General features: G+C 32.7%; 3 protein-coding genes across 6 annotated transcripts in view; 2 read left to right on the top strand and 1 right to left on the bottom strand.

Moving 5' to 3' along the window:
* Positions 1-36,135: 36,135 nt before the first annotated feature.
* LOC134719029 (zinc metalloproteinase nas-38-like) lies at positions 36,136-82,061 on the bottom strand. Of its 2 annotated transcripts, XM_063581952.1 has the most exons (22): positions 81,888-82,061; positions 80,376-80,419; positions 63,831-63,995; positions 62,750-62,800; positions 61,959-62,033; positions 60,576-60,689; positions 57,508-57,589; positions 55,798-55,936; positions 54,838-54,913; positions 52,014-52,205; positions 51,054-51,192; positions 50,404-50,526; positions 48,241-48,347; positions 46,897-47,164; positions 45,646-46,064; positions 44,919-45,060; positions 44,232-44,407; positions 43,415-43,496; positions 42,096-42,178; positions 40,280-40,406; positions 37,020-37,180; positions 36,136-36,225 (listed from the first exon to the last, which is right to left on the bottom strand). In XM_063581952.1, the coding sequence occupies exons 1-22, from the start codon at positions 81,967-81,969 to the stop codon at positions 36,142-36,144; spliced, it is 2,931 nt and encodes a 976-aa protein (XP_063438022.1). In that variant the 5' UTR covers positions 81,970-82,061; the 3' UTR covers positions 36,136-36,141. The 2 variants fall into 2 exon arrangements, with proteins under 2 accessions (XP_063438022.1, XP_063438024.1); XM_063581954.1 differs by lacking the exons at positions 80,376-80,419; positions 81,888-82,061 and adding an exon at positions 69,704-69,776.
* Positions 82,062-91,252: 9,191 nt separating this feature from the next.
* Positions 91,253-93,610, top strand: LOC134718169 (uncharacterized). The gene is made up of 2 exons (XM_063580659.1): positions 91,253-91,997; positions 92,782-93,610. Exons 1-2 carry the CDS (start codon positions 91,253-91,255, stop codon positions 93,603-93,605), a joined length of 1,569 nt encoding a protein of 522 aa, XP_063436729.1. The 3' UTR covers positions 93,606-93,610.
* A 39,690-nt stretch (positions 93,611-133,300) lies between these two features.
* Positions 133,301-144,179, top strand: part of LOC134719028 (uncharacterized) — an 11,416-nt gene continuing 537 nt past the window's right edge. The window contains exons 1-3 of one of the 3 annotated variants that reach the window (XM_063581949.1): positions 133,301-133,400; positions 141,103-141,522; positions 143,620-144,179. The exon at positions 143,620-144,179 is cut by the window's right edge and continues 537 nt beyond it. In XM_063581949.1, coding sequence (XP_063438019.1) covers positions 133,340-133,400; positions 141,103-141,522; positions 143,620-144,179 — 1,041 coding nt within the window. In that variant the 5' untranslated portion in view covers positions 133,301-133,339. Of the gene's footprint in view, positions 133,401-137,499; positions 137,602-141,102; positions 141,523-143,619 lie in introns of those variants that run through there. The other 2 variants (XM_063581951.1, XM_063581950.1) reach the window with 2 other exon arrangements.

The raw sequence follows: 144,179 nt of genomic DNA, 5'->3' as shown, positions 1-144,179 counted from the left end.
ATTTTTTATATCCTTTGTCGTCGTTACAAACAAGTTATGTAAAACGTCACCAGTTTCTGTTTGAATAATTTTTTCTATCCTTTCCTCTGCTATTTCTGCCATATATGTCTGAAGGGCTGTTTTAAATTTTTTTGTTTGTCTATTCCTGTTTCCTTCAAAAAATCTGTGAACCATGTGACTTTTTGTCATTTCATCAAACCATCGGCATACGTACAACTGTATGTACTCATCGGGTATTATAACACCAAACCGCTCCCATTCCGAGTAACTGTTTGTATGTATTTCGTCCATCGACACAACACAAAGTTTATATATAAAATTTTGGCTTCCATGTTCAATAAAATGTTGAATCTTTGGTCCGTCAAGGTGGGTCATGTACTGAAGTAATTTACCTTGAAATAGTGTATTTCCTTTATTTCTGTTACCATTTAAATGTTCATTCACGTCATTAGACATTGCTATATCATCAAACACTCTGTGTATATATACCTGTACAACATCCGCAGATAATACAATTCCATAACTTGTATATACATGTTCGTGACGACATTTGAACTTAATATCATGTTCTTCGAACACAAACATATTCTGTATAAAACTTGTACTTGCATTGTTGATAATTTCTATGACTATATCGGATGAAAGGTTGACCATCAAGCTTTGTATTGCCGTATTGAAATCTTTGTTTCGACAACATCTCCACGAACTCATGTAGTTCGGCACATCAGTAGACTGAATCATTTCTTTAAAGACCCTTTGACTGTATAAATGTTTGAGCCCACTATTTATTTCAATACCGTAACGCTCGAACACGGATATACTATCAAAGTGTATATCATCTTTTTTCATTACAAACATTAACTGTACAAAGCTAATACTTGCAATCTGAATAAGATTTGTGATTTCGGTTGAGCTTAGTTTTGATACGTATGTTAGTAAGGCAGTACAGAATGAATCATTACTACAACATTTATAAATAAGCATGTAAACCTCAACATCGTCAGATGTCGTCATATCGAAAAACACTCTTTCTATGTACTCTTGTAAGTGATCATGGTCTAATATGATTCCATAAGGAAAGTTGATTTTAATGTCATTTACATCCATAACAAACATATCACTTACAAATTTTCTAGATGCAGTTTTTATAAGATTTGATATTTCATCGTCTTGAAGATTTTCAATAATTGTACATAAACTGTCTTGAAATGTTTTATTGTATCTATTCCTATTCAACGATAGAAATTCCATCCAATCATTATATTTTTTCATATCATCGAACACTCTTTTAGTGTACAATTGTAAGTTATCACCTTGAATAGTAATTACATACTCTTTATTTTTTGAATCGTGAGATTGATCCGGTTCTTTGATCACAAATCGTTCTTCGATTACTTTCTTATCGGCATGCCTTATCAATAATTCAACAAAATCTGTTTGAGTAACTTCGTTCTTTGTTCCAAAGTAGTACGCAAGAAAATCAAACAACTTATCATGAATGGTACGGTAGACACCCTTTTCATTCGACACAAAGGTTCCAGTCAATGTGTCAAGTTCCTTTATCAACGATTTCAATCTTACACGTTCATTGATACAACAATCCTCAAGTATATCTTCTAAAATATTTTTGGCTTTTACATCATTACCTGATAAAAGTGTCTGGTCTAAGTGATTGTTAGAAATAACCAATAGCAACAGAGCAACGATTTTATACTTGCCTTCTTTACAGTCAAGAAAAAGATCGTTCAGTTCATCTTCAAAACTAGAAAAGGGATCTTCTAAAAAGGTTTTCATGCAAAAGTTTGACTGGTTCATTTTCGTATTTAACAATTTGCATAAAAGAGGAAAGAAGTCATACTGATATAAACATTCAAGCTCGTTTGTATCAGCAATCCCTACATACTTTAATAACATACTTTCTTTTTCTGAATCTGTTAAAGCTATGCTTTCTTCAACTAAGTTACATATGCATGTTTTAAAAAGATGAAAATCTGAATGTTTAAAGCCTTCGTCCTGAAATACTTGTAATCTGCAGGTGACTATTAGCTTAACCGCGTTTGATTCTATGATCGTAGTTAAATCATTCGAAGACCTTTTCCATGCATCCAGTCTGTTAGCGTTTGCTGTAAAATTTCCACAGAAATCATCCACGACAAACAAAGTAGGTCTGTTGGACATAAAGTTCTCTTTAATTTCTTCCGGACTGTTCACTTTGATAATGACATAACCCTCACTTTCCATTTCCAATGCCACATGCTGAACCAGAAACGACTTTCCTACCCCGGAGGGACCAACAACAGACACACACACATGTTTCTGTAGGCAATCCTTTATAAACTCACTAGCCCGTGTTTTAACGAAATATTCATCCTCTTTCTTCCATTTTTCTAATTTTTCAATCATCCAATCTGAATCGAATAGTAAATAAATTTTGAGTTAGCACTATTTGGAGGGGTGTTTATTTATCAACAATTTATGGGGAAAATTAAAAATTTGAAAATAAATTTCGCGAAAGTGTACGCATACATAGGTACTTTTTAATAGCTAATACGATTTTTCTATTCCGGTCATCAGCGGTGTACATTAGTAAATGATAAAATAAATGCGAAAGTATAGTACAAACATTTGCTTACCCTTCATTTGTCCTTATCGATTCGTGTAAAAGAATGTAAGAGTGTTAGGTACTCTGTCAGGTATTTAATTGTTATTGATGTCTATCAAATTATATAGGGGTTATATATCACTCTTGATACTTTGATAGCCTAATAAGAACAATGTGATATGGGTTTTGCTTATTGTTGAAGCCGTACGATGATCTTTTTTCAACTTCTATGTCAGTTGGTCTCTGGTAGAGAGTTGTTTCATTGGAATTTATACAACATCTACTTATTGTTATACCAAAGGTCTGCATGGCTTTACTGTCCTTTTTTTCTAATAAATTTGTTGACAAGATAATAATCTGAGCAGAATGTATGAATGAAGTGTTACCAATGAGTTGATTATAGACAGGTTATTTTCGTTTTATCTACATACAAGACATGTACAGTCGCACGTTGAAAACCCTTTTTACAAGTTTTTTTAGGGAGTTTTAGGTTATTCCCTTTAAATCATATCCTAAATTGCAAGTTGCTTTTTACATTCTCTCGTTTCATCGCATTTTAAACTACCTTATGAGTTCATTAATTACTAATTTGTTCTCGTTGTGAATTTGCATGAAATATTGGCCACTAGAAGTATGGCAAACTTTAATTAATCAACCAATTATTATATGAATGCAATAAGATATGAAAGTAATATGACAGCAATAGCACCACAAAACAGAATTTGAATAAAAACAAATAACACAAATTCATGCATGTTTCATCATATAGTTTTCAGATCAATTGATTTTCATATTTGCTGACATAATTCATCCACTACAGCAAAGCCATGAACAACATGAACTTTATAGCTGTATTTATTTATTTTAGTCACAACTAACATTTTTTACTCTCCATCTTTCTTTAAATGTTTACCTCAATAAAATAATCATTAGTGCATGTAAACTAAAATCTGATTGTTCTATATGTTACAGTAAATAGGTGGAATTAGGAATTACACGTAATTACTGTTTGTTTCGATGCTTAAAAGTAATTCTTTGATTTCTTTGGTATTTTTACAGCTATTTACTGACTCGATATTTTTGCATCAACATTTTAGACATAATTCAAGAAAACGAAAATAAGAAAGTGAACGAGTAGTGATTGTACGGCTTACTATAGGATCAAGAACGCAAACGGTTATTTCAAATGTTTTTTTCAAGTATAGAATAGGATCATCTGTGTTTGTCTTTTTTATGAGATTTTCAAGACCTCCAAACTCGCCCAAAATTCAGGATAAAAATACATGTATATGTTTATCGCATGTTTAGTAGGTATTGATTATTGAGGGTGTCGCATTTGAAACAGAGGATACCTTATTCTTACGAAGCATCTGGCTCGGATTTGCAAACAGACATCCATAGATGAACTTTATTATTTCATGATAGATTACGTTTTTTTCTGGTTAAATTTTAATGATGTGTCTACGACTGTATTTGTTTATCTTTACGAAGCATCTGACTCTGATTTGCGAACAAACAAATGCTATTTCTTGTAAAATTTTGACGATGTTGGTACGAATGTATTTATTTACATATCATAAATCACAAAGAAAGAAGTTTAAACCCGCAGCAAATTGCATGGGCCAGTCCTAAGGTCTCAAATGGGTCCAAGAAAGGGATCTGGTTGAGAATTAGGGTTGATAAACAAGGCAAAGCAATGTGTACACGAGCACCCACTAACCCCTCTTCTTTTACTGCAGCCTTTAAATAGACCTGTTAGGTAGACTTATATGTTGACTTATTTGAAATACGCCAGAAATGTAATGAAAACCGTACCCTGAGAGAACATTATAATCATCTCTTATCTTTTTCTTTTTTAAACACAATGTTTAATATGCTAATAATATAGTGTTCAGCTCCTCCTTTGATATAAATAGTCTTTATCACATTTTTTCATGGTACAATTTGAACAACTTTATTAAACATATATTCTGTATCATCAACAAATATGATGCAACCAGTTTTGATCCCACAGTGATTTATATACAAAAATTCAAATAATAACAAGCCTTTTTTTACTTTTAGTCAATTCAAATATGTAATAAAAAAATATACCTACTTATGGATAATTTAAATTAAAATTGGGTCAAATTTTAGCCATTTACTTAAAATTTTGGTTTCTTGAAAATTTCTATACTTTGGACAGACATATGCCTATTTAACTTTTTTGTTTCAAAAGATTAACACACGCGGATATTTAAAGAACAGTGTAGTCTAGTTTTATTGAAAGGTTTTCTTGTATTTCTTTTGACGGAACGGTTCCTACATAAGTAAATGAAAAAGTATCCAGAGAATATTGTATTAGATCCAGTGAGTCAGCTGAAGCGCCAGAAAATAAAATTATAGTTTAATTAGAGAGACTGTTTAATTTTACGCCGAAAATTGTCATAGTTGGTAGTTCACACGTTCGTAGATTGGGAACTTTTATTTATAATAGACATGCATTACATAATTTCAACCTGATGAACCGTGAGGTAAAATGTCTTGGGATCGGCGGCGGAAAAGTTTCAAATTCAGATCGATCATGTGCAAACTATTTTGTCTTTCATAGAGACAAATCGTCCCGAACATGATATTGTTCACATTGGTAGTAACGATTTGGATATTTTAGGAGCCTCTGAAGATATGACAGATGAATTGGGAATACGGCTGATTTCATTATCCCAAACATTGACAACCCGATTTGAGATTAAGTCAGTAACTGAACAATATGCCAATTTCTACCAAGAGAATCGACACGAGTCATTGCATCAAATGTGTATAATGATTTAGTTATTAAGACTAACAGACTTTTGAAATCACAAATAAAGGACCAACCACATTGTCGTTACTGGAAAATAACAGAGGTGAAAAATTCGGATCGCAATAACTATTTGGATGGTGTTCACTTTAACTATGATGTTGGCTGCCAAAATATTTTCGAAATATAAGAGGGTCAATTATTCAAGCTATTAGCAGTTAAGTATTGGACAGGTTTTTATTATTTTTTTTATTTGTTATAAGCTATATTAAAGTCCAAGGGAAATTCCCCATAAACATGCTTGTACAGAACAATGCGAGTCAATGTTCAATTTCTTTCAAAACTGGAGGTATAACTTGGGTATTATGTGCCACAAATAGTTTTATGTAACTATGGTATATTATATCAGGATGATTAGTTTCAATAATAATTATATTAACATTAGGGTCTTTAACCGGAGTGTCATATCCCAACAGTTTTTATTATAACATAACACGTTATAAACCTTGGATACTTTCTCGCGTGGTTGTATCAAATCGGGACCACACATAGGAGCAGAAGATAAATAAACAAACTCATAAACTATACGGCTTGTAATTGAAAGTCATGATAGTAACAACACAGCTGCATCATCCGTCAATGTTAACGGTCATCCAGACAGTGTGCTAAGGTTCATAAAAACAATTAAGATAAAACTATTTAACAACCTTAACCCTAACAAATTAAAAAACAGCTGCATATTACATTAATTTTAACGGTCATTCAGACAGTCTGATAGGATTCATGAAAACAACTAAGAGAAATTTATTTAACAATCCTTATCATAGCAAATTAGGTGGGCAATTAAATACTGGCAACAGACGGCGTATATTTACAGAACTTAAATCTTCTTCTTGAGTTTTATTATAAGTGTAACATTATACATGTAGACTTTTTCACCAAGAATCATTGTAATTAGAATTCACATATTTATTAGTTTATTGTGCATATGACACATGTATAGAATATGATTATTTTTTTATTTCATTTTTTCCCTAAATTTTGTACTTGGATACATTGTGTACTTTAAACAGGTGTTATGGCACCTACATGAATTTATGAGGCTCTAGTACAAATGGTGCTTCGATGAACCACTTAGATAAATAGTGTACTTGTATACATTTATGTACTTAACACAAGCGCATCTGAATCTATGAGGCTTTAGTACATATGGTGCTTTGATGAGCAATGCCCATATGGCATTTAGATAGATTTGTTGTGTTTGAGTACTTATTGTATCTAGTTTTGAGTGCATATAGCATTTAGATGAATTTGTGACGCTCTAGTACAAATGGTGCTTAATATGTATAGAATATGATTATTTTTTTATTTTATGTTTTCCAAAATTTTGTACTTGGATACATTGTGTACTTTGAACAGGTGTTATGGCACTTACATGAATTTATGAGGCTCTAGTACAAATGATGCTTTGAAGAGCCACTTAGATAAATTGTGTACTTGGATACATTTATGTACTTAACACAAGCGCATCTGAATCTATGAGGCTCTAGTACATATGGTGCTTTGATGAGCAATGTCCTTATGGCATTTATATAGTTTTATTGTGCTTGAGTACATATTTGTATGCATGATGGGTGCCTATAACATTAAGATGAATTCTATGAGGCTCTAGTACATATGGTGCTTTGATGAGCAATGCCCATATGGCATTTAGATAGATTTGTTGTGTTTGAGTACTTATTGTATCTTGTTTTGAGCGCATATAGCATTTAGATGAATTTGTGACGCTCTAGTACAAATGGTGCTTTATATGTATAGAATATGATTAATTTTTTATTTTATTTTTTCCAAAATTTTGTACTTGGATACATTATGTACTTTGAACAGGTGTTATGGCATTTACATGAATTTATGAGGCTCTAGTACAAATGATGCTTTGATGAGCCACTTAGATAAATAGTGTACTTGGATACATTTATGTACTTAACACAAGCGCATCTGAATCTATGAGGCTCTAGTACATATGGTGCTTTGATGAGCAATATCCATATGGCATTTATATAGTTTTATTGTGCTTGAGTACATATTTGTATGCATGATGGGTGCCTATAACATTTAGATGAATTCTTTGAGGCTCTAGTACATATGGTGCTTTGATGAGCAATGCACAAATTGCATTTAGATAGATTTGTTGTGTTTGAGTATTTATTGTATCTAGTTTTGAGTGCATATAGCATTTAGACAATGGCCGACAACGACGACTGATGACGCATGTCAAGTGATGAGAAAAGCTTTCATGGCCTAAAACAATTGTGTCAATTTTATAACATAAGAAGAAAAGGAACAACATCGATTTTTACATGTTTTTTTAGTTCCTATATACAACTGAAAGAGTAATTTGAAGTATGGATTAAGGATGACTAAACTTGACTGAATTTTACGATATCTTTCAAAACAATTTACATCTAATCTTCATTTGTGTAATTACTACGCAGAGTTTTTTTTAACTTTTATTTTAAATTTGGTACTTGCTTGCTGTAACAGTGCTAAAAATATAGACGATGGTCAAAAAGCTTAACTTAGTAACTGTGTTATCATCTTAAAGCTGCATGGAAACTAAAATCGCAAGTTATCAGTTAATATGTTGTACACATGTATGTGTTATTATCTCTGCATTATTTAATTTATTTAATTGTTCTCCGTATTCTGTCATATTTGTCATATATGTGTAACGTAATACCTTGTACTTTGCTAAAGCAGTGTTGTTTTTCATTCATACTTGATGTAAAGGAAAATCATTAGCCTAGCTCCTATTTTACATGAATCAAATGTTGTAAAAAATGAATTTCTACAACACTTGAAATTGGCAAGCGGCAAAGTTCTACATGTCTTCTTTGAGCTTTCCAGTTATCATCATCACTATGCAGTATTCCCAAAGTGATATCATAGAGAGATTAAAAGATACGAACAGACTTAACACTTTCTATGTATAAGGTGACATTATAATTTGTTTATGAAATACTAAACATAAGGAACATACAAAAATTTCATATCGATTACTTAAAAGATCGATTTGGAAATATGCAAACTAGAGTTTTCGTCAAAAGCAGAATAAATTATATTTTTTTGCCTGAATGTGACAGATATTGATATTATACCTGGAACACTTTTTTGGTCTGTTTTTATTTGTGCAACTTCGGTTCTTAGTTCTTCTATGTCTGCAAAGCAAGAACAAATGTTACGTTGTCATTTTTGCTTTACAGTATGTGTGACACATTTTAAACACAAAAAGATATACTACAATAATTCCCATATAATTTGCATCTAGTTTATAAATAATAGAATTGTCCTTTTTTTACACTTTGATAAACCATGTTTTGGAATCTACTTTCATGAGCTTAATTGTGATCTATTTTTGCGCTGTACGTGCACATGCACGCAAGGATTCAAAGATTTTCAGCAAATTGAGATTGAAAAACAAATAAATAACAGTTGTTTCTTTTCAAATGCATATGTAACAAACAAAAAATACATTAAAGCTTCGAAAATGTATTAAATAAACTTTCAATTAAATTCCGCGAATATGCATGAATAATTTAGCGAATTTAATTCATGGACTGAACACAAGACGTAGTACGATTGAAAATTTTCACGTGAATGTAATTTTGTTACTTTCCAAATTCTGATAATATCTCATTAAAATGAAGTTTCTGAGGTTGATAATATTTCATTACTGATTTTGTTGCATTTATCTAACATTTATGGATTTTAGAAAGTGTATATGGCGGCCAACTCCTCAGTAACGACTCGTCATTTGTGCATTTGATGGTTATTATAGTAGCCATTACACAAAAACATATTTATAAAAAATCGCAAATATTAGACCTAAGATTTATCAGGATTAAACACATTTTTTCTATATGTTATTGATGTGAAACCAGGGCTCTTACTCACAAACTTAAGTTAAATGTCCTTCGGATTTTTTTTCAGTTTGTAAATTTTACACTTTTACTGATAGAATGATATTGCAAGTTTTTTCGTCAAAGGTGATCAGAAACAATATTTTGATTGTTCTGATGTTAGTTATATACATGTATGATTTTGATATTTACCAATATTTAATGTATGATAAGAAAGAAAATGTGTCTTAATGTACTAAAATACGATTTAACGTTATCGAAATACTAATATTATGCGATGTATTTATCACAATTGATATGAAAAGTAACATACCAAGTTTAGTTTCAGAATATTTAACATCTTCTTGTAATTTTACTTCTTCAAGTGCAGATATCCTTTCGTCATGTACCGATAACTGTCTTTGTATCTCACTACATTTCGATTCAATTTGCTTTATCGTGTCATCTGCTGAAAGACCGACGTGAAGTTTCTTTAACTCAGCTATTTCCTTCTCTATAACTTTAACATTCGTGTCAATCCGAGTACATTCGCCATGGCTTTTGTCTTGCATTTCCTTTAAGGTCTCTGACGTTTTGTTTTTATTTTCCTCAATCAGTTGTTTTGTACTTTTTTCAGCAGTTAATGTTTGTTCTTCAAAAGTTTTAATTCGTGTTGTAATCTCAGTTTTTGTGATTTCTTCTCTCTCCATTCGTTTTTCTAGCTTAGCAATTTTTATTTCAAGCAGGTGTTGAGTTGACAGTAAAGTCGTCATTGATGAATCTAAAATTTTTGTTTTTGCGATTTTCGCATCCGCTTCATCTTGTGCACTTCCAAGACCTTTAATAGCCTGAAAACAGGACATTTCTTTAACTTAAAATTTAACACAATTGCAAATTTACAAAACAAGGCAAACGCACGGCTAAGTACATAGCTAGTACACCGTCACCGAATGCAAGAAAGTTTAAAATCTAATATTTCCCCATGATGTATTACCAGAGCAATATAACGAATTCCTAAGGTTTTGAGGTCCAACTTTTTTTAAAATTGTTATTCTGGCTTTTCAATTTCTTTTTATTCTTGAGGCACAACGATTTACTTCAAACACGGACCTAAAGATAACCGGGGCGTGAAAAAGGCAATTTCATTTTTCGTCACTCTTCAAATTCTTGCTTAAAAGTCGGCTAAAAGATTTTCTATTAATGCTCCTCCGAGTACTGTAATGATTTGTATTATAATTAAATGTAGATAACCCAAACAAACAATGCCATCTTTATCAAGATGTATACATATTGCATTGTTTTCAAATTTATTGGAAAACTAAAAAAAAATAGATGATTGGATATTTTGTTAATTATTTCTTGAATGATATATCTAGATAAAAATCATTATAGTTATCACTTCATAATTCAATTTTCGTTCGTATAATTATCTATTTTTTTCTGTTACAATAAGTAACTAAAATATAATACAACAGTCTAACTGGTTTAGAAAGTTTTGCTACAAATGGAATTCATTGAAATGCCAAAAAAAAAAATTTTGCATTTTAAAACGAATAACTAATGGAGAATCTGGTATCACATTTATAAAATTCAGAACAAAATAGTATTTCTTTGACTAAGTTTCCAAAGAATCGATTGTTCTTGAGTTATAGAAAATTAACATAATGTCAATTCACCGTTTTAGTCGGAAACTTGTGCGTTTCCAGTAGAATGTATCTGAACTGTGTCATTTGTGGCATAATTTAGATAAAAAAAAAAAACGTCATGTAAATAATCTTATGGAATATACATACCATCTCTAACTCTTTCCATATATCATTGAAGACATTAACAACTATTTTGCCACTTGTTGAATGAGACACTAAGTAGTTTTTGTAGTACTTAATTCGAGCTATATTTGCACCATAAGTTGTATCACGTCTCGGTGGCAGCTTGTCGAATCCAGTCCTTGGAGTGGTCACAACAGGTGGAAGGTTTCTAAGAAGACACACCATCAATGTCAAGTCGAAGTCAGCTGATGCAACAGGTGGTGATCCTGCAAGCAGAAATTAAGGATACAGCTTACAAATAAAAAAAATCACGATTTCCTCTTAGATTATTTAAGGATGGCAAAATCAACATTTAGAATTTCTGTTGAAAACCTCATCAATTCATTTGCGGCATTTCAGAATTTAACTTAAATCAGGGCGCCAATGTAAACGCAAGATGACTGTCCTATTTATTCTAATATGGCGAAGTTTGTGATTGCTATCGGATACATCAGAATTTAGTATTAGTATTATGAAATTAGGGATTTGCAATTGAATAAATTGTTTAAAGAGTCTATATGTGTATGCTTTGCTATATGATACTCTAAAATAAGCTTGAGTAAATAAAGGCAACAGTAGTTTACCGCTGTTCGAAATTCATTAAATCGATTGAGATAAAACAAATCCGGGTTACAAACTAAAACTGAAGGAAACACATCAAATATAAGAGGAGAACAACGACACAATAGAAATACCCAAATTTCAACAATAAAATATGCACATTGACATACTATATTATCATCCTCCCAAACTTTTATTACTATCTAGTAATAAGATGTTGCATATACAAAAAGTGTTTAAAAAAAGAAAAGGAATGAAAGATTTGTGTAGTTTTTGTACTCTCAACAGTTATCAGTGCATCATACATATCCTACCTGTAGGAGGGTATAAAGTATCAATCTGTTGTTTATAGAGTACTCGTGTCTGGCCTGGTGGTGGGTTATAAAGCTGAAAGAGTTTTGTCTTGTTGGCAGAAAGATCAGCTGATAAATTTGAGTGCTTTCCATCAAAGAATCGCTTAAGAGAAGGAGTAACTACCCTGTAATAAAGGTAGACTATCCGCAAAAAGTTTTCTTCCTCAAGTGATACCATAGTGAATCCTCACAAAATTGAATCAAATGTTGTTATTCAAATGAGTGTTATAAATATCGTTGATTCTTCTTTTCCAACACATTGTAACAAACCTAAAACGAAAAAAAAAACGATATTGCTGTCAATTTCAGATTGAAAAGAGAAGAATAATCAAATCATTCTTACCAAGAACTGTAAATGGAAAAACAAAAGTATGTTACAGTGTGTATACCATACATATCCCAAATCAGAAAGAAAAAAGAAATAAGCTATTTGTAAACTCTTCGACCAAACTATTTACAAACTTTTGTCCGTTTAGAATAAAAAAAATTAAAACAAAAATAAAATACAATTGTTTTAACTTATCTAGAATTCCAGCAATAAAATGACAATTTCGAATGCCAGGTATCGATGTATATAATATGCCAGGTAACATTTCGGGTAAGTTTCATAAAGTTTGGATCATTTTTACAATTTCTTTATTTTGCAGTTTCCATGTAAACAATGGCAATTTGGAAATTATAAATAAAAAATATGAATAGTACTTGATAGTTAATATCTATTTTCTCTTTTTTCAGAGAGTTTTGAATTGTTTTATATTTTAGTTGTTTTCATGGTAACGATGAACATTTCCATAATTTAGATGACAGATGCCACATTGGTACATGAAGTGGGAAATGCCATCAAATTTTCAGTGGGCTAACAGTTTTAATACAGGAAATTCTAATTTAAGATGTTTGAAGCCTAATTCTGCATTGTTTCTACGATAACGACAGTCATTTTGGAAATATCTAATCCAAATGCCACATTTACACATGACACTGAACATTTGAGTGAACATTTCATTTAGCTTGAAAAATTTTGATATTTTGAGCATTTTTACTGTGTTGTATTTTCCATGACAACATTGGTTTCATTGAGTTAAAATCAGAAACACTAATTCGTGCCCGGTTGAAAAGAACATATATATACAAGAAAATAGTACATATTTTAAACTACATATTCCTACGCATAGCTGCATCTCTGTCAATAGGTGAAATATTTGTGTAGTTTTGGTATCAAATAAAAACTTGGGGACTTGGAATCACTGTAAACCCCTTGTTACAAGTTTCTTTTGAATAATAGAAAAAATATGAAATTTTGATAGGAAGGCATATTTGTCCTGATGTTCGGATTAGAAGTAGCTGTTTTTATACTATCAAACTACAAGGAACCAGTGAGCTCTTATATGCAATAAAAGGTGTGTTGAATTTTTCAGTACAAGTCAGGATAAGGTATAGTTTTGACATGAATTAACTACCACTTTTTGAGAACTTAAGTCAAAGTGGTCATTAATGATTGAAAAATGCAGAATTTAATATAAAAAAGCAAAGGGGCTATGAAATAGGTTTTTTTTTTTACCTATATCATGTATATAGCGTACATCTATATTGTATTAAGATATAATAAATTTAAGTTCAGACATTCTGAAATAATTCACAGAACCCAAACTTTTTATTGGGTTTTTTTTCCATGGTAATTGCAGCTTTTTTAACTTTCAACACACATGCTGTACAAAATCATTTGGTGATCCTCATTACAGTACCCATTTATTAGGATTTGTCCATTAAACTCAGAAATACGATCTGGAAAATAAGCCTTGTAAAGTTTCATAAAATTTTCAGCATTTTGAATATTTTGAAATAATTGCTGTTTCAATGGTAACTTTAAAATTCCAAAGACCTGTGACACTTTGGGACCTGCAATATTAGATATTACCATAAAGTTGTATTGGGTTGGATTCATACTTGCCAACCTCTGACAATGAGAAATTATGTCATGACATGACATGTCAAAAAGCGTGTGAAAACGCGTGACGTAGATGCGAACTTTTTAATATTAACATTATGCAAATTTGTTTATATAAAAAACAATATTCTACTGTAAAATTTTATTGTATTCAACAGTGGTCTGTTTTGCAGCTTTTAAAGCCACACCACTAGGCACATATTCAAAACAACTGCCAGCTTGGTGACATTTACTTGATATTAATGATACCAATATATCATTGTCGAGTTCTGATCAGAATTCAGTGTTAATTTCTTTGTAATTAAAAATGCTCTCTCATAGTCAGAATTGATATTTGGCTGAATTAAAACAGCAAAGAGTGTAATAATGTTTTTTGCCGCCTAAAATGTCATCTATGATCTCTGCCATTGCTCCCAACGAAATATATACTGTGTTATTGTCTGGTCAAAACTGGTACTGTGAGAACTGAATCAACAGTTCCGTGATATTTCCATACCCTGTGGAAATTTGTTGGCTAGATTTGAAACTGAAAAACGAAAGAATGTTTTATAATTTGATTATCATTAAACATGCTTAATGCTTAACCAAATAGCAACATTGAAGTCCTCTTCTCACATGTATTTTAATGAGTACACAATGCATTACTCGTCACTCGATCATTTAAACTCGAACTCCAAATTATTTATAAATCTTGAAAGTTTTCTTGGTACGTACACATCGTTTTCGCTTAGAAAAGCTGCCATAGGCTCATTAAACGACAGTACATGTCTTGAAAGTGACCTCCCTCTTTTGACATTCTCCTAAGTAAATTTTAAAGAAAGAAAGACACAAAATCATAAAAACTAATCACAATCTACTTTTTTGCTGGTCGTCCATAAAGAAAAATAAACAATGGTCACCAAACAATTACTTCGAAATTTTCGGTATTTATCGTCTAATAAAGAAAAAAACGAAAAACTCGATATTGTTGTGCTGCTATGGTACAAATTAGTAAGGTACATGTATAAAACAGAATACCTTTAATATCTGTCGATGTCTGATGAATATACAAGTCTAGCAGACAGCATAAATACAACAAATAAAGGCAACAGCAGTGTACGCCTGTTCGAAATTATAAATCGATTGAGAAAAAACAAATCCGGGTTTCAAACTAAAACTAAGAGACGCAAATCACATATGAGAGGAGAACAAGGACACAACAGAAACACACAAAATCAACACACAAAGAAAAGAACTATAATATAACTTGCCATTTTCCTGACTTGGTACAGGAAATTTTAAGAAAGAATGGTGGGTTGAACCTGGTATTATAAACGTGTTGATAATAATAAAGGGAAGTGGAAGAGAATCCTCGTGACGTCATTCTTTCAGAGGTAATACATGGTATGATATAAAATGTGGACTGGTTCTTCCAAGTGTACACTAGCGGCACAACCTCCGCCCCATTCTTGTAGAATTAGTCACATTCATGAACTATGAAATAAACCTAAAAAGCAAGATAAAACACTACCGAAAATTTAAGTACAATACAGGAGTCCCTATATAGCATCTCGGAATCACTACTACGTCCCATAGGTAACAGGGGTGCCAAACCTCACAGCATGGCATCTTGCTTAAACCTGGTATTACTGTTTCAGAGTCTATGCCTGCTGGTCTCAACGTATTGTTCACCAGTGTTATCACGGATGCAGTCTCCATACTGCGAAAGCTGAACACCGTACTGTCAAACTCTTTTCTTTAGCCCGATGCAGTGGGCCTCTGTTCTGATATGTCATTCCTCATTTCATTTTGGCCATCATAAATTAAGGGTCGAGCATTTACCTTTAGCTACCCCTTCGTCTCGCTGGTGTTTAAAGACTCAGCTAATGGATTAGGGCTATGGTTAACACTGCTACTGGATGACGGAGAACGTTGTCTGAGGTATTCTGAATTCTTATAGTTTGGTTGTGGTTACAGTGAATGTTGCCATGAAGGACTATATGACCTTTGAATTTGTGGAGGTGTAACTATTCGATATACATTGAAATTAGGGGATCTTCTAGAAGTCAGTTGATCTGAGGAAAACATTACATTTGAGAATTTAGTCACAAGCTCAGTCAAGTTTTGTACTTCATTCTCCAATGAGCTATAATCTACAAATACTTTGTCAGTCAATTTATTAGTACTGTTAGCAAACGAAACTTGTCGATAGGAAAAATTCGGATTTCTTGGCCCATATATAGCTTTTTGGTTTGCAATACACGTTTTCATATTTTTCAATGCCTTATTGATAGACTCCGGATTTCCATCTATTACGTTTCGTGCAGACTTTATCTTTATTATTTGATCAAAACTGAGTTGTCACATTTATTGTATCCGTCCATGGCTATACAATGGACACGGTCGGTAAACTGATCAAGGGTTTCACTGTTCTCTTGCCTTCATCCTGTAACTGACTTCTTCCTAAAACTTTACTTTAGGGCTTATCGTTACGCCTTGTAATCATCATTGATATTCACTTTGCGGGCATATTCTAAGGCCACATCTTCTAAACAGTCTAAGAGTCTGCAAACCTTCTTCCGATCTTCCCCATTTTTTCGGCCTGCGGTGCTTTCAAATTGATAAATAAATGCTTCCCAATTCAGACATCCTCCTCCTATAAAGACCTGCATCTAAAGAAGCTGAGAACTTCTACTTCTGTCCCTAGCCCCAAACTTTGCATGCCAACTTGAATACTCCCTATTAAGAGAGAGGAATCTGAGGAAGAGCAGTGGCTTCGTTTCTTTTCCTTGTTATTGTGTAATCTTGGCCTACTAGTTTCAATCTGTTTATTTTGCATTAGTGACGGTCCTGCCGATGAAATTTCTGTAATCACAGGAGTCATAAACCAAAGCAGAGATTGTTGTACCATTGATTCCATATTTCTGTAGATAGCTGGTCTAATCTGCACTAAGGAAGCTGCATGGGACTCGCTACTTGCAGCTGCTACTATGTGCTATTGTGTAAATGTTGTAGTTGCTGGGGTGGTGAAATGTTGAGGTCCATATTCAAAAGGACCACCTTCTATGCCTTTTATTGTGTTAGAACACCTGAGGTAGTCCCTGCAGAGCCGAGTGCCTTGACACGTTACCCTTGGTCCTCAGTAGCGACAACGAACTTTGCATATGATCAAGTCCTTTCTCATTACAAACACTTTCTAACATGCCTTTGACAGGAGGCTGTGAAAAAGATACTGCAACGTGCAGAGTCGAGGGCCCTAACACATTACCTTTTGCACTTGGTACTGGAAGTGCACTTGCTTTTGATTCATGCTGTGTAGTTGTATGATCAATTGACCTTATTTGTTTGAAGCCAAATGCAGGAGGCTTGTTTTGCATTAATGGTGTACTCGCAATATATTGTCAAGGTTCAACCTTTTGTTTAATTGGGGTATCCATATAGGAGAGATTGACTTATTTGTTCCTCTTGTTTGCCAAAAAACTAACCGCTGATGTCATCTATTGAAATGATCCTGGTTGCTCAATGGCACTCAGTACTCTTCTCCTCCGATGTATCCATTGTATCCAACTTTCTTGCTAAGGTATTAAACTTTTCAGATGGTAATTCTTCTAAATGCTTAGCATTGTCATCTGTCTTCTGGTCAATTCTATTTTACGACTGTTGGATTAGCTGGTATATTGATCCAATATTTTCTGAGTAAGTTTTGATCGCTTCCTTTTGTTCCGCTTGTATATTCAACAAACCATTCAAGATTTGGTCAATGCGTTCCTCGCTTTGTTTTACCCTCCTATCCATCTCAGCAGCTCTTTGTTCATTTACTTTTCTGTTTGAAATTCTTGGTAAAGCTGCTCCAATGACATGATGGTATTTCCGTTGTGTTGTCAGTTATTTGTTCTTTGGTTACTATCTCTACGTGTGTCAACTCATCAAGGTTTTCATTCTGAGTCAGTTCATTATCAGCCTTAATTCCTGCCATTTTGACCTTTATATTGTTTATTCTACCACAATTCATTCTCAAATTGCCATTATTTGCAACAATATGATATGCATTGAGTAAATACTCAAGGCAAATAAATCTTAAAATCACAGCTTATAGGTTGCATTTCTGTAAATATTGACAATGCAATTTCCCATAGGAACTCCTTTTACGGCTAAAACTGTACCACTTTTACTATGAAGTTTTGAAAAAAATCTTATCCTAGAATTGAAAGTTCATATGCACCACAATTTTTTTCAAAGGTCAAAATATAGGGCTGTGCGGCATATTTTCAACGTTTATATGCCCTGAACTTCTCAGAGTTTAAACTTACACTAATTTTCTTAACTACCCCTACCTCGAATGAATGGTTACTACAGATTTCAATGTAAACAATATGCACGTGTTTATTTACTGGTAACATTCCCAAGTTCTGTCTCTGCGATATGGAACACAGAGAGCATAACTGGGAACCAGTATGTAAACAAAATTAATTTTCTATGAATATTCTATTACTCCCCAAGAAACAGCTGTATTTACAAAGTGCAACCTTTATGTGTGACTCAAGACAAAAACAGTGCATTTTTTTTTATAAAAGCTACTACTTTTCTTTCAAAATGCCGGCAATAATAAAGGACAGATCTGGAACAGAGACTCAGCTGACACACTGTATTTTATTAAACGGTGCATTATTTGTTATTCATAAATATTAATGAGTGTACATACCTTCTTAAATATCAAATATCAGCCTAAAATCAGCATAAAATATTATACGAAACCAATTTACTGAAATGAAGACTATTTCTGGTGTGCGTCTTCGCAATGGGGTGAATGCATACAAGTGACTTCCATGAAGAAGGACCTAATGGCGATCAACCGGAAGTTCCTAACCATATCAGATAATAAAAATCAAATATGAAGATTTCAAACGTGCTAAACTGTAAAAATTTTATGCAAGTTAACCTACAATCAATCTGAAGTAAATTTACGGTAATGGGCACGTATTTAATTTACAAATCATGAAGCATGAAAATTTTTTAACGTGTGCAAAGAAGTCCTCGTGGTGTCCGCTTCAATGGCTAAAAGTTAAAGTTCTTTATCGTACGACGACAATGTTGTACAAATATGGTACAAATAATTAAAGTGTATGTATTAAATGTCGATGTCTGATGAATATATCAGTCTAGCACACAGCATAAATACAATAAACGTGTTGATAATAATAAACAGAAGTGGAAGAGAATCCTCGTGACGTCACTCGTTCAGAGGTAATATATGGAATGATATAAAATGTGGATTTGTTCTTCCAAGTATACACTAGCGGTACCGCAATATCACTAACGACCAAAAAATCAAAGCAACGAAAAAGCGTGTAATTGCGTGTAAAGTGTGTGAGTTCGTGGTCTAGTGATTAAGATCGATGGCTACAGTACTAAAGGTCCAGAGTTCGATTCTCATCTTTGGTGCTAAAGATACCAGTACATCAGAAGGGTGATGTTCACCCTCTCACACTCATCTCTGGTACCCAGATCGTAGTTTAAACAAGAATGGGTACTTATAACAAAAATTATTATAAAAAATACTTTATTTATAGAAGGTAAAATCAGTTAGTACAATACTAATCTCCCCTGACGCACTCTTAATAATTCAAAATATAACAATTATATAATATATACATTTACATACATAAAACTTTTTATGCAAGACAAATAGCGAAAACATATAATTATTTGATTTCTATAAGTCAACTTTTTTTTCAAAAAAAGTCAAAATGACCATCTTTCAATTGAAACACAATCTAGTTTGTGTTTGTAAATGAAAATGCAGCTTGAATCAAAATATTTTAAATATTCTTATATGTACATATTATGATTTTGTAAATGGCTGTACGCTCTTCACTGTGGAAACTAATAAATCTTGTGTACAATTTGATTGGAAAAAAGATACCTTACTCAGCAAAATCACTGACGTAAATATAAACGTATATAATTCAAATCTACCTTATTGCATTTTGCTTTATTTTGATGATATATGTATGCTAAACCCCATGGTGATGGCGTTTCATTATATTATGTGATGTAGCTGAGATAGGTATCATGCTTCAGGTATTCTGTTAGAATAATTGTTACTTTAATATTTAATTATAGCAGATATCATCAGAATGACGTTTAAACGTAATGTCCCGTCTCGTGTTACCTGTAATTGTTTATTTATCCCCCAAAGTTTTGAACCTTGACATTTTCCTTGTAATGTGTGTCAGACTACAGAAATTAAACCCCATTGTTGTATTTAATAAGGTAAAAATACGTGTATTGTACACCAACATGATTTGTTATTATTTCGGATGCATTAAAATTAGTTAACCAAGACTCCAAATATCACATTTATAAAAAAAAATTAAAAAAAAATATATGAATTTTTATAAATAATAAGTGATAAATTGGTTTTGACAAATACAATTGTAGTATTATGATTGTAATCAAAGGCAATGCCCTATCATCACAATAGTATAAATTACACATGTTAGTTCAATAAGAGTAGGGTTGTTGCACTGACAAAAAAATAATGGGCAATATATAAACACATATAATGTATTGTAATACCATTGTACCAGATTAGGAGAGGATTTGGTGGCCGCTTACATGTTTAACCCCGCCATAGTTCGTATGTGTCTTTCCTAAATTAGAAGCTTGAATTTAGTTTGTTGCTGTGTTACTTATTTGTTTTTGTTTATTATTTTGTACATAAATTAGACGGCTTGTTTTTTTTTCATTTGAAATGTTTTAAATTTGTCATTTCGGAGCCTTTTAAAGTTGACTATTCGGGATAGATTTAGCTCATTGTTGATACCGTTTGGTGACCCAAAGTTGATATAGATGACCAAAACAAGTATTAATAAGCGAAGGACATAAACTGGTCCGTTTACCTCATATATTTTTCTAATGGTTCAAAAAGAACATACTTCTACCAAACATACAAAAGTTAGGTGACGAAAAATGCTTCTTTTTCTTAAAATAGTAGTTGCAATATGATGTCTCCATGTAAGCCGATTCCATCGAATCGGTAGGCAAGTCCATTGAAGTCATGTGACCCTGCGTAAAAATTGGTCCTTTCAACAGTCAACGAGCTATCAGACCAACTTGACGCAATCGGTTACGAACTGTTTTGGCAAATATTTTGTTGTTATTTCTTGCTTGTGTTTGTCGTACTGTTTGTGATGTATTAACAAATCAACTCATCATAGATACCAGGACTAAATTTAGAATATATGCCAGACGCGCGTTTCGTCTACAAAAGACTCATCAGTGACGCTCGAATTCAAAAAAGTTAAAAAGGCAAAATAAAGTACGATGTTGAAGAGCATTGAGGACCAAAGTTCCTAAAAGTTTGCAAATCGATTCCGGAGATGAGTGATATTTTTTTTGTGCCAGTATCTGTTAGACGAGTCTTAACCCTTGCAATAGTCATTCTTGAGATAGTATATTGATTTGCAACCTACATTTGAGTCCTTCCTGCTGCAAACATCCCAAAAGCTCGTTCTCTCTTATTGTGTCGTAGACGGGGAATTGGCTTACGTGCATTTTATTTTTTAAAGCCACCTATTGTTAAGAATAGTGTTTGACTTATCTAAGGACCAGAAGGGCAACTCGATTCCGTTTCTATACTGGTCAATTAAAATTAAAATGTTATTTGTTTGTAATCAGAAAAAGACGTTACATGTATGTCTTTTCCCAATTTTTTTTACAAATGGGTAAATTTTATAGATATCATTCAGGTCACTAATTTTAATCTTGAAAATATTTGAAATTAATATATGATCTTTTTTTTTTTATTAAAAACAAATGTGCTGTTCTGCCTAGTATATACATAAACACATTTTGAGGTAAAATTTTAATTTCAGATAAAACAAAAGTTTACACGACTTTCTGATAGGAACAAAGTTTGTGGTATTTGTTATTTACCGTTCCATTTTGATCTACACTTTTCTGATTCTTTAAACAAATTCATTTTTAATGCTGTTTTTTTCTAAGTATTTAATAGTGCACATACTTTTTATTGAATTAAACTCTTCTTCTCATAAGCGCCTAAAAATCGTGAAAACTGTTTATAAAGTACAAGTTTGATATTACCTTAAAACAAAATTATGTCCTAGATTGATATAACTTGTTTTTTTTAAATATCACACTTTTGTTTAATTGAATAAGGTATTTAATTCATCTTACTTTATTAGATGTATTTTTAACAACAATGTTTGAACCACCATTAAGCAAATATAATTGAAAACCATTAACGTATTGAAAAAATATGACTCACCGAATATATCGTTACAGGGTTTATTAATATGTTGAATTGATTTTGTTTTGCAAATGGGTCACCTTTCAAAAAGAAGATTTTCCGATAAGCAGTGATGGATGACGAAGGAAGAAATGTATTACTTGGGACAGTGAGAACAATTATGTATATATTGAAATTAAATCGACGTATCGCAGTGGAAAAGAAAGATGACACTTTACTCTCCGACAATTCATGAATATATCTAGCAGTAAATCAAACATTATATGTTACAATATGATTTAAAGAAAACTTCATCAACTGATTATATTATGCTTATTTTCGTTAACAGAAACCAGTCTATGTTTGCATTTTATAAAACAATTCCCTACAGTACGTTGAAGTGAATATGTTATGATTAACATATAATGTGTTTTATGCACGCTTCTATTTAAGCGATTGAACAATCAATGGTTGCTGACAATTGTTTCAATTTTTCACGAAGAGGATCGATAGCCCTCAATATACCTGTGACTACGTGCAACTATAATATATTTTTACTATATTTTAATCAAATCATATATTGTAGTTACCATGGTCCCACATGCAAACATCATTGATTTTTCAAATAAACAGCGAATGGTACCATTGCGCGTGTATTAGTCAACTGAAGATCAATTACAAACTAATGTATTGTTTCAATTGATTTCGATTTTTTTAAATAGTTTGTTGAACGATAGTATTGTATAAATGTATTTGTCAATGTTAGTGATTGTCAATATGTCAATATTCGCTCCGTGATCATCTATTGATTTCTTTTGTTGATTTGTCGGTCAATGTATATACTTCTAAAATTTAATAAAATTGAGTAAATCATCTTACCTATCATACTTTGGCGTCTATCGTTATGATCTCGTTCAATCGAATCATTTTAATCCACTTATATAACAACCTGTACACAGGTTAGTAAAATGTATAATTGTTTCTATACCAACATAACAGTTAAGTTGTTAACTACCGCTAGGGGAAATAACGGGAGATAATAAACATTTTCCGATTTGTGCCTTTACTCATACTGCGTTGGATCGCGCAAACGGTCATTAACGAAGTGTCGTTTAGGAAAGTAATGTTTGCAAGGGGGCATAAAGACGGCTAAGGCCGTGTTCACATTAACCTTAATTCGGTGTTGTGTTAATGTAACTCACACGTAAACTAAACACAATTACGTTCCCATTGATAAAACTCAATGTTTACATGTAGTTTAAATCATGTATTTTCCCAGTTTTTGGAGAAGAAAAAATGTTTTTAACCCTGAAATAAGTTGTGTGTTTTACCCTCATCTGCCACTTATATATATATGCAATGCTAACATTGAAAGAAAAAATTGTTTTAGACTTGTCACCAAAATCCTGAAAAAATACATAGCCAACCCCCCGAAAATTAGATAGTTGCTGCCTAATTCATATGAAAAGGTCTTCCTGAATCGACTTGACCTACACAGAAATATTCGCCACTGATCTTTACTCAAACAACGAGTCACGCATAAATGCATTACTAAAAAAATGTTTTAGGTAAATGATATGTTTGTCTATATCTCAGATCCGTTAAATTACACTCAAAATTAAAAACACATTATCCTCTTCCTTTGCCAAATACTCCTTGGAGAAGAAATACCATTTGAAACAAACAGAAAAGATAAAAATGCAGTGATCCCTAATATCTCAAACCTTTTTTTTTCGTCTGTAAGCAAGCTGCTGCAGCCTACGTTTTATAATGCGTAATCGAGACATCTTTAGTATATTTAAACTACTGCAAATCATCAAAACGGAGCAACCACTTAACTTTAAAAAAAAAAGGTGGGTGTATTTCTTTTTATCTGAGTCAGATTTTTTTTCGCGGAAATGTTTTATTCCGGGTTTTTTTCCCGATGCTGGTGATCAAATTGTTTTTTCTAATATTTAACACTATAAAAGAGGGACGAAAGATACCAAAGGGACAGTCAAGCTCATAAATCTAAAACAAACTGACAACGCCATGGCTAAAAATGAAAAAGACAAACAAACAACAGCACACACGACACAACATAGAAAACTAAAGAATAAACAACACGAACCCCACCAAAAAACTAGGGGCGATCTCAGGTGCTCCGGAAGGGTAAGCAGATCCTGCTCCACATGCGGCACCCGTCGTGTTGCTTATGTGTTACAAATCCGGTAAATAGTCTAATTCGGTAGTTCACATTCAGGAAAGGGAAGGGGATTGTAGTTACGACGTAAGGAACATATCCGATACCATTTGTGATACGGTTATTCCATAACGGTCAACCAACTCGTGATGGCGTCCGTAAAATTTACGAAGGGATGATTTCAACTTCACCATTTGGAACTCTTGGTTTAATAGTTTCCTTGTGAGCAGCAACCCTCTATCAAGAAAATCATGATAGGAAATGCAAGCACGGGAATATCGTATCAATTGGGAGATATATACCCCGTATGCAGGTGCTGCTGGAATGTTGCTACTTAGAAATGGAAAGTTCACAATTGGAAAGCTGAAATCATCTCTTTTGTCGTAAAGTTTTGTTTTCAACCGACCCTCATTGTCAATTTCTAGATGTAAGTCAAGATATGAGGCCGACTTAACTGTATCTGTAGTATCCTTTATCTCTAGCTCGATTGGATAGATGCGTTCCACATAGTCACCAAATTTTGAATTATTTAGTGAAAGAACATCATCTATATAGCGAAAAGTAGAGTTTAAGGATAGTGCTTATTATCTTATCTTTCTTCCTAAGATGTTCATGCATGAAGTCAGCCTCATAATAATAAAGAAACAAGTCAGCAAGTAGAGGGGCACAGTTTGTTCCCATTGGAATGCCGACAGTCTGTTGAAAAACACGTCCTCCGAACGTTACAAATATGTTGTCAATCAAGAAATCAAGCATCTTGATAATATCAGTTTCAGAGAATTTTTTGTTCGAATCAGAGTGATCCTTTACAAAGTAGGATTTATCCCTCCCTAAGACAAGATACTTGTATCTACGTTGGCCATTCTTTTTTACGAAGCAAAGCAATACCAACTCTTTCAATTTGTCTTTTAGTTTGGAATGTATAGGTAAACTCTTGATTCAGAATAAATTGTTTTATCATCTGTATGACCAGATTTTGTTTTATCCAATTAGGGATCGGAATATTTCCATCCCCCCTTTTTGAAGTCAAATGGACGTTCCCTTACTTCTAGAAAAGTTGTCCGAAAACTTTGCATTCGGTTCTACATAATGTACATTTAAATGACACATAGTTTACAAGTGTGAACACGTAGTTAAACAAGGTGTATAGATGTGAACAAATTTAATGTGACACCAATGTCCTTTACATTAAACTAATTGTAAACATGTTTACTGTACACGGCGTTTGGTGTGAACACGGCCTAAGAAGATTCTTATTATATATTTTGTTGATGAAATTCATAAGGATATAAACAAACTGTTAAATTATTGTTGTAATATTTATTTAATTCCGAAATTCCTATATGCATCACCCGCCATGCTACTTCACACGACGATAAAATATCACAATCAGGAATAGGACATAATCTGTTAAATCACAGATCACTGTTTTTGTATCTAAAGGTTTAACATAACCATTAGTTATCACCAAACGTGTTATAAATCACATTATTTTATTGAATTTTTTATTCTGTATTAATGTTTAAATGAACGAGGTTTTCGAATTTTTGTATCATATTAAAAGTTTTATTATCTAAATAGTTTTTTTTCTAAATTATAGTATATATTTTTTAGTTTGAAAAGGATGAATTTCAAAGTGTTTCATATGTCTAAAAGGCAGGGATCTAAGATTTTAAAGATTCTTATATTATATATTATGGTGTATATTGAATCGTGACACTATAATAAACTATTTACTTACCACTTACTTACTTACTTACTGGTGCAGAAAAAGATTGGTTTTGCTAAATTTAATAGTAGTGTTGTACATACATGAATACATGATAAATATCTACCTCTAATGTTTTCAATAAACTCATCATAGATACCAGGAATAAATTTTGTATATACGCCAGACGCGCGTTTCGTCTAAAAAAGACTCATCAGTGACGCTCGAACCCAGAAACTTTAAACAATTATGTTTGAAATCGATTACCTTGGACATAAAGTGGTTAATTAAGATAAGTAAGAAAAATGTGTTTAAAAAAACCGAAAGCAAGCTGCAGTACATAAGTTTACCGATAAAGCAACATAGAACCTTTCAAGTTTGACAAAGGCATAAAAGTCATGTTGGACTTGATGCATTATAACAATTCTGAATAGCAAAATAAATGTATATGTTCTTCATATCAAGAATTGATTTAAGATCCAGTTGAGCACCTCAACCAAATTTTAAATAATTTTGACTCTTTTGGATCCCAAGGTGGAACAATTAAAAAACGGATTCAAAATCTACATACATCGGTTTATGCACCATATATAAATACCCCAAGAATTTAAGACTTTAAATAACAAGAAATTTTAAATCTAAAAAGTATTATTTGCGACCCTCTTTTACCAAACAATAAGGTCTAAGAACCCAAAAATCAATCAAACCTTCATTTGTTTGATATGAAACCTTATGGTAAAAATTCAAATATATCCATTGACTTATACCTTTGATAACTATTTACATCACTGGGTCGATGCCACTGCTTGTGGACGTTTTGTCCCAGAGGGCATCACCAGCCCAGTGGTCAGCACTTTAGTGTTGACATGAATATCAATGATATGGTAATTTTTACAAATTTCCTGTTACAAAAAAACTTTTTCTGGCGTACTGAATTATAATCCTGGTAACTTTGATAACTGTTTGGCCCCTTATTTCTTAAAGATTATAATTACGGCTTTGACACCAAAAACAAATATATTTTTGAGGTATGAAACCTTATGCGACCATTTCCATCAGACCCATACTTATATACACGTTATCTTCCGGAAACAAGAAAAATTTTTGTTTCTGGCCCAAGGTCAGTAGCCTGTTCTTCAGTTGTCGTCGTCTGTTGCCGTGTTACATATTTGTTTTTCGTTTATTTTTTGTACCTTAATTAGGCCGTTAGTTTTTTCATTTGAATGGTTTAAATTTTGTGCTTTCGTGGACTTTTAACATGTATGTGACTATGCGGTATGGATATTGCTCCTTGTTGAAGGCCTAACGGTGAACTTTAGGTGTTAATTTGTGTGTCATTTGGTCTTTTGTAAAGAGTTGTCACTTTGACAATCATATCTCATAATTTTTTTATAATTGATTCGTGCTTACTGTTATTAAACCTTTAGCTCACTCAACTTTTGTCAATATTTTTAATAAAAGTAAAAATAAATATGACATGATAATAACCCATAGTTACAGTCTTATAGACCAAAGATTAGGTTAAGAAAAAACGTTAAATTCTAAAAATGTTTGGGTCGTCAGAGGTGTACATCCTTATAAATAAACATTATAAAAACACTATATGAAAAACAAACTGTCAAATCATATATCTTATTATTACCTACTCAAACGGTTGTCAATTACAGTCAGGCCTGTCAAAGTATCTCAGGTTCGTGTTTATAACTTGATTTGCCTTAAGAATATCAGTAAACTACCGTCGCCTCACTCTATTACATGAATGGCAAAGGATATGTCCTAATTGACGTACCATTAGTCCCTCAAATGTGACTTACCAAATAAGAGTAATAACCGGGTTTGTATTCATATGAGCAACACATCGGGAAAACATGTGGATCTGTCTGTTTGTCTTGCTTCTACGAGATGTTTTGGTATGTCGACAGGAGATACTATTTTAATGTATTGTCTCTACTGAACAAGAAGAGTCAATAAATCTGCAGAGGTAATATAAAGGATAATTCAATGCAAACGGATTTTTTTACTTAAGAACATATTCATCAAGCGCTGGTGATCTGAAGATATGGTACTGTGAATTTGAGCTACAATAGAAAGACTTTTGAAAATAAATTCTCATGGTATTTATAAAAGAGGGACGAAAGATACCAAAGGGACAGTCAAAACTCATAAATCTAAAATAAACTGACAACGCCATGGCTTAAAATGAAAAAGACAAACAGACAAACAATAGTACACATGACACAACATAGAAAACTAAAGCATAAACAACACGAATTTTTACAATTGATGCATGAAATAGTGCAACCATTTAACTTTTGCTTTGGTTTCAGAGAAATAGCCCAAACATTGCATTTTACACCTATGGTCTATTTCTAACCATGTCGGTCATGTGTGTCGGCAGGCGGGGTCATCGAGCACATTTTAAAAACTAAAAACACTAATTATGATTGTAGCAAAATTTGATTAAATTTGTCTTAGTAGTTTCAGAGAAGATGAAATTTTAAAAAGGTCACATAAATTTAAGAAAAATTCTTAAAAATTTAATTTCAATGACATCACCTCTTTAAGGGGTGAATTGAACATTTTTGTCTTGTTGACTTATTTGTAGATCTTACTATGCTGTACATTATTGATGCTTACAGTTTATCTCTATCTATAATTATATTGAAGATAATAACCAAAAACTGCAAATTATTCCAATTCAGGGGCAGCAACGATGGGTTGTCTAATTGGTCTGAAAATTTCAGAGCAGATAGATCTTGACCCAATAATCAATTGCACCAATTTCATAGATTTGCTCTAAATGCTTCGGTTTCGGGGATAAAAACCAAAATCTGCGTTTTACCCCGTTCTATTTTTAGCCATGTGGCACATTTTTAAACTAGATACCGCAATAATGAGTGTGGGAAAGTTTGGTTTCATTTGATCCAATAGTTGCAGAGGAGAAGATTTTTGTAAAAAATAATTATAACGGACGAGGACGCCAAGTGATAAAAAATGCTCACTTTGTATTTAGGCAACATGAGATAACGGGATGCTCCACAGGGGCCGAACACTGAACAGTTGGGGCAAGTATGGACACGACATTCAAGCTTGATACAGGTCTGAATTTGGATTGTGATTAAATTGTTGACACAGCATAGGTTTATGACACAGAATGAATGTGGTCAAATGAACTTAAAATTATTATTTGTTTGCTTTTTAGCAATACACTATGCCTTTTGAATATTAAAAACACATTTGAAGGAATTGTCTTTTTAATTTCTGAAATCTAAAATAAGACTTTTAACTCCACTTTAATGATGTTGTGACAACATTAGTTTATCAGTTTGTATAGTTATATTATAGTCATTTCCATGCTGAAGAGGAACTGTTTATTTTGAATTGCTATAACATTGTCCAAACTAAGCTTTCATATAGTTTTTCTTTCTAAAAGTATTCTATATTTATAAGAATCAGATATCATTTTAAATAAAACATCATATATTTAGTAAAATATGTGTGAAATAATAATATGCTATTGATAAGTTTTCAGGGGAGATAACCTAAAATATTATTCTTTTAAATAAAGACTTTTTGAAAGAAAAGTTATTTTCTCCCCCATGGAAACTTCCTACAAACATATATTGCAATTTTACACATATTTTACTGAATATGAAATGTTTTTTAATTCACATAATGTCTGATTCTTATAAATATAGAATAATTTTAGAAAGAAAAACTATGTGAAAGCTTAGTATGGACAATTTAATAGCAATTCACAATAAACAGTTCCCCTTCAGCATGGAAATGAATATAATATAACTATACAAACTGATAAATTAATTTTGTCACAACATCATTAAAGTGGAGTTAAAGTCTTATAGGATTGTAAGTATGTTTTATTTTATCACCTTGCACTTTCATGACTTGGCTGTAGTTTTCTACAGCAGTTGGTTCAAATTTCTGACCAGTTGAACAATTTGATTTTATAAAACAAATTGCAATTTGGTCAAAATTTTGAATGGTTGCAATTGGTAGAGAGCAACACTAACAGTCAAGTCACTGTAATAGATAATTTCCTAGCAGTGTTACAGGGAATTTGTGAAATCAGTGATTTTGTAAAATCACTGAAATTTCAGGGAATTTGTAAAATCACTGAAATTTCAGGGAATTTGTAAAATCACTGAACTGACTAGTGATTTTATAAAATCCCTGATTTTGACTAGTGATTTTACAAAATCCCTGAAATAATTAAGATCTTTTTTACAGATTCACTGATTAAATTTAGGGAATTTGTAAAATACATTCATTCATTTTTATTAAAAATTTCTGTGAAAAAAGACTACAACAGTAACACTCAATAAGTTTGAGGTTAATCTAGTCTTTATTTTAATATTCATGCACAAAACAACTGACATACTGTAGAACAATGGCTCAGGCACAAATGTCTTGAAATCAAGAGCAAACATACACACAAAAGTTACTTCAAATAATTGAGGTAAAATTAAAGTGCAACATATAGAACCAGGGAAAATATGATAAACATTTTGGAATATTTTGTCAATGAGCCACAGAAAGAAGACAAAACAAGCTCTTATCATTACCGTGTTTGAAAGAACGTTACTGTTTATTATAGTTTTTCTGAATAATTACTGTAGAAAATAAAATCAATTATATCAATTTTTTTAAATCAAATATAAAAACTAAACATTATGTTGATTGCTGTCATTAGAGAAGAAAACACATATGTAAGGTATAAGAAATTAAGTGGGTTAGGGTATGTGATCCAGTGGCAAATATTACATGCATATCAGATCAAGAGCATCTTATTGCTGCATGAAAATTGATATATAAAAAGCAAATGAGTGTTGTATTATTAATTTGCTGCCTACAAAATAACATTATATTCTCAAAATAATAATAAAAAAAGACAACAGAAAATATTGGTAATAATACTTTGTTTTGTACTTGCATGTTTATGAATAGGTCAATCTAACCAAGCAAAAATAAACAGTTTTGCCTTCTTTGGTCATTTATCAGACACATGTAATCTATCACAAAGTGGTATAACTTTGAATAAGTTTCTAAAATTTCTCAACTTTTTAAATCCAAATAAAGTAAATATTTTGTTTATAATGAAGGTATGAAGTTCTTCAATGTGAAGATTTGAAAAAATTGTTAAAAACGATATTCATCAGATGAAGATGTTTTAAAAATATTATGTATGTCTTGAAGACACGTACAGCATAGTTAAGAAAATTCACATATCAATAGCTTATATTGATAGGGATGTCACCCAAACTTGTCTTGCAAAAATAAACAAATTTAGAGTGGTCTAAATACCTGTTTAAATGCCTTTTAGTCATTATCATTATACACAAGTTCTAGCTCAAAGTGTTTATTCAACAAATATATTTCTAAATCATTAGTGATTATTCATTTGGTCTATCTTTATATAAGAAAAACACATTTCTAATAGCATGTTATACTTTATTGTAATCAGGGATTTTACAAAATCCCTAGCTCTATTTTCAGTGATTTTGTAAAATTCCTAACAATTTCAGGGATTTTACAAAACCACTGAAACTGTTAGTGATTTTAAACAATCACTGATTAGTCCAGTGATTTTACAAATTCCCTGTAACATATATATAACAGTAGTCTTTAAATGGAATTTATATTGGACTACCTCCCTTACACTGCTTTTAAAAGTACCAGCGATCATCTCAGTATGCTCTTTGGCATAGTGTGTGATGCTCGGTCTTCAGATTTCCATGTTGAGTTTCATATGGAGTTTGTCGCCCTCTGTTTTTTGCCAAAACGTTGTCAACTTTTCATTTATTATTATAATATGGGACCATTTATCCTATTAATGTTTATGTTCCATGTGTAGTATTAGATTAAGCATTTGGAAACATCATTTCTGTACCATTTTAGGTCTATTTTAGTTTTGCTGTATGCGAATTCGTATTACTATAAGACGTGTTTCTGTACTTGTTTATCCCAAATTCATGTATTTAGTTTATATGTTTAATGTTATATTTGTAATTCTCATCTTCTCATTTTGTCAAATGTGTTGACGTCTTTTTATTATATTTAGGTGTTACGGATAGAAAAATTAATCACCGCCTTTATTAATTATATTTAATTTTGTACGATTAATTACGTTTGAAGTTGGATTCATAACAAACTGGACATATATATATATTACAGTTAATTGCTATTAATAAGTATTGCAATATGCATTTTGTTTTAATGAATTATGAGTATTTAGTTTTAATATAATCTTAAAGCAATCCTAATTCTAGCTCACTTTTAAATTATAGTTTTTCATAGTTATCAAAAGTACCAGGATTCATGTGTGACGTCATGCTGTTTCTAAATTTTATAAATTCAAATGTAGCATAACGTTTGCCTTTTTGCCATCGTATGTGACGTCATTTTTTTAATTGCGTCAACGCCTGGACTGATTCTGGTGTGTCTATGCTGTATTGAACTTGGCATCATGTATTCGGGTTTAGTTTTCTGTAATAAGTTAATACTTGAGTTTCATTATGAATATATCTTTCACATTCATTTGTTAAAATTTACTGTTTGCAATAGCATGAATCGTTCTATATAATAGGGTTCTTATCCCGGGCATAATACAATGCCGTATTTAGTAAAACCTTTTCAACTTTTGATCTTCAGTGCTGTACAACTTTGTACTTTTTTCACTTTCGATCTTGTATATCTGGGCGTTATGTATTCGGGTTTAGTTTTCTGTAATTAGTTTTTACTTCAGTTTCATTATGTATATCTCTTTCATATTCATTTGTTAAAATTAACTGTTTGCAATAGTGTGAATTGTTTTATATAATATGAATGTTCTTATCCTGGGCATACAAACAATGCCGTATTTGGCAAAACCTTTTCAACTTTTGATCTTCAGTGCTGTACAATTTTGTATTTTTTTCGTCACTGGTGAGTCTCGTGTGGACTAGACGCGTTTTTGGCGTATTGAATTTTAAACCTGATGCTTTTTGTTATCTATTGATCATGCTTTTCTTTGTCTAATATGTTCTGCTTTTTATTTGTATTGTAGTCCTGTAATTTTTTGTTTTCATTTTAATGTTATATTTAACTGTGCCATTAAAGTGCGAGGTTTGGCATGCCTTAAAACCAGGTTTAACCCACCACTTTTATTTCCCTTTAAAAGTGTCCTGTACCAAGTCAGGAAGATGGCCATTGTTATAATATTGTTCGTTTCTGTGTGTGTGTTGCATTTTAACGTTGAGTCGTTTCTGTTTTCTCTTATTTTTGAGATAAGACGTGGCACGGTACTTGTCTATCCCATATTCATGTATTTGGTTTTGATGTTATATTTGTTATTCTCGTGGTGTATTGTCTGTTGCTTGGTCCGTTTCTGTGTGCTGTTGCGTTTCGGTGTTGTGTCGTTGTTCTCCTCTTATATTTAATGCGTTTCCCTCGGTTTTGGTTTGTTGCCCCGATTTTGTTTTTTGTCCATGGATTTATGAGTTTTGAACAGCGGTATACTACTGTTGCCTTTATTTAGTAATAACTTTGACTTTGAGGCATTGACCTAATAGGTAACTTTTCCAATATGTTTGACAAAATATCTAAATAAGGTTGCAATTCAATTTCTAAAGTTCAAATGACTAAAGGACTATATATCACCTCCAATTTACTTCTTAGCATATGGTATAATTTAAGAAAAATAATATAAAAAATAATAAATAATCATGACCAATCGTGTTTCTATAAAAGGACAAGAACCAGTATTGAAATTCGTCAAGGCCTGGCCTTTCAAAAAGACTAAAATGGACCATGAAAATATTGTTTTTTAACAGATACTGGATCTCACTGAGATCTGACACACACATTGCAAGTCAAAATTGAATTTTCTGCTGGCTTGACATATGCACCCCTTTAGCATGTTTAGAGTTGAAAGGATTCCTCCAACTTATTTTCAGTATGTTTATATAAACAGGGGACATCAATTTTTTTTCATTTTTACAATCAGATTGATTTTCATGGAATAAAAAGCTTGTATTTGCCATCAACCTTTTGTGGTATCTGCCTACTTAGAGCCAAAGTATGTCCACCAAGACCAATTGAGTGAATTAACCATATCCAATTATATTTCAGGGTTTGCGATTCCTGCTCAATTTCGTGGTGAACATGCATAAAATATTTGCCACTGGAAATTGAGCAGCCAACATCCATTCTTAATCGTTCCCCAATAGAGATATTTTTACTTTCAAAATGAAGAAAATCACTTGCCTCTAGTTATATCAATTATCTACAAATTTTCCATCCATGGACATAATTTGTGTTTCATTTTTAGCTTCTCTTCATCAATCCTGATGAAAAGTTAATTAAAACTACTTCCATCTACTGGGATAACACTACTAGTGGACTATCAGACCAAACATCATCTGTCCATAACTTCAATATTGCTTTTAACCGTTCTTGGTTTTAAAAAAATCTTAAACTTGAGCATTGAAGAGTCGTGAATTGCCAAATGCATGTCTGCTGCAGTAGACAGTTGGTGCCATTTTAAAATGTTAATGCAAAGATGGAAGTTGTGTTTGGTCCTTTTGATTTCTCCCTCACAACTGTTGATCTTTTGGTGGTTTTGAGGGTACTATACTAATGATGTTTTTTTTCTTCTGAGAAATAGTTGTGCATGTAACTGTTTCCCTGGCTTTTGTAGATAATCAATCGCTGAATAAAATTGGAATAATTTAAAGCAAAACAAACATTTAAACAACATTTTTATTTTTGACAGAACAGATATAAAGAATAACAAAATAAATATTGAGACATTCTATAAACAAATATAGCACAAGAAACTACAGTCTGGGTCAGCTACAGACGGTCAATTTGAGACAGGTGCATTCCTTCTCCAATAAGCTCTGGAGTCTAACTGCAAAAAAACATAAACATTTAGAAAGCTAACATTTAAGATCTCTATCATGGTAAATTTGAGTTCTTCATTAGAAAATATAGATGTATGCATGTACTAGAAATTTATAGAAAGTTTAGTAGCAAATGTTTAATGATTGTTCAGGGTAAGGTAATAATAATAAAAACAAAACAATTGGTAGGTAAATTGCATACTAGTACTTTCAAAGATGGGTATTTGGACTTAACACAGCCTCTTAATAAGTGGGCCAATTTGAAAGAGCAGAGACATGTCTCTTAGAAAGAGGGTACATTGAGGAGGTGCACATATATTTGTTAGCTTTCAATGACTATAAAGAAGTTACTACTGTAATCACTGGCCATTTAATACTGAGGGTATGGGTTCAAACCCCACTTGGGCGGGTGCACTTCACTCCAATCCAAAAGTTTCACCAAAACCTTTTATTTATATCCTTTAATTAGATATAGGAAGATGTGGTATGAGTGGCAATGAGACAACTCTCTATCCAAATAACAGTTTATAAAAGTAAACCATCATAGGTCAAGGTACGGCCTTCAACACAGAGCCTTGGCTCACATCAAACAACAAGCTATAAAGGGCCCCAAAATTAACACTGAATGAGGTTAATTTTGGAGACATTGATTCTTTTTGAACAAAACAATCAAATTGAGAATATAGCTCAGTATATCTCTACTTTAAGGGCAGTATGCAAACTGTTGTTTGTTACCTTTCCTTAAGAGTATAATCATTCTGAAAAAGTTCTGGATAAATTTCAGATGACAAAATGATTTGGTGATGTTATGTATCAATATGTTTAAGATTTTTCTTCTACACATTAAAATAAGTATAGACGGTTGGGAAACTCGATTACCATGATTTAAAATTGAGAATGGATCAAAGAGGCACCAACTCACCCAAAGAGCAGAAATAGTTGAAGGTCACTAAAATTGATGGGTCTTCAACACAGCAAGAAACGCCAGCACCCGGAGGTATAACATATCAAAGATTTTTAATAAACCCCAACAATTATTGTTTGAATAATGAGATTATTTTAAATACTAGCATCCTCATTTGAACTTAAATAAATAAAATATAAAAAAATGACTGCTTAATTCACAAATATCAATTTAAAATGTCCTTGTATGTTACCTCTAGTACTTACATAATTAACAGACTCCTTCCATCATGAGTATATCATCTACTGCTATGTCACTAGTATAGTCATATCCTAGTGTGGCAACAATCTCAATCTGTAAATGAATTCAAGACTAGACATAAACCTAACAGTCACAGCCATCATTCACACAGCATTCAAGTGACTTATTTTGTAAATTTATTTTGTTTATAATTGAAATTCTTAGTTATTGTAGTTGAAAATATTTTCAAAAAAGCCAGATTCATACATTTGTGTAACATTTGATAAAAAAAAGTACTTATAGCAATCATATTTATAGTTATGGTTATGCTCATACACATCATTTTGTAACTATAATATCTGAGTATATATCATAAGTAATTATTTGCAACACACTGGTTGGATATATTTAAACAATATTTTAAATGTACAATTCACTGCACAGTGTTGTTTTATCACTATCAAAGGTAAAAATTTCAAACACTAAAATGGCAGTAGAAGAGGTGCATGGTCATCCAGAATACCAGAAAAAGCAAATAATTCTTCCAAGAATCAAAAATATAATTCATGAATTCCAGAAGCCCCATAGATGTAAATTCCATATTCCCACGCAAATAAAGGACTACCCTGAATTCTGGCAAAAGATGTCAAATCCTGACGTCAAGAAAAAGGACATTTCAGCCCCTCAAAATGAATGAAATAGTGCTTTTGGAAAATTGAATTGCCTTTTACTGATGACATAATGTTGACCTTTGGTATTTTATTTTGTGTGCCAAAATATGATTCATTAGCATAAATACAGATCTTTTTATTTCCCATGCATGTTATTTTAAAGCAGGGATTCAGTCTCCAAAACCCAGAATCAGGATCTAGAATTATAAACAAAATATGAAACTATTTTTAACTTACAAGGTCTCCTGTCTCAGCTTGGATCATAACTTTTGCTTCTTTCCAACTATGTCCCTGGTTTCCTTTTATGGTCCATATTTCATCCCCATTTTGTACTGTTAATTCTCCCATGTTACCTCCATTCATGTTATAAGCAAAGCTCAGGCAATACTCATTGTGGGCTGAAATTGTAAAAGATACTCCTTATCATTTTTTTTTTTATTGAAATATGTCAATTCTAAAGTTTTGAAATGATTCTGATCTAGATAGCCTAAACATTCATGATATCTACTACTATGGGCTTTGCTCATTGTTGAAGGCCGTAGAGTGGGCTATAGTTGTTAATTTCTGTGTCATTTGGTCTTTTGTGGAGAGTTGTCTCATGGGAAATCATACCGTATATTATTTTTTTTAATCTAGAGAATCTATAGTGATGTCATAGAGTAATGGAATAGCCTAGCTCCATAACATATGTATAGATGATAGTTCAGGCAACGATATTACAACAACTGTTCAGCCATTACATTTAATATACAAGTAGGTATTTCTGCCCAAGGGCACATCACTGACATACAAGGTCGACAATAGACATATACAATAAGTGGAACGTTATGTTTCCGCGATAGTCTCAACATACTGGGGCCGCAAAAAAGTAAAAATTATCACAATTTTCTAATTGTCCATTGATAAATCGTTTCACTGATAAATAACTGTCCATCAATAAATAATAATACTTTGAAACTGTCTCTCGTGTTGTGTTTTCTTTGTAATACTGAGCAAATCATATAAAAAACGGAAATTACATTTAGCTATTACATTCAATTAAAGTCTGTCATGAAATTTTACTACTGAATTGTTCATTATTATCATTTGTCCCATAAAATTAACGTAACGACGTAAGATATCCAAATTTCCATCTTTGCCTTTTTCTGGAGTCGTAAACAATTCTGTTAGAGGTGATGCTCGGTTCCTTCTGTACTGCATGATCAATAATGTAATGTATCTTTTTTAAGTTTCTGTTGTTTTATTCATCTTTTCTATGAATTGCCAACATTCCTGTTCTTTAATAACTTGTCCGTATTGCTTCAACATATCTGGGGTTTTAATGAGTCTTGTGGTGACATTTTATGTATTTTTCTTCGTAAAGGTTAGATTTGTAGATAATTCATCAGTGTCTGGTTTCCATGGTAACCAAACGACATTTTTATTTTCACGTGTATCCAACTGAATTAAACTGTCCGGAAAGGCTTTAACGTATGCATTATCTTCTTTGATCTCCTCACTATTGATTCCAATAGACTCCAAATTCTGAATTATTTCTATTTTGTATTCTACAGCAACGTGTGAAATGAAAACATTTAGTAATATTCAGTGGATATTGAAACAAAGATTTGCTGAATATTCATCTGAAAATATAATCTCATTTTCCACATTTTCTGGTTCTGTTAACTTTAGAATTTGTTCATTTGAATCCTCAAACAAACGTTTGTTTTTGCACTAGTTTTCTGAGTGTTGCAATAACTAGTACTTCTTCGCCGAAATTCGAATTCTCCTTTGCTTCATCTAATCTGGTAACAGCGCTTCTGTTCCCCAATCAGACTGATTTCAATTTTATGAGATCCTGGTCACAGCACCATAAATATAGATGATAGTTCAGGCAACGATATTACAACAACTGTTCAGCCATTACATTTAATATACAAGTACATATTTCTGCCTAAGGCCAGGTCACTGACAATACGACGTCGACATGTACAATAAATAATCTCAACAATATCATTACACAAGACAAAGCCCCTGTACTATCTGCCAAAATATTAAAATGAATCCTGATTTTCTATTGAAGGGTTAATGCTGAAACTCAAAAAATTTTGTAATGTTTTGTCTTGTTTTTCATTTCCATTCCGCCAAGGTCTATTTTAATCAACTCACTATTTTTGATAGTCCTCCTAATACTAGTTAAAAGTTTTCAAAATTTATGTCAAGATTTTTTAATACATGTTTTGAAACAATGTAAGAGATCAATGTTGGTGTGGTTTTATTAAGAAAATAGTGACAAAACATGCGATACTGTTGTCAGGTCATTAAAGATTGCATATTTTGGCTTTGATATTGATTCACTTATAGGGTCTCTGCATTGGAACTAAACACATTTATTTAACAAGAATGTGTCCAAAGTACATGGATGCCCCACTCGAACTATCATTTTCCTTGTTCAATGGACCATGAAATTGGATAAAAAATATAATAAGCCATTAAAATTAGAAAGATGATATCATAAGGAACATGTGTACTAAGTTTCAAGTTGATTGGACTTCAACTTCATCAAAAACTACCTTGACCAAAAACTTTAACCTGGAACATGCACTTTCATTTTCTATGTTCAGTGGACCGTGAAATTGGGGCCAAAAGTTTAATTTGGTTTAAAAATTAGAAAGATGATATCATAAGGAACATGTGTACTAAGTTTCAGGTTGATTGGCCTTCAACTTCATCAAAAACTACCTTGACCAAAAACTTTAACCTGAAGCGGGACAGACGGACGAACAGACAGACAGACAAACGGACGCACAGACCAGAAAACATAATGCCCCTCTACTTTCCTAGGTGGGGCATAAAAACCAGTTGTTGGCATTACACAGGTTATGTTCTTCTCATATATTTCATGATGGTATGATACTAAACCCTGAAAAGGAGGGATTGTGCCTGATATTCATATGATGAAGACATAATCTTTCAATTAGTTTAATTGAGGTCTGGTGCTGGCATGTCAGTTAGTCTGTTGTTATTTATGTATTATTGTCATTTTGCTTATTTTCTTTTGTTACATCTTCTGAAATTGGACTCAGACTTCTCATGAACTGAATTTTAATGTGCGTATTATTATGAGTTTACTTTTCTACATTGGCTACAGGTATAGGGGAGGGTTGAGATCTCATTAACATGTTTAACCATGCCTCATTTTTGCGCCTGTCCCTTGTCAGTGTTCTCTGGCCTTTGGTAGTACTGTATTATTTTAACTTTTAGTTTCTTTTGTATAATTTGGAGCTTAGTATGACGTCCATTATCACTGAACTAGTATATATATTTGTTTTGGGGCCAGCTGAAGGACCCTTCTGGGTGCTGGAGTTTCTCGCTGCATTAAAGACCAGTTGGTGACCTTCTGCTGTTGTCTTTTCTATGGTCGGGTTGTTGTCTCTTTGACACATTCCCCATTTCCATTCTCAATTGTATTACACACTAATCTATCCATCCATCAGTTTCTATAAATAAAAGCGTACCCATTGGTGGAACTTTAAATGACATGACAGCAGTACCACCCTTTGGTCTATCACTGGCTTCCAAGTATGCATAAAACTGTCCACTGTGTGCTCTTGAAGGTCCTGTATGTGCTGAAAGTGTTTTCCCCTAAAATGAATATAAATATATGCAGTGAATGCTATAAATAAACTTACAATATGATTATGTGGTAGTCAAACCTTCATATGAATGTCACCTTAGTAACCCCAGTATGTGCCTTTCACCTCTAGCCCTATAAATGTACAATTTTAGTAAAAACTGATTTGGTCTAATGAAAAATTAAAAATTTTGTTTAAATGTGTACAAAAAATGTTAAAATTTCTGATTTGGGCTATATATATATAGCAAGTAGCTGAAAAAGTTTTTGCACAGACTGTAACCAACCTGAGGAAAGTGCCCTAATAAGAGTTTGATAGAAGTGGCATTCAAATTGAGGGTGATTATGCATGATTATTACATTGGTTGCAATTGATTTCTCAGTTAAATAAAAACCGATAATTTCACATGTGAAATAAACAGGGTTATTTAACTCTCTGACGTCATACAACAATAGGCGTTGTTAAGACGTAGATAACGGCGGATCAAAACAAATTGTGAATGCGTAGAAAAAAGATAGAGCTCCTTACATTTTTTACATTAATTTCTTTTAAAAAAAAGCCATTTGCCAATGTAATAAAAATAATAACTAATTAAAGAATTCAAATATTGATAAATATTCAACTCGTGATCAATAACACTGATAATTAATGCCACGTTCACACAGACATTTAATTAGAATCAAATGCGAATCGAATTCCCTAATTGCATTCACACACTCTTCTTTTCGCATTAGAAGTACGTTTTTGTTAATACGAATTAAAAGTTAATGTCGTTTGGACAGTTAACGTGAAATTCAATTCAAATTAGAGTTGACGTTAGGACGTAAAACATTTCGAATGCGAATTAAACTAATTGGAATTAGTTAATGCGAATCGAATTCAAATTACGTGTGAACTCAGCATAACTCATGAGCTACGTGTATTCGTGAATTTATGTGTTGTACGGTCACTCATTGAATATTTTTCTCTATTTGAATTCTTTGATTTGTTTTTCTATAAGTATTTACTAGAGCAGAATAAGAAAAGGATGACCTGACAACACAAACCTTCACTTAATATATTTGACCTGTATTGTAGGATTGCCATTACTAGCTTGTACATCTATTGCCTATATCCAAATACAGTTGATTGATCTTTGATTGATTGACTGGTGGGTAATGATAATTGACAATATCTTGGTTATCAATTTTTGAAAAAGTCCATCTGTCAAGATAGATGACCAACTGACCATCCTAGTAGATTGATATTGGAATCAAACATACCTTTCACATGCAGGATTACCTCAATGTTAAAGATGCTAGTAATGCAGTTAATAAACTTAAGAGTTAGACCACTCAGCAACAGAGGTCCTGAGAAATACAATTGAAAAACCATGATATTAACCAGTTTATAATATCTCACCATTGGTAATTATCTGCCATATTTATCTCCAGCATGCTATTAACCTGTCTGATACATCTCAACCATGATACTTATCCCCTTGATATATTTAAACCATGATATTTGCCTGTCTGATTCATCTCAATCATGGTATTTACCCTTCTGATACATCTCAACCATGATATTTACCCATATAATACATCTCAACCATGGTATTTACCCGTCTTATACATCTCAACCATGGTATATTTACCCGTCTTATACATCTCAACCATGGTAATTGCCTGTCTGATATATCTCATACATGGATGGTATTTACCTGTTTGATATCCCAGTTGTAGTCTCCCTTGAAAAGATCAAAAACACAATCTGGATCCTCAGGCTCAAATGTACAAATAATGTCTAAAATTTAAAAAAAATGGTAAGTACTAGCATGTGATTCTGTGGCTACATGTGTGTTAAATTTAAGGAACAGACTTGCATAACAATAGGCAATGCTTATATTATATGAAGGTTTTTTTTGATTTTGTGAGTATTGGTGAAATTTTTTGTTAAAAAGTATTCAAGCCGACCAGGCTTTGCTCTCAATCTATCAAAAATGCCACAAGGAACTTAAAGTTTTACCAATTTTGAAGTCTTTTAAGTTTGACCAGGCCATGGTTTGAACGCTCAAGGTGAACAGGGAACCAGTAGCTCATTAGGTCTATAAGTTGGTATTCGATTTAAAATTTTCATATACATCATAATGAACAGTCTAAGAGACATGAATTTGTTAATCAGTTATTATTGCTTTGAACTAGCTGTTAATTAATTACTATGAGTACTCTCAGATCAGTGCTTAGTGTCTTTTTTGGTGTGAGGGATAGGAGATGAATATTATAAAAAAAACATGCCATGTCTGATCTGATTTCTGTTTGACATTTTTCTCAAAGTTACCTATAATGCTACCCTATAATGCTAAACAAAATTGTTCAACAATCAACCAACAGACAGACGGAGAAAAGACACACAGAAGAGAAATCACTGTGTCCACTTTACTGTAAAAAGGGGATGGGGCAGAAAAAGCAATGTCTTCAATCTAATATAAGAATAATAACATCATCAGATTGTCAATGTAACAACTTTTATAAATTGTTACTTGGATGGAGAGTTGTCTCATTGGCACTCATACCACATCTTCTTATATCTATGTAGACTGTGTTAAAGGCAACTTTACAGCCTTCAACAATCAGAAAAATATATAATTATATTGTATAGTTTGCAATGAAAAGTGTTGAACAAATCATGCAATAAAATTAATGGCCTAATTTATGATAAACAATAATGTGTCCATAGTACAGAGATGCCCCACCAGCACTATCATTTTCTCTGTCCAGTGGACCATGAGATTTGGATAAAACATCAAATTTGGCAATAATTAAAAAAGACCATATCATAAGGAACATGTGTATAAAGTTTTATGTTAATTGGACTTCATCTTCATCATAAACTACCTTTACCAAAACATTAATCTGAAGCCGGACAGACAAACAGACAAAGGTGTGGTCGAAAGACAAATGAACGAACAAACAGACAGACACACAGACCAGAAAACATAATGCCTACAAATGGAGCATGTAAATCACAAATTTAACTTACTGCAGTAACCAGGAGTTAGTTTAACATCATCTATTCCTATATCACTTAGATGTGTTGATCCACGGACTGCTTCTATGTATATCTAAAATTAGAAAAATAAACTTTAGTCTTCCATTATAGTAGTTTTTTTAAGTACATCTGCTTCCATCTCAAAGCAGAAATGATTTAGTTAAATTAAATACTTTCGTGGGGAAAACCTCAAAAGTCAGATTTGAAAATTAAATTTTAGTTGTAAACTGTGTATCCTTTGGTCTATATACATTGTACATAAAAAAAAAACAAAAAAAAACACCAACACGCTATTGGATATATTTTTTTCTTCTACTGCAAGACAAAATCTCCTATATGCAAGCCCCCTTGCTGCAAACATTCTGCCTATACTTTCACATTATTTGATATTTGTCGGATACATGTTGTTTCATCAGCAATCATACCACATCTCTGTATTTTAAAATAAAATCTACCAGGCATGGAGTGATTTATATTGTAATGTAATGTATCATATTATAATTACTTTGACAAAAACATGCATTAATTACAACTTCAATTACATGCCATGTTTTAGTAGTGCATTAAATTACAATTCCTTTATAATAATTTTGCATTGAATTGTATTACACATTACATTCGTAAATGTTATTATTAAGTGAAAAAATTCAAACATTTTGAAAAACAACAAAAGTTTCTAGCATATGCAAACACTGTTCTTTATACCAATTACAATTAAGTATCAAGTAAAAGGTCTATACAATACAACTATAGCTTTGCTGCAAGATGGTAACAGTAATGTATCATACTGTTACCCTTTCTTACTAACCTGTATACCAGGAACAGGTAGTATTGATATATTGGCAAGTTTCCATTGGCTTCCCTGTTCTCCTTTCTTTATGAAGATAAGATCCTTTGAAATTCCTGTGCCTTTCCTATAAACTTCCAAAGAACCCATTGTCGCCCCATGCATACTGTAGTAGAATGACAAACATCTAGGTTGGGCTGAGAAAAAAAAAATAATGTGCAATGTGTGGAGTGGTATCTTTGCCCTCAATTATAAAACTTTACTCGGTACTTTGAGTACAAAATGTGTACTGGAAACACCAAATTAAATAATTTGACTAAAAAATCAAACCAAAAAGACATCTTAACATATTAATGTATGTGGTAAATTAAATAATTAACAAATCTGACTTGTATATATATTTCCTACAAACTTGAAAGGTTTAAATAAAAAAAATATGTCAGTTGTAAATTGAAAACAAATCACTGCTGTCTGAATGGGTTGTTAAGGTCAAAACTAAAAAGAAAGCAAGACAAAACTTGTTATATTATAAATTCCATCAAGCTTCAACTAGAATATTTAAAGTTATGAAATATTATGGTCATAAAGTGCATATGACTTTCTTTATCAATATGTAACTGCTCCTTTCTTACACTCATTATTCCTTCTCTTTTGCAAAGAAGAATTTAAGATGAACAATTGTTTATAGGCTTCACAAAACTTGCATACCTTCCGATATTTCATTTCTCATCACAAATGTAGCAGTAAGCTCTTGACCTGTACTAGCAGCTGGATGGGAGGACTCCATGTAAGAGTAATACTGCCCCTCTTTTGCTCCATAGGGTCCAGTTCCTGGTGTAGGCGTTGAAAACTGAAATCATGGAATATAAAGATTTATGTTGATGTTTGTTAAAATAAATATTTCAAAAACTGTCTAGACATAAACCTAGTAATTCAAACTACAATTTATGAGGGTCTGCATGGGTTAAAAGGATCCAGAATAAAATGCAACAAAATTACAAAAATAAAAAGGCAAAATTATTTATCAAAAATTTAGGAAGCTTATTTAACAAATTAGTAATATCATAACTTTAATATAAAAATCTGGTCTAAAGACTGTAAATTACATTTTAAAAAGTTGAATTCAAATATCAAAATATGTTGTTTTTTTCTACATAACTGACATACAAATTATGAGGTTTCAGAATTTAAAATATTATGGGTATTTTTTTTAAGGTTTATTTTAAAAGAAATAAAACAACACCATTGGTTGTCCTTTTTCCATTATTGTATTTTCTATTAACCAATCAAAATACTTTTGAGTTAGCCTATGAAAATGTTACCCACAATGCATTTGATTCTTAAAAAATTAAAACATAAAACATAAAAAGCATTTACATTTTAGTAATGCAAAATGGTTTTAAAAATATTTACAAAATAAAGTTTTCTGACTTACTTTCTGTTGTTTCCACGTAAGTTTTGCATTTTGGTCATTCATCAGAAAACAATCTGAGCCAGGTTCAAAAGTACAGGTCAAAGGTTCACTTGGTAGGGTTGTTGGAGTTGAATCACTTGGTAAAGTTGTCGGTAGAGTTGTCGGAGTTAAATCAATTGGTAGAGTTGTCGGTACAGTTGTTGGAGTTGAATCCCCAGGTAGAGTTGTCGGTACAGTTGTCAGAGTTGGATCACCAGATAGAGTTGTTGATACAGTTGTTGGAGTTGAATCACCAGGTAGAGTTGTCGGTAGAATTGTTGGTAGAGTTGTTGGCGTTGATTCATCACTTGGTAGAGTTGTCGGTAGAGTTGTGGGAGTAGAATCACCAGGTAGAGTTGTTGGCGTTGATTCATCACTTGGTAGAGTTGTGGGAGTAGATTCTGTAAATAGAATAATGAGAATGTTTACCAATATGACATCATGTCTTTGTCAATGCTCACACAATTATATTATGTATAAGTTGAGACAATTCAAATGTCCAGAGAGTATCCACTGACCATCCTAGTCCAGAAAGACACGGTAGGTACCAAACATACCTTTCTTATTCAGGGTAAACTCAGTGTTATAAAGGCTAGTGATACAGATAATAAACTACCATTACATGTCACTTGGGTATAGAAATTTGGTCACCTTGGTCATCCATTTGGCCGTAAAGAATATTTCTAACTTCTTCTCAGTGTTCTTCCATGGTACAGGTTATTGATATTTTGATAGCTATGACACAGTAATTTATAATTTATGCAAACAGTTTTGCGTTATTACATGGTAAAGATGCAACATGCAAAAAGTTCATTATACATGTAAGCCAGTTTTCTAACTTGTTCTCAGTGTAAAAATTGTTGTACTTCAAATAGTTCTTCATGGTAATACAAGCAAAGAGTGCTGCAAGTGTCATTTAAAACAAGGACAACAAACAAACACATCTTACATGGTAAAGATTATTGACAATCAAAAAGTTCAAGGTGCTGTAACCTCCATTTGGTCATTATTAAAATACTGTGGATTCATTATTATGTGTTGGTTACCAAATTTCATGGATTTCATGGGTACAGGTGAACCACAAAATTCAATGACCAAGTACAACTTTTCTATAAGGCTATTCGCAGAATTTGGCCATACTATGAAATCAAATATTCCCAAAAATGCAACTTTTACTCGTTTCCACGAAAATAAGTACCAATGAAAATAAATGAATCCACATTTTCTTCTTACTTTCGTTAAAAGCTGTGGCACTTATTTTGAATCCTTGCCATGGATCCCTGTCGTCTGCAAATTTAGCATCAAATCTGACCATCATCAAGTTAGATTCACCAGATGGTGTTGTAGTCCAGATCCTGTTTTTAGTCTCACCACAAATCTTCACGCCAAGTTGACCAATCAGATTGTATCTAACTTCCATCCAATGGTAACATCTGTCTAGAGTGTTGTATGGGAGGGAAAGCTGGTCTTCTGTCAACTTTATATACATATCTGCTGGAGCCTGAAATCAAATTAAACTTTTAGGCCCTATATCATGTATATGGCTTGCTGTTCAGTGCGAGCCAAGGCTCAGTGTTAAAGACCATACTTTGATCTATAACCAGACAGAAGAGCCTCACTTCAATATCTAGTTTCAACAACAATTTCTTCCAGAGTTATATTAATTACTAATTACTATGGAAGCCCTAGAAATCTAATTTTGGCAACATTACATTTCACAGTTATTGTACAGGTGTGTTTTCTGAATATATCGTAAAATAGAATATTTTGTAAATGTAGTGCTAAATTTTAGCCATACCAATTTAAAACAGTACAAGTGGTATCTTAAATGCAGGAGAATACTATCATCATAAGGGAGTCCAATAGTCATCAGCGATTGTCTCCCTTTGATAAAACATCTTAAGGTGTATATAGTATGCATGTTTTACTTACATATGGACCATTAGTACATGTTTTTTGCTCAGCTTAGGCCAAATAAAAAAGTATGTGTTTACTGTACCCCTACCTACCCTAACTTTTATCACCTACAACAAAGGTTTTTGACCATTTTTTATTAGCACTGTTAAAGTCCCTACCTACCCACCCTATTTATTCAGCATGTGACAGTTAACACACATACTTTTATGTTTTGCATTAAGTTGCTCAATCTTAAGTTTTCTGAGAGGTAACTCGTTTTGACGACTTTTTTCTGCTGATACTATTAATTCAGAAATTATAGCGTGCATTTATTATTGCGATTTTGTCATTTTATACTTAAATGCGATATTAATTTTTTACAATTTTGAGAAAAATCCTGTTAAATTTATATAAAATATTTCAAAATGCGAGTTTAGATTATTGCGTTTACAACTCAGTCGCATTTTTCGCCATAATAAAAACCTCGCAATAATTTCTGAATTTACAGTATATGTATTTAGGACGTTGTTTTGGCTGGATTTCTCTAAATTGTGATCATATTTGGCCCATTGACATACTTTTTATCCTAGTTGGGTTAATAATCAAGGTCGGGGTGACCTTATAATTAGCTTTATATCCCTGTATATTTTATTGTAAAACTATAAAATTCACATTATATACCTTAATCAACCAGGTACACTTTGTTCCAACAGGATAAGGTGATGGCCAGTTAGGTGTTCTTATCTCTGTGATCTTTGACTCGGATACATAGACAATACCTCCACACACTAAAAGTTAACCATTATTCTGATTAAAGGTCAAGTAAACTTCTGATGTAATATAAACTAGCTCAATCCTGTCACATTTTCATTTGCTAGTCCTAAATCAGTAATTGAAGAAAGTCAGATCTTAATTGACTTTTTATATTCAGTGAAAAGGGTGTGAATGGCAGGTTTTTTTTTGTTGGACTCACAACTATTAGGACTCAGGATGATCAAGAACTTAACATATTGTATAGGCACCTGGATTTTGTGTGAATGCTGTGTAGCGCCCTCTAGATGCTATATTGTTGTAGACTTTGTTACCCTCATGTTCATTAACTGTCTTCTTCATGAAGATGTCTTCTGTTGTTGACTACTTTACTTTACATGTAGGTGTTTTTGTTTGTTTCAGAATACCGTATAGCGGGTTATTTTCGCGGGGTGTAAATTTTCGCTTATTTTCGCGGATAGAACAAAATCGCCAAAATAAATTCCGCCAATTTAAAAGTGTACATGCAAAGGTAATGTTAAAAATGTTGAGTCCGCCAAAATAATAACCGCCAAAATTTTTCGTATACCTTATTCAATGAAAAACGCGAAATTTTACACCCGCGAAAATAACCCGCTATACGGTATATTGCCCCCTCAATGTTTTTTTTGTTAAAAACTGTACTGTGGATTTATTAATATTCGTTGGATACCAATTTTTTTGTGGATTTCGTGGGTAAAGGTAAACCACAAAATTAAATGTTCAACAAATGGCAAATTTTCTATAGGCTTTTATGGAGATTTTGGAAAATTCACGAAATCAAATATCATTGAACATGCAAGTTTTCTTTAGTTCACAGAAATTGGTACCCCCCCAAAATGAATGAATCCACAGTATGTTTTCCTTAACCCTTTCCTCCATTGAATTTTTTTTTTGGCATACTTGATTCGCATAGGATTTTTTTGATAAAATGCTGAACTTATGCTTTGAAGTATTACGGCATTGTGAAAAGCAACTATTTCATCAAATAAATTGTAGTCAGATATTCCTATGATATTCCTTTTCATATTGGATACAAACTTTATTAAGTCAACTGCAGACACTTTGTAGTCAAAGTGTTTCAACTGAGGTACTACACAGGCGTCAAAAGATGTCATTATGGAGTAAGGGGGGTGGCGTCAAAAGGCGGCATTATGGAGGAAAGGGTTAAGCAATTAGATGTTTTATTGACTGTGTTGCACTATAAATGTTTTTTGTTGAAGATGTTGCCCTCTAGATGTCTTTTGTTAAAGACTATGTTTCCTTTAAGATGTCTTTTGTTGAAGACTATATGTATTGCCCTCTTGATGCTTTTTTGTATTTGGCAATTATCTCCGCTTACCGGATAATGTTTTTATTATTTGGCAAGTGTCTCCTCTTACCTGATAATGTTTCTATTAATTGGCAATTGTCTCCCCTTAGCCGATAATTTGTTTATTATTTGGCAATTGTCACCCTTACCTGATAATGTTTCTATTATTTGGCAATTGTCTCCCCTTTCCTGATGTTTCAATTATTTGGCAAATGTCTCCCCTTACCTGATGTTTCTAATATTTGGCAATTGTCTCCCCTTACCTGAGATGTTTCTATTATTTGGCAATTGTCTCCCCTTACCTGATAATGTTTCTATTATTTGGCAATTATATCCCCTTACCTGATAATGTTTCTATTAGTGCAAATAATCTTCCCTTACCTGATACTGTTTCTATTATTTTGCAATAATCTTCCCTTACTCGATAATGTTTTTTTTTATTATTTGGCAATTGTCTCCCCTTACCTGATGTTTCTCTTATTTTGCAATTTTCTCCCCTAACCTCATTATATTTTTATTTTGCAATTATCTCCCCTTACACAGGGACGTATATATAAGTCCTTGCCTTACCAGATAATATTTCTATTATTTTTCAATAATCTTTCCTCACCCTGATAATGTTCTTTTTTTATTTGGCAATTGTCTCCCCTTAACTGATGATGTTTCTATTAATTATTTGGCAGTTATCTTCCCTTGCCAGATGATGTGTCTACTGTTTATCTGAGTGAATTATCTCCCTTTACCTTGTGATGTTTCTACTGCTTGACAGTTGTCTCCCTTCAGACCAGATGGACAGAAACATTCACAGTTGTGGTCAACAAATCCACCGTTTTCACATTTTGGTCTGGATGATCCTTTACAATGAGCTGGAAATGTACACCAATATATGCATTTTACATAATATATCAATGACCAATATAAGTATAATATTTAGAATATATATAGATTTAATTATGGAAAAAAGGGAGTAGGATTGGAAGTTTTATTTTTTCACCAATGTTGTGGATCATTTATTGCTGTTTGTCCATATGATACAAAAAAGAGTTTTTGTTTTGTTTTGTACAGTTTTCTTGTTTAAATTGTTTTACATTTGTTATATAGAGGCCTTGTTAAGCTTATAGTGTGGTATGGATTTAGCTGATTGTTAGGGAACATATCATCATATAACCTTCTCTGTCATGTGGTCTCTGGTCAAGACACTTTAATCTGTCAATTATATTTATACTTTCCACTCTTACTATATTATTGCCTCGACCTTCCTATCCATCAACATATAAAATCAAAAATAGAATACTGAACACCTATATATATAGAAATAAAACATGGGAAAATAGAAAGAAAAATTAACAAAGCATCCATAACTCAGTTCTACTAACTTAATGTGAAATAATACCTGCACATTGATATGCATCAGTGATATCGGCCACGTCATAGAAATCCAGTCCAGCGTCTAGGTCAGCTAGAAATTCAAGGTTTTTGTCAACAAACTCCATTGTTTTTAATGTTGTATTTCCTATTTCTTTCCCAAATGACTAAAAATAGGATTAGAATTAATTCAGAACTGTACATAAGAGTTATATCCAAGCATTCTAAATATTGACCTTTGAAAAAGCTTTCTACAGAATGATAAACTTAGAAAAACATGAAAATTTAAATTCAACGTATTTCTATACTCGGGTTATGTTCTTCTCATATATGTTTTGATGGTATGATACTAAACCCCTCACGGGAAGGATTGTGCCTGATATTCATATAATGAAATCATAATCTTTCAATCAGTTTAATTGAAGTCTGGAGCTGGCATGTTAGTTAACTGCTAGTAGCCTAGTAGTCTGTTGGTATTTATGTATAATTGTTATTTTGTTTTTTTTCTTTGGTTATATCTTCTGACATCTGACTCAGACTTCTCTTGAATTGAATTTTAAATGTACATATTATTATGCGTTTACTTTTTATACATTGGCTAGAGGTATAGAAGGTCGGGTTGATATCTCATAAACATGTTTAACCCAGCCGCAATTTTGTGCCTGTCCCAAATCAGGAGCCTCTGGTCTTTGTTAGTCTTGTATTATTCTAATTATAGTTTCTTGTGTACAATTTGGAAATTAGTATGGCGTTCATTATCACTGAACTAGTATATATTTGTTTAGGGGCCACCTGAAGGATACCTCCGGGTGAGGGAATTTCTCGCTGTCTTCCGGCACTCCGGATTCTTCCACCAATAAAAACTTTCAGTCATGAAATAGCCTAAATGTGGTGCTTAAAAGTGGCATTAAAACACAAAAAATCAAAAAGCATATAATCTACATATTAACAAACTATTAAAAGTTCTAGGGTTTATTGAAGTACTTACATACAGGCTATACTGCATAACAGATTCTGCATCATAAGGTTGAGTATCTGAGGTCTTTTTTTTGTCAAAATTAAATTCATTTCCTGATGTTACATTTTCCTTTAAAATTCTAATGTAATCATCTCTGTCTAAGCGATTCTGTTCATGCCACATTCCTAAAGCATGCAAGATCTCATGTTGGACTGTGGAGTGCTGTATAAAACAATAGAGATTTTATACATAGCATGTAGGATCTCATGTTGGACCGTGGAGTGCTGTATAAAACAATAGAGATTCTATATATAGCATGTAAGATCTCATGTTGGACCGTGGAGTGCTGTATAAAACAATAGAGATTTTATACATAGCATGTAGGATCTCATGTTGGACTGTAGAGTGCTGTAATAAACAATAGAGATTCTATATATAGCATGTAGGATCTCATGTTGGACCGTGGAGTGCTGTATAAAACAATAGAGATTCTATATAAAGCATGTAAGATCTCATGTTGGACCGTGGAGTGCTGTATAAAACAATAGAGATTCTATATATAGCATGTAAGATCTCATGTTGGACTGTAGAGTGCTGTATAAAACAAGAGATTCTATATAAAGCATGTAAGATCTCATGTTGGACCGTGGAGTGCTGTATAAAACAATAGAGATTCTATATATAGCATGCAAGATCTCATGTTGGACTGTAGAGTGCTGTAGAAAACAATAGAGATTCTATATAGAGCATGTAAGATCTCATGTTGGACTGTAGAGTGCTGTATAAAACAATAGAGATTCTATATATAGCATGCAAGATCTCATGTTGGACTGTAGAGTGCTGTAATAAACAATAGAGATTCTATATATAGCATGTAAGATCTCATGTTGGACCGTGGAGTGCTGTATAAAACAATAGAGATTCTATATATAGCCTGTAAGATCTCATGTTGGACTGTAGAGTGCTGTAAAAAACAATAGAGATTCTATATATAGCATGTAAGATCTCATGTTGGACTGTAGAGTGCTGTAGAAAACAATAGAGATTCTATATATAGCATGCAAGATCTCATGTTGGACTGTGGAGTGCTGTATAAAACAATATAGATTCTATATATAGCATGCAAGATCTCATGTTGGACTGTGGAGTGCTGTATAAAACAATATAGATTCTATATATAGCATGCAAGATCTCATGTTGGACTGTAGAGTAGTGTATAAAACAATAGAGATTCTATATATAGCATGTAAGATCTCATGTTGGACTGTGGAGTGCTGTATAAAACAATAGAGATTCTATATATAGCATGCCAGATCTCATGTTGGACCGTGGAGTGCTGTATAAAACAATAGAGATTCTATATATAGCATGCCAGATCTCATGTTGGACTGTAGAGTGCTGTATAAAACAAAAGAGATTCTATATATAGCATGCAAGATCTCATGTTGGACTGTAGAGTGCTGTATAAAACAATAGAGATTCTATATATAGCATGTAAGATCTCATGTTGGACTGTAGAGTGCTGTATTAAACAAAAGATAGTGATGCATTTTATTAGAACTTGAAATAGCCAATTCATGATTATACATTCAATTATTTTAAATTAATTTTTATTCGTGGGATACCAATTTGTATAGTTATTTGGGTACAGGTACAAAATGTAAAATACAAATTCAAATGTTTCAACACAGTACAATTTATTTAAAGATTTGTATAAAAAAGTAGTGCAAAATACAGTGTTGGATATTCAATCCAATCAAAAGTGTACCCACGAAAAGGAATTAATCCACACTTGTCATGGCGACTTCTTGTTAGATAGTGATGAAAAATTGTTTTCTAATACCTTGTGTTAATTAATACAGTAAGCTCAGACAAATATACACATACTCATTATAAGATATTGACAATAAATCTTTTTCTTCTAGCATGAGTTAATACAAGAGCTAAGAAAAATATACAACAACTGAACTTGTAAGTTTTTGATGAAAATGCTTTTCTTATATTTTGTGCTAAATAATACAGGAGCTGAAAAAATATACACCAACTCATTATAAGTTATTGACTTAAAATTATTTCTTATATTTTGTGTTAATAAGCTATTTGCCTATTCCCGTAGTTGACCCTGTAATTAGAGATTCCTTTTTAAGTTGTCTTTCTTATGAGGGACATTAATTTTATTTACAATGGAGAGCTACCTGTAGCAGAAAGTGCAAATTTACCAGTGGCTTATGTTAGTAATCTTTAAGGTTTTTATTTCGCTTAACTTCAATTCCTTAATTTGTTGTTAAGCTAAATTATAACTTATGACATCTGAAATTATTTTTCATGAAAAATAAGTTATACCGCTGATACAACACTTTCAATTCATAATGTCTGGTATGGCACCAGTCTACAATTGACAAAGGGAAGTAATTTGTTTAAAATGTGTGTAATAATAGAATCAAATCAGTAATTGGCAAAGAGACTATTAATATGTACCAGAGCTCAGAAAAATAAATACCAACACACTATTGGACATTGATTTTTTTTCTATAAGTCATTGTTTTTATATTTACCCTAAGCAAGAATAATACTTAAGGAGGTTCGCTTCTCTTGATTTTGAATTTTTGCCAGATTTTCAGAATGCTCAGAGGTTTTGTTCATGTCTTGCCATTTAAACAATTTGTCCATTAACCCTGCTTTTCTTTTCCTATTAACCCTGCTTTTCTTTTCCTATTAACCCTGCTTTACTTTTCCTAATTATTTAATAATCCTTGTTATTTTTTATATACTATCAATTTAAAACAGTCTTTTAAAATACTTTTTATTTTGAAACAAAGTAGCATAATAAACATCCTTGAATACAAGAACTTACATCCACACAACCGGGATTTTGTAAACTGATATGTTGTACACCTGATGGATTTCTTCCGACATAGGACCAGCATCCCCTAAAAGATAAAAAGAGCTATTTTCAAAAATGATAAAAAAAAGTATAACAAATATACAATCTACAAGTAAATTCAAAAAAGGGTCGTATAAAGATGATAAAATCAAACAAGACTTTTTCAACCAATGGAGTAGATGCAAAACAATGTCATATTCCAGGCTTGATACATGTTTTTTCTAAACATAATGGTGAGTTAAACCTGGTTTAAAAGCTAGATAATCTTCCTTCTTGCTTGAAGGTAATTGTTTCCCTCACAACTCGGGGTCCAGATGGGCAGAAGATTGCCTGCTGATTTGATGGATGGACAACAAATAGAGTGAAGATATCAATCTTAGTCTATCATATATATTTATTTTTAACACATAGAATTTATACACATTCAACTCCTAACCTTGTCCTGATGTTTCTGTCTGTTCCTTTTTTTCAAAAGCTTGGATTTTTTGCTGAAATTTTTGTTGCCATGAGGTCTTTAGTTGTTTTTGCTGTTATTTTCTATGGAAATTCGGGACATGACCATATTTATGTATCAAATAATTTATGAGAGAAACAAAAATATTCAACTACTTTTTTGATAAAGCATCTATACATGTAGATACTGCCTCTATCACTGGTAATGAATTCACACCAATACATGTAATATGAATAAAGATTTCGAAAAAGAGCAGGCTAATGCCGCTACAAGGCAGCACTCGCACCTGCAAAGTGGAAAGGGATTAATATAAGTTGAAAACAATCCACTCTAAATAAATATGTTTAAACTAATATGTATATTCTGACAATAATAAACGTTATGGAGAAGTGTCTTCAAAAATGGCAATTATATTAAATAAATGCACACAGTAAATTCTCAATATATAGTAGAACTATGCTTCTAGTATTACTTACGGAAAATCAACAAATTCTATATAGGTGGTATGACTGAGACCCTGCGCTTCTTTACTGCCTTTGGGAACCAGTTGTATACAGGTCTTCCTCGCCAATTCCTCTATAGCTGTTTCAATTATCTCTCTCTCTTTGGGGTTGGCTAAAATCAACAAAAATTGTTTAATAAATAACTTATCTAGGAAAATTTCTTTAGGTTAAAATTTTAATGTTGCTATGAATGCTTATGTTTAATTGCAGCATGAAATGTGTTTTGTACTTCTGTTTCTCTCTTAAGTATGGCTAAAATAAACAAAATTGATTAGTTAAGTAATTTATTTTGTTTGGAGAATGGTTTCTGGATTAAATGATCATATTTGCCAGTTGCTTGATGCATTTTTTTCTTTTGTTTCTTGCATTTTCATCTATCCACTTAGATTCTCTGCTACAGGAATTGGTGACCTTAAGGAAGTTCACTTGTCATGTTTTTGGATTGTTGTCAGATTTTTCGGAATCCTCTAGTTTTATTCATTTGAATGACTCAAAAATTTGCCCAGTGACCCTCATTTTTCTTTTCATAAATTTTTTACACGTAATAATGATTAGACGGGCATCTGAAAGTCTTATAAAATTTTAATTATTTAGCAATACCGGTAGTTTTTGAGAACTGAAACTTCTCAATGATAAAGCTATGAAAAGTCTATAATGAATATTTTCCCGCCAAATTAAGGCAAATTTTCAATGGCTAATATCTCGAAAACAAGCACATGGACCTTTATATTTTCTTTTGCTCTTTTGATACCTTTAATAATCCCCTATCTATATAAACTAGTGTTTTGAAAAGTTAATTATTCTAAAACTGAGAAGTGAACTCCCTTAAAACAGACCCACTGATACAGTTGGCATTCCTCTTAATGTAAAATCTTAAGGAACAAGACTTTTTTTGGCAATTTTCGAAAAGAGATGAACAATTAAGCCAATGAAGAGAGATAGTAAATAAAACTAAATAGATGGCATGTCAGTAAGGCCCTTGACTGCACATTTATGCTGCAAATGGCACTGAAGAGTATTTACAATTAGATATGTGATTCTTAATAAAGCAAAATTTTATTAACTCTTTTCGAAGCAAAACAATGAATTTTAGTGTACCCTAGACTTGGAAAACCAAAGATGCCTCAGGTATAAGATATGAATTATCAGATATAAAATAAAATCTTATAATCTAATACCTTTGATAGCTATTTACATCACTGGGTCGATGCCACTTCTGGTTGAAGTTTTGTCCCCAAGGGCATCACCAGCCCAGTAGTCAACACTTTGGTGTTGGCATGAATATCAATAATGTGGTCATTTTTATCGATTTCCTGTTTACAAAACTTTGCATTTTTCGAAAAAAAATAAGGATTTTCTTATCCCAGGCATAGATAATACCTTAGCCGTATTTGGCACAACTTTTTGGAATTTTGGATCCTCCATGCTAACTTTGTACTTGTTTGGCTTTATAAATATTTGTTATGAGCGTCATTGATGAGTCTTATGTAGACGAAACGTGCATCTGGCGTACTAAATTATAATCCTGGTACCTTTGATAGCTATAACTGTTCTTGGAGAACAGGAGTAATCGGGTGCTCTGGGACTTGGTATGATGACCCTGCTTCAATTGTGACCCGTATCAAGTGTCCTCCACCATATTGGTCTTAATCTTAATACTTTTAACAACTAAGATATACTTACACAAACTGCCTTTAATTGTATAGGGCACTATGCCCTTTTCCCAATATGTATTTTCACCAACATAAAAATTTCTCTGTAATTCCTAAAACAGATTTTTTTTAATTTATATATGATTATTGGATTCAATGATTAAGAATAAATTTAATACATGTATAAAATAAATTGCTTCGCCAAGCACAGCTGGATACGACCGCAGAGGTCCAACCCTGAATAGTTTAGACAAAAATGGACACAATATATAGCTTGATACAGCTCTGAAAATGGATTCTAATATGACGTCCTTATTACGCTTTGTAAACAAAGCCGTGTTCTAATGAGCATAAAAAATATGTTTGACACATGCGCACGAACTTACTGTGTATATAAACGTAATTTCCATCGTTATCCTTTAAAATGTTTACATTTAAGCAGCAGGAATAAACTTTTATTATTTTTTTTTATAAAACAACATAATTTTACACTGCTTGTAGTTTTTGAACTATGAAATGTAATGCACTGACTCCTCGGGAAAAAAACCGGGAAAAGCTTGAACATTTTTACAGTATTTTCGTACGCTTCGACCTATAAAATTACTGTATATGTCCTATTAGAATCGAAATAATTCATTCGTGTCATGCTCTATGCTCATTTTAACATGGGTAGGCATTATATTTGACCACATTTTACACCTCGCTAATGCTCAGTGTAAAATATCGACAAATATAATGCCTACCCATGTTAAAATGAGCATAGAGCATGACACGAAGGAATTATTTCTTAATTGTAATTAAATATTTGACATGTAATACGTTTCTGACATAGAATAACTGAATAACAAAGAACTTAGAGTTGGTTATATAATATGAATTTATATATTTTTTGCTTTTGTGCAATTCATTATGCTGTTGTGAATTGAACCCTCCCCCACAAAAAAAAATTAAAAACATTTAAAATCCCTTTATTTCTTTTGTGCAATACACTATGCTGTTGCAAATTGTTCCCCCAAAACCCACCCCTAAAAAAAAGGTTTACCCCTTTTTGTGTTAGTGCAATACACTATGCCATTGCCTATTGACCACCAACCTTTTTTTGCAAATAAGCCAAAACCTGACATTTCTTTATACATAATTTACATGTAATGTAAGGGAGGTAAATTAAAACATACACAACATTGTATTAAAAATGTATTTCAATTTGAATTACCTCCCTTACACTGTATTTAAATTCTCTTAATTGTCCATAAACCAGAAAAAACATTTGTTGCCCCTTTTGCACCTAAATTTCTAAATGGTTTGAGCCATAACCCTCCAAAAATTTATCATAACTATTTCTTTGCTGTATGGCAACTTGTATAATTTCAGAGAGATTCACACACTTAAACACAAGATACTGTCTAGAAACTACAAAAATGCTTATTTGGGCCCCTTTTTGGCCCCATAAACATTCCTAAACTGTTGGGACCATAACCCTCAAAAGCAATCCAAACATTCCTTAAGTAGTATTGAACCTTCTTGTAAAAGCTTTGGTTGAACGGTTCTTGAGTTAATGCACGGACAACATTTGATTGCCGCCCGCCCGCCCGACCGGCAGCCTGCCCTGCAGCCCGCCCGCCGAGCATCCCCAATTTAATAACCGACATTTTTGTCACAAAAATCCGGTTAATAACAACATATTAAAATTTTAAAAGCTTTGGTTGAACGGTTCTTGAGTTAATGCACGGACAACATTTGATTGCCGCCCCCCCGCCCGCCCTGCCGCCTGCCTGTCCTGCCGCCCGCCCGCCGAGCATCCCCAATTTAATAACAGACATTTTTGTCACAAAAATACGGTTAATAAAAATTATTGAACTTGACCTCCATTTTGTCACCAGTAACAACATATTAAAATTTGGGAAGCTTTGGTAGAACTGTTCATGCGTAAATGCACGGACACGACTGGAAACGCCATTTTTTAATCTTTCAAGAACCATAACTCCTGAACGGTAAAAGTCAAAATGGCCATTATTGAACTTGACCTTCATTTAGTTGTCAGTAAAAACATATTAAAATTTTAAAAGCTTTGGTTGAACGGTTCTTGAGTTAATGCACGGACAACATTTGATTGCCGCCCGCCCGCCCGACCGACCGACCGCCCACTCTGCCGCCCGCCCGCCGAGCATCCCCAATTTAATAACCGACATTTTTGTCACAAAATCCGGTTAAAAATCATAGAGACCCATTTGCTTAAACTTAAGTTATTGTCTGGACACTAAATTTGTCTGAATTTCAGACAACAATGCAGACGACAAAATAGCATTATCCAATGCAATTTTTTTTTGCGGTTGTATAAAAAAGGAGATGTGGCAATGAGACAATTATATTCAATGTTCAAAATGAAGTGATAGTATGCAGTTAGATAATGCCATTCTAATGAATGGTTGCCTTTATTTCAAACATCAGATTTTTATCTAAAAACATTTGTTTTTTCATCACATGGAAAGTAAACCTAGTTTGCTATATTGACAACATTAAAAAAAAATGTGAAGTAAAAGGGTGATTAAATATGGCGAAAGATTTTTAAGAGATTTTTTTGTTCAGGGAACGATTAGAAGCTATATCATTCATCAAAACACACAAGACTTAGAGGAAAGTAGATCCCTACATTAATATCACCCACTAGTTTGTGTTGAAAAATGCCAACCTGACTAGATAACTTAAAAAAAATCTTGCTCAATGCCCAACTTATTCAAATGCTTGCCTTTTGTTACTACGTATTTAAGGATGGAAACGGGGATTTTTTTTAATTTTTTTTAAATTTTTTTATAGATTAGACTTGGTTTACACTGGTATACAATTATTGGCCCTTTATAGGTTGTTGTTCGGTGTGAGCCAAGGCTCTATGCTGACGACCGTACTTTGACCTATAATGGTTTACTTTTATGAATTGTTGTTTGGATGGAGAGTTGTCTCATTGGCACTCGTACCACATGTACATTTTCCTATATCTATATAAGACAAAAAAATGTCCAGCTTGCTCAAATATATTTGTGAAGCCCTGCTCATATCTAGTTTAAAAGTGTGAAAAATGCCACCCCTGACCAGATAACTTACATTTTTATGGCCTTGCTCAATGCCCATGTCCACTAACTGTTGATGAGTATATTTGATTGTTTCCATGGTTTCTTGTTTCACTTTTCTGTCAGATTCAGGATGTAATCCTTTTGGCTAAAAATAAACAAGATAAATATAGAATCTACCACCGCATTGAGTGGGATACATTATTTATCCACTCGAGACTCGCTGAGCATTTAAAATATTTTAAAAAATTTAACTGTCGAGAGTGGATAAATATCATATTACACGAGATTTGGTGGTAGAATCTGTTTCTTTAATGATTTTCAAACAATATACAGGCAAACGTATTCCGTCATCAGTCATGGTCGCCTTTTTTCATGCCGTCACAATAGGATATTCAGAGGAAAGCAATAAATTTCCACGTCATAATTGAATTTTAACCAATGAAGAACTGAGATCAAACGAACCACACGTTGATTAAATTTTTTTTTATACAATGGGTGCAGAAAGGGATAAATTGACAAAGAATTAGAGAAAAGTATAAATCAATACAAATATTGGAGCTGATAAAACTAAAAAGGACCAAAAGTGAAGGTTAAATCCAAACTAGGAATCATAGCTATGAATGAAGGAGATACATATTACATTCATTATAATTCGGAGTTTAGTATGGCGTTCATTATCACTGTAAGCTGGTATAGATATTTGTTTAGGGGCAATCTGAAGGACGCCTCCGGGTGCGAGAGTTTCTTGCTGCATTGAAGACTGATTGGTGACCTTCTGCTGTTGTCTGTTCTATGGTTGGGTTGTTGTCTCTTTGACACATTCCACATTTCCATTCTCAATTTTATGATTTTTAAATTCTATAACATCATGAACATCAAATATAAAGAATATCTGTATTATCATACCAGCATATGCACCTAGTTAGTACTATCTATTGAGCTGGTATCGATCTAGTAATAACAATTTTATTGCACCAGATGTACATTTTGACAATTAATGAAGAGAGGATGTCCACAAGATGTTGCATTATTACACTTTCTAACTGAAAAGCATATATACACTATAACTAAACACATCTACTAGTCTTATAATAGACAGCACTTTTATGCTCATTTGAAACAGTTATTATTCTGAACCAGATTAAAGAAATTTCAGGACACAAAATCAAAATTAAAAGCAGTTTAATATAGTTTATATGAAAAAGAAGATGTGGTATGATGCCAATGAGACAACTCTCCACAAGAGACCAAATGACACAGAAATTAATAACTATAGGTCACTGTATGGCCTTCAAAATTAACTTAGCCCATACTGCATAGTCAGCTAACAAATGCCCCAAAATTACAATGCAAAACAATTCAAACGAGAACTAAAATAGTTGATTTTTTTGTTTTTGTTTTACAATTTGCAAACCTTTTTATCCTGTCCATTGACTTCTACAATCATAGATTCTATCATCTTGGCTAGTGTCGAATCTTGGTTAACATTCTACAAATTCAAATAAACAGTTAAATGAAAAAGAAATTCTCAAAATAACATGCCATTTCAGAGTTTAGTGTGATATGAACTAATACTCATTTTTATTTAGCAGCCAGCTAATTTATGACCAACTCCGTTTGCAGGATTTTCTCGCTGTGTTGAAGACCTGTTGGTGGATCTGGACTGTTTTCTGCTCTTTAGTCAGATTGTTGTCTCATTGACATTCCCCATTCCTATTCTCAAATTCATGCTAGGCTGGTTTTTTATCTGAACAAATTTGTTTTTACAAAGCCATTTAAGGGATTTGGTCAGCATGCTTTATAATTCTCTTATTTAAAAATATGAATTGAAATGAAATCCAGAATCTTTACTGAGCCACAATTTCATTAAACTAAGTTCTTGATACTGTCGAGAAGACCGCGGGACTGGCAATGTATCGGAAGTCACATTGTATCTAAGGTTGACGTCACATGGCGAAGTGACCTTATCTATGGTTAGTAACTAGTAAACGTCAAACTACAAAGCTGTTGTGTATTTAGAGTTATATTATAAGATTATCGTCCCCACAGATACATGTACATTTTTGTTTGTTACTACTTGGTGTTTCCTTCTGAGAAAATGTAGAACAGACAGTACAACAGCCAATTTTGTATTATTTTAATATCGAACAAATCTCAATGGTATTTTTAAACCTGGTACATGTATATAAATCTATATAAATTTACCCCCTGATCTAGTAAGTCACCACCATAAGCAGTTATTTCTTCTAACTTTTCCTGCAATTGTAAAAAATAAAACTGAATAATATCACCCATCAAAGAAATTGTATTGCTCAAGGGCAATAGGAATTTCCTTTTTTAGCTAATATGTTTTTCATTTGTCCATAACCATGATAACTTACATGCATGCATCCAGAACTTGAACTTCTGGTATCATTATTTTTTTCTCTAAATTCAATTTGAAGTTTTTTAAACATCTTGTAGTGAAATAGAATTGCTTTTATAAGTAAAACCCATCAATGACAAGTAAACATTAAGCATTTATTTTAAGCCATAATTGGTTTATAGAGGTTTATATAATTTGGCAATACATAAAGCTGAAAATGTTTACAAATTAAAAGTAACCATGGTAACACATGAACCGATCAACTTCTGACCAATACGATTGACCTCCAAACCAGTAAATACTTCCCAAGAACATGAACATAGACAATAACTGTGTAGTGTCTATAAATATCAGCTGTATTTGTACGAGGCTAAGAAACAGGTTTAATTTTCCTGTTTCAAGCTGAGTACAAATACAGCTGATATTTAAAGACACTCAATTTAACAGTTATTGTCATTATCCTTGCAATTAATTCTGTATACTGTTTGAGTTTTAAAAGACACAAAACTCACATTTTTGCATTTATTTTTGATATGAATTCCCTTGAGGCCCGCATAGTAATATTAAAATCATACATTCAGCTGAAGACGGGTTTTCAAAAAAAGAATCAACATAACAAGTAATTTCAACAGTAAAAACAATAACAAAACATTGTCCAATTTGACATGTTTGAAACAGAAGTGAACGAGTTGTCCCAGGCTTCAGAATTTTGAACTGAACTTGACATTCACTCAACATTAAACATGCATAATTACCACCAAGACAATATTTCATTATTTGACATTTTGGACTGTTTGACTATTTGATTAGCAATGTTTCATTTATCTTGTTTAAAAAAATAATTAATGATTATGTGATTATATTGGCCAAAAAAAAAAGGATGATTATGTGATTGCTTGGACCATGAGGGGCCTTGTGTACCTCTTCTTTAGCCGGGTCATCCACATCCTCTGAGGTTCCGTCCACATCTCTTTGTGTTTCATCCTCCACATTCCATAAGGTATCCTCACTGCCTGTGATGTCATCAACAGGGTATCTGTCTGAATCTTGGAGTCTTACTTCTCTATCAAGAGAGTTCAAATAGGTCTGTAATAGTCAAAATATAATTATTCACCAAAGTTTAGTTGATTTATTTCATGATAATTAATCTTAACATTGTCATTGATCAGACTGCACTCTCACCACAGCAGTTGGCTTTTTTCAAAACTACCTTTACCCTTTTTTATTGGGATAATATGCATCATTTTCATCAAATTGGGAAATTTAAAATAATCCATGAATTGGACTGAATCTTCAATTTACAGACCCATTTTCAAGAGTTAAACCCTGCTTTAAAATAAGACCCTATTTTGTCAGTGATGACAGGGCCGTAACTACATTGATGCAAATGAGGCAAATGCCTCATGTTTTAAATTTCAAAAAAAAAAAAAGATTGTCTTCATATCAAATTGTTTCCACGGAAAGTGTCTTGCAAGAAGCAAGTTATCTTCACTATCTGGTGTCGCCCCTGCATGTTTTACAAAATCCATGTTTCTATTTTACTTTTGGTTTTGAGAGTTGATAGTCTATTGTTTTTACTTCTGTGTCCCGGATTTGTCTTTTGTTCATTTATTGTCCTACTGAATGACTAGTCTGAGTGTTGATTTTCATTTGTAAACGTGTCACACTGTGTAATGTTGCATGATCACCGATGTCCAGGCATTATGCGAGAAAATATTTTCAGAGTGTACGATGCTGCTGGACACAGAAAAAAATGATCTTTCCTACATGGAGAATTAATTGAACTTGATATCAAAGAATACAAAACTGCCTTTTTGGTATATGAAACCACAGACTCTTGGGTATATGATACAGATATTTTTTTTTATTTCTTGCTGTTGATTTAAATATTCAATTTTCTATATTTATAATACATATCTATCACTTCTGTGCATGTCTCACCTAGTTCCGAGTGATTTAAACGACTCAGAGAAAATACCCAATTTTTCTTGGTATATATTGTAAAATTGGGTATTTTCTCTGAGTCGTTTAAATCACTCATATACCCAAGCGCCTGTGGATAAAACTAGATATGTCATGTATGTGGCATGGTTTAAATTAAAGTAAGTCCACCAATTTCCCAGTATCAAATTATTTTTGGAACAAAACATCAATGTATTGCCATATAACCTTTTACATCAAGGGTTAATTTGCATTAAGTCGTGTTCAGACCCTTTAACAGAAATAAAGGAATATATGCAGTACACAATGTCAATGTATTGAGAGAAAAAAAAATGATCAATGGTCAAAGATTTTATTCCTGTTCTTCATCTTGATAGTTGCTGGAGGGTCTTCAATAATGAAAGAATCATAAATACCGTAAAACATTTTCTAGTCAATATGGTCCCTATAGTGTAGACTTAAGCAGAACTAGTACTTCCAGTATATTACTCAGACTGCACACTGTCACTATATATAAATCTAGTCATAAAAAAATCACAAGTCAGCACAATACAAGACAAGAACAGATAGACAGATTCGGTATTAATGATTATGAGAATTACGATTTTTGCTTTATCCTACATACCGGTCTTTTAATGTTTTCCCTAAAACCTTAAAGTCTTAAATAACATGAAGCTATGTTTTTTTATGCCAGAATATTGTCGAAAAAATTACTAAATATTATTTGCGTTTCTATGTATTAAGAAAGAGTCCGGGAAACGCTCAGAATGCACGATTTTGTGTTATTTTTCTCAGAGCTTCTGGGGGCCTTGAGCGGCCCCCAGACCCCTCGCCAAATATTTTTCGCCTCGCTACGCTCAGCGAATATATTTTCTCTCTTATTAAGAGATGCTAGTTACAGCCCTGGATGATATATGAATAGATCCTCAAATGTGCACATATAGTCATTTTAGGCATGAAAAATGTTTAAATGAGTGTTTTTCAGTGTGTATTCATGCACAATTACTGCTTAGACTGCACTGTTTGGGAAAAAAGTTGTCATTTTGGGAATAATTTTAAGCCAATTTTTCTCAAATTGGGATTCTTCTCCAGCGGGAAAAAGCCATTATTCTCCACTAATTTAAGGCAAACAATATCACTGCACAGGCACATATTTCTATCCATGGGAAGAACCACTATCAATGTAACTCAGGCATAATAAGCTTTAAATGCTGAATTTTCCATTGATAATACTTGGAATTATTTTTAAATAATTTTAAAAGAACAAGAAAACAGATTTGTACCAACAAAAACTATGAGACAAATCGTTCAAATAGAAAAAAAGAAAAGTGTATTCCCAATAGACAAAAAACAAGAGAGTTAATTACACAGAAAATATTCTATCCAAAAAAATAATAACTGAACAAGATCCAGAAACAAGAGCTGAATACAATAAAGTCAGAAACAAAACATCAGTCAACAAACAATAGAAATTCTTGGAAAAAGGATTATATGAAAATGCTAACTTTTCACTCACAGGCATGCCCTAAATCAATTTGTAGACAGTGTCATCTTTTCAACATTAATTTGTAAAGAAATCCATAAAATCCAAACCCAAGATCAGGGAGGGTACAATGTATAGGAGACCTACATGTAGACACAGAAGATGTAAAATCTGGAAAAAAACCAGATGATTTAACAAAAATATTATCAGAGTATTTTACAAGCGTATTCACTAATGAACCACAAGGCAATATTCCAGAACTTAGCAAATATTTCATTAGATAAGAAAATAGAGGAATTAAAGATTGACACTGATTTGGTTTTGAATTGAACGCCTACAGAAAATAAAAATGGTCAAATCACCTAGCCCTGATAATCTACACTCCAGACTGCTGTTTGAAGTCAAGGAGGGTATAGCTGAACCACTAGGCATCATTTTTAGCAAATCTTTAACACAAAAAGTAGTTCCAAAGGATTGGAAAAGAGCCCTAGTGAGTGCAACATTCAAAAAAAGGAATAAATCACAAGAAAAAAATTACAAAATGACCTAAAAAATCTCGTGAAATGGAGTGATACATGGCTGTTGAAGTTCCATCCAGAAATATGCAAACACATAAATATAAGTAGAGGGGTAACTTAGAGATGACAAGACAAGTTATAAGCTATTAGGTCATGATATTAGCAAATGTAAATAAGAGAAGGATATTGGAGTAGTAATTGATGAAGATTTAACCTTTGAAAGACACATATGCGAAAAAAGTGAACAATGTATCTGTTCATTTATCTATTACCTCTAATAGTTGTAGTGCTGTTGAAAGATTGAAAAAACTTAAGCTGCCAACATTGACATATAGAAGGGTCCGAGGGGACATGATTGAGACATACATACGCCTGCAGTGACTCTCTACTGAATCCATATCTCGGCCTATAACAAAATCGGACTATAACAAAATCGGACTATAACAAACTCGGCCTCCCAAAATCGGACTATAACAAACTCGGACTATACCAAACTCGGACTACTAGAAGAATATAAATATAATGTTGGTTGTTGTTATTGGAAATTAATTAATTGGAATGTCTAAGCACAACACAAGACGAGAACAGGCAGACGGATCCGGTATTAATGATTATGAGAATTACGATTTTTGCTTCAAGTCTTAATTACAATGAGTCTTTGATTTTGCTTTGAGATCAGAATATTGTCGAAAAAAAAGCTAAAAATTAATTGTGTTTCAATGTCAGAAAGAGTCCGATAAACGCACGATTTTGCGTTATTTTTCTCAGAGCCTCTGGGGGCCTTGAGCGGCCCCAGACCCCTCGCCAATTATTTTTCACCTCGCTCCGCTCGGCAAATACATTTTTGCCTCACTATTACAAGAGGCTAGTTACGGCCCTGAATTTACCACTGATTTGTCTTTGTAGTATTAATTGTAATAATCTCCCTCTCAGAATAAATTGTTATTATATGCATATCTTAATTGATTATGACATCATGCCACGTGTATAGTTGACACCTTTTTAATCACCATAGGTTAAACAAACAACTGGCACATGTACCTTTGACACCTATCTAATCACCCAAGTACCTGTTATTTCACGAAATTAAGAACTAAATATCCAATAAAATGTGTCTTGTCTTGTATTGGGTATAACTGGACTTCAGTTTTTTTGTTTTTTTTTATTATTACAAATCTTGTGTTAATTATTGTAAGACAATTCAGTGAATTGTAGCATTTCTGGTTTCTGATCATATTTTGTATGGTGGTCTCTTGCATTGGTGTGATTTATCTGTACAATGTAATACTATTTTTAAGAATAAAGAAAACATAGAGTTTACAAATTTTATTTCAGTAGCAGGAATCACACTGTAAGGCATGTTGCTTTGTTGTAACTTTTCTAGAACTCTCGACGCAGTGGTCGGTACCCATGTTGAAAATGATAATGGATTTTTTTTTCATGTTATTTTATAGAAGAATTTGGTAAAATCAAAGAAATCTCTGTTGTTTTTTCAATTTTATTTCAAATCTATTTTTGGATACGTGTATAATAAATGTTTGCCTCGGCTTGCCTTTCTAAAAACATTGTATCTCTTTGATGTGACCATTTGAATATAATTACTTTTCAAATGCTGAATCCATTACAGATTAGTAAAATTGTTAAGAAGCCATTCACTGTCAATCAAATTTGTCTTTGTTTATTTACTAATCATAAACACCAAGGATTAAACACAATAAAAACACGAACACACGCCAATCATTAAAATTTCTTTTGTCAATAAACATCATAAATCACAATAATATTTCAAGTATAAGTTAATTACCCTCATTTAAACATATCTAATTCAACTGATGTAACAAATATTAATCCTTTCTATATACGTTAACGATCTTTTTTTTTCAAAAATATTCATTACAATCTCATAAATTCGTATATAATTTTAATATGGGGACGAAGTCCCCAATAACAGTAGAAAATTCAATAAAAAAAAATATCGGGAAAATTTCCCGAATTTTTCATTGTACTAATGAACTCAAAATCATTCAATTTTTTTTATGTCATGTTTTGAAATCCCGGACTTGCGCAGAAATCTACAATGTACTTCCTTTTTCCGGTTTTGTTTGTATGAATCTTTAAGTAAAATATATACTTACCAATCTTTTATAAACAGGAAGGAACGCAATATCAATTTCATTTTTAATAATTCCTTGATATGAAAAAACGTTACCTGATGATAGCGTTTCTTTGTTTACATTGAATATGACGTCATAACTTAAATAACGTCACAACTAAACTCCCTAACAACAGAACCAATATCGGAAACGTTACGGTATACTTCCGTTTCTTTTTGCAACAAATATTTAAGTTACAGAAAAATAATTCATACAGACTTCGTCCCCATTTACAGGTAATGCCTGCATCATATTATATAAGATTTTTTTTTATTACAGTAAAAAAAAACAATCTTCTAATCGTAGTCCGAATTAGTTCAATATATTTCTGCATATGAATAATGGTAGGCCGAGTTTGTTATAGTCCGAGTTAGATTTACATTATTTATTTTATCGATTATTTTTACCTTGGTCTTTGGTTCTTTTTAACCCTATTGTAATTAACTTTTAAAAAATATAAAATAAATCTTGATTTACCCACTACTGTAAATACTCCTCATTACCCATTGCGGGGTGTTCCTTAGATAGGAAGCTTATACAAAAGAAAGAAGAAAGAAGAAAAGTTAGTTATAGTCCGATTTTGTTATAGTCCGAGTTTGTTTTAGTCCGAGTTATCCAGCAGCGTCTCTACTGTATGTGAATTCATCATGTAAAAAAACCTTATATTTGAAGCCAGTGTGTTTTTATAAACCAACAAACCTCTTATTTAAACGGCAACGTCAAAAGTAACATAAGAAACTTGTATATTGGTGTCTGAAAACTTGACGGAAACGGCTAAGCTGTTGTTAAATACAAGTCAATGACGGAAAGGCGTAAAATGTCCGCAGTCGACCGTTACAAAAAGGGGGGAACTGAAATTCACGAACTTATAGACATCGTTGATATCTAATATTGATAGACTATGCCGGAATGGTGCATTGTCAAAGTAATGGAATAGCGCCCTCTAATATGTGATGCAGATAAAAAAAAAATATAAAAAAAACAACATCCCTTTTATAAGAGGGTGGTAAAGGGGGGTGGGTGTGCTTGCACGAAAAAAAAGTGAAATGTTATGTCACCATTGTCAGAGGCCAATTGAGTTAATCCATATAATTAATACATGTTTATTATAAGACTACATGATATAGAACTGCTCATGTTATAAAACCCCAGTGTGTTATATATAGATAAAGTCAATGAACTTTAAGCACGTGTAACTGTTATAATGTCAATCAAGATAAGATAGGCGGAGTCTCTATAAACGTAAACATTGACCAGATGATATAGCAATATCATTACAACCCCCCTCTTGAGACAAGCAATTAATTTAACACAGTTCATTAAGTCACATTGAAAGTCTAGCCAGTTTGCGTTTAATGTTGAATCTAATTTACTACGATAAATATTTACAGACAGCATGCAATTTAACGATCATACGAAATTACTTTAGAAAATCACATGTTGATCAATAAAGAAAATGGAGAAAATGTTTTCTCACATAAGTAGTAAACGTATACTAAATTACATAATTTTGATGGACAAATTTGAAGAAATTGTGATTATCAATTTAAATAATTTCATACAAACGTAAGGTCAGGATAGACTCTCCTGCCTTTTCCTACTCGATAAATCTGAGCAAGGGCATTATTCTGTCCCTTACGGCACTACTCAGATTTCCTTAAGAATTTAACACTCCTCTATTAGTCGAGTAGGTTTTTTGACAGATCTTTCACTTCTTCTAACAGACGATGGTTCTGTGGATTGTTCATCAGTTATATTGATGTTGTTATTGTTTTCATTTGCTTCTTCTAAAGATGTTTGTTCAATTTTGTTTTCTTTTGTTTTTACTAAATGTTTTCTGTTTCTTTTGAAAATTTGTCCTTCTGGTGTTTCAATCACATACGAGTTCGGAGTGTTATTATATTTCACAACAGTTCCTTGGTCCCATTTTCCTTTCGGTTTGTGCTGGAATCGAATAGTATCATTCGGCTGTAATTCAGGTAATGGTTTTGAACTTTTATCGTAATATTGTTTTTGATTTATTTTTTGTTGTTTCATTTTGATTTGCGTGTTCTTCAAATTCCCGCATTTTGGTTTCAAACGGTTCTTTATTGTCGGAATAGTTGTCCTCAGTCTTCTATTCATTAATAGTTGAGCTGGTGAGTCAAGATTTTCCAACGGTGTATTTCTGTATTTTAACATAGCAATATACGGATCTTTTCCGTCCTCTTTAGATTTGCTTAGCATTTTCTTGACGCTTTGAACGAATCTCTCGGCTAATCCATTGGACTGTTGATAGTGTGGACTAGACACTGTGTGTGTGAAGCCCCATGATTCTGCAAATTGTCGAAATTCAGCTGATACGTATTGAGATCCTGAATCACTTCGGACTTTTGTCGGTATGCCGTGTCTCGCAAAAACGGATTTCATGTGTGTTATAACGCATGACGCACGTATGTTCTCTAATTTCGCAATTTCAAAATATCTTGAGTAGTAATCTACAATGATCAAGTAATTGTTATTGTTCCAATAAAAAATATCGGTACCAACTGTCATCCACGGTAGATCTGGACATTCACTTTCGGACATTGGCTCTTTTGTGTTTGATCTTCTGCTTTCTAAACACACACTGCATTTCGAAATAAAATCAGTAATCTGTGCATTAATTCCTGTCCAATAAATAGAGTCTCTTGCTAATTTTCGGGTTTTTTCTATTCCCAAATGTCCTTCGTGTAGTTTGTTGAGAATATTCTTTCTCATACTCGCTGGTATAATTATCTTTTCTCCTTTTAGAATAATTCCATTTACGTTTGATAATTCATCCCGGAAATTCCAATATTCAAAAACCTCCTTGGGAACCTCATTTTTCTCATCTGGCCAGCCGTCTATTATTAGCCTGGTAAGTGTTTGTAAAGTACCATCCTTTGAAGTTTCTTCCGTTATTTGTTCAAGATTTCTATCAGACATTGATGTATTTCTTATGACCATGTTCACGAAACACTCTATATCATTTTCCACTTCATTATTTGTGTTGATCTTTATCGGCGCTCGCGATAACATGTCTGGAACTATTAAATCCTTCCCTGGTATGTACTTCAGTGAGAAATCATATTTTTGTAACCTCAGTAACATCCTCTGTAGTCGTGGCGGAGCACACCCTAGAGATTTTCTCACGATCATCTCTAACGGTTTGTGGTCAGATTCAACATTTATGTGTTTACCATACGTGTAATCATTAAATCTTTCCAATCCAAATAGCACACCAAGTAATTCTCTTTCTATGTTGGCATATCTGCTTTCGGCATCTGTCAATGACCTTGATGCATATGCAACAGGTTTATTGTCCTGTATCAACATTGCCCCTAGACCGCATTGGGATGCATCACAACTTACAGTAACTGGTTTTGACACATCGTAAAAACTTAATACTGGATTCCTAGTTATAATGTCTTTTAGTTTCTCAAATGCTTGTTGCTGTTCATGTGTCCAAATGAATTCATTTTCTTCTTTTAACAGCTTTCTGATAGGCTCTGTAACTGCTGACATATTCGGAACAAACTTTGCTAAATAATTAATTGTCCCTAGTAGTCTTTGTATTCCTTTTTTGTCTGTTGGAGCCGGCATTTCTTTGATAGCCCGTATTTTTTCCTGATCGGGTCTAACTCCATCTGCGCTTAGAGTATGTCCTAAGTACGTCACCTCTTTTACTCGAAACTTGCATTTTTCGGCATTTAACGTAAGCCCAACCTCTTGACATCTGTTAAGAACTGAGCGAAGTCTATCATCGTGTTCCTTTCGCGTTGTTCCCCACACTAGAATATCGTCGATATCAGTTTCTACTCCTTTTAGGTTTTCAAACAATTGTGACACTCGTTTTTGAAATACTTCTTGTGCCGATTTAATTCCAAAGGGCATTCGTAAGAAGCAATACCTCCCGAATGGAGAGTTAAACGTAGTAAGGAGCTGGCTCTCTTTATCCATGCGTAACTGCCAATATCCACTATTGCAGTCTAGTTTACTTAGATATTTAGCACCTGTCAGTCGTGTGGTTATGTCCTCTATTGTTGGTAGCGCAAAATGTTCTCTTTTTATCGCTTTATTCAAATTTCTTGGATCTAAACAAATCCTCAACTTTCCTGTTTTCGGCTTTTCTACAACAACCAACGAATTCACCCAGTCTGTCGGTTCGTCGACCTTTCGGATTACTTCTTTGTCTTCCATTTCTTTTAATGTACCTTTGAGCTTTTCTCGAAACGCGGCGGGTATCTTTCTCGGCGGGTTTATTACAGGATTGACGCTTGAGTCTATTTTGATATGGTACGGTTTCTCTAGACATCCTAAGCCTGTAAAGACTTTCGGAAACGATTTGACAGGATCGTCAACGTCTGCTTGTACCGTCATAATAACATGAATAAGACCTAACTCATTTGACGCCTTGAATCCTAATAGCGGAGATTGATTTGTGTCCGTCACAAAGAATTCACAGTTTTTGTCTTTTAAATACAACGAACATTTTCCTTTAACTTTGAGTTTATCTCCTGAATAGCTAGTAAGAGAAGTGGAAGTTTTGCTTAATTTCACGTTTGACAATTTCTTGTAAATTGAAAGCGGTAAGATGTTGACTTGAGCACCAGTATCGATTTTAAATTGTACTGTCTTACCTTGCAATTTGAATGATGTAAAGCAAGCATTTTCTTTGATTTCCGTTTTTCTGCTTACTGCTCCTACGAAGTAATTTTCACCGTCCGATTCGCATGAAGAATATTCATCTAATCCGTGAACACTCTTCGAAAACTTTGATTTACAGAACTTCTGATAGTGATTCGGTTTTTTGCATTTATGGCACTTTTTACCGTATGCAGGACAGTTTCTTTTCTCGTGAGTTGTTCCGCACTTTCCACAACTGAAACTCGAATTCGACCCTCGCTTCTCGTGATCTCGTCTGCTCGGACCTATCTTTGCGTAGCCTTCATTTCGGTTATTTCTTTGGTGTTGTGTTTTCCTCCTCAAAGCGTGTACTTGTTCTTCGTCATTTAACGTCTTCATCTGTTTTCGAGATTCTTCGTCGGCGCGACAAATACCAACAGCTTTGTCCAGTGTCAACCCATCCTCTCTAAGTAAACGTTCTTTTACTCTGGAAGAGTTCGTACCACAAACTATTCTATCACGAATGAGTCCATCTTTTAAGTGTTCAAATTCGCAGTTTTTTGCAATTAACTTCAGGTCTGTTAAATATTGATCAATACTTTCACTTGAATTTTGAACGCGTGTATTAAAACGATGTCTAATTACCGTTACATTCTTCTTCGGGATGCAATAGTCCTCGAATTTTTTCAACAGTACTTGAAGTTTGTCAGCCTCACCTTCACCGAAATTGAAAGTATTATAAATTTCTCGGCCGTCTAACCCGATAACATATAAAACAGCTCTGCACTGTTCTTTTTCTGTTTTTTCACTCATAGCTACTTCTAGGTATAAGCTCATTGTTTGTTTCCACCTTTTCCATTTTTCGGATAGGTTATCTTCATGGGAAAAATCCATTTCTGGTGGTTGCTTAAAATGACCATCCATTCTTTCTTTTATCTTTTCCCCACCAAACAATAACGATAGCATTTGCTATTCACTATTTAAAAGTCGTTTCCACATCTGACACCATGTTATGTTACCCTTGTCAGAGGCCAATTGAGTTAATCCATATAATTAATACATGTTTATTATAAGACTACATGATATAGAACTGCTCATGTTATAAAACCCCAGTGTGTTATATATAGATAAAGTCAATGAACTTTAAGCACGTGTAACTGTTATAATGTCAATCAAGATAAGATAGGCGGAGTCTCTATAAACGTAAACATTGACCAGATGATATAGCAATATCATTACATAAGACATAATTTCACGTTGAACATGAAATAATTTCTGCAATGAACATTGCACGAAAAATAAATACTTTTATTCGAACCTTTTGTGACTGAGTCACTGCATGTCTTCTTGAATATATTAACTCTTTCATTTACTCGATATTCCCGATTTAGTATACAAATTTATGATACGGCTTTTAAAAAGGTATGCTTGACAACCCCTCCCAAGGGTTTGAATTTTATTTGAAAAAACCGAGCACGCACAATAAGACTTTGAAAATAACGATGCACGTAAAATTAAATAACGGCAGATGACGTCGAACGAGGCATCCGTCTTGCACGACTGAACGTCAAATAAAAAAGTAAAAACACGTTGAACGTGAAATAAAAAACGGCGATCCGGTACGTTGCACGAAAATAACCCTTTACCACCCTCCTTTAATATTTGCCGCCATATATTATTTATAGGCTAGCAGTGCATCAGTGGCTATTCTTATAGGGTATATTTTGCCGGTCTAAATTAAAATTTCCAGTTAACGTTAATATTAAAAGAAGTCACTAAAAAGTATAATTTTTTTTTCAAACACTCTTACAAAGCATAAATCAGTAATAATATACGTATTTATAAAAAAAATATATATCCGAATTTTCGAAGGTTGGCCTGAATAGTGAGTACATGCAAAATTATACATGATGTACTAAGTACGGACTTCACTTCATCATTATTACTTTCGATCGGTTATTTTTTATTTTGTCATCATCCGTGACAATAGCACTCGGAAAAAATGCTCCAATGGTCCCCAACTGGATAAAAGATTGTGGTCTTTGCCGCCATGAACAAAACATTAATACTTTGAATCTACCTTGGCCAACACTTTTACACCCCAATAAAGTTACAAAAAGAAGCATTTAATTCTTAAATAAATGTTATCTTCATATTCGTTTTCCTTCAGACAATTGAGAATAAAATGAAATTCAATGAATGTATCACTGATTTCAAAAATGTGTTCATCAAAAGCAAGATGAAATATGGGACTACGAAACTTTAACATTGAACATGTGTTACAAAATGCACAAAACCAGACTAAATTAGATCAAAGCGAGATGGCTACTGATACTCATCACTCTACTAGTTATATGTTTAAAGTTGTCGTCGGCCTGAACAAGGACGAACTATTTGCCACTGGACGTTATAAGCAAACAAAATAAATCAAAATTGTTTTAGACTTTACTAACTGTAAATAGTGAGTGTACATAGTTTCATGACTTCTAATTAAAATACAGTGCCAAATATTTAGGATCAGAAAAAAGGCCATATGTAGATCGAGTATGTCGACTTAGATAAAAAGGCCATCTGTAGATCGAGTATGTCGACTAAGAAAAAAAGGCCATCTGTAGATCGAGTATGTCGACTAAGAAAAAAAGGCCATCTGTAGATCGAGTATGTCGACTTAGATAAAAAGGTCATCTGTAGATCGAGTATGTCGACTAAGAAAAAAAGGCCATCTGTAGATCGAGTATGTCGACTTAGATAAAAAGGCCATCTGTAGATCGAGTATGTCGACTAAGAAAAAAAGGCCATCTGTAGATCGAGTATGTCGACTAAGAAAAAAAGGCCATCTGTAGATCGAGTATGTCGACTTAGAAAAAAAGGCCATCTGTAGATCGAGTATGTCGACTAAGAAAAAAAGGCCATCTGTAGATCGAGTATGTCGACTTAGAAAAAAAGGCCATCTGTAGATCGAGTATGTCGACTAAGAAAAAAAGGCCATCTGTAGATCGAGTATGTCGACTTAGAAAAAAAGGCCATCTGTAGATCGAGTATGTCGACTAAGAAAAAAAGGCCATCTGTAGATCGAGCATGTCTACTTAGAAAAAAAGGCCATCTGTAGATCGAGTATGTCGACTAAGAAAAAAAGGCCATCTGTAGATCGAGTATGTCGACTTAGATAAAAAGGTCATCTGTAGATCGAGTATGTCGACTAAGAAAAAAAGGCCATCTGTAGATCGAGTATGTCGACTTAGAAAAAAAGGCCATCTGTAGATCGAGTATGTCGACTAAGAAAAAAAGGCCATCTGTAGATCGAGTATGTCGACTAAGAAAAAAAGGCCATCTGTAGATCGAGTATGTCGACTAAGATAAAAAGGTCATCTGTAGATCGAGTATGTCGACTAAGAAAAAAAGGCCATCTGTAGATCGAGTATGTCGACTTAGAAAAAAAGGCCATCTGTAGATCGAGTATGTCGACTAAGAAAAAAAGGCCATCTGTAGATCGAGCATGTCTACTTAGAAAAAAAGGCCATCTGTAGATCGAGTATGTCGACTAAGAAAAAAAGGCTATCTGTAGATCGAGTATGTCGACTAAGAAAAAAAGGCCATCTGTAGATCGAGTATGTCGACTAAGAAAAAAAGGCCATCTGTAGATCGAGTATGTCGACTAAGAAAAAAAGGCCATCTGTAGATCGAGTATGTCGACTTAGAAAAAAAGGCCATCTGTAGATCGAGTATGTCGACTAAGAAAAAAAGGCCATCTGTAGATCGAGTATGTCGACTAAGAAAAAAAGGCCATCTGTAGATCGAGCATGTCTACTTAGAAAAAAAGGCCATCTGTAGATCGAGTATGTCGACTAAGAAAAAAAGGCCATCTGTAGATCGAGTATGTCGACTTAGATAAAAAGGTCATCTGTAGATCGAGTATGTCGACTAAGAAAAAAAGGCCATCTGTAGATCGAGTATGTCGACTTAGAAAAAAAGGCCATCTGTAGATCGAGTATGTCGACTAAGAAAAAAAGGCCATCTGTAGATCGAGTATGTCGACTTAGATAAAAAGGTCATCTGTAGATCGAGTATGTCGACTAAGAAAAAAAGGCCATCTGTAGATCGAGTATGTCGACTAAGAAAAAAAGGTCATCTGTAGATCGAGTATGTCGACTTAGATAAAAAGGTCATCTGTAGATCGAGTATGTCGACTAAGAAAAAAAGGCCATCTGTAGATCGAGTATGTCGACTTAGAAAAAAAGGCCATCTGTAGATCGAGTATGTCGACTAAGAAAAAAAGGCCATCTGTAGATCGAGCATGTCTACTTAGAAAAAAAGGCCATCTGTAGATCGAGTATGTCGACTAAGAAAAAAAGGCTATCTGTAGATCGAGTATGTCGACTAAGAAAAAAAGGCCATCTGTAGATCGAGCATGTCTACTTAGAAAAAAAGGCCATCTGTAGATCGAGTATGTCGACTAAGAAAAAAAGGCCATCTGTAGATCGAGTATGTCGACTTAGAAAAAAAGGCCATCTGTAGATCGAGTATGTCGACTAAGAAAAAAAGGCCATCTGTAGATCGAGTATGTCGACTAAGAAAAAAAGGCCATCTGTAGATCGAGTATGTCGACTAAGAAAAAAAGGCCATCTGTAGATCGAGTATGTCGACTAAGAAAAAAAGGCCATCTGTAGATCGAGTATGTCGACTAAGAAAAAAAGGCCATCTGTAGATCGAGTATGTCGACTTAGAAAAAAAGGCCATCTGTAGATCGAGTATGTCGACTAAGAAAAAAAGGCCATCTGTAGATCGAGTATGTCGACTAAGAAAAAAAGGCCATCTGTAGATCGAGCATGTCTACTTAGAAAAAAAGGCCATCTGTAGATCGAGTATGTCGACTAAGAAAAAAAGGCCATCTGTAGATCGAGTATGTCGACTTAGATAAAAAGGTCATCTGTAGATCGAGTATGTCGACTAAGAAAAAAAGGCCATCTGTAGATCGAGTATGTCGACTTAGAAAAAAAGGCCATCTGTAGATCGAGTATGTCGACTAAGAAAAAAAGGCCATCTGTAGATCGAGTATGTCGACTTAGATAAAAAGGTCATCTGTAGATCGAGTATGTCGACTAAGAAAAAAAGGCCATCTGTAGATCGAGTATGTCGACTTAGAAAAAAAGGCCATCTGTAGATCGAGTATGTCGACTAAGAAAAAAAGGTCATCTGTAGATCGAGTATGTCGACTTAGATAAAAAGGTCATCTGTAGATCGAGTATGTCGACTAAGAAAAAAAGGCCATCTGTAGATCGAGTATGTCGACTTAGAAAAAAAGGCCATCTGTAGATCGAGTATGTCGACTTAGATAAAAAGGTCATCTGTAGATCGAGTATGTCGACTAAGAAAAAAAGGCCATCTGTAGATCGAGTATGTCGACTTAGAAAAAAAGGCCATCTGTAGATCGAGTATGTCGACTTAGAAAAAAAGGCTATCTGTAGATCGAGTATGTCGACTTAGATAAAAAGGCCATCTGTAGATCGAGTATGTCGACTAAGAAAAAAAGGCCATCTGTAGATCGAGTATGTCGACTTAGATAAAAAGGCCATCTGTAGATCGAGTATGTCGACTAAGAAAAAAAGGCCATCTGTAGATCGAGTATGTCGACTTAGAAATAGGTCGGCAATAAAAAACTTTCACAGAGACATCACGAGAAAGAGAAATGAAGAAATATAAGTCGAAATTTTTTACTTGCATGATTTAAATGAATTTTAGAGTTTATCTAGAATATTTTTTTTTTCTAAGTTAACATTTGAAGCATTTTTAAAAAAGTCATACTTTGTTTGATCTGAGTTAACTATTCAGTTGAAGTATCATTCCAGTCAGCTAAGAGGTATTTTTGAAAAAATAATTCTGTTTTGTCATTATGTTTGTGTATGTGTTGCTTTGTCTGAATGTAATATATCGTACCTAGTTTTGTGGAGAGGGCTTATATAGGCTATGCCTATTGCCCAATCCAATTCAATTTATTTGAATAAAATATTGTTTAAACTAAATGAATTTAATATCCTTGCCGAAAATTTGGAAAACATATATTAATAACCGCGGGACAGCCGGGACACCAGTATTGTTTCCATATATCTCGACTTGTTCGATTCGCTCGTGAACATAACACCATATTTTGTTTCAACGAAAGAAATCTCTGTATTACTGCAAATAAAATGCTCCGTGTTGCTTAGTCTTTGGTTTTCTTTGTTGTGTTTGTTTTTGACTTTTGTGTTTGAGTTTTGTGACTTTCGATCCTCTGTTTCAAGTCTTTGGTTTGACTCGCTACGGAATGGAACCCACGATCTGCCGCATCGAAGCGCCCATCCGATTCAATATGAGAATAAGGAAATAATATGATTTAGTGGCCAATGAAACGAGTAGCCAATAAGGGGCGAAATTGTCAACAACAATAGTTCACCCAAGACCTTACGACCTTCTTCAATATGCAAAACTCATAACGTATGTAGTATGCTATAAAATGTCCTCGGCATGAAATAATGTTAAACAGTTTTATAAAAATGGAAACTATTTATGATTTAATGATTAAAAACAAACGAAAAACAAGTAACATTATCATGGCAGAAAGCCACCAACGACAAACAGTGACCTACATTCTTGGCGGTAACACGAACAGAAGGGACTATTTTTTGACTGCTTGTATTTAACGAACGACATGCACATTCACAAGATCTGTATAAAAATACAATTTGTATAGAAACAAAAAGTAGCTTACCTTTATTGCATTTTGAAAATCTTCTGCTTCATCATTTGACAAATCTAAAATTAAGTTTATTGACCTTTATTAGTTAATCTTTCGATTATCCATGCATTATTAAAACATTTCAAAACTAGTAATATCAATATATTTTCAATGCAGTGACTATTTAGCTGAACCATAGGCTCTTGAGTATACGATTTGGATTTTTTTAATTGCTTTAACTGTATATTTGATTTTAGACTTTTACATGCGTATCACAGACTTTACGTAACTTTTTTTCAAACCACAACCAACGGTTTTATTTCACAGTGTTTTTAAAATGTTCTTACACGTAGCTCAGCATTAATCGACACATCTAGCAAAATTCGTTCGAAAATATTCTAATTCAATACAGATTGAGGTCTTAAGTACTAGTACCCCGGACAAGATACTTGCAATAGTTAGCACACCACTTAAAAGTATAATAGAGTTTTGTTAAAATGCAATATTTGTGTTTTGCAAAAATATATTTTTCCATTTTCTTTCAAAATGAAAAAAAAAATTAGATAAAATGTGCAGAAAACTTAAATTTGCTGAATTTTGAAATAATCTTTGCTCATGTTAAAGGTTTTAGTTGCTGTAAGACGTCTTTCGCCTAACCAATTAAAAAAAATCAGGAAATCAATACTTATCGGTTGATGTGACCTACCGAATATGGCCATTTACCAGATTTGTAATAATATGAGCAACACGATGGTGGAGCAGGATCTGCTTACCCTTCCTTATCACCTGATATAACCCCCAGTTTTTCATGGGGTTCTTGTTGCTTAGTCTTTAGTTTTGTACGTTGTGTCTTGTGTTTTTATCATTTGTCTGTTTGAATTTTTTATTTATAGCCATGGCGTTGTCAGTTTATTTTGTATCTATGTGTTGTATTGCCCATCTGGTATCACAGTTCGCCCCTCTTTTACACAAGTCAAGGTATTATGGATCAGTTTTTCCGACTATTTTGCAAATATATCTAACACGCATCACATGACGGAAGTATATAAGAATGTGTCATCATGTATACAACCCAACAAAGTTTTTAATAAAATCTGCTACGTTTCGAATTAACTTTGTAGCTACCCTTTTTTACAAATAAAATTAACACTGGCCTTTATTGAAAGTGAAATTTTTTAAAATAAGTATGTTTTTTACGTAAGTTTGTTTTTATACTTTACTTTCAGTGAGTTTATTTGGTTGACCAAGGAAAACAATAACACTATATGTAGATACAACTATCCACAAAAGACCAAAATGACACAGACATTTTTAAAACAACCATAGGTCACCGTACGGCCTTCAACAATGAGCAAAGCCCATACCGCATAGTCAGTTATAAAATTCCCCGATTAGACAATTTAAAACAATTCAAACGAGAAAACAACTAACGGACTTATTTATGTAAAAAATGAACAAAAAACAAAAATGTAACACATAAACAAACGACAAGGCTCCTGACTTGGGACAGGCAGTACATACATAAATAATGTGGCGGGTTATTACCTTTAAATGATTTCTTCAAATAAAGTGCATCAGATATTTCAAGTGTCAGCACTAAAACCACCAGAAATTTGACGGGAATCATATTCACTGCTGTCCGTGGGGAATGTTGACCACTGTCCACTGTCACAACGTTCTGACTAACATCTCAAACAATTAAATAGTAAGAGTGGGGCACTAACGAGGTATTTTCCCGAAGCTATTTTTGTATTATTTCATGCAACAATATTGTAGAATCAATTTATTAATGCCACCATGCAAATTGAAAACAAAAATCAACAAAAAGAATAACTATTTTAGTCCTGTATGATTTCAAGTCATAGATTTATGTATAAAATATTAAACTGCTCATGAGGTGCGTATGGGGCATAAATCATACTACGCCCTTTAAGAAATATCTTCTGTCAGTTTGTTTTCCAAACATGTACATGTAAGGCAGTAAAAATTGAAAACTATGATATATATGTCCTGTTTCTTTTCTATCTAATACATGTTTCAAGAATATAATATATTGTGTTGTTAAAATAAAGTTACACAGACAGAGGAATGTTGACAATGGTCTACTCGACTTGATCTCGGTATTTATATCCATCCGTCAGTCAAGTATGCCACTATAATGCACGAACTATTTGCCACTGGTCACTCAAGCCAAAGTCAATAGATCAGTAAGAAAGGCAGCTATGTTAATAATTTAATTATTTTACAAATATCAAAAACGTAATTTTTAATTATTTTTATCGTTCTGAACCTGCATGAGATATTTGCTACTGGACGTTAAGAAACTAACAATCAATCATATTTTATAAGTTTAAACATATTTATTTATAGTGGATTCCGAAACAAGTTATTACAACTTATATATTAATCCCTTTCCACTTTACTGGTGCGAATGCTGCCTTGTAGCTGCATTTGCCTGCTCTTTTTCAAAATTTACAAGAGTGTCTTTTACGTGCAAGAATATATTGCTCTATCCTTACACGGTTAGCATTTATCGACCCCTTCCGACGTACTATCATCGTTTCGCAAGACTATACTCGAAAATGGTATCAAGGGAGAGCCGAAAATTAAATACCCGAAATTTTAATTAGATATTGTTTTTTAATGATAACATATCTTAGACAGATGGGAATGGACAAAATAATTTTGTAAATGAAAAATGATTTTTTTTTTTTTTTTTTAATTTGTCTGCAAATCCCTGACTCAAATTTTAAAACATACGTTCAACTTCATCACGCAAAATTGATCTTAGATGGATTTACATATCTAGGCATATTTCGATAGCGTTTGATAGTTAAACATTATTGTCTATAATTATGTGGGGCCGAGGGGAGGGGGGAGTGTACCCGATGATGTGATGACAGAAAACATGGGCAATAGACATCAAGAAAACCATCGATTTTATGATCATTGATTAATGGTGTGAAATATTTTGATCTACTTAATCTACATTGGTTCATTCCATTTCTGTCCACATGGGGAAAAGGGGGACACACATGTCGGTATTCGCTCATAACACAGAAACCAGACGAAAACATATATACTTTAAAGCCATCAAGTTCAATACCGTCGTCACTATAGAAAGCGAGGGGCGGAAGGAACTTTTGCGGGTCATCTGGATCTGGTCCCCCCCTTTTTTTTTAAGAGTATTTGGGGTTTCAATTGGAGAGCAATCAACTACCTTCAAGAGGTTATGATTTTTTGTTTGAATAAGATTTTTTCCAAAATTTAAGGTTTGGGGAAACTCTGGATTCAGCATAAGATTTTTGTCCTTTACTTGAACAGAGTATTTTTTTTTTATATCAAATTGGGAAACAGAACAAAAAAGATTTAAGAAAAAAATCTACCCGCTTCCCTTGAAACTAAATGTAGTACAAGGAAATAATGACTATTTTACATGAATTGGAAAAGAAAGTTTTTTTTGGGGGAACCTGCCCCTTAGGTTATTTAGATCTTGATCTCGAAATTATTGAATCGAGATAAATTGGGCCAATTTTCTCACTAATCTTATTTCTGTGTTCACGAATGCACTTACGAGTTCTTCGATTGTTATTTCTATAATAGAAATAAGAAGATGTGGTGTGAGTGCCAATGAGAAAACTCTCCATCCAAGTTACAATTTATAAAAGTAAACCATTAATTATAGGTCAAGGTACGATCTTCAATACGTGGTCTTGACTCACACCGAAAGCAAGCTATAAAGGGTCGCAAAATATTACTGGACGTGAAAAACCTTTCAAACGGGATAACCAACGGTATAATATAGAGGATAAAAAACGAGAAACGAGAAACACTTATGAACCACAACAACTAACGATATGACCATGTTTGTTTATTCAAATATGTCCGTCTCAAAATAAAATAAACTAAAGATACCCAAAAAATAAAATGTGTTCATCTGTACTACAAATGTATAACCGTCACTAGTTTTTATCTAATCTGCATTACATTCTGATAACCTTATAATATCTTGAGATTAAACAGAAAATCAACATTTCGCTGCTGGTAAGTTTTATTTCTCAAATATATTACAATGGAGCAACCATTTCTGATGGGGTGGGGTAAGAGAGTAATCTCTGTCCTCAAACATCTTATTTTATTACTTTAACCTGACTTTTATTGAATAAATTGTCATCCCGCCTTTTTTATTAAGCAACGTGTCTCATCCTGCCTTTTATTTTAACTCAAAAGTCCTGTCCTGTTTTTTTCTTCAAATTTCATCCTACCCTACCCCACCTCATAAAAATCAAATGGTAGTTACTTAACACTGTACCGAGCGTCGTGGTGTACTGGTAAGTGCATCGGACTACTAACACAAAAGTTCCTGGTTCGATTCAGGAACTCAATTTTCAGCTCTCCCTTGACACCATTTGCGACTATGGTCTTGAGGAAACGATGATAGTCCGTCGGAAGGGGACGATAAATGGCTGACCCGTGTTAAGACAGAGCAATATCTCCTGCACGTTAAAGACACCCTTGTAGATTTCGAAAAAGAGAAGGCTAATGCCGCTACAAGGCAGCACCCGCACCCGCAAAGTGGAAAGGGATTAATATAAGTGGCATAACTTGTTTCCCAATCCACTCTAAATAAATATGTTTAAACCAACACTGTATTGGTTGCTTTGACCCATTGTTTGACATTGAAACATATACTTTCTGTTTGTTTTGCTTCTACATTGTTTGAAATTCTATGAAACTGTCATACAAGTGAGACTCAGAGGTTTATCTAGCTAAAACCTGGTTTAATACACCATTTTCTACATAAAAAATGCCTGTACTACGTCAGAAATATTACATAATATGTTTTCGATTCCTTTTTCTAATCTTTTGATTTTATCATTGAATAAGGGACTTTCCGTTTTGTAATCTCATTGGAGATCCGAGTATTTTTTGTTTATGTACTTTTTACCTATACCCACACATTTAAGGACTCGGGGGTCTTTTCTATTTAATTTTACTATGCGATTTGATGAGTGTTTGTTTACTAGTATCTACATTAACAACAGGTATAGAATATAGTTAAGATTTCACTAAACATGTTAAATCCAACCGCATCGTTGCATCGGAACCTCAAGCCTCTGTAAATCTTGCTATTTTTTAATTTGATTTTGGATCATTTGAGTGTGGCGTCTATTTCGAAGAATTATTGTACATTATTGTTTATGTAAGGGGCAAGTTGAATCCCACTTCTTGGTACGGAGTTTTTCTCAATCTTTGAAGACACAATAGTGCATAGGTGTAATATTGATTGCCTATTTTTCTATTTCGTTTGATTGGCCATTTATTCTGCCTGCACTTTTATTCTCTCATCTGTAACCAGCCCTCTAGACCCTTTATAAAGAAACAAAGGTGATAATAAAGCATGCAATTCCGAAAATTGACCGTCTCCGAAAAATTAAATTCTAAAATTGATTATCGGCCTTTTCGCGCCAGACGACTATTGAATAAGCTACATATATAATCACGAGTCTCTCTCGACATTTTATCGGTTACAAGTTGTTATATATGTACTATGTACTTTCTGTCACTAACCGTGATGTGAACGGTTATACTTTGGACGATTTGATTACATGTTATCAGTTTATAGTAAAACATCTGTTCTGTCTCAAATATGATCTAAATTTAACATATGGCGAATTATTGATCTCGTTCTCTGTCTGTAATCCTATTTTGCTCACCTGGCCCAAAGGGCCAAGTGAGCTTTTCTCATCACTTTGCGTCCGTCGTCAGTTGTTAGCTTTTACAAAAATCTTCTCCTCTGAAACTACTGGCACAAATTAAACCAAACTTGGCCACAATCATCATTGGGGTATCTAGTTAAAAAAAAATGTGTGGCATGACCCGGCCAACCAACCAAGATGACCTCCATGACTAAAAATAGAACTTAGGGGTAAAATGTACATTTTGGCTTATAACTCTGAAACCAAAGCATTTAGAGCAAATTTGACAGGGAGTACAATTGTTTATCAGGTAAAGATCTATCTGCCCTGAAATTTTCAGACGAATCTGGTAACCGGTTGTTGGGTTGCTGTCCCTGAATTGGCAATTTAAGGAAATTATACCGTTTTTTAGCTATTATCTTAAATATTATTATAGATAGAGATAAACTGCTAACAGCAATAATGTTCAACAAAGAATTTATTATGACTCAAATAGTCAGTTGACCCCTTAACGAGTTATTGCACTTTATAGTCATTTTTTACCAATTTTTCCTAATTTTTTCCTATCTTTTACAAAAATCTTCTCCTCTAAAACTACTGGGCCAAATTTAACCATACTTAGTCATAATCATCATTGAGGTATCTAGTTTAAAAAATGTGTGCGGTGACCCTGCCAACCAGCCAAGATGGCCGCCATGACTAAAAATAGAACATAGGGGTAAAATGTAGATTTTGGCTTATAACTCTGAAACCAAAGCATTAAGAGCAATTCAGACATGGGGGTTAAATTGTTTTGCAAGTCAAGATCTATCTACCCTGAAATTTTCAGATGAATCCGACAACTGGTTGTTGGGTTGCTGCCCCTGAATTGGAATTTTTTAAGGAAATTTTAATGTTTTTGGTTATTATCTTGAATATTATTATAGATAAAGATAAACTGTAAACAGCAATAATGTTCAGCAAAGTAAGATCTACAAATAAGTCAATATGACCAAAAAGGTCAGTTGATCCCTTAAGGAGTTAATGCCCTTTATAGTCAATTTTTAATAATTTTGTAAATTTAACAAAATATTTTCCTCTGTAACTAATGGGCCAAGTTCATTATAAATTGAGATAATGAGATAATTGTAAGAAGCAAGAATGTTCAGTAAAGTAAGATCTACAAACACATCACCATCACCACAACACAATTTTGTCATGAATCCATCTGTGTCCTTTGTTTAATATGCACATAGACCAAGGTGAGCGACACAGGCTCTTAAGAGCCTCTAGTTAGGAAATATGAGCTTTCGTCAGCACTTGGCGTTCGTCGTCGTCGTCCATCGTCGTCCGTCCGTGGTAAACTGTTTCAAAGATCTTCTCTGAAACTAATGAACCAATATCAAACATCTTAAGCTGAATGATCATTAGGGTATCTAGTTTTATTATTTTTTGGCTTGTATCTTAAGGATATACTTAGGTGAGCTAAGGTAAAATTTTATAAATCAAGAATTCAAAATTGATACTTTAATTTGAAAGAGTACTAGTATTAGTTAAGGATCAAAACAAGCTAACACTATTGATAGGTCATGGAGCCCTTTTTCGAGATTTTGATTTTTAAAATATGGCGGGAAAAGGATGACTCGGACTTTTACCTTATATTTGTATTGGTATGATCTGGGTCTCAAATCAAGTGAAAGAAAATCAAGAATCAGCTTAAATTTTGTCGAATGACCTTTTATGAGCTAGTAAGTCTTATGTTAAAAGATAAATAGGTGTTATGGTGCAAAATATTTTACCTTGTATCGGATGGAAAACACCAATGAGTCCGAACATTTAGCACTTATTCCAAAACCTCACCTAAGTACATCCTTAAAGAAATAAAGGATTTGGAGCAAATCAGACATAGGATAAACATGTTTATTAGTTAAAATTATATAAGTCCTGAGTTTTACAGACGAAAATAAAAATCAATTGTTGAATAACTGTTACTAAATGGTAATTTTAGGGAAATTTTGCTGTTTGGTTATTATCTTGAATATCATAATAGATTATAAAGGATAAACGAAACAGCAAAACTGCTCATCAACGTAAGATTTATAAATTAGTTAATATAACCAAAGTTTTCAATTGACCCCTTATGGAGTTAAAGCCCTTAAAGTACAAAGTTACACAATTTGTCTAATACTAGTATCATGTTTTCTAACTTTGAAAAATCTGTCCTCTTAAACTACTGAATTAAATTTAATCAAACTTAAGCTGAATGATTCTTAGTTTATCTAGAATTAAGTTTCCTTAGAAAACATGGCTGCCATGGCTAAAAATAGAACAAAAGGTAAAATGCATTTTTGACTTTTATCTCAAAAACTAAAGCATTTAGACCAAAATCAGACAAAAAGAATCCACGAGGTCAAAGTCTACATGCCCTGAAATTATTATCCAAATTGGATATCTAGATTTTAGATTATTGCCCCTTAATTTAGGAAACTTTGCAGTTTTAGGTTATTATCTTGAATATTATTATAGATAAAGATAAACTGTAAACAGTAGCAATGTTCAGCAAAGATAGATCTCGAATAAGTTTACATGACCAAAATTGTCATTTGACCTTAATGAGATGTTGCCTTTTAAAGATGTTTTTTTTACAATTTGTTCAACTAGTTTGCTCATTAAGTTACGCCAGACGCGCGTTTCGTCTACATAAGACTCATCCTTGACGCTCAGATCACAATAGTTACAAAGTCAAACAAGTACAAAGTTGAAGAGCTTTGAGGACCCAAAATTCCAGAAAGTTGTGCCAAAAACGGTTTTATTTAAAACAAATCTTCTCTTTTAAAACTGCTGAATGATTTCCAGTCAAACTTGTGCTCTATGATTTTCAGAGTATCTAGTATAAATTTTGTATTTTATTTCCTTGTATACCAAAAAACATAGCCACCATGGTTGAATTGAAACACAGGGGTAGGATGCATATTTTATTTTGCGTTTGAAGAAATTATGACAGCTACAAAGAACAGTTAAATGTCATTCTTAAGCCATTCATTAGTATGTATTGAAATGCAAAAAAAAGTCATTGATGAAAGATTTAAGCAAAACATTACAAGTGATCGATTAAGGCTCTTGTGAACCTCTTAATCTAATCGGTATACTGGTATCTTAAAGGTAGAAGTCAAAGTCATATAGACCCAATGTTGTAATAACATGAAAAATCAACCAAATATTTGAGATTGTCTTTCAAACGTATTCATTGGCAACAAGACCTTGCTTTAGATGAAGAATCAGTTGTACATAATTTCAATGATAATTTCTTGAACATTTTGTACCAGTGACTTTCCCGAAGAATATCAGAAAGGCATTTGTTGAGGAATGGTATGCTGCAAAATCTGGATCCTGTCGCATATTTACTGCCATTGCAAAAGCTTGCTGACAGCTTTGTCTTAGTTTTTTCCGACGTAGTCGATATAGTTTCGGTTTGTGCCCTTTAAACTTAAGGACGCTTAACTATGGCAACAGAATACGCATGCTCGAAAATTGGACAAAATGCTGTCATGGTGGGTGATTTGGTTGTGTTTGAAAAAACGTCTCGTTAATTATATCGTGATGGAAAGAAAGTGAAAAACTATAAATATTTTAACTATAGATCTTACAAAGATTTATATTTTTATTAAAATAAGTGTTTCTCCAATAGCTCTTTGCATCCGTGACAGCTGTTTATTCGGGGCAATTATATAATTTTTAATGTAATCTTTGTTGTACATGACTTTTAGAACGCACCTACGCATGTGAGATTTCCGCGGGGTTTTGTTGAATGTAAACAGAAAGATACGAGGACCGAGAATACTGAACACAAACAGAGAAAACGTTATTTAAATGGTATCTTTGTGCTTCTGAAGGTTATCGAAATGATAGTTTTAAACATATACTCAAATTTAAATACGTCGGATATCTTTTTTAAAGATAGTTCTTGTTTAAGGATGTACTTAAGTCAGGGTTAGGCATTTGTGTCCGATGTTCGACCTCTTGGGGTTTCCTCCTACGATACTGGGTGAAATAGTGTGCACCACAACATTTTGTTCTCTTCAAATAAGATTCAATAGCTCACGAAAGGTCATTTACCAATATTTTTGCACTTTCTAGATATCTTTTCTTTCGACTTGAATCTCAAATGATACCAATACAAAGACTAGGTAAAGTCTGTGTCAACTTTTTCCACCATTTAAAAAACTCAATATCTAAAAAAAACTCTATATACATTTTATTTGATTCCTTAACTAATGCTATTCTGACTTTCTCAGTCGTTCGATGACTAGGTTTTGCAAAAAGATGAACCTGAATCAATATTTTTGTTGCTGGAATCGTCTTTGATTGCAATAAGCAATTTTCAAACAATATTAAACGCTGTGGTTCCATTCCATACTTTTTATTCAACGCCAACTCTTGTTTTAATAAATGCCGTGGTCGTAGGCACCTTTAAGTTGGATGGCGAAATAGGCGTGATATAAGAGGAATTCCTCTTACCGTTAGCACCAGAAGTGAAAAGAAAAATACAAAAAAGACAAATTCAAATAGAAAAGTTCCTTATCAAATGGTAAAATCAAAGGCTCAAAAGAATGGAAAATAACTGTCATAATCCTAACTAGACCCAGCCCATTTTCTGATGTAGAAAATGGTGGATTAAACTTGGTTTGATATATTTTTAACGGCTATGTTACTTTTAAATATATAGTAAACCATTACCATTATTATTTAGACACATAATCAAAGAAAATATAATTTCTAAAACCAACAGCGTTTGTTATTGACACATACTAATGATTTCAAATATTTAATCTATATATACTGATTAAGTTATAGATATTTCATATCTTTTGGATAGTTTTATGGTGTTTCGTAAATTATACCATAGTTTTTGGTGAATCCCCCGGCAATAACCCCACGAGACGAAGTCGAGTGGGGTTGCCGAGGGGATTCACCAAAAACTATGGTATAATTTACGAAACACCATAAAACTAACCAAAAAAAATGAAATATCTGTTTTAACCTATCGCAGCTTTCACTGTTGAAAAAGTATATTGCACCGTATTATCCCTTTTTACTCTTTTTTTCTTTTTTTTATAAAACCTGCTTAATTTCCCCTGGTTGTGCCTAACAAATGAAACCCGCCCATTTTTTCTAAAACGCACGGACTTCAAAAACGGCGCGAATATCAGATGGAAAAGAAATTCGACAGTGATGGCAGCATTTATTTTGGCCTCCGATAACATGGACCACGTTTCTGATCAAATTCTGATGAAGGATCTGGACGTTATTGATATGTTATGTGACATTGACACAGATGTAAGCCTGACACAATTATGTGCAGAAATAAGTAAAGACCAATTTCTAGGCGACGATGATGAAAATAACAGTCTATCACAGATTGCCGCCCAAGCAGAAAAAGATTTTTTTAAAACAGAAGATATTTTGGATATTAATTTTGATGTGCCTCTTCCGGACCTTGATAATATTAGTTATGGGGACTTTCATATTGATGCGGTAGCGGATGTGAACAGTTTTGTCAATGCCGAAGTCTACACAGACGATGAAAGTTCTAGATTCGGCAACCTGACAACAGAGGATGACATGAACGAGTTAATATCGGACACTATCCCGAAAAACACCAAAAAGAGTACAAACTGGGCAAAGAATGTTTTCGAAGCATGGAGAAATTATAGGACATCCCTAGGGGAAGGAATTCCAGAAATTGATAAATTTTCAGTTGATGATGTTAATAAATTGTTGTCCAGATTCATAGTAGAGGTTCGGAAAAAAAATGGAGACTTTTATCCACCAAAATCACTGTATCTCCTATCCGTCGGGCTATTGAGAAGTATCAGAGACGCTGGAATTAGCATGAACTTTATGGACGAGAGAGATGATACATTCTTAAGATTTAGAAGAGTTCTTGATTCCCAGATGAAAAGTTTAACTGCAAAGGGTGAGTTTTTTTTTCAAATGAAAGCAATTCAAGTTTTATATTTGTTATTCAATTATTTTATGTGGTATGATTGCAAATGAGACAACTATCCACAAAAGACCAAAATGACACAAACATTAACAACTATAGGTCACCGTACGGCCCTCATCAATGAGCAAAGCCCATACCGCACAGTCAGCTATAAAAGGCCCCGATAAGACAATGTAAAACAATTCAAACGAGAAAATTAACGGCCTCATTTATGTAACACAATGAACGAAAAACGGATCTACTAATCTAATGAAATCAATTTCACGAAAATAATTCCTAGAATTTAAATAAACCATGATTTACGTTTTAATTCGAGACTACTAGTCCTATAACAGATGACTTCGCATTATATATTCACTATTCAACGTTTTCATGATGATATTTTCATTGATAATAAATTTAAAAAAATTAGCAAAATCCGTTAATTTTCTTAAACACTTTTTTTATGTATTGAGCCGATAACCAGAAAAAGCATTGAAAATCAAAATCTTTTATTAGATATTGTCAATTATTCTCCTCCAACAAGGTTTAGAAAAACATAAAGAAACCATTCTGTCCGTCCGTCCGTGTCACTATGTTTATAGTGCATAACTATGTTCCTATGACATTTTTTTTGTCAACTTCGTATGCGGTGTAAAGGCTTGGACGAGGATGCCAACTTGGTACCTTTCTAAACACATATTATTTTATTTAGCCTTAGAATTTAATATTATTCAATAGAATAATAATATGAATTTAAATTTGATTATTTTAGGCTATGGTATGACTACCAAGCAAGCAGACCCTATTTCGCAAGAACAGGAAATGATTTTATGGGATAAAGAAGTTTCTGGGTACGATTCGTCGGCGGCTCTTTTAAATGGTGTCTTCTTTTATAATTGCAAATTATTTGGGTTGCGTGGGAGAGATGAACACCATAGCTTGGATGCATCTCAGATTAATATAGGAACTGACGATAAAGGAAAGTATATTCAGTTCATAGAGACAAACAGTAAAACATTTAAAGGTGGGCTAAAGCAGAAAAATGTTGAGAACAAGAATATTAAGCATTACACAAATGCGAGCAGCGACAAGGATTTATTTAAGCTATACGAGCTCTACATTGGACATTCTGAAATTAGTCCGGAGGGAAATTCAAAGTTCTATAAACGTCCACTGCAAGATTCATTGAGATTCTCCAAACAAAACCTTGGCATCAACAAGCTTGAAAACCTTATGAAAACCATGTGCACTAAAGCTGGACTCTCTGGCAACTTTACTAATCATAGCGGGAAGCGTACCTGTGCAACAACTATGTTCCAGTCAGGAATAGATGAGCAAACTATAATGTCGCGAACTGGTCACCGCAGTGTCCAGGGTGTTCGAAAATACAAAAGGCCTTCAGATGATCAGCTACGAGACATATCAAACGTTTTGGAGCCGAACTGTAAATCATCTAAAATCAAAACTGAGAACAATTCTTCTGACGGAAAGGAAAACGAAAAGTGCCATATTGTTGAACTTCAAAGTCAGAATAAGAGTTGCGTACCATTCGGAGGATTTAACAACTGTAATGTTACCTTCAACATTGGGAAGTAAAAATGCAGCCGGTAAATGCGTTGTAAAATAGACTGGGAATGCCTTTTTTTTTGTGTGTGTTTCAGTTTTAAATTTCAGTTGTGGAATCCTGAGATTATTTAATTTGTGACAGTTAAATTACTATTTCCGAAATAATGTTTTCTATAATTAAAGTTTGAAAGAAAACCAACCTTTCTTTTAGGAAGGTTAATGTGAAGTAATTCTCAATAAATCTTTGTGTAATCTTTTTATAAATCTGTTGTTAGAATACATACAATTATAGCAAAAGTATGTTTAGTTCTTGAGAAATAATTATGGTAAAGTCTGTTGTTATCCTCAGATATTTAGTATCAAGTTAAACGTAAAAAATAATATTAAAAAGATCTCGTATGCTTGCCAAAGAGAAACTACACCAGAGGCAAAAATGCATTGAGGCTATACAAATATGCAGAGAAACTATAGGTCCTATACAGCCTTCAACTATGAGCAATACCCGTACTGCATAGCAAGTCTGCTGCTTCACTATTCTGAGAGAAAAAAATGTATTTTGTATGAAAGTGCTTCGTCACATTTTGAGAATCTAAACCTAGTACGGTAATTTGTCTCGCCCTATCATTTCTATAAATAGATCTAGTGAATTACTTTGAAAGTCATGTTTTTCGTATTTGTATTCAATTTTGTCTTTTCATTCAGTTTTATGGTTGTCACAAACTTTTATTTCGCTACAACAAAAAAATGATTGACATCTGCTTTTCATAAAAAAAACGAAAACCGGAAAACTTTACAGGAACAGAGCTGTTCTCACAAACTATGGTATAATTGTGAAAATTATACCATAGATAGCTATGGTATAATTTTCGGTTATTGGGATTTATACTCGTGTTGCATCCCCATAGGTTACATTGTACAGCTATAGGTTAAATACAATTTATCTATATTTGAAATGAATACGTGATCTATCATTATAGACTTTGATAAACACACTTAAACTTGCGATCTAACATGCATGTAGATAAAGCAAACAGTTTTGAAGAAAACAGAATGAAGTGTAAAGCGTTTTAAGTAAGTATTGAAAACCGAGTCGGAAGATTCAAAACGATAATTAGGAGAGAAACTGACAACGCCTTGGCAAAAAACGAAAAAAGACGAAAGGACGAATATCGGTGCACAAAATTGTACATAGAAAACTTATGACTGCTACATACAAACCTTACAAAAGACAAAGGTGATCTTAGATGCTTGGAGCAGGGTAACAGTTTACAAAACAAAACGTAGAAAACTAGAGATCAAAGCAAAACCCGTTGATGATCTTAGGTACTCTTGAAGGATAATCAAATCCTACTCCAGATTTGACACCCGTTCTGTTACTCTTGCAACATGTTGATAATGTAAGAGAACTGTTCTACAGAATGTTTCTGACAGAGTTATTATTCAATTAGGTTTTCAGTATTAGTTACAAAATCAAACCTTAATTTTTTTTTATTGTGTGGTATTTTTTGTCAGTTTAAGAGTATCATCAGCTAACATGGTTTATAACACATCATCTTAATATCGTCCGTTTATAACTTTAGAAAGTATTATGAAACTAAGGTTTTAATCAGACAAAGTTGACCTTAGATTAAATTTGTAATTATTTCAGGTCCTACTAAGTCATACCACTCGTTCAAGTTTATTGGATTTATACACCCTTGGCTTTATTATCCTGTTTCAAGCGTTCCTGATGAAGGTAAACCCTGAAGTGTTCTTAAGACAATAACATCTATATTATTGGTTATCAATGGAAATTTAGAAAACTAGTAAACATTTGCCAGAATAACTATAATTATTATTATTTACGATTTTGCCGAACCGACACATAGCCAATTATATGCCTCTATTGCATTTGGCATTGAATGACTGCTATCCTTATTCCTGTCCAGATTGGAATATACTGTTGGTCCTTTTGGATTTAATAAGCTTCTTCGTATTAGGTTCTTGATTTCAAACATCTCTGAATAGACATTACCTGTCGACATGTTCATTTATTGCAGTACAATATTATTAGTTACATAGTGTGTTAGTGACCTAAAATGATATATACAGGGTCAGTAAATTCCATCTGGGTTGAGAGAGAAGCACGAATATACACGGTCTCCACGAGGTCGCTTTTAACCAATCATATTCCTAAAAATGTATAGGAGGTAAGATAAGTACCGTTGGTAGTATTATCCGGTATTTCTTATTCATATAGATTGTTGTTTTTTGTTGTTGTTTAAACTGCAGTTTCTATAAATACATTTGTATTGATAGATATATTGATAATAAAAGTTCTCATTATAGGCGATAAACAAATCATGCTACTTGTAATACCAAATATGAATGTTGAGAACGCTTCCAGCTGCAAGGAGAAAGACATGCAGTTGTACAAACCTTCATAAGTAAGTTTGACTTGCTATGGTGCTGTATGATATACGGGTGCCATATGTACAGCCTAATCATTTGACATTTCTAAAGCATGATATCATCGCCGGATTCTGGTTTGGATCTTATTGGTCATTCATTAGTTTTCTGTTTGGTGAAATTGGCTCGAATAGTGTATATTTTGTAGTCATTTATTTCAAAGATCAAAGATGAATAGTGAATTTTCTGTAACTTTTAATGGCAATCAAATTACAAATCAAGCTAGCCAACTAACAAAGAACCTGCTTTTAAGGAATAATATGAGGATTTTCACCTTATTTTGTCAATATTTGGTAATTGTCCTGATAGTTTACAATGCAGATCCAGTATGAAAACTTCATAATTAGATTGGACGGATAACTTTGTTGAGCACCTGGTATTATGGGATTGTTTTTGGGTATCGTTCTTTATTCTGCAAACGTGGAACAATTTGTAACTAGAAGTACGTCGTTGATTATAAACCGGTGTAGTCTTAACTGACAGGCATTGTACGATCCAAATATTTAAAATAATCAGAACAAATGGCATATTTTCAAAAGTTGTACCTTTAAGCCTAAGGTAAACAAAAATAAGTTCATTTCTAATGTTGGTTCAAGATGATGGTCCTTCGAAAGTCTTGACAAGTTCAATTATAAAACATGATATTTTTTTTAATAAGATGTCGTTGTTTCTGTAAGTTTTTTTTTTAGCTCACCTGGCCCGTGAGCTCTTCTCATCACTTTGCGTCCGGCGTCTGTCGTCTTTAACTTTTAAAAAAATCTTCTCCTCTGAAACAACCGGGCCCAAATTAAACCAAACTTGTTTATCTAGTTAAAAAATGTGTCCAGTGACCCAGCCAACCAATCAAGATGGCCGCCATGGCTAAAAGTAGAACATAGGGGTAAAATGTAGTTTTTGTCTTATATCTCTGAAACCAAAGCATTTAGAGCAAATCTGACATTGGCCATAAGGTCAAAATTTATCTACTCTGAAATTTTCAAATGAATCGGTGAACCCGTTGTTGGGTTGCTGCCCCTAAATTGGTAATTTTAAGGAAATTTTGCCTTTTTTGGTTATTATCTTGAATATTATTATAGATAAAGATATACTGTAAACAGCAATAGTGTTCAGCAAAGTAAGATATACAAATAAGTTAACATGACCAATTGGTCAAGTGACCCCTTAGGGAGTTATTGCCCTTTATAGTTTTTTTTTACCAATTTTTCTTAAATTTTGTAATCTTTAAAAAAAATCTTCTTCTCTGAAACTAGTGGGCCAAATTTAACCAAACATAGCCACAATCATTATTATCATCATCTTGTTTTAAAAATGTATGCGGTGACCTAGCCAACCAACCGAGATGGCCACCATGGCTAAACATAGAACATAGGGAGAAATGAGATTTTGGCTTATAACTCTGAAACCAAAGCATTTAGAGCAAATATGTCAAGAAATTAAATTGTTAATCAAGTCAATATCTATCTGCCCTGGACAACTGGTTGTTGGTTTGCTGCCCCCAATTGGTAATTTTTAAAGAAATTTTGCTGTTTTTGGTTATTATCTTTACTACTATTATAGTTACAGAAAAACTGTAAAAATAATGTTCAGCAAAGTAAGAAAAACAATTTTGTCATGAAACTATCTGTGGCCTTTGTTTAATATGCACATAGACCAAGGTGAGCGACACAGGCTCTAAAGAGCCTCTATTTTTTTTTTTTTTACAGATGTTGATCCTTCAAGAGAACAGGAGCATAAGCCGACAATGTTCTTCCGGTTCCTAGTATTGGTATGTCTTAAACTGCATTACTTACATCTATATTATTATCATAAGTGTTTGTGTAGGTGTGTGTATATGTATGTATGTTTGGGTGTTTTGCTTAGGTTGTGACGAATATAACAATAAATTAGCAATGCGTCTATTGAACACATATAATGACCAGGCTGGCATCCGACGTGATAAAGTGACAAATAAAAACCGTTCAACATTTTATTGAACTTATACCAAAACTATCTATTATGAATTATTGTGTTCTCTAATTGCATATGAAATAACACTATGTTACTATATCAGTTGCATAGATATATATAGTTGTCGCTACTATTGATAAGAAACATTTGGTATTCTATTTCTCCTTTGATTTCCAAGACAGAAAATCGACATTAAGTAATTACAACGAATGCTAGCGGATGCTTATTCTAAGATTGAGAAAAATAAAAAAAATATTTAAACTTTCGATTCAATGTTAATTTCCAACATAACTAGATGTGTTAAGGCAGAAACCATATGATTTTCTGGGTATGGAGGGGGGATTGTGTTACTTGCAGTCGTGATAAAACATATTAAATTATAATTATAAATTCAAAAATATTTCACATTAGATATTATTAAACCGGCTTAAATACATGTATTGTCATTTACAGAAGTTTAATAACCTTGCATATTTTAGATTCACGCATGTACAGCATTTCCATTACAATGCCCAGGACCAGCACAATGGTCAATTCGAGCAAGAGGTCTATGTCCAAATCCATCAAAGTATTCCTGCCTCAAGAATGATCTAATTAATGGATATTCAGAAAACTGCACAATATCTGATTTCCAGGCGCCAGGTAAGCTCCATCTAACCGTAGGAAGGATAAAAAACTATATAAACTACCAACATACTACTAGCAAGAATAAAACTAAATCACCAATCTGGTCCCTAAACTTCAGAAGGATAGTAAAATAGTCTTTAAAGTAAAATTACAAAATTACCGAACTCCAAAGGAAATTCAAAATGAAAAGATCGTTCATATATTGTAAAAAATAAAACAACTGTCATATTCCTGACATGGTGCAATTCTTTCCTTATTCAGAAAAGTTGTTTAAACCTGCTTTATAAATAGCTTAACCATGCATGCGTGTTTAACATTGATGAAGGTAAACAACTCATACGGGGTGAACAAGATCAAATGAAAACTACAACACCGATGCAAAATTGCAAATTAAATGAAAGTATCTAGTAAATAGGATTTTGTTCAAATGCATTATTTAAAGTATGCATATATCAGGAATATGGATAGCATATATCTTTGAATAATTACATTATATGTATGTTTAATTATAATACGTTTTTCCTGATTGGCTGACTGCACATCACATGTTATTCCTTAAGCAATTGCATTACACAATAAAATTTATCATTCATGATAGCAAGAGGTCCAACGATAAAGTCCACAGGTGAATGAAATAAAAACTTGGTTTAAATCGTGTTTTCATCATCTTAGCTAAAAAAAGTAATTATAAGTATTGAATACTTCTTTTTGTAACTTTATAGTGTTGTAAAAGCGTTGACCGTGCGCATAATTTTAGAATGAAGCGCTTCAGCGCTTCATACAAAATGTACTTCGGTCTACGCTTTTACACCTCAATAAAGTTGCAAAAAGAAGCATTCAATTCTTAAATGAATTTTGCCAGAGGAATATATATGCAATACACTAAGTAAAGGATACACTTGATAAAAAGTCTATTTATCATGAGATTTTTTCTCTAGGTTTAAAAGGTGTTCTTCGTGGAGGATTAGATGCAGACATTTGTTCGGCGCAGCGGTATCATCCATGGCCGATAAAATATTATACAAATGTTAGTACCAACTGTATCTTTCTTAAGTCTATATGCATAGAAGAAGGGCAAGTGACATATGCTGAAGGAAATCGTAATACAGATATTAACTGCAGATGCGACTTTTCGAGAGGTTATGATTTCATCGAAAAACCCCGAAATCCATGTTATTGTGTGCCATCAGAAGAGGATTGCTCTTGCTATTTAAAGACATGCATTAACCAAACTTACTTTTTATCGCCAGGTAACTATTACATATATAAGTCCATTTGTAGAATGTAATCGTATATTCATATTATTAAATAGAGCAAAAAACTTATTTTTACGATATTTAACTTGCATTTAAGTTAAACTCAATTATGTTGTTGTTTTGGATGTTTTTTGATTTATAAAGGTTAGAGGTGTCTGATTTGGGACAGGCGCTAAAATACGGCGGGGTATAGCAATTCGTGTGAGACTAAACCCCTCCCATAAAGCCTCTAGGTTTATGTGGAATAAACAAACGCACATCAAAACGCATTACGTGCTTACATTTACATGTTCTTACCTTATCAAAACTATTTGACGTATATCTGTACCATGTCTTAGATTGTGGTTTTACATCTATCTCGTCTGTCTTTTATGTAACGAACGTGACATATTCCCGAACATGACTTTTTTGCCGAATGATGGGTGAATGTGAATTTACATTGCTATACGACTTGTCTAGGTATTTGTGCATTAATCGTTCATGTGTTTATTTATATTGTGTATGTTGTGGATTCGGTTGGATATTGTGTTATGTCTTATCGTTTTTGTTTTGGATGCTGTATTTTCAATAAATGTCACGTATGTCTTATTTGTCAGTAAAGTCGAGTTAATTAACATTTTCAATGGATAAAGTATTGTGTTAGTCGAAATAACTATGACATCGTCACAGCACTTATTTAAAATAGCCTTTCAATACCGTTATAATCATGATATTTGTTTCGACTTATACTGTGAAAATAATTGTATGAATTTCAAGATTATATACTCGTTACAAAAATACGTCACTGTGTGTGGTGTCAAGTGTTGTCGTTATTGAAAGATGTCCGATGTTTATTCGCGGTTCACATGTTGTAACGACTATTAAATTAATTATTTGTGCGTTTCACTGTGAGTGTTCTTGCGTTTGTTTGTGCTGTATTTCTGTCACGTAATGATGTTATTTTAGCGATATTTTGTAATATTGCCATATAAACAGAGGATTGGCTAGCCATAAATTAAACCAGGTTCAACCCACTACTGTTCTTAAAATGTCCTGTACTACGTCAGGAATAAGGCAGTTATTATCAAATTGACGATTTCTATGTATGTTGCATTGGCATTTGTTTTGTTGCACTTCAGTGTTTCTAATATTTCGTTGTATCCTCTTACATTTAGTGTATGTGGGTTTGAATTTGCAGCCCAGATTATTTTTCTCTTATTCGAAATATGACTATTCAAATGCGATATACTACTGTTGCCTTCAATTAAAGTTTAGGTTAATAATCAGTTTTCAACTTGTTTACAGATTATAAATGCATTCATGATGGGATGAATACACCAACATCCAGTTGTACACCAATTAACAAAGAAAGGTAATTATGTTCAGTTTAATTTTAATTTTGACTGTGGATTCATTTATTTTCGTCGGAATCAATTTTCGTGGATTGATGAAAACTTACATTTTCGTGGATATTTAATTTTGTGGTTTTGTCAATCTCTGCATACAAAGCTTATAGAAAATTGATAGTTCGTGGAACATTTAATTTCGGGGTTCTCCTGTTCCCAGAAAACCAACGAAAATTGGTATCAACCGAACAATAATGAATCCACAGTAGATCGAATATATAACTATAAGTATGCTGCTTTAACATAATTCTATAGCTATCGTGATATTTTTCTGCTGCAAAAATATTAAACGCAGCGTGCATGTTTACTAAGAGAACATTTATATTACAGAGTCAGCACAGAAAGAAGCGACAGTAGTATAGAAGATACCACAAGAGCAGAAAATACACAAACGATAGGTACTAGTAAACAATGAATGTATAAATGTGGTATCTTGATTTGTATAGATTTGAATACGTATTGTTTTGGCAAAGAAATGAAGCATTATTTTAAAATATGTAGGTTATGCTGTAAACATTTATTTTAACTCCTATAACAAATGTATAAGATTGCAACAATATAATAAAATGTTATAATTACTTTCGTAAAATGTTCAATGATGTTTCTCGTGAGCATTGATTGTCCCAAAATAAGATGAAAATCGGTAGATTAAATAATAAAATGGTCTGCTTTTTGTATTTTCACTACCTCCATGTCAGTATTTACACACATGAAGATATAAAATTACTACTTTCACAATTAAGTGTCTCCGAAGCGCTTTTCTAGATTTCTCCTTATCAGAAACGCTTAAACCAAAACACTTGATCAGTACCCGATGGTATCATCAGCTTAGTAGTCAGTACTTCGGTACTGACATGATTCGACAAACTTTACTAAAATTGTCCATTTATAAATTTTGAAATTATTAAGACGCTAAGGTTTCAATTCCCACAGGCAAAGTTGGCCTTAGATAAATTTGGCTATTTATTTTTGGTATTTTTGACATATAGCACTTCGACGGTTTCGGTTCTTATACATCTTCGGATTTCAAATGTTTGGCTTTGAGCGTTCCTAATGAAAGTAAATCCAGAAAAGCGCTTCGGACGCAATATATTATTAAATGTGTTGTTTTTAATTTTTCAACATCACTGGCTCTGCTGATGGACTATCAGTCCCCGATGGCATCATCAGCTCAGTGGTAAGTACTTCGGTACAGACATGATTAAACAAACTTTAATAAAATTGGCCGTTTATAAATTTTGAAATTATTAAGAAACTACGGTTTAAACTCCTTCAGGCAAAGTTTATTTTTGGAATTTTGACATTGAGCGTTCCTGATAAAGCTAAATCTAGAAAAGCGTTTCGGACACTATTAAACATGTTATTTTCAATGTTTTGAAAGTCAACGGTGTAGTTGACAAAGCACATACAAGATGCGTGTAACTGTAACTCGTTTATTAATCAAAACTTGACTGAAGATGTCCATCAGAGTGAGAAACATCATAACCTTTCAGTAAGAGGTAGGAAATTTAGTACGGTAAATATCATCAGTTGGCCTAGTTATCATCAAACTCAACAGTCTTCATTGTATTAAACATTTTATAAAAATTTACAAATACATATATTAAGATATATAACAAGTATGGACACAGACGCAATTTGTCAGTGGGGTTAAAGGTCGTTACAAATGTATTGAAAGCTAGACTGGAAATGTGTATTAACAAATTGAGTTGATGTGTACATGTCTACATTCAAATGCATTGACTGATAAAAAAAGGGGGGCTTCAACTTCCACCCCTCTCTGTGAATTAGTTGTTTGAGTGTTTGAATATGGAGTTTGTTAATAAATAGCTGCACTGTAAGCGCATGCTATGTCTTGATTCCTTTTAAGCTTGCTTAAAGGTTGAACTATTTTGTTTTGTACAATTATTAGTCTATTTGTTTTCTCATTTCATTTGTTTTATATTTGACATTTTAAGGTCTTTTATAGCTGACTGTGCTGTATGAGCTTTTGTCATTGTTGAAGGCTATTTGGGGACCTGTAGTTGTTAATCTTGTTTTAAATTTTGGAATGTAGCTGAAGTCAACAGACATAGACAATTCTCCCAAGTTTTATAAAATGATGTGGAAGTGTTTATGTGAATAATTGAGATGGGAAATGAGGAAAGTGTCAAAGTGACAACAACCCAACTATAGAGTAGACAACAGCTGAAGGCCTCCAATGGGTTTTCAATGTAGCCAGGAACTCCTGCACTTATAGGTGTCCAAAAACTATAAAATCCCTTCTTTTTTTTAGCATATATAAAAATTCATAACACAGAAATGTATAATCTGAAATTTATTACAATCAAAAGGGACCTTAGGTCAATAGTGTAAACAATTCACCAAAGTTTAATTAAAGGTGGTGGATGCATTTTTGTGTTATTGTTCAAAATTGGAAAATTCTCTCTTTTTTAAGGATAAAATCTCTCTTTATAACATGGAAATGAAAATTCTAAAATTTATAAAATCGATGTGGAGCTTCTGTCAATAGATATAAACATTTCAACAAATTTTCTTGAAAGTAGAGGGAAATGTTTTCTAGTTATTGTCTGAAGTGTGGATGATGGACTGATAGACAACAGTATACTATATTATGTTGTGTGTGAGACATTGGTTTGGAATTAATAATGATTAGAAACTGTTTAATGCAGTTATTGAGGGAACGACAGTGATGAAATTCCCGAGATCAATGCGTTTGAATCCTAAGAATTCAATTTTTGTTGAAATGAAACTAAGTTCAATTTTTGACCCTTTGGATCTTAATGTAGACCAATTTGAAAAAGGAACAATCCTGTGCAATTGAATATTTCTTGCTATTGTGCAATTAAAAATTTCTTGCTATTGCACAATACTGTGCAATTGGAGATTTCTTGCTATTGTGCAATACTGTGCAATTGAACATTTCTTGCTATTGAACAATACTGTGCAATTGAAGATTTCTTGCTATTGCAGAATACTGCGCAATTGAAAATTTCTTGCTATTGCACAATACTTAGTATAATAATTTTTGACCCCGATTTGGACCAACTTGAAAACTGGACCCATAATCAAAAATCTAAGTACATGTTAAGACTCACCATATCAAAGAACCCCAAGAATTCAATTTTTATTAAAATCAAGCTTATTTTAATTTTGGACCCTTTGGACTTTAATGTAGACCAATTAGAAAACAGGACCTAAAATTAAGAATATGGACATGGTTAGATTTGGCATATCAAAGAAGCACAATACCGTAATTCATTTTTTTGATGAAATCAAACAAAGTTTAATTTTGGCCCCTTATTCTTTGGGACCAAAACTCCAAAATTAATCCAAACCTACCTTTTGTGGTCATAAACCTTTATAGATTTCTATTAACTTATACTAAAGTTATTGTTCAAAAACCCAAGAATAATGCTTTTTTGGGGCCTGTTTTTGGCCCCTAAATCCTACACTGTTGGAACTAAAATTACCAAAATCTATCCCAACCCTCCTTATGTGGCCATAGACCTTATGTTAAAATATCATAGATTTCTGTTTACCAATACTTAAGTTATAGAGCAAAAACCAAGAACAATGCTAATTTGGCCCCTTATTCCTAAACTGTTGAGACCAAAATACCCCAAATCAATCCCACCCTTCCTTTCATGGTCATAAATCTTGTGTCTAAATTTCATATATTTCCATTTTACTTTTACTGAAGTTAGAGTGCGAAAACCGAATGTCTTTGGATGAAGACGATGATGCCAACGTGATACCAATGTACAACCAAAAAGTTTTCAATTTTTGCGGTTGTATAAAAATGATGTCAAATCAGATTTTTAATGGAGTTTGCAACAGTAATTATTCAACTACTCATTTTAATACATCATAAAGAATTAAAGTGTAAATGTCATACAGTCATGGTGATGATGCCTCCGCTAGCATATAACGTTATAAAGGTACATAAATCAAGAACTGTAAAAGTGAAGCTGCTAAAAATTGAACTTAAACCAAGTTTAGAGGTACCGGTAATAAGCATTGTATACACATTTCACTAAATTTAGTTGAGACAAACTTGAGAAATATTTCCATTTGTGAAAGGGGATAACCCTAGAATGATAATCAAAGTGCTTGTAATCACTGAATGGCTATTAAAGACTGCTTAAATTTATCAGTTGGTAGTAAAGTGAATTTTGCATTGTATATTGTATATATAGCATTATTTTAAGTCGATTCAACTACTTTTCTGGACAGAGAAAGATAACTCCAATTTTCAAAGAAGATTTCATAAAGCAATGGTTTTAGGTAATATTAATTCAACAACCATTCTGGACAAAGAAAGATAACTCCAATTTATTGTCTTGAATCTACAAAAATGTTTGTTTTTGGTCCTCAATTCCTCAACTGTTTGCCCCATAACCCACAAAATAGACCCCAGACTTCTACTTATGGTATTAAATATTATGGTACAGTTTCAGAACAATTGAAATACTTATACAAAACTTTTTGTATTAGATTAATGCTTGTTTTGGGCACCTTTGGAACCCTTATTCATAAACCTTAGGGACTATATATATATAACCGCCCCAAAACAATCCCAAGCTTCCTTTTATGATTATAAATATCATGTTATAATTTAATGGCTTCCTTTTTACTTATACTGAAATTATTATCTGGAAACCATCCGTCTTGGGAAGACGACAACAGGATACCTACTGTACATGTATTTCAACTGCAAAAATCTCTGTGGTTGTATAAAAATTTCAAATATGTACAATGGAATATAGTTTTAAAATTGATAAGCCTAGATAGGCCTTATAATTTCTTCCCCACATAGTTGAAAGACCATTTACACTCAGGACCGAGTCATAAGTAGGCAGTATAGTCTACAGATGTATTAAAACAACCTAGCATCATATTGCTAGTAGTGGGAGTAGCATTCTCGGGTAAATTTGTTCTTTTTTTTTATAATATGTTTGGTTCAAATCAAAATAGAATGCTTTTATCTCCCTAATACTTACATTGTAAATAGAGGTGGTACTACTTTGACAAATCCTTGTACATGAGAGTTTTCTGTCAAATCTTTATTTCACAAAGAATGAATTGCATAACAATGAACTGAGCTCAAAGCAAAGTACTTTAATAATACACTTAGACAAAGAGCTAAATCCAGTGATATACTTTGTACTACAGGTCCTTCATTGACATCCATTGACCAAAACCATATCTCAACGACATTCCATACTACATGGTTGGATTCGGAAGTCCTGAAAAAGACATGATTTTTTTAACATATTTTAAGTATATATATACACAGGTTAAAACTTTCTTGTTGTATAATCATTCCGTATCTAGCAACTATCAATTTGCTTAATGCACATATTGATATATGTTGAGTGTACCTCTGTTGGAAATAAGAACACACAAACCTCCACCTAGTTTTAGTCAATGGACAAAACATTCAAAACTATAAAATATTATAAATCTAAGACTTGTCAGTGTCTATTTACCATTGCCACTGAATCAGTGATATATGTATTGTACACATAACTATATACATGCAAGACTAAAATTATAAAGTACATACATGTTTGTATATTAAAGACTAAAACTGACATTCAGTCTTTACAACATCTTCATTCCCAAAGTCATTTTCAAATCTGACTTCATGGTAAAATAAGATTCCATATCTACAACCAATTAAAAGGAAAAATCCCTCTGATAGACTAGCATTTAAATCCGATTTCTAAAATGGAAGCTAGGTCACCTTGGAACTTAGAACTAAAAAAAATCAAACAATATATCTGATATATTTCAAATGCATGTACATGAAATAATATAAATCTCTAAAATTCACCATATTGTTCCCTTTTTTATCTTCTGTTAGATACTGTATATCCAGTGGCGGATCCAGAAATTTTCCTTAGTGGGGGCCCACTGACTGACTTAAGAGGGGGCTCGCTCAAGTCATGATTCAGTGATTCCCAATATAAGCAACCAAATTTTTTCTCAAAAAGCAGCCCCCCCCCCAAATCCGCCTCTGATATCAATCTCTAGATGTCTTTCAATTACATTCAGTTTAGTGTGGGTTGATCTTTGATTGTTGTACATGTTACAACCAGATTCCCGGCAGGGGGAAACTTTGTAAGACCGCAGAGGTTCAAGCTTAGATTTTGAAATAAGGGGGAAAATGTAACCTTTTCAATTTATAAAACAGGTTCAACATCATTTCTATACATATATAAACATATTCTTAATTGTGGACACACCTTCATTAAATATTCTACTTCAATTAGTGGAGGAGATCAAATTAAAAAGTTGCAATGGTTAAATACTCCAATCACAGTCTTTCCTGCTAAAATCTGATGTGTAGAATGTGATAAACGGTTTTTGGGTCTTTGTCCTTGATATTGAGGTTATTTTGACACAGCAAAATATAAAGAAAATGTAAACTATGATCTGGAAATTGACTTCGTTTTCCCAAAATAAGCCCACTTAAACTGAACTTTAAATGCAAAAGACCTCTAAATGGCTAACAGATATTGCTATTTAAAAGAATAGTCCATGATTATACATGTACATGATATTAAAAAATTCATGAAATTTACACTGATTCTGTCAGTTGAATGGACTAGAATGAGATAAGTTATGTACATGATAGACATAAAGGTTTTTTCCAACAGTTGTGGTGTAAATTAAATCAGTTGTATTTTATGGTTGATATATTTATGTATATACATGTATGTAAATCATTGGCTCTTCAACCAATGATATTTTACAATATCGATTATTTGTTTATTTTTCTAATGTTGGTATTTTTCAGCATACTAAAAATGTTTTAACACAACACGAGCACATGCTTGATAGGTGTGTCCTCACACAGGGTTTCCGCTGGCGGTCGCCATTTTCCCAATTTGCGAAAAAAGATAAAACTTGTGGCGATAAAAATTCGTCATTTGCTTAAGAATTTGGCGAAATGAAATATATAGAAAGATTTATTTTCCTCCTTCTTGTTTATTTACTTTTTTCGAGTTTCTCGGACTTGAACTTATCAGACAATACTCGGAATTCACCTTGACCTCATTAAGATTTTGTCAGAAAATCAATTATCAGCTGATTGCAATTTACAGCTATGACAACAAAGGACTAATTAATAAAGGTGTTGATTGAATTGTTTGACAAAATGATATGGTTGAATGGCTTCCACTTAATGTCACATACAGGAGTTATTTACCACTTTTCGACTCACGTGTTTGAAGAACTCTTCTGACGTCTCCTCTCCATGAAAGATAGTTTAGAAAAGAAAGCTGTTGTTGTGACAATAAATGTTAAAGGGCAAGAAAAATCTCCAATTTAAAACTTGAATTATCCTTTGACTTTGATGTAAGTAATTGATCAGGGAGACTACTTTAAAGTCGTTTGAGTGACACGCGTGTTTCAAGCATAGTTTTACGTCTCAACTTTTTCATTTAAGATGGTCAAGATGGTGGTTATGAAGAAGGGGGAGGGGGGGGGGGGGGGAATGCATTCTGGCGTCACAATTTCAAATGACATAGGATAACATATGATCTGTCCATATACATGTATGAGGGTAGAAATGGGGGTATCTTATTGAAGTATTCTTGCCAAATGAAGATTAAACAGTAATTCTTAGACATGACCATAAAAGAGGGGGGATAGGACCTTTATCGGGACTCCAGGATCGGGTGTTTTTAAGCTCTGGATTATCCCCCCTCATAAAATAAACACTTTTTTCAAGACGATTAAAAAATCAGCTGAATTTGACAAATCACACTATTTGTTTTCCAAAAATAACCGTAATTGGATGGGGGTTCTGTGTATTCACATTATTTGAACAACTCTCCTTGGGCCGAGAAAAAAGAGATCCATGTTTCAGGTAACCTGACCGACCCTGATTTTTAGCCCAGACCCTAACTTTTTTATTGGATCTTTCAAAAAAAACAAAAAAAAAATAATTATCAACCGACCCTGTTTTTGACACAGGCTTCTGATAAATGACATAATATTTTTTCTCTCTTGCTTCCTCTTGCATAGAAAGCCAGTAAAACATTTTATTAATGTCAAAAGGTATTCCAAATAGGTTAAAATCCAAGAAATTTGCACAGCAGGTGCTTCAAAAACATTGCAAATGGCCCAAGACCACAATTAATGACCCCGCTTTTCGTTGTTCACGAATGTAGTTCCTTTTAATTAGAGTGTATTTTTCCTTAATTTTTTTTTTTTCCCTTCCCCATTCATTTCTTAGATTTTATTGGGTGGAAATGAAAGATGAGAGGTAAAATAATTTTTTGGATGTTGTATTTAAACTCATTTTGATATGGAATGAGTGATTAGGCCAAGTGCAAAAAGGTCATATTTACAGTTTTCGGAACATCTCTTGACTTTTCCATAGGGGTATGGATGTATATTGGCTAAATTTGTAAAAGTGATTGCTTCAATCTTTCTGAATTTTGGATATATTTTTGGACTAGTGCTATACATAAGACACACAAAAAATTTGACGAAAGTGCATGGTGCAATTTTTTTAATGATACAAAATGTTCTAAAGAAATGATAGAGAAATTAATTGTGGTCTGTGGCCAAATGGCACACTTCCGGTTTTTGAAACTAATTATGGATCAGGACGTGGAAAAAACATGATAAATTCTCAATAACTCAAATATGAAATTTTGTATCATCACCAAAAAGTATACAGATATTTAAATTAATGTAACTAAGAAGTGTTTAAAGTTTTAAGCCATAATCAAGAATTGTTTTTGAGATACGGTGTGACATGTGAAAAAAACACCCCCCTGTTTAAGTTACAATGTGCCGTAACTCAAAAAGTTTTAATCTTATTTTCACCAAAAAATATACAGATCATGTGACCATCATAAGAAACAACTATATTAAGTTTCATGAAATTTGGATAAGTCTTTCTCAAGTTACGGTGCCAAATGTTTATGCTGGACAGACAGACGGACACCTGACATTTGTATACCATAATACGTCCCGTCTTTGACGAACATATAAAAAGCAGTACTAAGCGTGCATGTTATGCTAGAAACATATTCAAAGAATAAAGTTTTATAACTTCTTAATGTCATATCCAATATTTATCAAAACCCAAAGGGGAGTTACATGTATCTTACTTCCTATATTTTTTCGTGGATGTCAATACACCTAATCGCTATTTATTCCATACCGGATAAATTCTAAAATTACACAACTTTTTCATCCAGTTGAAGCTACATGTATCTGGGGGCCGTTGAAACAATTCACCATGCACAATACTTTATAATGAGACCCGTTTTAACTTATTGTAAATACTTTAAACAAAATAATTTTTTACTTCAATTTTCAATTTCGAAAAATAGTGGATCATACTCTATTAAAGTTTCTTGATGATCGCTTTCTAAAGTTTTTCCTCCCTCAGCTCTCTAGTAAAAAACCTTTATTTTCAGTCGCATGACCCAAACAGAAAGTTGTACATACAGTGTATGACTGTTTTTCCCAGATTGGACAAAATAGCGATAATTAAATAAAGTGTAATTTCAGGGATTGTTGAAAACTTGCATATTCATCACTATCTGATTTTGTGGTTTTAACAATCCAGACATACAATGCAAATAGCAATAAGGTGTTTAGGAAAACATGACCTAAATCCTCCTTCATATAAGACAAAAAACATGGGAACTCATACTGAATGGTCAAATGTGTTCAATATGAAAATTTCAGTTAAGATGGTAAAATCACAAATCAGCCGTTAATGTAAATGAACTATAAGTATGACTTTTGATCAAATTTAAAGGGAAATGACGGGGAAGGGGCAAATTAGCTTTCAAGGGGAGCAAATGCTGTTTAAATTGGTAAGCGGGTTTTAAATATAGAGGGAAAGTGGAGTCATCTTTTTAGACTTTAGTTACATGTAAATATAACTTATGTAGACTTACCTTCTAATTCTATAGACTATTAAAAAAAACACACACACAACTCGGAACTATTTCTAATTCACTAGGACTACTGATATGCATACCTAAAAACAACACAAAAAATATCATAAAATAGTGATTGAAAGATTCATAACACTTTGAAAGGATAATTCAGACACGTGTTACACAAGGAGCATGTTTGTTTACAAATAATAATGTCACGTGATCGCGCACTGACCTCGCATGCTGCATCGCCCTTACAATACACCTTATCGCTATTTGTCCGCCATTACTGGACACCACACAGGGTCCCGTAAAATTTTGACGTCATAATTCAAAATATCTGACGCCACAATGGAAAAGTGATTGTTGTATGACGCCAATAGTTCAAGCGGAACAGATTCTCGGGTCAAGCGGAAATAGCGATAAGGTGTATTCACTAATACATGTACATAACCATTTTCATGCAAACATGCAAAGTGAATGTGATTGGTTATCAAATAATACAAAAATAATGCATGAACCGTTGAAGAAGAAATTATTTCATCAAATAGATTGGATTTTCACTTTCGACACGAATAGGTCGAGCAGTGAGGTCGAGTTGACATTCCTGTCATCGGAGATAGTATTGAGATAAATGGGATAAAACGGACCGTCAAAAAGGTCTAGAGAAGCACATCAGTAGCACCTTAACATAAATAAATAATACTTGCCAACATTTCTCTAATTGATAACCTATAGAACTGAAATTTCACAAAAATACCGGTGAATAATTTTGTTGTGATGCTGGTTAAATTGGCGCTAAATAAATATTCTTACTCCTATTGCTTCATGTAAAAAAAAAATGTATAGAATTGAATTCGACTACAGTTCAGAATAAAAAAAAACGTGAATATGCAAAAGCCAGGTAATATGTTAATGATAAAGTGTGTATAAATTTTCGTAAACGAAGTTACCCGTATACTTCACCAAGAATTACATTTGAGCGCAAAGTTCTGTATGTATGTGTGATTTGGTTGGTTTATGTAACATAATATTTAGACTGGGATCCTGGCTAATCTTGACCTTACGACGCGCAGCTAGATTGGTCCGGATCCCAGGCTAATGTAACATCGTAGAACTCAGGATTTTTTTGCGTTGCTATTAGATCATTGAGGCCATCTATTTTTATTGCGGGTTCCACATATTCAAATCGGAATTATAGAAAAAATGGAATGTTGTGAGCAGAATCAAAACAGAAATGATGAACACTGCAACATTTCCAGCAAAATATAAATAGAATGGAGGATCTGTGTATTCACATTATTTGTAAAACTCTCCTTGTTCATGTGAAGCGTGTGCTTTACATCGAGGCTTATTCATTACATCGAGGCTTATTATGCTAATCATTGACGCCACAGTACTTCAACCAATCAGACAATGTTTATTTGGGGCATTCGATCGATTTTAACTCAGATTTTGGAATATTTCAATCGAAATTATAGAAAAATGGAATGTTGCTGGTACATATAAAATAGAAAATGATGAATACTTTTAGCTAAAGATAATTTGGATGGGGGTTCTGTGTATTCACATTATTTGCACAACTCTCCTTACTGATGCCATATTTTGGAATTTCCGTGACCTAAATGGTTCGCGAAAATTAATATTTTTATATATAGTATAGTAACTATAAATATATTTTGATTGCGAATCGGCAAATGGAGTCCATGGAGTTTTAGAACTTTTATTTTATAGAAAGGTGAATAATTCAAGGTCTTGCTTGCAGAATTCTGTTTTCTATTTCAGTGCAACGGAAGTCATACGCAAAAATAATTGTCATAGCTTCCAGCATTGGTAAGCATGTTATAACATGTATAATTAGTCAATTTCTAAAACTTTTTTTTTCTCGAATGAATTAAATTGTAAAAGTACTTGTTGTAGTTTGGACGTAAGAACACATGTATATTTCATTTGTTTTTAAATAGGTTGTATCATGTTATCGAATTTACGTTAATTCAATATGTCTCTAAAATTATCAGTTTGACTCTTCATCGAATTTTATATGAAATAAATTAAACAACAATCATATAGATTAATACCGTATAGCGGGTAATTTTCGCGGGGTGCTAAATTTCCCTGATTTTCGCGGAAAGATCAAAATCGTCAAAACAAATTCTCCCAATTTAAAACGGCACATGCTAAAGGTTTTGATAAAAAATCTGAATCCGCCAAAATAATAACCGCAACATATTTCGCATACCTTTATTCAATGAAAATAGCGAAATTTTTCCTTCGCGAAAATGACCCTCTGTATGGTACGTCCTAATGTCAAATAAAGCTAAAACAATGTAAGGATTTTTGATTTTGATTAAAACTATTTACTCAATTTTCATTACTGTTATTGTGAAAAATAAGTTCTTTACTTTTGTGTAAATTCGTTATGTATGTCCCCAAGTTTTGCTTGAAATAATCGATATTTAAATACAACAATTGTTTCAATCATGTAGCAAAATCTAAGGCAAACGTTTTTGTCACAAATGAAATCTTTTTTGTTCTCTGTTTGAAATGATGCTTGTGTTAATGTGTATGTAAATATAAATAAATGTAAAAGTACTCTTTTGTAGGTATCATTCTCGTGTATTGTATTCATGCACTTAGGGAAAAGTGTTACTCTAAAGGTAAGACCAATGTCGTTTAAAAATCGTCAATAAAATGTTGACACATCAACACAGTTGCGGATACAGAAAATTTTAAAAGTTGGGACTCACTAACTGCATCAGAGGGGTCCTTGTTCCGGTCATGATTCAGTGATTCCATATTTAATCAATCATTTTTTTCCAAGAAAGGGGAGAGGGCGGGTCACCTGGCACCTTCTAAATCAGCTTTCGGTAATTTGAGTACTGGATTTAATAATATCGTAGACTTTTGTCCTAATGTCATCTACAACAAAAAAGTTTACCGATCTTTTGTGTCTTATTTATCATTATCAGTTAGTCTATAAATATGAAAATAGCAAGATTCTTTCATTTAAAGACAAATGTCTCTTTGTCTATAAAAAATAAAATGTATTTACATGTTTTGTTTGAGCATAAACTGAACTCGTGAATCGTTTATTGTTATTTTCTCTGTTCTTTGTATTGAAATCTTATCTCATTGAAAGGCTACTTGTGCATATCTAGACGTGGTTTTTCCATGATGGATTGATTACAATGTTAACGTAAAACAATTATATTCATGTAAAATAATTATTGATACATATGTCCCAATCAAATTTTCTTTCAATTTCACACTACAGATTGGATGATTACAAAATTAGAACAATGGGAAAAAGAGGACAAACAGTTTTTAGATACAAGGGCAAGTAACTATGTTATGGATTGCATAAGGAACCATGTGTGTGTGTCTGTTGTCGGTCCACCAGGAGTCGGAAAGACGTGTTTAGTGAAACATGTGGCATTGCAAATGGAACAAGATGGTTATACAATTTTCCAGGTCGACAGTTCAAAAGATATTAGAGACCAATACATGCGAAACAGAAAAACTTTATTTGTCGTGGATGATTTTTGTGGTTAGTTCACAGCCAATACAAGTATGCTAGATCAATGGAAAGGGAAAATGAATGATATCAAAGACTTTCTAGATAAAGAATCACACAAGCTTATTATAACATGCAGATTACAGGTATTTCAGGATAATTGTTTTGATCACTCAGATTTTAAGCTTTTTAAAACATGTATATGCAATTTAGTTGACAAACACTTAGCTTTCACAGATCCAGAAAAAAACAACCTTGCTTTCAAGTATTTTTATGACATTAATAGAAACGAAATAGAACATTTATATCAGTATGATTTTTTCCCTCTGTTATGTAAATTGTATCATTCCAAACAGATGTCGTCAACATTTCGCAGAGAAATTTTTGTGAAAGATCCTTTTGGATTCTATACAGAAGAACTTGTTACTCTGCTAAATGACTCCCAAGAAGGGAAGTATAAAGTTTATGCTCTTCTACTCTTAGTTTTATGCAACAATCGCTTAGAGAAAAAAGTTTTAAAAGGTGGGGATGACGAGGTTGGCCGTTTAATAAAAGATATTCTTGAGAATTGTAATGTTTCAACCCACTTAACAGGTAAATCGTTCATATCACACTTAGAGACATTAACAGGGACATATTTGTCGATTGAAAACAACGTTTATCATGCTATTCATGACAAAATGTTTGATTTTCTTACAAACTATTTCGGAACAAACGACAATTTTGCTGAATTATTGATCAAACGTGCTGATTGCAACATTATCATTCAAAGATTTGTTCTATTAGAACCTGGTCAATCTGATGACGTAAAATGCCAAGAATATACAGTAATAGTTCAAGATCACAACTTACAGGTGTACATGGAAAGAGTGTTCGATGACTTAACGAAATTTGATGATATCTATAGATATTTACACTTAATCAGAAAAAGTAAAAATAAAATCTTTTATAAGTCATTATCTACCTTCATCAGAAATCTTAAAAAAGACAAAATATCAGATCTCATACAAACTGCATCTAGTAACTTTGTAAGAGATATGTTTGTTATGGATGTAAATGACATTAAGTCAGATATCCCGCACGAATACGAAAGTTATGGAATCATATTAGACAAAGTTCACTTAGAGAAATACGTCAAAAGAGTGTTTATCAATATGATAAAATCCGATGATGTTCAGTTATACATGAAGCGATGTAGATGTTGTAGGAACGAAGAATTTCGTACTGATTTACTTACTTATATGACAAGTCAAAGCTCTTCTGACATTAAAAAACAAATTGAAAGTGCAAATGCAAGTTTTGTTCAGTTAATGTTTGTTTTGAATAAAGACGAAATCAAGCCGATTACGCCACATGTGTACGAACGTTATGGAATTGTTATACCTGTTGATGTCATACAGGTATATATAGAAAGGGTGTTTGATGACATTGCTATGTCCGAAGACGTAAATAGATATATACAACGTAACAGAAATAGAAAAAATAAAATATTTCGAACTAGATTACTAGACTACATGACACATTTGAACACGGCAACGATCGAAAAATTAATTAAGAAAGGAAGTAGAAGTTTTATATATGAACTATGCATCATAACGATGGACGATATTACTGAAATCAGTTACAACGAATGTGAAGGCTATTGTGTTATTATACCTGATGCATGTGTGAAATTGTACGTAGGTCGGTGGTTTGATGAAATGACAAAATCTCAATGCATTTCGACATTTTTTGAAGAGAACAGGAATAGACATTCAAACAAATTCAAAACAGCATTACGAACATATATGGCGGAACTAGAGGAGAAGGACATCGTGAAACTTATCAAAACAGCTGGTCAAAGTAGTAATAGGTTACATGAAATGTTTGTAACGACAAAAACGGATATTGAAAATGATAGTATCAGAGAGTTTGAACGTTATGGAATCGTATTACAAGATAAATACATGGACATGTACACGGAGATAATTTTAAATTCGATTTATTCTATACAAAATATCAAAAATATCAGAACTGCCAAAAGTGTACTAAAATGCATTAGACAATTTGATTTATCAAAGATAAGAAAATTAATGCACACATTAAGCGGATACGCTATTCATGAGATGATAACAGTTGAAATCGAGAATGAAATAGAATCAGACAAAACGTTTCCAGATTGTCCATGTCCTTATGCTGTTGTTAAGAATTCGTTAGAGATGAACGAAGGACTCATTACTTGTCCTGCAAGTCTTATTAGTTTATATATGGACATGATGATATCAGACTGGAGTAAAGGAATGACATGTTATGTTTTTAGAAATAAAAATTTGAAAAACCATTCTTTTGTACATAGGTTCTTGGATCATTTGAACCTACTTGAACTATCAAAAATATTAGAACTTGTAAATACTTATGATTATAAGTCTTCTACCCTGGTATTACTTTGTAAACAAGGAGACGTCCACCTTGCAAAATGGTGTTTAGAAAATCATTTGAACGAAAATCCAGAACAAAAGCACAACAGATTATGTGCGTTGTTCCTGTTAGTCGTTTTTAACAATCAATTAGAAGAGACAATTATAAATGCGGAGTTGATCAAAAAAATTGATGACAAAATTTCGTTCAGGAATATTCTTCATATTGCAGAAGAAACTATATTAGCCCGGGTAGTAAAAGAAGAACTCAATGCCTCTTTACCTTTCATTGGTGGTAAACAATATAAAGGCGTTTACAGGGTCGACTATTGCATGTACCAGTTCCTTGTATTTTATTTTGCATCAATCCGACAGATGTCAACCGTATTAGTAGAACATGCTGATGAAAAACTCCTGTATAAATGGTTTTTGATAGAGGAATCTGTCTTCCACCAACCAAATTTCAATATTTCACTTCGCGATGAAGAATTATTTACGTGTATCAACAGAGTATATACAAAAATGACAAAATCTGAAGCATTGATTAGATATATACTTAAAAAAGATGACGATGTGATTGTAAATTCAGTAAGTGCCTTCGTCCGAAATTTAGAAAAAAATGAGATAATAGCAATTTTTAAAACATCATGCAGTGATTTCATTAACAAATTTGTCGAAATAGCAGCCGAAGGGACAAAAAACCATAGCGATAAAGAATCAATATTTTCTTTTGCAATATCTGATGATTTTACACCTATTTATATTAAAAAGGTCTTCGATCACATTTCAAACAATGAATTCGTTGAAGGATGCCTCCAGGACAATAGAAATAAAAAAAAAAATATTTTCAAAGCTAAATTGTCATGCTATATGAGAAAATTGATACGACGTGAAATAGAAAGGCTTATCAACGAAGCCAGTAGTGATTTTATTAGTAGAATGTTTGTGTTGTCAGAAGATGACATAAAACCTGAAACCTGTTGGGAATATGAACGTTACGGCATAGTTGTACCGAAAGATTTATTACTGGTGTACATTGAAAGAGTTTTTAGGGACACCCAAACATCTATATATGTTCCTGTTAACAGGAACAGTGAGAAAAAAATGTTCCGTGATAGCTTACATTTATACATAAACTCACTTTCAGAGGATAAACTTTCATCATTAATCAAAACGGCAGGCAGTAAATTTATCAGTCGAATGTACCTGTCATCATCAGAAAAAACTGAAGACATAGGTGTTTCAAGAATTGAAAGTAGTTTTATGTTTGTTCCAAAGAATTACTTCCAAATTTGTAAACAAATATTTGTTGTTAGAGAGAAAATAAAAAGAAGATTTTGTTGTAAAGTTTATGAAATTAAAATTGATTCAATTTTATACACAATTTCTGCTCATGAAGATAAAGATTGCGATCCTGTATTGATAGATATACTCAGTAAAAATGGAAAAGAAAACAGGAAATTAAAACAGCATCTTATCGGATATATTGATCCAATCTCAACAGGCAAAACAATGGATTTTTTTGTTAAATCAACAAACGACATTGTCAGCAAATATATTGAAAGGTTGGTCGTTGATTGGATGAATGGACACGTTCATGATGTCATTGGGAACATTAATTTAAACAACCCATCCTTTCAATGCGAATTCATTACCCATTTACGGAGCACTAATCATAAAATACAATCAACGCTAGCTAGAACGGAAGATACAAATACTGGAGATTTACCCTTGGAGGTATGTTCCTATGTTGGTATTTCAGAACTAGCTAAATGGTGTTTGGATAATGATGCAGATACTAACAGTAATAGTGGCGGGGGCAATCCTTTATATATAGCATGTGTCCAAAATCATCATGACATAGTGTCCCTACTACTAAACCATACAAATAAGGCTAATGTCGATGATTTTACTCTTTCTTTACCCCGATTCTCATCATTGTGTGCGGCTGGTGATGTCAATGTGATTTTAGATGTCAAATTGAATGTGATTTTAGAAGAATACGAAACACCATTGTATGTAGCTTGCAAAAATGGGTACTTCGATATTGTCTCAATACTACTTGATAAAAAACCTCACAAAATAAAGATAAATAAATCACGATTCTCGCGAGGAAAAACACCACTGTATGTTGCTTGTGAAAAAGGGCACACAAAGATTGTTGCCCTTTTACTTAACCATACTGCGGATAAGGTAGATGTCAACAAAAATACACAAAAAGGTGAAACCCCTTTATATGCAGCTTGTAAAGGTGGATATACAGATATCGTTGATATCCTTCTGGCACATGAAATAAGAGTAATAAATAAAATCAAAATTGATGGAGCTTCTCCTCTGTTTATTGCATGTCAGGAAGGTCATGTTGAGGTTGTTTCTTCTTTACTCAAACATAATATTATAGAAATAGATCAATGTATGCTCATTGGGATGTCTCCGTTGTTTATAGCTTCATTGCTAGGTCGTACTGAAATTGTTAAAATGTTATTGAAACGCAAAGCTAACGCTTATATCTGCGTAAAGAAGAAAGAAATGGTAACGCAGGTATTCAACAAGAAATTCGAAAGAGTATTCAGAAAACCGAAAACATTGGACGCCGCTATGTATATTAAGTTTTTAAGAAAGCTGGTTAGTGAGAATGCAACAGAACACGTTAAATCATACATTGAAGGAAAGGAGAACGATTGGGTATTCAATTCAATACTGGGAGCATCACCATTACATATGGGTAGTTTAATGGGTCACACTGAGATTGTGAAATTACTGGTTGAAAGAAATTCAAATATTAATAGTTTCAACGAGAAAGGCAGTACACCATTGATTCTAGCATATGAATTAGGGCATACAGATATCGTTCAAGTACTTTTGGCAAACGGTGCTGACCCTCCTTAGACAGAAAAGACGAAAAGTCATCATTAACCATTTCCAGAGACAATGGGTATGTGGAAATAGTGGAAATCATAAAGTCGCAAACAATAAAGCTGTAAAACAACCTTTAGCAGGCTTGACTTATGACAATTTATAAGAAATCAAAAGCAACAAAGATATTTTAACATTAAATTCCAACGTTAAACAAATAAAGTTTTTTCTCCACCAATTCCTGCTATATATTGATTTCCTTTTATGAACATTTATTTCTTGCATGCAATTTAATATTGACTCGTTTTTTGACTACAAAATGTAAATGTTATCTTGTAACATCCAATTCCATAGGTTCCATAGACATACATCCAGATTGCGGTCAGTATCTAGGACAATATAATAAATTAGTAATTATGATTAACTTGTAAAAATATAATTAACTTTAATTTAAATTTATTGAAAATATACAAGCTGATTAAAACAAACGACAATATAGACAATAATACAAATGCGATTGTCTCGACTGTTTTTGTATTATTTACCAAAAAAACTATTACCTATAATTGCGAAGAGTTTTGGTTTTAAACAAGCAGTTCATCAGCCTTCTAACTTGTGTATTTTGTATATGTTGTATATTACGTATCTTGTCACTTGTATATGATTTAATCTTTTTGTATTCTGCATATATGCAAATGTTATGTATAGGAAATTTGTATATGTCTTATAAGATAATTTTACCTAACAATTAAAAGAACATGAATGCTTACATGTAACTTATTCAACTTATGTTAAGAAATACAAGAAAGTTACTGATTTCCTGATTTTACAAAATCTAAGGTAAGTTTTGACCAACATGGTCAAGACTGAAAGTCATAGATTTATCGACATTTACCTGCGCTGATGTTTTTTGTTACGAACTGCAGTGAAACCAGTTTTGCTCTTAACTGAATAATGTTGTATAAACTTCCCATTCTGATATTCTTTTTTTAATTATCACGTTTAAGTTGTATCTCATGGATCAAATAATTAGTAGAATCTGTTGTATTATGTATATAAAATTTATTTTTCAATCTTTTCGCTTCAATAGGAGACACTGACATTGTGTATCAATGAAAAAACTTTTATTTTCATAGGTTTGTTTTTTATTCGGAATACCAATGTGTTATTACTTGTAGTCTGTTGTATTGTCTTCGTTTTATCATATCTTGTAGATTATTAGATGAAGTGCCACACGACACACGACATAAAATTATGTAAAATGCTAGATTTGTGTGATTATTGTGGATATTTAATTTTGTTTTTAACAGATATTTCAGATTTTTTATAATTTATTCATACCGTTATTTTTAAATATTCTCCTGTAAAAATTGTTTTACAAATAATTGACGAGCATCAAATTCAATTTTATCCTGGTATCTTTCGATTCTAACTAAAAAAAATGTTTGTTACGTTGTATTGTATATCGATAACTCTGAATGATTGATTAAGGACTAAATAATAGAAAAGATTGTTTGCAATGGAGTAGGCTCATCACTATAAACCATTTTGTAGTTCTAGATTAAAATAAATTTAGTCAAGCACTCCTAGCCAAGGTTTTCCAATAATGCTATATCAATCACAATGGTAATTTTTGTAGACGAAACGCGCGTAAATATAGAATTTTAATTCTGTTATCTATGATGAGTTTATTTGATGAAATCTTATCATCCTTATAGTTTAGATAGTATCAAAATTTAATAATGTTGATATATGGAAATTGAAAGTGCTAATGCATGTAATGTGCATGATGTTTATGTGTAATTGATATGCTATGCTTATTCATTATATTTGGGTTTGTGTAAGATACAAATCTATATGATAAAATGTTGGTCGTAATGTGCTTTATTCTATAACGATTGCTATGTTTCGAAACTACAATGTACAGAATTGATTATTGTAAATTTTTGTTACTATTTTTTTTTATATGCGTTATTCTTCTTAATTTTTGTTACTAAGAAAGTGGTCATAGACTTCATATAATTTTAATTTCACAAAGTGTTTTTAAGAATATCATTTTATGATAGAGTTTTACTATTCAATTATCATGATTATTGTTTACTTTATTGAATTGTCAGTGAAATATATTTTAAAATCTGTATGTTTATTTTAGTACTGATATATCTTTATTATCAAATGAATGTAAGGACACAATGGTAGTTAGGAATATAAATCAAAATTTTTCTTTTGTCTGATAGTGAAAAAACAGGGTCCTTCATTTGTTATATTTGTAATTGACAATTCGGTATTGGTAACATGTCCCTCAAATTTTGTAACTCCTAACTCTGAAAAATCTAATGAACAGATTATTTCTAAATGCAGGCAAAGTATTTGATAAATATTATATTTGACATGAATGAAAATATATTGTAATATAACTATGATTTTATAATTGACCTTGTGGTTAAGTTCATTTCTAATTTTCCTTTACTACGTTTATAACATTACAGTTGAATTTTGCACGTTCTTTCTGTTCTGTATAATCAACCTATTCTATCCCAAATTTATTAAGCTTTCTAAAGTTGCAGTATGTAAACTACTGACGATGACGAAACACAATTGTTGTTAGAATCAACGTGTTAATAATAATTTCCAACATATGTGTACCCATACAATGGGACGGAAAGTTTGGGCAAAATTAATCTGAGCTGCAACGTATGTATATTTCATGTTAAACCATATTGTGCTAGTATCTAAGATGACAGGATTTTATGAAAATGATTCGGTTTGGCCTCGGATGACTTTTAAAATGTTTATATCATTGAAAAAGCTCCATATTATCTCCCTTTGGTGCAAAAATGCCATTTTTTGGGCATTAATTTGAAATATCTGTTTTAACTCATCGGTGACCTATATTTGTTAGTATTGTTATCAAATAAGCTGTACATAAACTAAATAATTGTAAAATTTAAGCGATTTCTGTAATTATGTTATTTTTTTATTTCGATATTACCTCTATTTCTCCTATTAGTTCAACCGAAAAAGCGGACATTAACAAAAATGTATGCTTTTTCCAGAGGCAGATTGTGAGCTTTAATGAACGGTGAGTCGGTGACCCCATTTTTTTATTTTATTTTCTTTCAAGCATATGATAAAGTTCATTAAAAAAAAATATAGCGAAATCCTATATAAGAAAAAAAAATGATTTATACCCAGGAGCCCCCTTAACATGGTTAATGTATGTTTTTTGATTAATTTGATAGATACTATTGATTTTTTTCTTTCTGCTTATGTAGATTGTATAGCACTAGAAATTAGTTGTAAATTGATTAAGGTTCATTTTGAAATTTCATTATTAGATAGTACATTAAGTTCAAGTGCATTCCTTCCTTGATTTGTAATTTCTATTTTTGTTTTTTCGTTCAATAACGTATTTCGTTACAGAAATAGATAATTCGAGTGGAAACGAATTTTGTATAGAGAGGAGTGACGTGAAGAGTGAACTTAAGAGTAAAATTGGTGAGATCTAGATTGGAGTGAGAGTTGAAAGAAAACACATGTTAGGCTTGAAAGGGTAAAGTTGGGATTGAGAAAGAAATATTAAGGTCAGTTAGTTATCTAAGCTGAAACTGTAAACACATAATGTTAATAGATAATAATAAAATATATTTTACTGTATTGAAAAGGAATTAAAAATGTAACTTTACAATAAAGTCAGTTATTCTTGGAACATTTATAGAATCTTGGCAACATGGTGGTCAACAATCCAACAATGTAAATATTAAAAGTATACGTCTTTAGTCAGCTAGTTCCCAGATACCTTTCCTATGTAACAAAAAGAAATAACTGTTTCTTCGAGTTTCAATAGATATAGGAAGATGTGGTGTAAGTGCCAATGAGACAACTCTCCATCTAAAAATAATTTATAAAAGTAAACCATTATTGGTCAATGTACGGCCTTCAACACGGAGCCTTGGCTCAGTTTATTTTTATACATACAAATTTGAAGATGCGGTATGATTACCATTAAAACAACTAACCACTTGAGACAAAATGACATAGATGTAAGAAACTACATGACAACATACGGCCTTCAATAATGTGCAAAACCAAAACCTTAAAGTAAGCTTCGAAAGGAAATATGTATCTGTTTTCTCCTTATTCTTTTTTTCTAAAACAATGTGTATTGGTTTGACTCTTCTTCAAACTATTGAGTGTTTCATTTCTTGCAATTAGTGCATATCAAACTGTTTATCAAAGTCATCTCTGATCATAATAGAAAGACGTAGATTAAAAAAATACAATAAGAAGAAAAAACGTAAAGTACAACTTAAAACACAATGATCAAAAGGACCCATAACATGAACAGAAAACAAACAGCCAACTACGTTATATACAAACGATTGATCATAACAAACCCTATCAACAGCTCGTTAGACATCCGTGCTTTAGAAATAACTTGTATAAGCTACATCTGTAAAATTCTTAGTTGACAAATTTAGCAATTATTTAGAAACTAAATTCATCTCCTTACGGTGAAGTTGACCTTGGATGATTTTTGTTATGCCCCTTTATTTAGGTTATGAAGCTCTTTCAGTGTTTGGGTACATGTACATTCTTGGCATTTGATATAGATTGTTCCTGTTGATAATTAATGCAGAAAAAGGATGTGGACGCATAACAGTTTTTCATGTGTTATTTTTTATTAACCTCCAAATACCCTGAGTGAATTTAGAAGCTCTCGATGGGTTAGTAATTCTTTGTCCACTAACAAAATTTGTTGATAATTTGACAAATATTCATGGGACTATAAAAAGAGAGATGTGGTCACATGATAAATGCCAATGAGACAGAAATGACACAAAAATCAGCAACTATAATACGTCACCGTACTGTTCATCACTTTTAATCAAATACAGAAACAAGTTCGCTGGTTGTCCTTGTACATCTATTAATGTCGTTGTCAATTGAATAACAACATCCAATCATCTTGTTCTTACTTAAAGAGCCAAAAAAGTTGACCAGAAATCCTTTGTATTATTTTTAATCCTTAGTCAATTTGTAAGTAAAAACATCCTGCCAGAGCATAATGCGACTATATTACAAATTTCACAGCTCAATATAAGGTAGCAATAAACAGTTAGAAAAAAATATTAAAATTTTCCCTTAAAGATGTTACCATCCCCTTTTCATTGCTTTCTTGCAATATCAAGCTTACTGTTTGTGTCATATGCATGTAATCAGAATCTTTCATAGATTTTGTATACAGTATATAAAATGGTAAAATATAATTTCTTTTGGGTGTATCCATGGCAACAATCTGCATTTATTTGTTATAAAATATTGCCAAAAGGGGGGAAAAGATGTCACATATTTCCCAAAAATTTGGCTAAAAGTCGAATTTCCATCGCTTGAAGTAATACCTTTTCTGAAACTGTGTACATATATCATTCAGCAAATCCAATGAAAATCATATGTCTTTCTTCTCATTTTTTTGTAAAATTGCGTCAAAAACTTCGTGTAGAAAAAAAGTGTTTGTAAACATTACATTAATTTCTGGACCGATAGCCGGTCTAGCTATAAAAATACGGATTGTCAAACAGCCTATAAAACATGTAAAAAATAATCTTGATGCTTTTATAAACCATCTTTGAAGGCTAAATTAGCACTCAGCTGTATAAAAATGAATTTTATTACAAAATAACTTTCATATTTGAAAAATCCACCGGAGCCAAACTGCGAAACTAAACTCCTAACTGTATATTGCTACCTAAACTGACTGTAATGTATAAAAAAAAAACAATAAAAAAAATAATAATCTTTATTTCAAGAGGATGATCCCATTAGTTAAAACTAATCTTCCTGAGAGTCCTCAAAATAATAATAACATAGTTATAAGTACACACAGTATTATAAAGTTATATTATACACAATATACAATTGTATTGAAATAATAATGAAAAGGCATATTAATTTGCACAATTGATGAAAAATTTGTAACATTTTGTTTTAAAAGATATAAGTGTATCGCTCATTTTGATTTCATTTGGTAAACTGTTCCATATTTGAGAACCTGAATATGTAAATGTTTTCTTTAAAAAAATTGTTTTTGGTTTTGGAAGATTTAATAGTTTTTCATCAGCTGAACGTAAGTTATAGTTTTGATTTTCAGTAAAATGAAAATTTTCTTCTAAATAGTTAGGAACCATACCATTAATTGATTTAAATACAAGTATTGCCTTTTGGTATCGAATTCGTTTTTCCACATTTTACCAGTGTAAACTATTAAACAATAAACTGGATGATGTCATTATGTCAGCTTCTACTATAACCCTAGCAGATTTCTGTAATAACTTATTAAGTTTATTTATTCCATTTTCACAACAACTTCCCCATATATTGCAACAATAATCAAATAATGGCAGAATATAAGCATTAAAATAGATAATACGTATATGCATAGGTAAATATTTTCTTATTTTTTGTAATACATTGATTCTATTTGATTGACATTTTATCTATTTGCTGATTCCAATTTAAGTTTTTGTCAATATATAAACCAAGTAGTTTTTCACAATCTACATTTTCTATTTGTTCATTTGAAATATTGATATCTAAACTGTTTCCAGTTAAACAAAGCCTTTGTTTTGAACCAATAATCATTGATTTACACTTTTTGGCATTTAATTTCATACAATTTTGCGAACACCAATTTTCAATTACATAAATATCATTTTGAAGGTTAGAAGCTAACTGAATTACATCATTACCTTTACAATGTAATGTAGAATTATCTGCATATAAATCTACTAATGAATGTTCTATATTAAGTGGTAAATCATTGATATATAAAATAAACAACAAAGGGCCCAGGATAGAACCTAGTGGTACACCAGTTTTTATGCATTTAGTATTAGACATGACGTTATTGACCTTAACTTGTTGGCTTCGTTCAAACAAGTATGACTTAAACCAGTCTAGTGTACTATTTGAAACATTATAATATTTAAGTTTTTTCAATAAAATTATATGATTAACCAGATCAAAAGCTTTCTTTAAATCTAAAAATATAACTCCGTTTATCTCTCCATTATCTATATTTGCTAACCATTCATCTACTAATTTAGTAAGTGCAGTAGTACACGAATGTTTAGGTCTGAAACCCGACTGTGTAGTATTAAGAAGGTTATTACTATTTAAAAATATATACAAACTATTAGCTATATGTCGTTCTATGATTTAAGAGAGACAAGGCAAAACTGCTGTTGGTCTATAATTATCAGGATTACAGGCATCGCCACATTTAAAAATTGGACATACCTTGCAGTTTTAAAAATACTTGGAAATTTACCACATTTGATGCTTAGATTAAATATATATGTCAAAGCTGGTGCAATGACATCGCTGCACATACTCTTAATATTTGGTCCGACATCATCTAAACCAGTTGCTTTCGACTTGTCAAGTTTTTTTAAATACATATTTACATCTAAAATACTCATTTCTGGTATAATGAATTTTTCACTACCCTTTTGTAACTTTGATTTTACAAATTTATTGAGTGCATCAAAACTGGCACCATCATCACTATTACATAATTTGTTATCAACTATACCTTCAGCAATATTTGTGAAATGCAAATTAAATGTATTTGCTATATCAACATCATTTTGAATTACACTATTTTTATATTCTAAATGCGTGATATTATTATGTATTTTTTTAGGATTAAGACTTTTGACATACTTCCAAATAGTTTTACTATCTTTACAATTTGAAATAGCATTTTGAAAATACTTTTTCTTTGCCTGTTCTACTAAAAATGTAACCTCATTACGCCAAATTTTATAATTATATATATCATTAATTCTATGAAAATAATCTCTTTGGTGTCTAGCGCTATTTATATCAGAAGTCCACCACTCTGGTTGTTGGGTATTTTTCACCCTTTTAATTTTCTTAGAAGCATGTTTCTCTAGAATGCCCAGAAAAAGATTATACCAATAATTAGCTGCTTCATCAACATCTCCAATCGATTCAATGAGATGAAAAGGAGTATTTGTTAAATTTTCAATAAATTTATTTTTATCAAATTGTTTGTAATGAATGATCTATATTTTATGGACAAGTGCTCCATTTTTGATATTTTTGGGTTAAGTTTTCTTATTACGCAAACAGGATAATGATCACTGACAGCATAACTAGGCACATTTACTTCTATAATATTGTCTACATCGGTCGTATATATATGGTCTATGGTAGTTGCACATTTATCTGTATGACTGTATGAAAAATGTATGACTTTGATAGAAAATACTTTCATTTCAGACTACAGGAATATAAACTTTCAATATCAAGACCAGTTTTTGTTGATTTTTTCTTGTTTGTTTTACTGCTTTATTAATAATAGGCTTTCCACAATTTTTGAAATGAGTGCAGTAAAAAATCCACGGTAATGAAGAGTCAAGGAATATTGACCCTCTTTTTTTCGCCTGGTGGCAGCCATGTGGCTATTAATTTAACTGTTTTTATCAGACAGTAAACATTTTAAGATAGAATTTAAGATATAAAAATTTCATTTGAGATAATAAATGGGATTTTTGTGAGTTTATGTAGTGTTTACATTAGGCTATGTTATCTACCAAATACATTGTATGACGCAATGATATTAGCGGTAAAATCAAATTATTTCATGTAATCTTCATGACAACAATTTTTGGGAGAAAGTAAACAACCTATGTGTTAATGTTTAACACCACAGAAACAACTCACTGTACATTTATAACAATTTAGGACAGTTTTTTTTTTTTTTATATGAAAGCATATTGGGTGAGAAAACCTAAAAATAACAAAAATGCAGGTTTAAGGCTCTACGTTAGCAATATATTGAATATATGACTTTTTGTCTCAAAGAAGATTGAAATATGGCTACTATCATTTCAAATGATCAGTTTAGACAAAAAAAATAATTGTTTTAAATTTCAGATTTTGGAGTTTCACCGCTATTCTCTTAAAATTGTCAGACCACCAATTAAAAGTCCTTATCTGTTCAACCATTTTTTTTAAATTTTCACAGCTTTCTAAATATTTCACTCGAAATTTAACTTATATATGCTTAAAAGGATTTATGTTCTTAATAATTTCATATAAATAAAAGTATATTCTCCCGTATTTGCGATAGTCCCTGTGTAATGTGTAAGGTGTAACAACGTTAACTGAATGATTGGTTGATTGGTTGGTGTTTAACGCCACTGTCAACACTTTTGTTCTATTTCGTTCACTTTTTTTGTGGCGGAAGCGGGAGTTCAATGGGAGAACCAACGACCCTCGGTAGGAAAATATGCTGAATAAAATTGAGAATGGAAATGGGGAATGTGTCAAAGAGACAACAACCCGACCAAATAAAAAAACAACAACAGAAGGTCACCAACAGGTCTTCAATGTAGCGAGAAGTTCAGCTGGCCCCTAAACAATGTATACTAGTTCAGTGATAATGAACGCCATACTAATTTCCAAATTGTACACAAGAAACTAAAATTCAAATAATACAAGACTAACAAAGGCCAGAGGCTCCTGACTTAGGACAGGTGCAAAAATGCGGCGGGGTTGAACATGTTTGTGAGATATCAACCCTCCCCCTATACCTCTAACCAATGTGGAAAATTAAACGCATAACAATACGCACATGAATGAATGGATTGCAGTAAATGAACAGATACAAAATAAGATTTATTAATCATATATAAAAAAGAAGATGTGGTATGATTGCCAATGAGACAACTATCCACAAAAGACCAAAATGACTCAGACATTAACAACTATAGGTCACCGTACGGCCTTCAAAGACCATACCGCATAGTCAGCTATAAAAGGCCCCGATAAGACAATTTAAAACAGTTCAAACGAGAAAACTAACGGCCTTATTTGTGTAAAAAAAAAATGAACAAGAAACAAATATGTAACACATAAACAAACGACAACCACTGAATTTACAGGCTCCTCACTTGGGACAGGCACATACATAAATAAGGTGTCGGGGATAAACATGTTAGCGGGATCCCAACTTCCCCTAACCTGGGACAGTGGTAAAACAGTTCAACATGAGAACGAACTATAAAGATCAGTTGAAAAAGGCTTGACTCATCAGATAGACAAAAATAAAGTGGATACTAGTAGTTAAGACTTTTGTCCGTGACTTTTTGTCTGTGAATAATGAATTGTGACATTCTGTCCTGCATTCAATTCATCAATACTTATATACATACATCACCTTAAAAATTGAAATAAATATAAGAGGATCAAAGGAATGACTTTTTGGTCCAATTAAAAAAAATTGTAATGAATTAAGTTCCATTAAATGAATTTCCGTATACAAGATATCATAGATATTAGAAAATGTGGTATGAGTGTCAATGTTACAACTCTCCATTCGGATAACAATTTGTAGAAGTGAACCATTATACGGCAAAGTACAGCATTGACCTACCGAATTAGACTAATTACCGAATTAGTTATAACACGAGCAACACGACGGATGCCACATGTGGAGCAGGATTTGTTACTCTTCCGAAGCACCTGAGATCACCCCTAGTTTTTCGTGTTGCTTATTCTTTAGTTTTCTATGTTGTGTCATGTGTATTCTATTCAATTTTATTTTAATTGTTCGTCTATTTGTCTTTTCATTATTAGTCATGGCTTTGTCAGTTTGTTTTCGATGTATGAGTTTGACTGTCCCTCTGGTATCTTTGGTCCCTCTTCAACACATATTACTGGCTCACAGGAAGCTATGCAAGGCCCCAAAAATCAGAAAAACAAAAGGTATAATCTATATAAAACAGAAATGAGAAACACTCATGAACCACATCAACAAGCGACAACCACTGAATAACAGGTTCCCAACTGATTGCATTACGAATACAAATAGGAATAATAGGGACAGACAAAGAACAAAAAATACGAAAAGAAAACAGCAGTTTTACGTTCTCCTACATAGAAAAATAATGTTTGAGCTAGACAAACCTATTGAAAATCGTGTGTGTTCTTATGTGGTACGGCTGGATGGGTAAGCAAATCCTGCTCATATAAAGCACATGTTGTGTCTAAATATTTTCTAATGATAATTTTGTCGGTTCAGTGAAGCTGTCCATCTAAAAATGAATTTGATTAAAGAAAACGACAGTAGCCCACTAAATAAAACCTTTTTTGTTAAAAGTGAAATGCACCGTTCAGTACCAAATTTTCGGTTGCACATTTACTCCCAGTCAGCATATCATGGTTTTACAGCTGTTATTTATCGTTTGCAATCTCATCCACAGTTAATATAAATATGTTATTTGATACTATGACGTCACTTTTCACTACATAATAATTCTGTTGGAAAATATAAAAGTAATATGTTTCGTGTCATGCTTTCGTCACTGGATAATCAACTATTCTGACGTCTTTGTGTAAGAAAACTCTATATAACATACGTAAGATAAATGTATCATATACATTGATCCTCAGATTTAAACTTTTGTGACAATGATACAGCTTATCCTTATACGCAACTTTTTAAAAACTACGTCAAGTCTTTGTTAATATATTTGTCCTTATTCACATCGCATGCAGTTAAGTTATCAGTTCAATTAAGACATTTAAAGTTTGAACCTGCACGCAAATCATGTAGTTAAACTTCCGACTTGAAGTTTTGAAGGTTGTATGATTCTTTTGAAAATTTCAGGGCAGATAAATCTTGACCTGATAATTATTTTAGTCATTGTCAAATTTACTCTCAATGCTTTGGTTTTTTAGATATAAGCCAAAAACTGCATTTTACCCCTATGTTCTATTTTTAGCCATGGCAGCCATCTTGGTTAGTTGGTCGGGTCACCGGACACATGTTATAAACTAGATACCCCAATGATGATTGTAGCTAAGTTTGGTTTAAATTGGTAAAAGATTACTGAGATTAAGGAAAAGTTGTTAAAAATTGACTATAAAGGACAATAACTCCTTAAGGGGTCAACTGACCATTTTGGTCATGTTAACTTATTTGTAAAATTTTACTTTGCTAAACATTATCGCTGTTTACAGTTTACCTCTATCTATAATAATATTCAAGATAATAACCAAAAACGGCAAAATGTCCTGAAAATTACCAATTCAGGGTAAGCAACCTAACAACGGGTTGTCCGATTCATCTGAAAATTTGAGAGCAAATAGATCTTGACCTTAAAACAATTTTACCCCATGTCAGATTTACTCTTTATGATTTGTTTTTTCAGATATAAGCCAAAAACTGTATTTTACCCCAATGTTCTATTTTTAGCCATGGCAGCCATCTTGGTTGGTTGCCCGGGTCACCGGACACATTTTTTAAGATAGATACCCAAATGATGACTGTAGCCAAATTTGGTTTATTTTGGCCCAGTAGTTTTAGAGGAGAAGATTTTTGTAAAAGTTAACAGACGACAACGACGGACGACGGACGACGGATGAGAAAACCTCACTTGGCCCTTCGGAAAAAAAACAGAAAAAAAAAACACCCAACGTGCAGCCCCTATTAAAGCGTTTATGTTTCATGTAGAAACATTTCACGATTACAAAAGATATCTGTAACGGGAAATGTGGTATGTTCTGTAATGGTACGGCAGCCTATTATCACAAATAACCAAAGTCACTGAGAGGTAAAATCACAGTCTTTTACAATAGGTAAGATGATCATAAATTCGTGCTCGAAGCACAAAATCAAACATTTGATTTGGTTAAGGTCTGAATTTGAGCATTTGGTGGACTGGTCATGAAAATTCGGAATACATTTTTTTACTCAGACTAATCAAAATGCTGAATTTGGTGCTACGAGCACGAATCTTGTACACCGAGCACTGGGTAAAATACTATGTTCACCAGGTGATATGTTAAGCTCGAAAAATGTTCAAATCTAAGAGTCTTAAAAGTTGAGAAAAAAAGTCCTTTTGTTGATATTATTGGGACTATACATATCAAAATGACAATCAACAGTAAGATATATATGATATAAGACGGACGATGAAAATGTTCTTTGAATAAGCATGAATTTTGACGTGTTTTAAATTATTTTTCGACATCTCACCCCCCCCCCCCTTTTCAGTATCGATCGGTAGACTTCTTATTCCTAGTCGCCCTAACCTTTGAGGTAATTGACGTATTGTAACAAGATAACGGTACTTTGAAGGCATTGTATCAGATTACCAATTATTGTCATGACATGGCGAAGTGTACTATAAAATATAATGAAAGTATACAAATAACAATACTTGAGACCAACACAGGTAAATCAACAATAAATAGGTCGATAATATTAATAAACACTCTCCCATTGTGTATTCGGTTAGTAGTCAAATCTGTATGTTCCAAATTTAAAGACCGAAGGATAATAAAATTAATTCAATCTGTAAAGTAGATGTTAAGACTTAAAAATGGCGGCCCAAAATCTTTCTAATGGATGGGATCATACAAATATATGCGAAAGAAATAAAGGTAAGAGATATTTCACTAAATTTTAATTGAATTCAAAAAGTTCAAAAAACGTTCATACAGACATGTAAATTTGACCCACATATATAACAATAGTTCTTTGTGCTTATATATTTTTACCTATAACATTGTTTATAAACAATCAATCAAAAATACAGTATATGAATAACATGATTTTAGGGTCTGAATTGAGGTTCCTTCATTTCAGTATTTTATATTTTTTCATTTGTCCGTATTCTTTATCCTTTTGGCCCATTATTCTCTTTTCCTATATATGTTCAGCACCTCAATGTTCTCATTGCTTTGCTTTGTTGGTACGTTTTCTCTTTTCTTTTTATTTTCCCCCTTTATTCTGTATTCTATAAATCCCTATCCACACCCCCAAATTTCATTTCTTTGTCGATACATCATACTATGCATAGACGACCATACAATGAATTACTTGTCAGACCAAACTTTGTCTTCACTTATATGTATACACTTACTTTATCATGCTGTTATACAAGAAATCGTAAAGTTTTTAGTTAGATTGGGACACGAAATCTGCAAAATGTATTCCTTAATCTACATGAAATAATAACGGTGGTCTATAATTTATAAAAGTTGTTAATTTTCTGTAACATATTTGGCTTCCTGTGGAGAGTTGTCTCATTTGTAATCATACCACATCTTCTTTTTCATATTCAGATCAAAATCTTTGAAAAATGACCATTGGAATTTTTAATGATTTTGGGGAAAAAAATCTAGTAAAATTTTCAACTATTTATGACACAAGATATCCGGCGACAACGCTCCAGACTTTTGGTTTCATGTTTGATTTGATTTACTATAGCTATCTTTTTGGGTCTTTGTAAATTCCTTTTCGGCGTGAGCCAAGGGTCCGTAATGAATGCCGAACTTTGACATATAATTCTTATTTTTTTTTACATTGTGACTTGAATGGAGAGTTGTGTCATTTGCACTCATACCTCATCTTCTAATTCATATACAAAGTCATTGATTATAATATTGATATTATAATGGTCAGTTGAGCATTTGATTACTTATTATCATTTGTTGTAAGAATTGACTGACAGTGAATATTGATCAAACATTTGCCACTGGACATTGAGCAATCATCTGTCAATCATTTAAGAATGACTATTAAAGTACTCTTACGTGAGCTTAGGTTTTGTTATATTGCATAATCATTATTGCTTTCTGACATTTGTTGCATCTTAAAAGAATCAAAGTTTGCAATTGGTGTTCTAATCTATTCGACATGCAATCAATAGAGGAGCAACCATTTAACTTTATGAAAAAAAAGGGGGAGGGTTAAAAAATTGTTGACAAATACAAATAAGCAAGCATAGACGCCAAGTCCATGATCTATGCAATTTTTATTTCACTTCGTCTTTTGATACGTTTTATAATTTCTATTTTATGTGCTTAGCACCGACCTGGATTTTACAATTGGTTCTAATTTTTAACTTGCTATACTACTCGTAGTTAGTTCAGGTCGTTAAAAAAACTCCTTAAAAGTCCAAAGTTAGGGAAGAATTGAGAGCTTACAAACATGTTTTACTCCTTTCGTTTATCTTTTTGTATGCCTTCTCGTGTCAGTAAAGTTAAACTAAGCCATTCAAATATATGATACATGTTCATCTTTAGCTAAGTGAGGCCCCTTATGGGGGGGTCCTAGTAATCACATAATCACCATTTTTTTTTGCCAATATAATCACATAATCATTAAATATTTGCTTATCTTTAGTAATTAAATAATCATAAACTAAAAATACAGTCCTAGGTAATCAAATAATCATGAAATATTTGGCTTAAAAAAACGGCCAAGTAATCACATAATCAAAAACCCCATGAGGCCCTCACTAAATTGGAAGTATCGAATGGCTTTGATTTAAGGTATCGTTGAGACTTATGATTATCGCTATTTTGTGCATATTTCATTTGATCCTTTTTTTGTGATAATTTTCATATCATGCTTCTTGCTTGAGATGAAAATATTATCGCTAGAAACTAAGGAGGCCACGTGGCGTTGCTAACGAAATAATATTGAAATTGACAACGTTGTCATAGGTAAAATAGCGATAAAAAGATTATCATTGGTCATCTCAACTCGATTGCTTTTCTCACTTTCGCTGTATCAGCTCAAGCGAGAAAAACAATCTCGTTGAGATAATCAACGATAATCTATTATTATAGCTCTATCCAAACCACGTGTCATTTAGTTTGCATTCGAAAATTTATTGAGGGGTATATTCTCTTCCAATATTCTACATGACAATCCTCTTCGCGTCATAATACATGTATGACATACTTCAAGGATTGAAGACAAACTGATAAATATTTACATTGTAATGATACTATAAGTCTTTACAGATAGGAGGATAATAGTTTTACATTGAAATGACACAATAAATTTTTGGAGAGAGCTGATAAAATTTGAATATCTAGTTTATGTCAACATAATCAAATCGATATCACGTCAGTGTATTGGATCATCTCATCACTTGATGTAAACATGTAAATATTATTAAAATATATGCATACGTAAGATACGAAACAGAGGGAGCTTAGCTTTATGCTTTTTATCTCCCTTCTAACACACGCGTATTTGAGTCACGTCTTGTTGTCAAGAGCCTGATAGGGTAAGGGGTTGTTCTAAAATTAAAATTATACTTTGATTCCTTATTTCATAAACCATGTATAGGGGTGGGAAGGGGGTGACCTTTTTCGGGTCGTCGGGATCGGATGTTTTTAAGCTCTGGATTTCGGGATTAGATCCCTTCGGGTTTCCGGGAATTCTTTTAATTCGGGACCTCCGGATTATATGGTCTGAAGACCTGGATTTTAGGATCAGGACCCCCTCTCCCAACTCATGTAAATTGAGATTTGGAATGAAACAGGAAGTGTTGAAGTATGACGGGATTGCTTCTCTTCATTAGTAGATACTTAGTCCGCCGTAAGCGGTTGAGCTAAATACATGCAAGTACTTTTATATTTAGCTCCGTCGATTAATGCGCTGCCTTGTAACACAGCAGTCCAAAGTTCGAGTTCAGGAATAACCAGGTCTTTGTATAAATGAAAATCATGCTAACCAGTTACACAATTCTGTTCTCTTTAAAAATTTTGCGCTATTTTCCCTAGTTTTATAATTGGCCTATTTGTTCTTTTTTCAAAGTTCTAAATAAAATAAAAACAGAATAAAATAATAGAATTTCAAAACCAGATAAAGAACTTTAGCTTGGTGCTTGTTGATTGTCATTTATCCAACAAAATAACGATGGTTCTCTCCTGCTCTCCGGCTGCCTCTGCCAATAAAAACGGACTGCCACGAAATAGCCAATACAATATAGTGCTGAAACTGACTTAAAACACCGAACAATCTATTAACCAATAAGACGGAAGAGCATTTATGTCTGTAAATGGTACTGTACTCATTCTGACTTTAAGCTCTGGCAGGAATCAATCGAGTCAAACCGTTGGCTGTTGCAATTGGAGTATCGAACATAAAACATTGATAGAACATTTAGTTTTTGAGAGTCTGGACGGTTTTACAGTATAACGAATATAGTGGACCAAGTTAAAGAAATAGTGGGCTTAAAATAGAATAGACGGTAGGGTCTAGAAAATAATGAAAAGAGAAAAAGTGGGTGCTAGAAAAAATAATAAAGGAAAATGGTCAATACACTTAAACGAATTTTAAAAAAATAACATATTTAAATATGCATTGTCATATATAAACTTTTAAACAATAAGTATACAATATAATTGAAATACACATATAAATATATTTAAACAGTCACGTAGAAATTCGTTAGCCTGGCCTAAAATGATTAAATACAGGATTAATTTTTCGGAGAAAAAAATACATTATGACTGTTTAGAATTCAAATGATTAAATAAAAAATACTTTCCAATTATTTAAATAATTTAAATAATTAAAAAGAGCGGAAATGTCAGAATATCCGTGACAGGGTATCATAATGAGATCAGCTTATTACCACAAAGAATTTAATGAACTATTGTAAAAAATAATCGATGTAAAATAGCGGTCTGTTCTAAGGTAAACCAAGTGTATTAAGCCAACCATGAAATAGTTTATTGTTATATCAAGCCAACCACGAAATATTTTATTATCATATATGTAAGTGTATACTTTCTTAACTTGTTTATAAAATGAAGGACTTTTAACAGCTCAGTAAAGGTAAAATAAGTTCAATTTATTAATAACTATTCAAAATAGTCTTCGACGTGTGCCAGTCTCAAGCCAGGAGCCACTGGGTCAGTGTTTGTCGTTGGATTAATATGTCTGTATTTGTTTTTCTTAAATTGTTGTGTTATATATCAGGCCGTTAGATTTCTCATCCATGTCAACGAATTGTTTCATATTTTTTTTTCATTTTGGGGCCTTTTATTGCCGACTATACGGTATGGATTGTCCTTAATTGTCGAATATCGTAGGGTTGCCTATATGATTGCTTACATCCACATCATTTAATCTTTGGTGGATAGTTTTGTCTCATTGGTTGATTTTTTTTTTAATTTAAACATACATTGTATTTATTTATAGTTGATTGGGAAACAAGTTTTGCAACTTATATTTATTCTTTTCCACGTTGAGGGTATGAGTGCTGGCTGCTTTTTTTCGAAATCTACAAGGGTGTCGATTACGTGCAAGAAATATGGCTCTCTATCTTTAATTGATTTAATGGGAAATCATGGCTGTGTCAATCCTCCTCCCCCCACCTTAAGTTTCAACTTATACAATAAAAGAAGATATGGTATGATTTACAATGAGACAACTCTCCACAAGAGACCAAAATAAAACAGAAATTAACGACTATAGGTCACCGTACGGCCTTCAACAATGACCAAAGCCCATACCACATAGTCAGCTATAAAAGGCCCATGTTTACTAAATGCAATCGAAAACAACCCTTCCATGCTCTATGGAGAGGAAACAGTGATCGCTCGATTATATTACACACTGAGTAAGCCTCAACTGATGGTCTTAAAACTGTCGAACTGATGGAGCAGCATTCAGAATATCAACCACAAACTCATGTACAATGTATCATAAATAAATGTAACCTAGCCTGAGTCTACAAAATATGTTTACCCGACCTTGACTTGTGGCTAGACACCGGCCTTGACGTGTGGCTAGACCCCGACCTTGACTTGAGGCTAGACCCCTTGTTAGTTATCGCTGCAAATAGCTTAAGGCACACGATAACATTGCTTTGAGAAATAGTTGAAACTAAAAAAATATGTTAAAGGAAATAAACTTAATAAGGTTTAATTTCTATTTGATTGATGATATAAAAAAAAAAAAAAAAGATGTGGTATGATTGCCAATGAGACAACTTTCCATAAGTGACCAAAATGACATAGACATTAACAACTATAGGTCACCGTACGGCTTTCAACAATGATCAAAGCTTATACCGCATAGTCAGCTATTAATAAAAGACTCCGAAATGACAATGTAAAACAATTCAAACGAAAAGACTAACGGCCTTATTTTATTTTATATTAAAAAAATGACAAAAACAAATACATGTATGTAACACATACATTGTAAACAAACGTCAACCACTGAATTACATGCTCCTGACTTGGGACAGGCACATACATACATAATGTGGCTGGGTTAAACATGTTAGCGGGATTCCAACCCTCCCCTTACCTTGGACAGTGGTATAACAGTACAATATAAGAACGAACTATAAAAATCAGTTGAAAAAGGCCCAACTCATCAGATAGACAAAAGTACAAGTGGACGTGGCCTGGTACGTGTACATCCCAACAAAAAAAGGACACTAGGAACAGACCTGAGGGTACTCGCAGTTAACTAAGAGCTAGTTCAAAGCCACTAACAACTAGACATTATGCATCTAAGACTCGTGATTGTTTGACTGATCGTCTTATTTATTGATTCATTAGTGTTTAACGCCACGTTTAGCACTATTGCTATATATATATTAAAGCGGTCAGTTTTTATTGATGAAAGGAGCTGAAAATGCCGTTAAAAGGAGTCTGTCACAGAAAACCATTGATGATGTTGTAGTCCTACTTTTTGACTGATACCCACACCTTCTTTATAATATTTACATATGAGTATTATCAATAGTTGAAAAAACACCTAGATTTAACTTAATTATATTACTAAGCTCAATTCCTACACAGTAGTTGCACTTTAGTCTAAAAATAGAAATAAAAACGTGTATAGGTATTTCCCCAGTGTAGGGTTTCTATTTAAACTCCCACCTTGTACCGGGAAAAATAGATTTGTCAAATATCTTATTATAACAAAATGCAGGTAAAACATTTGAAGTGTTTAAAATAATAATAAAGGAAACTAAAGGTATTTAATATGCACAATGACATTTAACATACATTTTTTTTGTGGGCGTGTAAGAATATATTTAATGCAATATTGTATATCTTTATGTCAGTATAAGTATTTGAATGGAGTTATGAAAACAAAGTTTATTTTTTGTGTGTGAAAGGATGTTAACCAAACCACATTCAAATAGTGATTTTATGCATCAACCTTTGGTGGGTATTTTTTTCGAACTGTTGATTAGTTGCGGGCCTAGGATTTGTAACGGGGGGGGGTCATCGATACCCCCGACCCGTAAATTTGTATCTGTTGATTTTCATTTGATATCCGTGATAAAGTGATATGCACTGACTCATCGTTAAACACTCAGCAGTCCGAGTTAATCTAACTTGACCGGAATCGTTTTAAAAATTACTCCATAATCATGACGGTCAACAGAAAAATGTCGTCATTGTGAGATGCACTTAAATAATCTTTCTTTTTAGTCTTATATGACATTTTGTTTTATTTTACAGGCAATGGAACAATTTATAAATTTTAGTTCCTTCTCTCTCAATTTCATTGTTCCTCTAAACTGACGCCTTGTTGGACCAATCAGAATGACCAAAATGTTGGTGTTCAAATCATGCAACAAACCTTCTCTATTTTTAAGTTAAAAAAAAATTTAAGTTCTATTTCCAACTTTTATTGGGGAATTAAAAAAACACTTTAATAAGTACTATTTTTAAGGTTGACATAATTACAGGCAACTTCCTAGCAAGGACCGATGCTCCGCCATAAACTTGTCAGTCAAATTTAACCGCCGGACTTCGGTCCGGGGAGCCGATAACCTTGCTTCGGAAGTTGGATTGCAGGTTGACTTCCGAAAAACCTTTTATGTACAAACCTAACTTCTGAAAATGATTCTTCTTTTGTTTTCTTTTGGTTGACGAATACGTTAAATTGCAAAAAAAAAAACTTTTGTTCGGAAGATATATTTACGAATGCCGCTGCATGGATGGTAGTTTAACGTAAACTGAGAAGACAAGATCAGCCTAATTCTGATTGTTACAAAAGAACACAAAAACAACCCCAAAACATGTTTAAACAGCTGTAATTTTGTAGTTTTTGGTGGGGTTCGTGTTGTTTATTCTTTAGTTTTCTATGTTGTGTCATGTGTACTATTGTTTTTCTGTTTGTCTTTTTCATTTTTAGCCATGGCGTTGTCAGTTTGTTTTAGATTTACGAGTTTGACTGTCCCTTTGGTCATCTTCGTCCCCCCTTTCTTTTTTCTCCCTTTTTGTAAAGTAGACAAAAAACAATATACATGTAAGTTGTTTGTAGCTTGATTTATTTATATTTAACAAATATTTTATATTTTAGACAAAATGGATGTTCATTTCTCATACCATTGCGGAGAAAATATAGAACTTTCTGAGGAAAAACAAAAAGCTTCATGGAATCACAAATATTCAGGTGGAATTGCATTTTCTAGTCAGCCATTACGACTTAATTCTAAACTGAAATTGGATTTAACTGGAACCGGACATGCGTATGTTGGAATAATAAAACGTGATCCGGCGTCGGTAACGAACATGAGAAAAGCATTAACAAGTGACATTATTGTTGCAACGGAAGTTAAAGTTCATAAAAGACTAGGGGCCGTTAACATAGTTTCAGATACAAAAGACGGAAAGGATTGTATAAGTTTTGAATCTTATAATGGAACAAAGACCATAGACATCAATAGCGAGGTCTGGTTGTTTTTGTACATTAAATTTGGAGATATGATAGCTGTTTTGCGTAAGTATCTAATTTTATTATAGAATAACAAAAAGGGGGCAGATATTATTATTTATTTTATTATATACTAGTATGCTTGTTTGATAAATAGAATTAATAACAAGAAAAAATACCAAACCCCAAGGAACATTCATCTAAACAATTCCTTTATCAAAGGCATTATTGACGTTCTCTAGCTCAAATCAGATTTTGAATTTTCAACGGTATTTTAAAACGAAGTATAAACTGATATTGATAAATGACGAAAACGAACTGAATCATGCAAATAATGATTCAATATTATTTAGTAAGTTGTGGGTAGTTGCGTAATAAGATATACCGCTGGTTAGATGTCTATATGAGATGTCAGTACGGGTTAAAGTAAGTTGTGTAATAAGATATAACGCTGGTTAGATGTCTATATGAAATGTCAGTACGGGTTAAAGTGGGTTGTGTAATAAGATAATACCGGTTATATCATCTATGTGAGGTGTCAGTACGGGTATGAACTGATTATATAGAATATAATTTCTTATCCTTTTACTGTGTCGTCATTGTAACAGTTTTCTATTCATCGAAATGATTCACATTATGTAGAACGTGATACTTTTGATAGTCTATATCTCCTTTGTAGTTTATAATTAATTGGATAGTTACTGTAGCATTCTTGCATTTTAAATAATTCGGAATGAGATAAGTATTAAGGGTTCGACATTACTTTTGATACTGTATATCTACTTTTAGAATTAATTGGATAGTAGCATTCTTGCATTTAAAATCATTTGGAATGAGATAAGTATTAAGGGTTCGACATTACTTTTGATACTGTATATCTACTTTTAGAATTAATTGGATAGTTACTGTAGCATTCTTGCATTTAAAATCATTCGGAATGAGATAAGTATTAAGGGTTCGACTTTACTTTTGATACTGTATATCTACTTTTAGAATTAATTGGATAGTAGCATTCTTGCATTTAAAATCATTCGAGATTAGATAAAAAAAAAGTTTTGCTTGTTTGGTTGTTTGGTTGTTTTCATTTTTTTTATTTGGGGTGTCGGGTTGATAAAAGTCAGAATGGAATGAGTACAATTTCTAGAGCAAGTTTATTCGTTTTCATACTTGGTTTGGTTGTTTGGTGTTTTCCTTTATACAGCGGGGTTGTTTTCGATTTAAATTGTTCTCAACTGTCTTCAAATAGATATAAGAAGATATTGTATGACAACTCTCTATCCAAGTCACAATTTAAAAAAGTAAAGCATTATAGGTTAAAGTCACGCCAAACAGCAAGCTATAGAGGGTCACAAAAAGTATAACTGTATAGCCATTCAAACGGGAAAACCAACTGTATATACTAGTAGATATAGGAAGATGTGGTGTGAGTGCCATTGAGACAACTCTCCATCCAAGTAACAATTTAAAAATTAAACCATTATAGGTTAAAGTACGGCCTTCAACACGGAGCCTTGGCTCACACCGAACAACAAGCTATAAAGGGCCCCAAAATTACTAGTGTAAAACCATTCAAACGGGAAAGCCAACGGTCTAATCTATATAAACAAAACGAGAAACGAGAAACACGTATATATTACATAAACAAACGACAATTACTGTACATCAGATTCAGGACAGGTACAAACAACTGCAGCGGGATTAAACATTGTAATGATACCAAATCTTCACTCTTATCTGAAAAAAATAGTTTCAAATTTCTGTTTGTTACATGGCCATATGTATTTGTAACTTGTAAATATCGTACTATTGTAACAATTCCAATTGATAATTATTAGTTTACTTGCGACGTATGTGTTTGCTATCATCAAATTAAAAACTGATGTCCGCATGCAAATCCCTTTATATACAAGACAGTCATACAATAATATTATCTTCATTCTCGCGCAACTGGAAAAAAAACCTGCTTAACGACACAATTTAGAAATTTAGAATTGGCACGTGAATTATAGTGACGTCTGCTCTTGCACTTACAATAACAAATCATCAATGTTCTGTTTGAGGACTCATTTGTTTTAATATGTTTACTGGTTTGAACCATGGTAAATAAAGATACTTTGATTTATAAATGACATTACATTTGTATTTTCCATTTTCCATTTTCAGACTCCGAAACTACTCATGACAGATGTTTTCATCACGTGACCGGATGCAATATTCGATGTTTAGACGAAGACAGACGATCTGTAAAACTTCTCGTGGAAAATCCCGCCGCGGTGTGCTGTCTTAACAAAAAACTGAAACCGGGACATTCTGTAACAATTCAAACAAAAGCAATATCAGAAAACAGAAATAAACCAAGCCGGTGTCATATCAAACTTGGGATTATTAATATTGATCCGTCCGAACTAAAGTCACGTGACCCGGAATCGTTTCAAGTTGACAGTAAAGTTGCGTGTCCAACACGCTGGAATATCGTCCAAACATTTTCGAAGGAAAATATTGACGGTGAATTGAAATTATATCTTACAAATACCGGTGAATTGTATTTTAGTCATGACTCTGGAATTGAAGGAACACACAAATGCCATTTAAATGATGCCTCTTCTGGAATATCAATAATATTAGATTTGTTCCGAGCGGAAGCGAGTGTCACAGATTATCACCATGAAGAAAGCGAAGAATGTGAAGAAAAAGACTATGACTATGTTCGACCGGAAGTTGAG

The sequence above is a fragment of the Mytilus trossulus genome, chromosome 5, assembly GCF_036588685.1.
Source record: "Mytilus trossulus isolate FHL-02 chromosome 5, PNRI_Mtr1.1.1.hap1, whole genome shotgun sequence".
Lineage (NCBI taxonomy): Eukaryota > Metazoa > Mollusca > Bivalvia > Mytilida > Mytilidae > Mytilus > Mytilus trossulus.
The sequence above is the reverse complement of the archived record's forward strand: the minus strand, read 5'-3'. Positions and strand labels throughout refer to the sequence as shown.

Excerpts from the sequence above, each read along its gene's own strand:
- LOC134719029 (XM_063581952.1), bottom strand. The coding sequence starts at position 81,969 with ATGATTCCCGTCAAATTTCTGGTGGTTTTAGTGCTGACACTTGAAATA. Across the intron at positions 63,996-80,375 it reads ATTTTCAAAATGCAATAAAG|ACCTATTTGAACTCTCTTGA; the intron begins GTAAGCTACTTT and ends TGACTATTACAG. Across the intron at positions 46,065-46,896 it reads TGCCACAGCTTTTAACGAAA|AATCTACTCCCACAACTCTA; the intron begins GTAAGAAGAAAA and ends TTCTATTTACAG.
- LOC134718169 (XM_063580659.1), top strand. The coding sequence starts at position 91,253 with ATGGCAGCATTTATTTTGGCCTCCGATAACATGGACCACGTTTCTGAT. Across the intron at positions 91,998-92,781 it reads GAAAAGTTTAACTGCAAAGG|GCTATGGTATGACTACCAAG; the intron begins GTGAGTTTTTTT and ends TGATTATTTTAG.